We start from the raw sequence: 144,179 nt of genomic DNA on the forward strand, positions 1-144,179 counted from the left end.
GAATTATGTTTCATGAAGTGGCAAAAGAAATTATTTTTTTCATTTTATACATTTTGTAAAAAAAATTATGAGGCAGGCACCCAAGGAGATATTTCACAAAACAAATTAGTATCTCAAATTAAGCCACCAAAAGATTGCTGGGAATGTACAAGATGCCCTTAACAATGGCAAAGATCAATTGATTCACAATTGAACAATTTCGAGTTTTTGAAGTTTCAGATAAATGTGCATGATATAAAACACTGCACAATTAACATTTTGTAAGACAAAACCACCTTAATACTTTAAAAAATGAATTGACATAATGTGATTTAAAATGTTTTTTTAAAATAAATAAAATGAAATAAAATATCCTTTTATGGTATGCCACACGAGTTTTATCTTTTTAAAAAATCATTTTTACCAGTGGTTGATAAATTATATTAATCTCTATTTTTAAAAATTAATTTTGGTTTTGTTGACTGTATCTGTTATTGTTGTATTTTTTATTTCCATTGATTATTCTCTTATCTCCATCACTCTTTCTTTGGCTTTGATCTATGTTGTTCTTTTGACTTCCTGAGAAATAATAAATTACTGATTTTCAGCCTTTTGATTTTCCCAGTATTTGTGTTATGGAACAAATCTCCCTTTAAAGACTACTTTGGCTATATCTCACAAGTTTTGATGTAATGTTTTTTATTTCGTTAAAACTATGTTCTAATTTATTTTGTGCTTCACTCTTTGACCCATTGGTCTTTGATGTGTATAACAGTTAACAGTCAAGCATGTGGGAATTCCCCATTTATCTTCCAGTGTTGATTTCTAGCTTAATTCCAGTGTGGTCAGTGTGAAAGAAATCCTTATATGATTGAGTATGTGGATATACATTGAGAGTTAATTTTTGGCCAAGAATATATTTTATTTTCGTACACAATTCATGAACACTGGAGGAAACAGTATATTATTCAATTGCTGGGTGAAGATATCTCTGCAAATCAATTAGTTTCAGTCCTTTAATATTGTCACAAAATATATTATATCAACACTGTGCAACAGAATTATAATATAAGCTACATGTGAAATTTTAAAGTATCAGTGGCAATATTTAAAAAGATAAGACTGAAAAATGAAAAATAAAATAATATAAATAAAATAATATATTTTATTTGAAACAATTTACATAAAATGTTATCATTACTGCACTTATTCAACATTATATATAAAATATTCTGAATTATTTTTATACAGTCTTCAAAGTCCAGAATGAATTTTATACTTTTAATATACCTCAATAGAATGCTAAATTTTCATCTGAGTTATTTGATCTAAATTGATTTCATAAAATGTCACTTGAAAAAAATATATTTGTATGCCTAAGATGCTCAAAATATACCCACTCTATCATGGAAGGACTGGAAGTTAGTTTCCACATCAAGATTATAAATATCATTGTTAATGTCTAGGTGGATATAATGACCTTTTTCCATGGACAGACATCTAGGTTTTGGGTTAGTCATATGTTGAGCTTTAGTATATGACAAGCTTTTTCAAAGATGATTGAAAATTTAGGCTCCCCAAAATTGCATGCAACAGTTACACTTTCTCTACATTCTTACCAACACTAGCATTTTCTCTTTTGTTTGAGTGGTACTTTGTATTTTTAATTTGAATTTTCCTGATAAGTAATCACATTTGTCACTTTTTCATACACTTTTTTTTTCTATTTGCATATATTTTGCATATATATCCTTAGCTTAGATTAAGGCTCACTAAATCTACCTGTCCCCAACATCATTGTTGTTCATGTTGTCATTTGCATCTTGTGGTAGTAATGTCTCACCTTGCAATTGCTCTCATTTTTTAAATTAGGTTTTCTTTCTTTTTAATGGATATATTAGAGGACTTAATGTTTTGGATGTGCAAGTTTTGTTGTTTGTATTGCAAATACTTCTTTCCAGTCTGTGACTTGCCTTTTCAGTTTCAAAGGGTATATTTTCATTATCAAAAGTTTTTAAATTTTAATAAAGTATCACCTTTCAATCATTAATTCTGTTGAATTAGGTTAAATGATTTAAATCGATCTGAACTGTTACTATTCTTTGTGTAAAAGCTTATTTTTAAATTTAATTGTTTATCAAATGTGTTTAACACATTAAACATGTACATATTTATGGAGTAGCATGTGGTGAATAGTTAAATGTATATCTTGTGTAAATATAGATTAAATTTATTTAACATTTATAAAGTGCTTCAGATTTATTTTTCTTCTTTTGTCAGTTTTGTTGTGCTTTTCAAGGGGTGTTTCCATGTTTCCAAAGTTCTAGGCTGGTTCATAATCTTCATCTGTTTCCTATACTCAGAGAACTAGTGGCTTAAAGACTCAGAGCATGAGTGAAACCATTTGTGTCAGAACAACTTCCTAGCTGGACTTTTGTGGCTGCATCATTCAATCTCCTTAAAATTCTTAAAGTATAAAATTGCCTTTCATTTCATAGATTTATTGAGAAGTAGCACAACTTATACTCTGCACAGTGCCCAAAATGTGCCCAATGCCCAGTGAATATTAACTATTGCCAACTAATATGACAATATGTACTTGGAGGATAGGGGGTTGAAGGTGAGGATATTCACTAAGTGAAGCCAAGATTTCAGTTCAGGGGCCTCACATGTTGGGTTAGGGGTATCTCTCATGGATTTCACACATGACATAGACCATGACCCTCTGTTAAAAATAAGGTCACAATCAGAGCTTATCTCTAATAAAGACTAGAATTTCTCAGTTGAAAATGCTCATTAGCAAAGCCTTCTTGGGGCTAACTTTGTAATTTATTTTGAAACCATTTTATTCAGGAAGGGGGATTCTATTAGGGATCAAACCCTAAAACTTCTGCATGCTAGGCAAGCAGTCTACCACTGGGCTACATCTCTAGCCTTTTAAATTTCATTTTGAGACAAGGTCCCAATCGTTTCATGTTATGCTATGTAACATGTGTCCCAGAGCAGTACTTACTAGCTGTGTACCACAAAAAGTGTACTTACTGACTGTGTACCATAGAAGACAAGTAACTTAGTTTCTCTTTGCCTTAATTTCCCCATTTGAATAACCGGGATTATAAGAGAACTGACTTTGTAAGGTTGAGGGGAAATCCTTAGCATAGATTAAGGCTCACTAAATCTACTTTTCCCCAACATCATGGTTGTCCGTGTTGTCATTTGCATCTTGTGGTAGTAATGTCTCACCTTGCAATCTGCTCTCCTCTGTTCCCCAATAGTCTGATCCTCAAGGTTGTGTTGCCTGAGCTTCCCTGTCCTGTCTTCTTTTGGGGTTTGGCAAGGAAACTGAGGAACAGAGGGCAAAAGGAGAAAAATCAGTGCATTTTTCCTCCGTGTCCTCTCTGGCACTTCACTTTGGGTATGATTCATTCAGTTCATGATGTCAGCCTCTTCCTACTGCTCTGGCTCTTTCTGGTTCTCTTCAACAGAATAGTGGTAATGTTTCCACTGCTTCTGGTGTCTGGGGAGCCTTATCACTTGTTAATTTCTTGAATGTTGCCATGTTACAATAAGTGATTTTTTAAATCAATTCTCATTGATTAAACTCTTCTAAATGGAAGTGACCTCTTACAGAGAGTTTTATGAAAATAAAGGTACCTCTGCATATTCAGCTGAATCCATGGAAAATGGGCACAATTCATCAGGTTCCATCTTCATACTATATTCAATTACATGCCTTGTAACCTGAATCTGTCGGCTTTGATCCAGTTTGTGTGTGTACCACTTCCCTGAAGATGGGTCTCCTTGGTCTCACGGTGCTCCTAGTCCAATGGGTAGAGAGGCAGGATGGCCAAGCATCCAGTGCTCTGTGCAAAATAGGAAAAGCATACACTCTGGACTGTCCAATTAGAAAAATGGACATTATCTCTGGAGGATAAACGAGAAAAAGGAACCTGCTTGGGTGAACAAATTAGAAAAACATACCCTTCATAGTATAGCCTAGCCAGAGCCCCGGCTTAGAAAATGGGAAGTGGGCATTTCAGTCCTCAATAGGGCCCCTTGGGTCAGCTGCTGTCTTTGAAATTTCATGTTCAGGAATCAAAAGGCAATGTTTTGCTGCAAATAGTGGTCTTATTTCCCATATTGAAGAAAATAAAATGAAAACATTATGGATTTTTAAATTTCAATTTTACTTCTTTTCCCCAATTCTACTTGATATTTTGGTTCATGCTGCCGCTAATTTGATAAATATTATATAAATTCTGTCACAAAAGTATGTTAAGTAACTTTAAATCCAACACAATATCTTGCTCTGCATTGAGCAGCATGACTTCCCATCATCCACAACCTGGATATATTTTAAAATACTGGCTTAATTGAATAATGTCAGACTCAATTTACTAATGGAGTTTTAAAAGATACATCCAAACACTTGAGAATACCTATATACATCATTGCTTATTTTAAATGGTAAAGAACAGCACAAATATGCTAATTTGTTTCACAGTTTTACAAATATTATGTATTGATTAAAGAAAATGGTCTATATTAAGGTTAAAAAATATTATTAGTGAATTTTTCTTCCAGGTTCTTACACACAATACATTTGTTAAATATAATCAAAAATATTATTATGGGTAACCCCAAATAGTTATTTATACATTTCTATTTTCATATTTATTTAGAATTTTAAAACTAAGCTAATACTCAGTACTGTTATGCTGAGACATTATACATATGTGTACATTCTTTATTTAATTCAGACAAGTAATAAAATAAAAGCATATTATTTTCTAGATATCAATAATGTATTCACCCAAATCAATGTTTTAATTACAACATTTTAAATATTTTTGTATCTTCATAGGCAGCAATTTAATTATGTACACTTAACTCTAAAGTATTATATATGTTCATGAGGATGTCTATTGACATGAAACAGGAATTCTATTCTCATAATCTTCAAAGTGTAAATTTAGGTGGAAATTAAAGAGTCAGGACATGAGTAATCACATATGTTTATATCAAGGTGTTATATTGAGCAAATTAAATCACCTTAATTTTTGAACTCTGGAAACACATAATACAAAAATTTGTGCTATTTATTCTTTGGTATAAACTCTTTTTGAGTTAGCTTTTATTTTTTTTTTATTTTTTTGCATTTTTGTAACCTGTTAGAATATATGACACAGTTTTTAGACTGAAACTTTCACATTAATTTTGATAAATTTCTTTATAAATGCCATTTTAGGACAGAAAATTTCAATTTACAAGTCAAGAAATTATATAATAGTTGAATTTAGTTTTACAAACCTCTTTTTTGAGGAAATATAATAAGTAAAACTAAATCATTTTTAGTCAATTCAAAATGCATTGTGCCACAGATTCATCTTAATTTTCTCCAAAAAGTAGCTTTCTGGAAGCCCAGGCTGGAGTAGTATAGGAATGGTTAAATGTGAGGTAAAATGTGTCTACTGGGTGAATATTCTCATTAGCATTCCAGATTTTTAGGTATCAAGGAAACCATCACCAACTCAAAGAAAACTCTTTATCAGCAATGTGTCAGGCACCTGTTATTGCGTAGAACTGCAGAAGAGAAAACACTGCATGTATATCTGGAATTAGTTGGGAAAACTAAATCCACTTTGTGTTTTCTGGTGTGAGTTTTTTAACATTGCAATTAGGTATTTATACCTGTTAGAAAAGTTGGGAAGTCAAAGTCAAGGGAACTATCATCTGTTATCTCAGAATGAAGCCCTAAAAAAGTGATGCTGTCAAAAATTTGGTTGGGGAGCAGCTAGGATTCTTAGTAATTTCAGGCTACATCAACAAAAATGAAGGCTATCAAGGAATACAGTGTAAATCCCATGAATGACCTGCAGCCATCCTCAGAGAATGGTAGCCTCTTCTCTTCTGCCATCCAAGTCCTATTTGAGGGCATTTTAGAGCTAATCTTCAACCACACAGATAAATATTGTGGGGATTTTTTTTTTTTCTTTTTCAGGTGAGTATAGAACGGTGTTGGTGGTATTGAGCTGAGAAAGTTTATCATACAGAGGAATGTTCCTCTTCTATTTAAGTGCCCATTCAATAATGTTGTGCTTTCAATACAGATATACAAATTTTACAAAACAGTATCCAGAGAAAATAATACTTTGTATTCTGGAATATATGAATCTTTCCTTAAATTGAAGAATTCAGTGGACAAATTTCTCCAATAACATAAAATGATAGATCCAAAGTTGTCCTATTTCAATAGTCACAGAAATGAAGGAACCAGACTCTGCACAGAAAACAGTCTCATCTTAGAACATTTCAAATCACAGATAGTAATGACTTCCAACTGGGGGCACATTTCTCTAGGATAAACTATAACAAAAATTTGGACTAGTAGAGAAAAAGAGTGTAGTTTGAGGTAGTCTGTGCCAAGATGTTTGTTTCACATTGAAATTTCAATCACTTTAAAGAAGTTGTTACATATTTATTAATAAGAGATACAGGATATAAAGGTGGAGCGATATTGATACAATGAGTAATGCTGCTTAACACCTCAAATTGCTTAGGACCAGACCTACTTGTGAATGGTTAACTCCCATCTGCCCTAGAAGATGCAAAGAAGGCTCCCCTGGATTCTTGCTGGTCAGGCAGGGAATTGGGGGCTTTACTGTCAGTTGCTGCAGTATGGGCTAAGATAACATTCATTTCAGTGAGAAATGAAGCCTTGTGTGTGGTGCCAAGAGAAGCTCATATATTGGAGGACTCAAGGGACTTCATCTGCTTTTGCCTGTGTCTCTTGGCAGGTTCACTTTTCTAGCCTCATACTCTCTGAACATAGTATGGACAAAGAGTGGAATTTTCTTACATTATTTTGAGTATTGAGGGGGTCAAAAGAGGTGCTAATTAATTTTTAGGTATCAAGAAAACTATCACCAACTCAAAGCAAATTCTTATCAGCAATGTGTTAGGTACCTATAATGGCTTAGAGCTGCAGCAGAGAAAAAACTGCATGTATATCTGGAATTATTTGGAAAACCTGAATCCTTCAACAATAGAGAAGGAATAACTGTGCAAACAAAGCTTTCTTCTTTTAAAAAGAGGTTTGCAGCATGAATAGGTCTGAGGTCTTTGTGTACATATTGGTCTTTTCCTTTGTTGAATCCTTTCAGGACCAACGCTCTCAATCACTTTCCTCTGTTGTCTCCTTCTGGTAATCAAAGCTTTATCACCAAGATCATAAAGTCTACACTGTCATGGGTTACATCTGATGGGCAGGGAACAAGTCAAAGGAGGAGACAGGGGAAGGAAGATCTGGTATCAGATGTTTGCCTGCTGGTGAGCATAAGCATGTGCTTGCTAAAGGCAGCAAAAATATAAGTAGATGTCCCAGTTGATGGAAAGGAGAATGGTAGACAGGATAAAACCATGGGTAATAGATTATGGACTTGTGCTCTTTATCATTTAAACATAAATAACTCCAGTATGTGTGATTTTATTAATTAAAGTCTGGTCTATAAATGAGCAAAGAAGATAAAATGCTGTGACAAAATCACACAAAAACACAAGGATCTGCTCTGGTCTAAATCCTTGTATCCCCCCAAAATTCTTATATTGAAACAGAATGCTCAATTTGATAGTAGTGAGAGGCAGCCTCTTTAGGAGGGTGGTTGAATCATAAGGGTAAAACCCTCATGGATGGGATTAGTGCCTTTATAAAGAGGCCAAAGGGAGCTCCTTGTTCTTTTTATTATGTTAGGGCTCAGCAAGAAGGCAGTGCTATGAGGAAACAAGCCCTCACCCGACACCAGGCCTTATGGCACCTGGACCTTGGACTACTTGACCTCTACAACTGTGAGAAATAAATTTCTGTAGTTTTTGAGTTACCCTGTTTACAGTATTTTGTTACAGCAGTGCAGAGGAACCAAGATAGGTTCATACAAGATAAAAGTTTATTACTTTTCATCTAACAGTGTAGAGGCAGGTAGGTAGTTCAGGATGGTGGGGGTGGCTCTGTCCAAGGTTCCAGGTTTCTTCTATCTTGCACTTCACTGTTCTTTTTGTGTGATCCTGTCCTTGCTGTCAAAGCTGCTCACACCATTATTTTGCTGTTTACAGGAAGAAGAGAAGAAAGAAGTGGAAGGCTAACAAGTTCCTTTGAAGAATGTGATAAGGAAGTTGAACATATCACTTCTTCTCACATATCACTGGTCAGAATCTAGTCAAAGCTGCTCACACCATTATTTTGCTGTTTACAGGAAGAAGAGAAGAAAGAAGTGGCTAACAACTTCCTTTGAAGAATGTGATAAGGAAGTTGAAAATATCACTTCTTCTCACATATCACTGGTAAGAATCTAGTCATATAACCAGTTTTAATTATAATGGGGACTGCAAACTATGTTCTCCATCTAGATACCCACATGTCCTTTCAAAACTGTGGTGGGCTAAGGTTTTATTATTAAAATAAGAGAAACAGTGAAACAGAGGGGAAAAAATAGAAAACAAATTTTAAAAACATGGAAAAATAGTTTTATAGGTTTTTGTTGAAATAATCTTATGAATGTTTCATATTCTATATTAAAATATAATGTATGTGATATGATGGGGACAGTGGCATGCCTGGTAATGCCAGATATTTGTGAAGCTGAAGCAGGAGGATTTCAAGTTCAAGGCCAATCTCTGCAACTTAGTGAGATCCTGTCTCAAAATAAAAATGGCAGGGAGTGTGGCTCAGTGGTAAAGTGCACCTGGGTGCAATTCCTTGTATAAAAAATTACCATTTCATGAACTTCTGTGCATTTTACTTACTTTTTGGTTTGTATACGATGATATACTAAATCCATGATAAACTAAAGGGAAGCTAAAGTTTTAAATGAATTTGATTATTAGCATTGGGTTTATTTTAATTTAGCCTTATAAAAACAGTCAATGTTTTTAATCAATGCTCTACAGATTCTACTGTAAATTCTTACAAGCTTTCCTTATTTTTACTTAAATGTGTTTTAAAACTTGCCTTTGTCTTTTATTAGTTTTTATTTTGTCATCTAGTATTGATTTCAATGTAGCACAGCTAAGGGTAAGCAAACCTTTTAATATCTTGCAAAGTGAAACTTAAATAGTGGTCTGGAACTCCTGTAAACATAATATTTTTGGATCATAGTCTCCCACCAATAAGTAGTGAAAGAATTCATGGCTTTCTGGAAGTCATTCTTTATTTTGATAGGGAACAAATTCACTGTCATAGTATAGAGAAGAGTGGGGGATTTGGAGTTCAACAAGAGATGGCTAGAGAAGCACTCTTTATATAGACTTAGCATATAAAAATATTAAATAATCCCCAAATATTACTGTGCTTTTAAAATATTCTGTGGAAATCAGCAAGCTTGTAGAGTCTAGTGAGTTTGGAAAACATTGATAGAGAGTTTTGTTTATGAAAATGATGATGAAGAGTGTTTTTTTATTCAACAGTTTCTTCTGCATTTATCCAGTGATGATATATTTGGAAATTCTGGAAACCCCTAAAAAACACCAGAGTGTTACAGAAGCAATACATGGTATCTGTCCATGATTTACATAAATAAAATCATTTCCTATTATTTGGCAATGCTATCTCACTTATTTTCTTTCAAAAAAATCTACTCTTTATGTTAATTTCAAGCATGCTTCTTCCTATTAAAACCTTTGACATTAAATCAATTTAATTTTAATTAAATTCCCTCCTTTTATTCCCAAGCTTTTTAGATTGCAATTAATCTTAGTAATTTATTCAATAAATTTAATATGATTCTTTTGACATCTAGAGGCCATCACTATTTAGCTTTCTTACTTTTAACTTTAATAAAACTTGTTTCAAGTTCTTTTATTTTAACAAAAAATTAACTGGTTTTCCCAAAAGTTCAGGGTATTTGATGCAAATTATAATGTCTGGAAATATCTTTTATTTATTAGAACACTCAGAGAGATGGGAAATTGTTTATTACATTTTTATTTTCTGGCGACTTGTAATTGAAAAGTTTATTTTAAAAGCCAGCCTCTTCCATTATTGCATAAGTTGATTACATTTATATAATCTACATAAATTTAAATATTCTTTTCTTTCTTATAAGATAGTTTGATTATACCATGCAGTTAAGACAGTAGATTTAATTTTTTAAACATTAACCTGGAGCTTCTAATGTATGTTTTAAAATTAGAGTTTAAATTATTGTGTCAATTTTTCTATTAAAATAGAATTAAGCTAGTGCAACTTTAACTCATTCACCTAAATAAGTGAGAGTGATCAATTTTACTTCTCCAAAATCCTCTGCTGATTTTTACTAATTTTAAGTAGTAGAAACACTGAAGTTTGTTATTGTATATTGCTTTTTTTTTCCCTAAATAAAATAAACCAACAGCTCTGTTCCAAATACTTTGGTTTTCTGAGTAAGTGGAACCTGGGTAATATAGTTAAGAAAGTAGCAAATGTGTCCATTTTGTTGGACTGGACTGTGGTGTGGGTGATATGTGCAGATGAGGAGTAAACAAAGGTGAGCTTAATGTTCAATCAAATGGTGCGGAAATAAACAGCTTAATAGGATGTGATTGAATCAGGGTTTTTTTTTTTTTTTTTTTTTTTTTTTTTTTTTTACAAAATATATTTCAAGATATTGGGTTGTCTTTAGAAAAGGTGTAAACTTTCTCATGTGCATATACATGACCCTCCCTACAAAAAAGTAGTTTGTATCTAGATTTTATTGACTGTACTTTTGATTGGCTGTTTCTAGAAATGCATATTTGTCATATAACTAGTTTACATTTTTCAAACAGCACCTTAAGTAGGATTCACATAACAAGAGTTCAAGGAACTTGGGTTTTCCTTAATGTTTGAGTTGTTTTACACACTCCTTTTGAAAATGAAAAAGTGGAGGTAATTTTGGCAGTGTGGAAAGTTATAAAACTGTCTTCCCCACCCCATGCATTTTCTAAGGTTTACTCATTATAATTGTTGATCTTCTTTTTCTGAATCCACCTTTAACAGAAAGCTGTTAGACTGGCTTTAATAACAAGCAGCAGGCCCACTAGAGTCTGGAAGAGGAGGGAGAGGGTCATGTATGGGCTGAGACTGCGGCTGGGACCAAGTCCGGCTGGTGGGAAGCCTTCAGGAGTGCCCAGGCTGAGACTGCAGTGACAGTGCCCTCCTGGGACTGGTTGAAGTGCCTAACTGTTGATGGGTCTGAGAGCATGTGGCTACATAGTGAAAAGCCTTTCTTCAACCCCTTCTCCTCCATCTAATGCCTTCCAAGGCTAGAGGAGGAATACACAGGGGAGATTTTCCTCAAGCTCAAGGTGGATGGAAACTGGAAGAGTAAGAGGAAGGAGGAAGGGTATTTGTGGAGCTCTCTATCTACTAAGAGACTAACCAGGGGAGAGAGCACCTATATTTGCATCTTTTCTCCCTAGTGATTGAGAACTGCAGGTTCAATCTGATCCCACTGAGCACTGGTGATTGATTATATATACACACACACATACAAGTCATGGGAGAAGGGAGACTCTGTCTTCAGCTGTCAGACCCAGTCCTGGAGGTGGTATTGATGTGTTAGTGTGTGTGGTGGTTATTTTTTTTTCCTTTTTCCTTTTCCTTTCTTCCTTTCCTTTACTCTCCTATCCCACCTCTCCTAGAGGCTACACAATGGCAATCTTCTCTCAGTAAGATGAATCCTGCTTTGCTTTCTGTAGGTCCACCCATCCTCATAATGTTCAAGTTAAAGGCTATGGTTTTCCCTTTGGGGACCTTTTGTGTATTACTGCTTTCTCTGATTAGTGTTGGTCTTGGTTGGGATTTCTTTGCCTTTTTGTTTGGCTTCATGCTGAAAAAGGATTTTCCCCACCCCCACATTTTGTTAATTATCCAGTGGTGATCAACTGGGGATAAATTATTCACCCTGGCATAGAAAAAGCAATCACTTAGAAGTCTCAAAGAAATATACCACATGAGGGAAAAACAAAACTGGGAGAAGATCCGGAATATTATCATTTTTCCTATGGTAAAACCAGTGTACCTCTTCAGGAGAAATGATTTCAAATTATTATCATTAAACCACAAGGATCTCTTTTCTCAGGGTGGACTGCTTTTCACCCAAATGAATGTGGTTTCTTTGGAAAATTTTCAGCAGAGGAACGCATATGCTGCAGTGTCTTAGTGGAAAGAGTCTTAATAAAAACAGGAACCCAACTTGTAAACAAAATATGCATCATGTTATGTTTTTTCTCATAATAACCTGTCTGTTGCTAATCGAGCTATATCTGCAGTTCTGCACTGCAGGAAGACAGGGATACATACAAGGAATCAGGACAGTGTTGCATGAATAAACAAGTAGCAGCTGGAACCACGTCTGTGAACCAAAGACCATTATCAACTGTGACACAATCCATCACAAGGAGGGCAGAGGAACTTCTTTTTTCCTAAATGTATTTGGTTGCCAATGCTTGGTCAAATATTGAAGGGCTACAGTTTAAGGTTGGCAGGAGCTAAATCGGCAAGCTCTCCTGTACTTATGCTGCAGGATTGGGGACATTGCGCTACATTTTCTGATTAGCTCACACAATATTCGCCACCGGTATCACCTTTACCAATGTTAAGAGAGGCCCCCTCCCTCAGGGGCCCACTCTTCCATCAGTCCCCTCCTTCCTCCCCTGTGTAGCTCTTGGTGCCCAAGTATTATAACTCAGTCCCTCTCTCTGCTTCTGACACATCCTTCCACTGGGAATACTTGAGCAGGGCTTATGCCTGAAGGGAATCCCGGGCAGAGAAGATAAGTCCAGGCCCTCTATAATATGTCATTTAAACCTGCTCTTTAGAAAGCATTGTCAAACCCTGCGTCTGGGTCCCACAGGGATAAGCGGAGTAGAGTCCCGCTTTAAATCTCCTGGTGATCATGCGCTGGGATTCTAAAGGGCTCCAACAGGGAAACTTGCAGTACATTTTGTAAGAAATGCAAATGCAGGTGACTTGGGGAGTAGGCTCCCAGGGGTTCACTTCCCCGCCTCTCTGTCTGAAGAATGTGGGGGAGCACAGGTTGTGGGGCAGCAACCAAGGGTGGCTAGGCAGGCGGGCTGCGTGGTGGGGGCCATTAGGGCAAGGAGACTGGGTGCGCCTTTCCCAGAAGAGCGCCTGTCTGCAGCCAGGGTTGTGGAGAGTCCCCTACTGGGTTCAGGATGGGGAAAGATCCAGGCCCTATGTTTGTGTCTGGAGCTGTGTGGGGAGGAGGAGGCAGGACCTGCGGTCCTGTAGTAGCAGCACAGGCGCTGGATGCTCTGGAAGTACATAATAGATCTCTTCCACTACCCTGACACCCCAAGCTCAGCCAGGGGCCACGCTGGTACCCTGGACCCACTTAGCTGGGCAGAAAGTTGCTGCCTGCTCCCAGCCTCTGAACTTTGCAAATGCATCTTACCTGGGATGCATTACTCTGAGGAGGCTGCCGTGCGGGAGCCCAGGAGGAAACCAAGGTGTAGGTGGGCGGGGAGGGAGGCAGTGGGTGTGGAGGCTGAGTACCCTTTAAGGCTACCACTTCTGCAGCAAGAGGGAAATAGAACTTTTGGAAGGTCCAAGAGGGACAAAGCTCATGCGCTCAGGCTTAAGAGTTTGCCCAAAGCTAGGGTGCTGAGGTGTCAGTGGAGAATTTGAGACCTGCCTTTGCCTGCCAGGCATGTTTTGTGGTGCAGCATATTTATGTCTCTGTCCTGGAACTTTGGTCCTTGTGCTCCAGCTCTAACCCCTGTCTAACCACCCTCCCACCCCCACCCTTATGCCCTTCTTTAGCCTAACTTCTCAGCCTTTAGAAGCTCTGTAATAGTATTGCCACCCTGAGAATTGCCCAGAGGAAAAGCACTGTTCACCTCTCCAGGAGCATTGCTATTTCAGCTAGGAGGTGTCCCCCAACCTCCAGCACTGTAGGGACACTTGCTGATGCTTGGTTCCAGCAAAACCATCACACATCAGCAACTCTATTTCACAGGACTTCCCAAAGTGGGGCAGGCCCAGGGCTGCAGTTGGGAGGGGAGGGGCTCCTGCTTCACACCTTAAGAATCCTGGTTTCTGAAGCTTTCTCATGTTCTTCTGTGAAAAGATTTAGCTGTCTTCCCAGAAAGGACTTTCTTTGTAAAAGCATTATTGTTTAGATTTGGTCACTTGTCTAACCCCGTGAAGTTAGTCCTTCCATAGTACTTGGAGTGGGAAATTATTCCCTAAGAGCAGTGTTTCTTTGTAGGTCTTTCTGTTTCTTTTGTACATGATTTTATGAAAACACGAATTTCCCCCTACACACCATTCAAGATATTTTTATTACACTCCCCCACCCCACCCACTTTCATCTCTCTGTAATAAACCCCACTGCCCTTCCTTCTCAGGCATTTTGTGAAGTGTTAAACAAGTGATAGCTTATTTTTAGAGAAATTTAATTTGCAGCTTATGAATACTAATGTACTTTTATATGAAGTGATGGGTTAACTCAGCTGTGCCTTACAATATCACCAATCTGGTAGTTTAGTATTAGATTGCTAGTGATTTGAGGTCCAACATGGGAGTTGGTAGGATTTTGTGCATGAGTCAGTGCCAAGGAGGATAGGCATGAAAAATGATGTCCTAGTCCTAGTTCTGCTAAGTATTTGAAAACATACCACAAACTTGTGGCTCTGAGTTTCTTTTTCTGAGCTCAGTCTCTTTTTCTGCCATGTAACTGCAATGGAACCAGCAGGGCTTGGTAGTACCAATCTGCACTTTCTATTTCATGTTTGTTTTTGTACACTTCAGCTCTGCTTTTGTCTTCCACTAAGCTGTTTCAGGCACCAAAGTTACCCAAGGGATCTGGTATACCACTATTAGTTACTTAGACATGCATTTTTTTTAAAGCTACTTACTTTATACTATTGCTGCCATGGAATTTTAAAGTAAAAAAATATGGAGATAGGAAAATAAATTGAGTAATCACTTTTTACTCAGCTTACTGTCTCATTCTGGGTTCTGTAGAATAGGGTGAACCACAAATGGACTACAGCTTCTGTATTTCTATAAACTAAATATGTGGCAAATAAAGACAAAAAATTCAGACTGGATGCTATAAGACCAAACAGGTGTAAGGTTCTTCTTCTAACATGTTTGGCTTTAGGAGTGGGGATAACTTAAATAGAAATTGGGAAGGAAAGAGAGAGCTCCTTTGTGAGTGGTTCATACTATTTGGTTTAGGAGCAGGGTTAACTGAAACAAAAACTGTTTTTATCTACAAAATATACAGCTGATCAGAACTGAATATAGGACAAATTTTCTACATTTTTAGGTGATCTTTCAAAATCATTTCTCTTTTCTAATTTATCAATTAATTACTGGGGATTCAAGCTAACCCCTTTATTATTAAAATATTTATTTATAAAACTGTTTACAGTTGTGTTGTTCTAGTTACAAATAGCTTCTAATTTTCTAGGACATAATTTCACCTTGGTGAAGCAAGAATTCATTAAAGAAGCTATAAGTAACCCTTAAATATTTAGCCATTAATAGAAGGTGAACTGGCATTGATGGCTTATTTTATTACTAATGCAGAATACTTTTTAAAAGCTACATTTTAGCATGCATCAAGCTAATTATTAACACTTGCAGTATAATTTTCAATGTTAGATTAAATTTATTTTTGAGGAATTTTACTACAAAGTAACAAAGTAACTATGTTATCTGGTTATTTAGCAGTCGTAAAGAAGGCCTAAAGAATGAAAATGTTGAAAGATTAAAATCTAAGAAAATTTTTATTTGAAAAATTAATTCATTCATCTTTTAAAACATCTAGAAAAACTTTTCTTCTCTCCCAAAGGTAATCCCAGTGAAAATTATACAGAAGAGGGAGAAGTAGTTCCTATGAAATTGTAAGAATTCAAGAATCTGTTGTGTGGTATATACACATATGAATCAGACATTTCCATATTCAATTCTAAATTATAAAGTTTGCAACATTTTACAGACAAAGTTTCATAAAATTTTTAATTGAAAAGAAATGCTTTACAAATATCATTCTTCCAGTCAAAGAAACTTTCCCATGGGGTACGTGTAGCTTTCTGTCTGAAAGATTGCAGTATGACATTCAAAGGAAAGAGGTTTTTGTGTATTTGTTTGTTTTTCTTTCTTTCTTTTAAAATGCCACCTAGCTTACAAAACTATGAGGGAGGTAGGTTTTTTTTTTAAAGTGCCTTTAAAATGCAAAAGCAAGTAATTGTTGAATCTATTTGATATCTTAAAAGATTTTTTAAAATGGTTCATATGGTACACACAATATCACAGCTGGTGCAAAACTGCTTGTATTTAGTTTAAAACAAAAAAGCAATGTGTACGAACTGTGTTCTTTGAAAAATACTTCAAAATTGTAAGGCCAACTTAGTAGTAAGAGAATTAACAAAACAAGCTGAATATTACTGTATTCCAACATTTACTTTGATTTTTGTAATATCACTGATAAGAATAAGAGAGCTTGCTACCAAACTAATTCAAAACACCTTATTTCAAACTAAATGTAACATATTTTGCTTATACATTCTAAAAATTCACAACTAGGTTTTAGGATGTATACTCCAATTTCCTAGTTTTTCTTTTGAAATATGGCAGCTTTGAACTTTGAAACCCTTTTGGCAGTTTCTTCTGATACTTCTGACAGAATTTCTTTTTGTTCCAGAATGGTGAGTAGTACAGGATGAGCAATGACTGGGTGTGGTGTTAAAGAGGATAAAAATTATTTTTCTATTACAGTTCCAGAAAAAGCCTCAGGTGCTCCTGATAATGGCAAAAGTTTATTTTGATGATTTTCTTGTTGTGGTTCTTCTTCTAAAATGCTTTCACTGGTGTCACTGCAATTGGCTTCACAGCTAATACTGCTCAAAACTCCCTCCTATCATCAAATTCAGCATCACTATTTTCACTGACATCACTAAAAACACTATTTTCTCTGCTTCGAGACTTCAGAATAGATTTACAAGGAACATATTCTCCATTCACAACATCAACAAAGACTCTGTAAATGTCAGTAGGAGTCCTAATTATAGGCAGCTCTTGAGCAGAATGACCACTCTTCCAGATTTGTTCTTTCCTTTATGTTTGACTTCTTCTTTCTTTTCACTGAATTTAAAGTGGTATTTTTTCCCAGTATTTATTTGAACCCTCTTAGGTTAAACAGTGTGAGGAAAATATATTTTTGGTACAGAATTATCTCCAATCTTTGAAGCATTGTGGTCATTTTCATTATCACCATCATGACTGTTGTCTTCATCATCTTCTTCATTACTCTGACAAAAACTTGAACCATTTACTGAAGAGTTCAACTGACTAGTCACTTGTCCATTGAATTTTCTGAATGTGTAACATCCTAATGATAACTACTGGGGGTAAGAGAGTTTGTTTCTTGATGTATCATATTCATACTTGTGTTTTGATCTTCCTTCTCCACTTCAGAAGAAGCTGGGTCTTCTCCATTTGCAGTCACAGTATCCGGCTTACTATCAAGTTCACCCAGCAACTCCTCTTGCCTCTCTAGTTCTTCAAGTCGAGCCCACAGTTTCTTATCAGCAAGCAAATCCCCAGATTTTACTTCATTTGCAAAATTTGCTTCAAAAATATTTGAAGTTTTTGTTTGGAATGAGGTTTTTGAGCAATTCGTTGTTTGGTTTTAAACTCAAAGTCACTTTTAATTTCAACACTGTCACCTACAGAATCACTCATTTTCTGCAAATCTTCTGTGAATTTAACTCTGGATTCAAAAATTTTCCATCACTTTTTTTAAACCATCTATTGTTTTTCTTACATCTTTTCCTGTTCCTCACAAAGCCACACCACCTCCGGGGCACGCAACAGCAGAAAGGCCAAGGCGGAAGTGTGTGTCATAAACTTCGACACATTTCAGAGTCAGACGGGACCTTCAGACGGGGCCTCCGTGAATGGGGCACCGGTTTATGGAGGCGGCCTGGCCGGCTGCTGCCCAGAGTCCTCCTGCTTGCCTTCATGCACTGCATGCCCGCTGCTGAGGAGGCCATGCTTGTCGTCGCCGCTGCCGTGTCTGGGCTGCCGGCTCTAGGCTTCTCGGTCTCGCTGCCGCCGCAGGCTCAAAGCAGCAGGCCCACAGCCAGGGCAGTAGGCTGACTCTTAGGTGGCAGAGCCCAGCCAAATGTCCCGTGGCGGCTGAGCCTCCTCTGCGCTTCTCCTCTGCTTTTCTTTTCTGCAAAAGTTGACTGCATTGTTCTTTTCTATTTTGCAATCCTGGCTCTTAAGATGGTCACTGGGATCCTCCTTGTGGTTCGTTTTGTTCTTGAGGGGACAGCACTTAGAGGACATGTTTTCATTTCTCTCTCTCTCTCTCTCTCTCTCTCTCTCTCTCTCTCGAAATTATATTATTTCTCTCTTTATTGAAATTATAATTAATTCTATATTCATTTAGTGAGAAATAGTATATTAATTATATTGCATTTTCCCATCAGTCAACTTAGTATATTCCTCCATTTATCTTTTAGTCACCCCCCGCACTAACTTAAGTGTGCCCTACTCTTCCAAACACTAAACCATGTGTTTCTCTTCCTCCTTTTGAAGCCACTTTAGAAGGTGGTGGTGCTGGGCCACCTTAGTCTCAGATGCCTGGAGTTTGTGTCAAGGACAGAAAAGTTTGGCAGAAGCCATGGCTTTGGGCAGAGAACTGTATCATGATTTGTTTTCTGCAAAGCCTTAAGCTAGCCATTTGTTAGTAATGCATCCTCCCTCCTTGAAACATAGTAAATCCTCTCCTGACTTTGTACTGAGGAACTGAGGAAACTTAATGGCAAGTGAGAAACTTTGACACATTTATAGGTTAAAAATCAAGTCATCAGTTTTAGGAGAGTTTCCCTGGATAAAGAATTCATTTGTCTTGACTTCAAATCTGAAAATTCTTAGGAATGGAGAAAATGATTTACAATAAAGATAACTCACAATTATTTTTAGTGATTCTTTACAATTCTTTTCTCAATAGTAGGTTTTTTTGTACAAAATAGTTTCTTCTTTTTGAGGAGTCAAGCAGTGCATTACAAGCTAAGTTCTCAGATTAACTATTTAGAACTGGCAAGAAGAAAAGGAAGTGTGAACTTCATTGAATTTACATATGTGAGTGTATGCATTACTTTTAGGTATAAATGAATGTAGTTGTAATTAAAATCCCCCCACCTCCCCGCCCCAACATCCCTCTGCACAGAGTGGCTCACTGAAGCATGTGTAACCTTTTTGGTAATACTCTCTTAGCATAGATGAGAGGGATTTTTGTCTCTATTCTTTTCACTTCCTGTGTGTAGCAAATGGTGTACTGTTTTTGTACTCTAATACATAAGAAAGTTGAAAAAAGAGGGATTAAATACTAAAATAAAAACAATACCCCTTAATTGTAATATTTTTTGAAACAGTCACTTAAAATCTGCAACTCATTTTCTTAAGTTATATTACTATTGTGCAACAGGTGTTGTAATTGTTAAGCAAAGAAATTAAACCCTCAGTAGTCACTATTATTCTGCTTCAACTTTTTTTTGAGGCAGATTAAAATTATGAACCCAGTATGCTTGAATATTCTCCATGCTCTTAAATTATTTGTTTTCTGGGAATTTATATTTTTTATTAACTTAATTATTTTTTCTGTTACATTAAAAATATTATCCCACTAATGGCAATTAAGGAAATAAATTTCTTATATCTTAGACATATAATAACAGATATGAAATAGAGATAATACTTTAAAATATTTCTTTATTTATCAGATACATAAAAACATATAAATTACACAATTTTATGAGATTCCATGTGAAGCTTTTATACATGTATACAGGTATAATGATATAGGAAATATTTTTGTGGAATTATATTAAATATGAGAAATATATTACAGATGCAGTAACAGATTTTATGTAATGTATCATAGTCTGTTTTCTGTTGCTATAACAATATCTGAGACCAGGTAATTAATAATGACTAAAGGTTGATTTAGTTCCTTGTTCTGAAAGCTGGTAAGTCCAAGAACATGGTGCTGGCATTTACTTGGTATCTGGTGAGGGGCTTCTTGCTACATTGTAACATGGTGGAGGGCATCATATGATGAGGCAGAGAACATGTGCCAGATAGATAACTGGTGCATGAGTGCACATTTAACTTTCTAGATTTTTAAAAGAATATTGCTCTTTTGCATTAACAAAAGTGTTCTAATTGTTTTGAAGCATATATAATTATACCTATGCTCTAAGTAAGTAATAATCATAATTAATTTTTAGAGAATGTTTTCTATGTGCTAGGCACTCTACTTACTTACCTGATTTAGCCCTCAAACCACAGGTAGGAATTTCTTTTATATTTCTGTTAAAGCTTATGAAGCCCAAATGTGAAAAGGTTAAGGAAGTTTCTTGAGACCCTCCAGCCAGTAATTGAAGGATCAGGGTATATGTACAAGGGATCTTACTCCAGAATATATTCCACAGCATTATGTGAAAGTGATCCATAATTTGTTTCTGTGAATCATTTTTATCTGAAACTAAAAGGAGATGCAGCATGTTCAGTGTTTATATGTTTAGAATTTTAACACTTTCTTATGAAGATATGATTTACATATATTGAAATAGATAGTTATGAACTTTACAGCTTGATGTATTTTGACAATTGTGGGCATCATTGTAACCAGGACACTTGTGAACATTAAAAAAAATTTTCCCACATCCCAGGAAACTCTGAATTTATTTTTTACCCACATCCTCTCTAAAAGGCAACCACTGCTCTGATTTCTCTTGTGTTAGCTTGGCTTGGCTTCATTAGATAATGAAGTCCTTGAACTTTTGAGTTATTATTTTTGATGTTCATGTTATTGTGTGATAGATATATAGAATTGATGTGGGAGCTTCTGTTTTATTTTGTAAACTGGAATCTCCTAATTAAAAAGACTAACTTTTAGTGAACATCCAGAAGTTGTCAGGAACTACCAAGGGTCACAGTTTACAGAGGTTGCCACAGTTAACATAGATGCTGGTGAAAGACAGGAATCTCCTGGATCGGAGGAAAAAATACTTATGACTCAGGGCATAACAGTATGAGCTTCAAGTTGTCATCAGTTCCCCTGTTATGAGATCCATAATTCAGACAGTGCTGAGTGACTCTGTAGATATTTGTATACAGTGGATTTGTGTCATAAGTGAGAAATTTGGAGTTTAGAAAACTCCCTACTCTTAAGGGGCTACTAGCAAAGCAGCCTAATTTTTACCCTTCAGAGAGAGAGTATGTTTATTATTCTGTTCAGGAAACAAATGTGTCCTCTACTCTGGAGATAGACTCTATACCTAAATACCAAAGGTAAGTTGTCATTTAAATCTAATTCTGCAAGTAAACTCTTTATTTCCTTTCTGTATGTCTCAGTAGTTCCAGGCTATTCTTATTGTTACAATAATGCTCTTTGTCTAGAGAAATGCTTTAGGTGGAAATTAACTTAAAAATGATTGTGAGGTTTTGAGAAGATGGACAATATGAAATCTTATGTGATAAATCTACCTGCACTTAATGACTAAAATATGTATTTCTCTATGATAAACCTATAACCACTCAAATTTTACATTTAGTTACTGAGAAAGATTTAAAATGTGAGTATTTAGTCTTTGACCCATAAGTTCTTTAACTAAACATACAGAGAGTAATAGGTATGAGATGGAGTTCTGACAGAATGCTTATCTAGGATGAAATGGGAAGAAAGGGAAATCATTTATAAAAGTGTGACCTGATGTGACTCCTGAAGGCATGTTTTTATTGGCAGGAAAGATAAGCATGTTCTTGGCAAGGGGAAAATGTTATTTGTGTGAAAGTCAGAGGCCAGCCTTATTTATGGATATAGTGATTGGGGGTTCATGGGAAAGTTAATGGAATGATGTTTTTGAAGATTAATGGAATTAAAGTTGGAGGTCTAAAAGGCCTGGTGGAGGAGTTAGACTGGAGGTATTAAAATTAGTGAATTAGAGAATATGTCTGAAAAGGAAAATAAGATGATTGAGAATTGCAAGATCATGGACAGAATGTGTAATGGATGCAACTGAGTGTGGGGAGGGGTATAACCCGGAGGAAGGAGTGATTTGTGTGATTAGAAAGCAATCAAAGAAAATGTCCTTCTATCACTTAAAGGTGAGAACCTGGACTTGATTGGAAAGATGGTTCCAGGTGTGTACTATGAGCAGAAGGAAAATCACTCACCAATCAAGAATAGATAAACTGAAGACCCATCCCAAGAAGTTGTGGGCCATGAAGGATCATGCTTCTTTTAACTTAAGGATATGTGAAGTAAAAAGTGTGCCTGAGGGACACTGGAGTCACCTTTATGAAGCCTCATGAGAATGTGACCTCAATCTACTCTTTGAAGTCACAAATGATTTATTGAGAATGTGAAACAGGAAATTAAATGAGTGACTGCGTCTATGTCCTTGATAGTTAGGTACAGTGGATAGGTAGGTGAACTTAGGTTATCTATTCTCTTATATAATTTGAGTCCACTTTTCTAGCTCTGGATTTTGATAGTCTCTTCAAGGGGTAGTATTACATCACTGGGTAGTACTTGTAGGCAAAAATTTATTTCCTTGTAAGATGATGTGAAGTAGTGTCATGACACGATGGGGAAGGGAAATAAGGTCACAGCCTCTTTGAACTCAAGGAATTTTTCACTAACTGTGTACACATTTTTTTTTGTCTGTAGCAGCTCTAAGGTGCTAATCCTGTCCCAGTAGTGTCACATATTTTAGCAGCCCATGATGATCACTGTTTAGGGTAGTCATACCATAAAAAACAGTTTGCTAACAACACAAATTTTGAAAATGAATTTTGTTTTTTTCTACTCTCTTCTAATTTGATTTGTGTTTTAGGGGGTTAGTAACTGTGCTCTGGATATTTTAATGCCATAAAATTTATAAAACAATATTTTAAGGAAGATATCTTTTATTAAAACAAGAAAAAATTAATTATTAAAGACCAGTAGAGGAAGGGAATCAGGGGGAATCAGGGAGGAAGTACTAATGATTGAAATGGAGAAAATTGTTGTGTGCATTTGTGAATATGTCAAAATGAAGCTCATTATTATGTGTCAATAATTTACACCAAAACATTAAAAAATTATTAATGACTATTCAAACTTTACAATAATGTAACTAGCAATATCTTATAATCATTATTTGAAATTTCTTTGATTTAGAGCTGGATTCCTTATTAGAGATTACAGTTTCTAGAACCAATATTTATAGGACCCCAAGTACAATTCACATAAAAGGGAGAAGGGGTTCATTTTAGGTGGTGGTTGCAGTAGGTGGAAGCATATTGACAGCCTAAACCTAAATTCTGTCATTTCAGTGGGTTCGACCCTCAGCACCACATATAAATAAATAAAGTAAAGCTAGAAAAAAGGAAAACAATAAGGTTTTACATAGGCTAGAGCTAAATGACCCTGACTTCCTTTCCTGAGGCTCTCAGAAATCCAAGTTAGTGAGCATCAGAGACAGTGAGAAAGTAAGTATGTATTCAAATGACAGAGTGCACAGGATTCCAAAGTGTAACCTTTCTGTGCAAGTGGCATATATTTCACTTTTTTATTCAAAAACATGTTAATACACAACCTTCAGATCCTTTAACACTATAGCATTCAGTCTTTCGGTATAGTGCAACTGTCTACTGCCTTTACACACACACACATTTTGAAAGAGTTGAGGCCATTCTTCCATAGCTACGGTCTTCTGTGTACACAGCATCAGGCACCTGAAGTTCTTCCTGTGAGCCACATGCCCAGAGTGGCTACAAGGGCAGGTGACTCCACCTTGAAAATCAGAAGGTCAACCAACTCTTCCATAATTCTTGATTTCCTGCCTGCATCTTTTAACCAATATTTTATTGATTTCTTATAAAAACAATGCCCAAGCACTTTGGACCAAACTGCAATAAAACATATGAAAATATACTAAGCCCAGTAAGCAGTGGATCTCAGAATCACCAGAAATCAAAGACATCCACTTCCTTACACTTCCTGGAGTGCTTTTTACCAAGACGTCATAGGACACAGTGCCTCCTTGCTCAGCTCTGCCTCCAGCAGCCACTCCTGCTGCAAGGTCTTGATACCTACCCAGGAAATGACAGCAACAAAAGCCAACGCTTGTCTTCTTCAGAGCACCCAAGGGACTCCACTCAGTCTTGAGACTATCAAGCCCCTTCTCTGGCCAGCTGATCCGCCTCTTCATTGCCCACAAATCCCAGGAACATGCATCTACTGAATATCCCTGCTATGGGTGAGCTCCTCCAGCTGCACAAAGTCCTCTTTGTTGATCACCTTCTTCCTTGTACTCCTATTCCACCTGTTCTTCTTCCAGCCTTGGACCCAGTTAGTAATTCCATTTATAGTGAACATACTGTCCATATATAGAGCCAATTTACTGATGTTATGAGCCTTTCTTGTTCCATGGCTTTGTAGGCTGCATGGATTTCTGCTCTTTTGTTTTTCTGTCATCCAGGGAGTCTAATGCCTATTTTTAAAGGGGGGCCTGGACCCCAGTAGACACCAATTGCTGCTCATGCCCTCCTTTGCCCATTACTGGAGCAGCAGTCATCAGTGTAGACAACTACAGAGTCTCCCATATAAAAGAAAATGTATCCTTGCTAAGGACAGGGTCTAGCTCTAGATTCTTTCACACATAAGTCATTCTCAGCTCTGAGACCTCTTCTTCATGGTCATCCAAGGGCTGTCTGAGATTCTTGCTGACTTTCACCTGTGACTCCTGGACATCTGTATTTTTTTGCTTAGGTGGGGAAGACACCGGTCCTGTGGCTCCTGTGCATGGTGTAGAAAATTCCTAGCCCACAGCAGCCCAGCCGCGCAGTGTGACCAGAGCTACTAGGCCTGCCAGAGGCAGCAGGCCCTACATTGCTCAGGTCCACGCCCACAGCCACATCGCTCTCCTGGCTCCATACCCCACGAGCTCAGGAAGGGTTCATATTAATGATTATGTGAAATCAGAAATGAAAAGCTCAGAAGTATGTCTGCAGAAAAATAATTAATATTTTTTGTCTTAAGTTTATGATTTTGAAATAAAAACAATATTTAATATTTAAGCCAGTCAATATCTTGGTTTTCATGCAACTTTTGTTGAAATTATTATTATTTAAAATTCAGAAGTAGAGCTCTGCAGCATGGGATGTAATAACTGAACAAGACACTTTTAAGTATGTCTATTCCTATATTGTTCACTAGTTAGCATTTTGTTATGGGTATTTAGAGGTTAATACAATATAAGCAACACTTTAAACTCCCTATAAATAAACAGCTTACAGAAATAACTCAGAAGTAAGAGTTGGACTCTCCAGGCATGTGGCATATTTAAATCACACTGTAGTTTCTACTATATTTTTTAGTATTGTCTGTTGCTGTGACTTTTCTTAGATACTAGCAGCTAGTATTAATGAAAATCTGAAAATAAGACATGAAATAAAAATAGGTGGTCAATAGTGCTTAAGCAATTTAAAACTGACTGGAAGAAATGAAAAGCATTATGAAAAACTTCTGTTGTCTCTTGTCTCTGGATAGTCATTTCAGGACTTTAAAGATAACTTGTGTCATTGATTCTTACTTACTGAATATTTGACAATAGTTGCTATTTTCTTTTACATTATTATCTCTTAAGGATTGCTATGGCTATTTCAAAATTCTTTATTAACCAGTTTTATGGAACAAAGGGTGAAAAACCCTGCTTTTATGTTGTGCTCATTTCTTTTTGGTTATTTTTTTTTTGTTTTTGGTTTTGTTTTGTTTTGTTGGCACCTCATTTATCAGGAAGGAGAAGATAAGAGGCCCAATTCCAAGACATTCCTAAAATTCATCACCTTGTGATCACTTTGGAGGCTGATCTCAAATTTGATTAGAAGTGATGCTTTAATAAAACAAACAAAAGGGATGATGTGTTTCTGTGATGGTATCATTTAACTATTTTTTTCTGATTAATTTTGTAGGGAGCAATGATATCATAGTGTGATCTTTCACTTTTGTTATTCTAGTGCTGAAGGGTGCATAGTTGTGTAACCATCACCATCATTTAATTTTTAAAAAATTTTATTTATTAGCTTAATAAGAAACCCTACACATATCAGCTGTCACTTTCCATTTCCCCTTCCCCATACCCTGGCAACAATTAATGTAGTTTCTGTCTATATGGATTTGTTTCTTCTGGATACATCATATAAATTAAATCATACAATATGTGGGTTCTTTTACTTAGCATAATGTTTTCAAGGTTCATACATCTTGAAGTATGATTGATGTTTTACTATGTTTTAATATAAAACAGTATTACACTATATGGGTATATCATATTGTATTTATCCATTTTTCAGTTGATAGACACTTGATTTGTTTCCATTAATTCCATTATAGATGATGCTACCATGAACATTTGTATATAAACTTTTGAATGTTGATATATATTTTAGTTTTTTTGGCTGTACAACTGGAATTGCTGGATCTGATTTTATTTTTATTTTTAACAATTTGAGGTATCACTAAGCTGTTTTCTAAAAGAATTGAATCATATTACATATCTTCTAGAAATGCATAAAGTTCTAATTTCTCCATATTCTTTTCCAACACTTGCTATTGCCTGTCTTTTTGAATAATCACTATAGTAGATATGAACTAGTGTGGTACCATTGTGGTTTTGATTTGCATTTCTCTCATGACTGATGATATGGAGAATTTTTCAAGTTTGAATTGACCTTTTTTGGTATGTTCTTTTGAAACATATTTATTCAAATACTTTGAACATTTTTAATTGAGGTATTTATCCCTTTATTTTTTAATTATAAGATTCTTTATATATTTTGTATACAAGTCTCACCAAATTTATGATTTTTAAACTATTTGCTTCTATTCTGTTTATTAACTTTTCATTTTATTAGTGATATAATTTAAAGCACAAAGTTTTAAATTTATTGAAGTCCAATTTATACTTTTTTCTTAACTTAAGTATATCTAAGAAACCATTTCTTAAGTTCAAAAAGATTTCATACTAAGTTTTGTTCTGAGCGATTTGGCCCTTACACTTAGTCTATGATCCATTTTGAGTCAATTTTTTTGTATATGGTGTGAAGCATGGATTTATCCAATTTATCTTTTACAAGTAGACATTCTTTCAAGGAACATTAAAAAATTTTATGACACATAGAAATCTTCTGAATGAATATTAAACAGAAGACCTTCTTGCCATTTTAATGTGTTTTATGGAACAATGATTTAACAATGTCTTGGCATTTCAAACAAATTAGTTTATATTACATAAAACTAAACTGGGATACTATGAAATTTTTCGGTACTAATGCATGCCTACTTTTACTGTAGCTTAGTTTATAAGACCATATTAAAATTTAACATTCTTGTGCAGTGCATAATAACTTTCAAGAAATTAAGATAGAACATGGGTAAGTCCATTCAGGGTGCTATAAAAAGCACCTTAGACTAGGTAATTATAAACAATAGAAATTTATTTCTCATGATTCTTGAGGCTGAAAAGTTCTAGATCAAAATGCCCCAGGATTCATTGTTTAGTGATGCCTTGTTCTCTGATTGAGAGATGGTGCCTTCTTGCTGTTTCTCACATGGTGAAAGGGAAGAACACACTCCTTCAAGCCTCTTTTAGGAAGGCACTAATCCCATTCTTGGGGGCAGAGTCCTTATGGCCTGATTATTTCTTAAAGACCCAACTTCTTAGTATATTTCAGTGGGCATGATTTTTAAAATGAATTTTGAGAGAACACAAACCCTGAGACCACAGTGAACAGAGTATTTGTAGATCATTAACTCAGAATAAATAATTTTTATATCTATAGCTTTGGTTCAAAATTATTTTGACTCTTCTATGTTTATTTTCCATACTTGGCCATTTCATTAGAATAATGACAATATAACACTATATTTATATTTAATTTGTCTGCTTAGTTTTAAAAATAATGGGATGAAGGTCAGGATTCATTGTGTAGATTATACTTCTTTTATTTAAATTTATTCTAATTCACTTATTTAATATCTCATGTAAAATTCAGACATTCCTTCATGTGAATGTCATCTGAAGTTTTAGTAAAACCAGTACTTCTGCTGCAGTGTGCTGTGTTTTGTTAAAAGAAAAATGATTCTGTTTTCCAGGAGATTCTAGTTCTGAGTTTAAAATAGGTGGAACCTCTCCTAAAACAGGAGGACATACTTAGGGCTTATCATCTGAGAAATGATGCAGACCTTGACTTGAGCCCTGAAAGTAGGAGTTAACATCATACCTAAATATAATTGGGCATTTTATGCAAGGTGGGAGATGAATGGGGAGACATCTATGTGCTGAACTTTAAGTTGAAAGCAAAGAAACTATATGCTAGATTATCCAGTTTTATTCTATTCTATGTTGATTTCCTTTGTTTATATACAAATATTTTGTTGCCTTTTATTTAAATATTGTGGCCTTGCCTTGACTGTGCTCTGGGGAATTAACACGAGACATTTACCTGTGCTTGAGCCAAAGTATTAAATTCAGATAGTTCTACTGTTCTCCTTCTGAAATCATCAATAGGGAGATACTAAAACAGAGAATGAATCTCAGGTGTGAATAAGGCTGATCGAGGCCTACCTGACTTTGTAGTGAAAACTTGGGAAGATCTTTGTTTTATTTTTTTACAGAATACAATAGTTTTTCGATCTGAGATGAATTTTTTCTTTTATGACATGAAAATTTTTTTCAATTAATTGTCACAGTTGAGTATCATTATGCTAGATGACATTTCTTTTGATGTTCTGTCTTGTTTACTTTTTATACAAGTACACAAACTAGCTTCCAAACCTTATAACTGGATAGCATTGTGAACAAGTGGTAGCTGAATGGGCAGACATCTATGTACTGAACATGTTGTTTTTTATTTTTGCCTTAATCCATACACACATTTAACATCTGGAAGCACTGCAGATGCTTGATCATATAATTCTTTGTTTATGTATATACAGGTGTGTGTGTGTGTGTGTGTGTGTGTGTGTGTGTGTGTGTGAATCCATATTAGGTAGGTATATAGGTAAATCAAATCTAGCAGAGATATCTCTATGCTGTTTATTTATTCAGGCATACTTCTTGACATCTAATTGACTGTGTTGAATGTTAAAATTTGATTCTATGAAAATAACGATGACATTTTTATTAATTCAGATGTCTCTAATCTAAACTTAAGGGTTTAGTTCTAAGTACAACTCATTTTTTTGATAGGGATTTTGATAATATTGGAAAATTATTGATTTAAAAGTATGAGTTTCAATTTGCTTAAATATTTCCCTTTCACAGAAAATGTCCTCCAGAACAAGTAAAAAATCTCAATATTTTATGTCCTCCTCTATATTACAGAGGGTCTTTTGGTTCAACTTCTTTCCAGATGCTTGCATCTTTGTTTTCTTTGGACTGACCCAAACATCTCCACTCTTTTTGATCTAGATGGGCCAGTCTTGAATAATCCTGCCTGAAGGTTACTAAATGCCTCTGTCACTTTGTCTTCCTTTGATATTTACAGTTAAACAGTTCTATATTTTTAAATCAATTTTTATTCCTTTTTCTTAAACTGATAAAGAAAGAAGTATATATACAAAAATTTAGAGTTAAAGATTAAAATCCTAGTTGTAGTTTGTCTGTACTTCCAGGTTGTTTTCATTTGTTTTGTTTTTGGTGCCAAGAGAGGATATACCTCTTGATATGTTTGTATTAAAGATGTTGACATATACATAGCATACCTAACGTCATACCTTGCAGATATTTATTAATTAGTTCTTTCTACCCTGTTTCCTTGTCATAAACAATGTTAGTTTCTTCTCTGGTGAGTGACACATTCTAAAATTCATAGCTTTTATAATATTAAAATAATATTTTAAATTAATTTTTTTCTTTTTTTTTGAAACTGATAAAGACAGCAGATAAAGACACCTGAAGCCAGTGCTATAGGGTTACTAAATTCATTTTTCATCTTTAAAGAATTTAGTTTGAAAAAGAAGTTTTGAGTTCACTGCAAGATTGAGAGGATAGTGAAGATATTTCCCCAACACATGCACAGTCTCCTCCATTATCAAGAACCCCACCAGAGTGGTCTGTTTGTCATAACTGGTGAACCTCCATCAACACTTCATTATCACCCAAGGTCCATAATTTACACTGGAGTTCATTCTTGGTGCTATGTGTACTACGGGTCTGTACTATGGGTCTTTAATGATAATATAAGCACTATGAAAATATCAGCAGAGTGCTTTCATAGCCCTAAAAATCCTTGTGTTTTTAAAGAAAGTTTTCAAGTAAAGGTTGCAGGCAGACATATGTGGAGACTTAGAACCGACCTTGTTCTCCCCCTGAACTTCATTATGTACTTTATAGGTCTGAACATTTTTCTTTTTTAACTTTTGTTAACCTTTAGAACCTAATATTTGTTTTAGAACTTTTTTAAAAATTTTACTTGGTCCCAGTGGGACAGATTGCAAGCAGTTTTCCTTATATTGCTCTCGACTTTCTAAAAAACATTGTCAAGGGCTGGGGATGTGACTCAAGCGGTAGTGCGCTCACCTGGCATGCGTGCGGCCCGGGTTCGATCCTCAGCACCACATACAAACAAAGATGTTGTGTCCACCGATAACTAAAAAATAAATATTAAAATTCTCTCTCTCTATCTCCCTGTCTCATTCTCTCTTTAAAAAAAAAGAACATTGTCAAATACCGGCCAAGAAAATTAGTATCTGTGCTTTTCTTACACATATTGTAGAGCTGAGTATTACTCGTGTATACATTCCTAAATGAATATTTAAAAGCATTTTCTAGGTTTTTATAATATGTGTATTTTACATTATTTTTATGATTTTCATTAATTGCTCACACCTAGCAATAATTACCTGAGAAGCTTTGAGGTAAACTCCATGGATCTTTCTCTGATGTTTTTACCCTAGTTATAAATGAAGGAAGCACACTTTTAAGCAACCTTTTTATATCATTGTTCTGCTAAGAGATTTCCCACTCCTTTACTTTTTCAGCTTTAAAAAGATCTCATTTACTGCTTTGAACTCTTCAATTTGCAGTTGGACTTTTTATTTCCTTTCACAACTCTCTCCCTGCCTACTTCTGTCTTTGTGGTGCTGTTGGTGATTCTCTCATATCTGAATACTGTCTGCCAATTTTTTATTACTCATGCAAATTGTAACCCTTTTTTCTTCTATGAGTGCTTTGGCTCTATCATTCATTTCTTTTATTTAGGGAAAAATAGTAACCTAGGTATTTTAAGTCTACCTTGAACTTGCCTCTTTCAAAGTCTTCATGGGAAGTAGGCTGTTTCATAAATGAGCATTCTGCCTTGAGTGAGGGGAGATTATACCCAATGCACACACTTTCCTCACCAGGCCTCAGGTATCTGGGGCTGTTTTTCACAGCTGGCACCACTGGGCTTGTGATGGGTACTTATTGCTCAGGAGTGACAATGGATGATGATGATTATATAATAATAATAATAATAATAATAATAATAATAATAATAATAATAATTTTCCTTTTTTCATGGAAATACCATCAGAAAACATGCAATCACAATATACTCAGAAAATACAGTTCAGAGAAGATTGAAATTGAAGATGGTTGGATTCAAATTATCAGTCATCTAATTAAATAATTGATTTCCTATTGAATATTTAACAATAAGTGTTTCAGCTAGAGATATAAGACTTTAGATTACATTAAATTTCATCTGAAGTTACATTGTACTTTTTGAATATCAGTTATTTATTTAGAATTTTATAGTATTTTTGCCCCCCCCAGAGTGGCTGTGGGTGTGAGAAATATCTCCTAAAAGAGAGTTACAGACTAGGCAGTAGTACACACTGCTGGGCAGAGCGCCTTGGGCTGTCCAGTGGCATTGTGGTACATCTAGCATATGGCTGGAAACTGAATCCTTAGGAAAGAACAGGAGAATAGATGGGGGTGAGCTAGAGGGAAAAATCCCAAACAGTTATGGGACTATTTAATGAATTAATTTGACCAGCCAGGCATTTTTACTGATAGTAGAATCAACTGAATTATGTCTTAATATAGGGATAACAGTGTAAGAAATAGACTTCAGATACTGAAAATTCTGAATTAATACATTCTCTTCTTTTTTTCCTATTTTGACCAGGCTTGAATTTAAAAATAAATACATAAATAAAAGATATATCAGCACATCCTTTTTTTTGGTTATGATTTTTTGCTTTATCTGTATAGTTTTTAATCTGCTCTTGATCTTTTTAAGTAGAAGGATTTTGAATAAAGGCAGATTGACATTTTATTGCTATATGAGGGTGGGCTTCCCTTAAAGTTTGAGAATTGTGTAGCTTGTACGGAAGAAACTCAGGTGAATTTTTCTCATTACTGAAATTATTAAAACTGAAGTTAGCCAATCGCTCCAAACCAAATTCCAAATGTTTTCTTTGATATATGGCAGCTGATTCATACTGGGATATGGAGAGGGAGCATGGGATGAATAGATAAACTCTACATAGGGCAGAGGGGTGGGAGAGAAAGGGAGGGACCATGGGGTTATAAGTGATGGTGGAATGTGATGATCATTATTATCCAAAGTACATGTATGAAGATTCAAATTGGTGTGAATATACTTTGTATACAACTAGAGATATGAAAATTGTGCTCTACATGTGTAATAAAAATTGTAATTTATTCTGCTGACATATGTAAATAAAAAAAGAAACTAAGGTTAATATTTAAACATTAATCCTCCCATATATGTAGTCTTATTGTCTGAACATAAAGTATTTGTTTTACTTCAATTAGAAGGTGGGTATTATACAATAGAATTAATTTGATTTTCCTTTAAAAAGCCTTGCCTACTCTTTTGCATAATTATCATTAAAATAATTATAAAAGTCAAAGAGTTAACTTTCTAGATATTAATGGGTCTGAAGTCTCATACCTTCAGCTAACACATTTTATTATTTGTGTTACACTCTAGGCTGGCTCTATTTGATCACATCTCTGATTTGTACACTGTGCTAGAACTAGGAAACAAGGAACACAAAAACAATTTAATACTGGCTCTGATTTATCACTTGAACCTAGATCAATCTCGCTTCTAGTAGTGATGATTAACCAAGTCACCACAAATATAGATTTCATTTGTGGGGCATAGCTGTAGCAGCAGGCATATTACTCTTTTATCAGCATGAATGATCTATTTTGTCATTCAGCATTCCAAGCTCCATTTGGGTATCAGCAGCAGAAATAACTGATCAGATGTTTTGGCTCATTTAGCCAAAGTCTTCCTTTAACTTGGGTTCTGCTACATTACTCAGCCTCTCTAAGTTATGTTGCTTAAATTAACCAAACAAAATTTTAGTTGTCTGAAGTAGAATTTAGCAAATGTATGTTAATTACTCAACATTCTTTAGTATTTGAAATATTATTGAACTATGGAATTAGTGTAATTCATTAGCAACATGTATTCTCGGGGATGCTTCAAGTTATTGTAATATTTAAAAATTGCATTAATTTCCAGTATATCTTGAATGACTTAAAAACCTTTCAGTTTAGTCCTATATGGATAAATCTCTAGAAGGGATTGGTTTGGTTTTACATAGCAAAATTTATTTCAATAAATATTGAATGAAGCTAGATAACCTGAAACATCTGCTATTGTCACACACACACACACACACACACACACACACACACACACACACAAATGATCTTTTACAACTTACAAACTTAGTCTATTATTCTTAAATAAAATACATACTGTATGTACTTTTAAACTGATAAAAAGAATACTTCCTCCTGCATTCTTCTTCATTACCACGGGACAAATATTTTGAACGAAACATCTTGCACTTGGACTTCAAACATACTTCCTTTACTTTAGTTTTACACCCCATGTGTCTATTACACTGAAAGGCCCAAAAAAATATCCAAGGCTCTGGCTAAATCCTCAGTATGGGAGGAGTATTTTGAGAGTAGTACATGGCTCAGTAGACATTTACTAATTTTATTGATTGAATTATTCTATTTTAATTTCTTCAGTATGTAATCAGATCCAGGAGAAGAACAAGTTTAAATAATAGCAGTATTCTCTTTGTTCTTTTAAACTACATGTAGGAAAATCATGTTTCATGCAACCTTGACCAAAATTTTAATTTATGTAAATCTCAGTCTCTGTATTTGTAATGTGAGGATAATGACATGTATCTTTTAAGGGTGTTATGAGGATTGGTAGCAATAATGCTTATAAAATCTCACGATAACTCCTGGATTACAGGAAGTGCTCAGAAACTTAAATTCTCTATTAGCATAGGACTAGCATTACTGGGCATATTTATGATAATTCTACATGAAGATACTTTTAAAGAGTAGGAAGACAAAATTCTGAGGTTACTGCTGTTGAGAACATCATCTTTTATCTCCTTTACAAAAAAAATTCTCAGATATGACCTCAGATTATACTTTTCCCAATTGAGAATTTGAACTCACATGAGCAGGGAAGGGTCTTTTAAGGCTGTGGAGCATCTAGGATAGTTGAGGCCCCTGGATTTCCTCTGGGGTACCAGGAAATCCAGTCCTGAAAAGTAACTTAGGTCAGCTAACTCCTTCCTGTCTTTATTGCTAGTCATCTTGTATGCTACATGTGAAGTAGCCAGATAAAATAGAAAAACCATTTAAAATGGAATTTCAGATAAATAGCTATTACGGGGCATGAGTATGGCCCCAATATTGCATGTGATGTAGTTATACCAAAAGTTATTAACAATTTACCTAAAATTTGAATTTAACTCAAAATTCTACCTATTTCTTATTTTATTTTTTCCAAGTCTGACAATCCTACCTCCATGCTAATATTTTGGGTTACATATTAGGCAGATTTTATCCTAAACTCATACCACTTTTGAATAAAATACTGCTTAAATATGATAAAAGTTCAAATTATAGCACTAAAATGTCTTTATTTGTTGAAATATTTAACTGTTGCAAATTAATACTAATAAACACATTTAGACAGTAAATCTCCTGATAAAACACGTCTTCCTGTTTCTCTGCTCTCTATAATTTCAGTGAATCCTGAACATAATGGTCTTCCTTACATTATTAGAGTATGTTAAAGAGAATATAAGATAACGTAAGTGTATTCTATTTTAAGAAAGTCTGAAGTTAAAAAAGGGTTCAAGTGTGATTATTCCTGACTTCAGTATTACAATTAAACATGCTATGTGCAAACATTTCATTTACATATATTTTACACATATATTAATGTAGCAGTTTCTGAACATTGCATAACACATTGAATTCTTCTTTCTAACTCTGAATACACTTCTTTGTTATTCATTTATTAACACTAACTAAGCATCCTCCATGTGCCAAAAATTATGCTTGGTGCTGTTAATATAAAAATAATGATCCAGAATTTCTTTCCATGTGGACCTTATATTCTACACTGGAGGAAGAATATAATATAATGCACTATAATGCAATGTGACAAAAGTTGTAACAATAAAATTAATTGTTTCTAAATACAGAAAAAGTAGCCTGAAGGAAGCTTCACTGAAGAGGTAGCATTCAAACTGTGTTTTGTAGGATGAATAGAAATTAGCTGGACAAGAAGATAGGTCAGGCCTTTTCAGGAGGAGAGAGAGAATGAAAACCAAATCAAAGCAAATCCCAAACACTTTCATTCCAGCAGTGCATCCTGTGAAGGAAACTGGTTTGACTTGGAAATAGTTAAGCAGATGACAAGTGGATGGGCACTCTGGAAACAATATAGTGTTTGAAATCAGTGATTATATTAAAATACAGATAAGAAGAACACCTAAAGAAAATTTTGTATCAGGTTATGAGTTTTAATTTTATTGTATCATCAACTCAATTGGGTTTTATGTAAGACTGAAGTTTTAAGTGTAAGCACTAAGAATATACCTAGTTTTAGGAATATACCTAAAATATGGACAGGCAGTTGACTGGACATTGTTGGAGACCTTTATGGAGCACATGATGATAAGAGTATTAGACTAGCTGACTAACAAAAGAGTGGTCTTGTGTGGGAGACATTTGAAAGTTAGAAGTAACAGAATTTAAATGCATTTTCATTTTCATTTTCCTTCTCATATGAAGCAGAAAGTTTGAATATAAAAAATAGGGATTTTTTTGGTGTGTGTGTGTGTGTGTGTGTGTGTGTGTGTGTGTGTTCATGTGTATTATTTCCCCAAGACTTTAAGTTCACTAGAGGTAGGGACCCTCTCTTGACTTACAATGCTCATGAGTTAGCTTGCATTGCTGTGACAAAATACCTCAGATAAACAACATAAAATAAGGAAAGGTTTAATTTGGTTCACAGTTTCAGAGGTTTTAGGCCATGGTAAGCTGTCCTCATTGTTTTTGAGCTAGTAAGGAAGCAGAACATCATGGCAGGGAACACGTGATGGAGCAAAGCTATAAACCTTATAGCCATTGGGAGGAGAGACTAGAAGCAGCTAGATTCCCAATATACCCTTCAAGGGCATATCCCCAAGACTTAACTTTCTTCCAATAGGTCCCATCTGCTAATATTTTCACCACCTCACAATAACACTAGCAGTCAGGGACCATGACTTCTACCCATGAGTGTTTGGGTACATTTATAACCCAAGTCATCACAATTTTTATATCTGTACTTTATTGTTTTGATAAATCTAATAGCTATTGTAGGAATAGTACAGGATACAGAGTGACAAATCTATTTCTCATCCTAATGAGTTAAGAAAAATCACCCAGGGTTTTGATGTATAATGGTATTAACAAATCAAACATTTTTAAATAAATTCTGCCTTGTGATTGTTATCATTTACTTTAAAATATAATTGCTTAAAGTTTTTTTGTATTATTGTTATGTCAAGAGAACTGTTCTTTTAGTTTACAGTTAAAGAATTCAATATTAGAGAAGTCTGAGACAAATCTAATTGTGGACCTTGAATCCATGGTTATAGTTTTGTAGCTCAATGCCTGAATCATAAAAACAGACAAAGAATTAACAAGCAGGGATGTTAACAGAAGGATTTTTATGTGCCAAGAAGGGTGTTACTTTATATATGAGACAATTAGTGTACTATTTGTTACTATATGAGTTATGTATTTACACTTCATTTTTTCTGCATGGCTTCTCTTTCTTTTATGACATTTAATGCTGACTAAAATACTGTTCAGTTGTGAGCACAGTTTTGCATGGGTGCGTTAATGTAGGCACACCAGTTGATGAGTTCCTGAGTGAGGTCTTCAAACACATCCAGCCTCTAAGGTAGAAATGCTTAACCTTGAACAGGTGAAGAGCCACATGGCCACAAAGTAGGGAGAGAGTGTGACATTGCAATATGCCATTGGATAAGGTATGCAGCAGGAGACTTTGTCACCATGACTTAGCACCACTCACACATTGATTCCACTGCACAGCCAACACATTGAGAGCAGAGCTTGTCTGTCTGATGGCGATTATTTGGAGATGCTGCACCTGTGCTGTTGGCGGTACATGCCTCTCGTTCCTCTTTATCTGTGGATACAGTGAGGGGAAAGCAGAATGGATCTAGGCTATTTATTTTCTCAGTAATGTTGAAGAGAGAGTGCAGGAAAATGCATGCTGTTCTACTTTTTCTATGCTGCAGTGGCCTTGCTGGCTATTGCTGGGAGCCTTCTAATGAAACACATCAACAGAAGAACTCATTATCAGGAGCCTTCTGTGGCTGAAAGGCTGTATCTGCTTGACACCAGCATGATAGCATAGGCTGTGTGACCTGGGCAATGGCCGGCTTTAAAAGACACACATGACTAGTTCTTCAGTGAGTGAACAGACACGTTGTAGTAGTCTGTTCATTGAAAGCTCATAATGCATTGGTGATGAATTCTCTCTGGAGCATGCCCCATGAAACTGTGATGACTGCTGTTGCTCAAACAGCTGGATTCCCTTATCGAATAAAATTCTCCTTATTGTCTCTTTCATATTCTTATAGAGGATCCAATTACTGTTCAGATTTTCATATTATTAAATTAAGAGATGAGGTGGGCCTTCACATCTTTCATAGCTCTGTTTGTGGGATAAAATACCTGGTGAAATAAGGTGGCATTTAAGGGCCTCCATTAGAAATATGTGCTGCCTTTTCTTTACATGTAAGAACATAATGACTAATTTAGAGTAATCCTGAAATGAAGTCATTGAATTATTGTCATAACTGGTAATTTTTTAATGAAACTATTATCATACTTGACATGCAGCTGTGTGTTGTCTTAAGTAGAAAAAGTTTTTTTTTTAAATTTTTCTGAAACTATCACAAAGCCCTGTTAGCTTTCCAGTGACACTGAGCTTTGAGTGGAAAGGAGGAAAATAACCCTCTGAACCACTCATACTAACAATATGGGAGAGAGAAAGGAAAAATGTATTTATCAACTCTTTACTATGTGCTAAAAGTTTTCCTGTATTTTATTTCCTTTATTATTGAAAGCAATTCTGTTAACTAAGTATCATTCTAATTTTTCTTGCTAATGAGGAAATGAGCTTAGAGTGGACATCATCAGAAACTTATAACTGCTTGTCATGATTTATCAAGTGTTAGGACCTGTGTTAGTAATGTTACATAGACTTTTCATTTTAATTCTCAAAACAAATATATATTTTTTCCATATGAGAGTTAGACTAAGTGAGGGCATACTGTATTAACAAACAGACCCCCAAATTTCCATGGCCTAATAACATAAAAGTTTATTTCTTGCACATACCAAGTTTATTCAGTGCCCACTAATTTTCCAAGGCAATTCCTCCCTGTGGTTACTTGGTGGTGGAGGTCAAGGGAAGTCCTATAACACTCTGGTAACAATGCTGAGAATGCAAGCTCCTTGTTTGTTGTTCAGGGGAATGCTGAGAATGCAAGCTCCTTGTTTGTTGTTCAGGGGAATGGTGCATGGGTTTGCATGGTCTCAGCCTGGAAATCACACATATCACACTCCCTCAGCCTATGGGCCAGATCTCTAGCCATATGGACACACCTTATTGTAAGTAAAACAAGAACTGTGGAACAAGTTGATAGTAATAAACACAGCTGGCACAGTAATATTGTAATCCTTGTTTTAAAAGTGAGAGTACTGAAGTTCAGAGAGTTTAATTGTGTTGCCTATTAATTAGTAGACTTATATCTTGAATGTAGGTCTCTCTGAGTCTAAGGAAACTCTTCTATCCTCCATCCCCCAACACACACACACACACTGAGCATCTTTGTGGTTTCAAGTTGTGTTGTATTTCTGCTAGCCAGCTTCCAAGATGGCTTACATTAGCATGGCCTCCAGGTAGTCAAATCCTGTGCAGTTGTCCTCTCCCTCAGGCAAGTCAGGTGACTCTGTAATTGATACTGTATTGCAGAAATGTCAGTGTAGCTTCTGAGACTAGGCCATGAAAGATGATGGTTTCTGCCTTTCTCTCTTGGTTCATTAGTTCTGGCAAAACTGGAGCTGACATTGTGAGAATACTGAAACAGCCCTGTGGAACTCTTCCATAGCAAGGGACTAAGACCTCCTGCTAACAGCCCAGACAATATGGCATTTGTGAGAGTGAGTCATCTTGCAAATAGAAATATCAACCAAATCGGCCTACAGGTGAATGAGCCCAGACCCATACCTAACAGCTGACTTTGAAAGAGCTTGCTACAGCCACACACCTAAGCTGCTTCTAAATCATTCTTGTGAGATGACAAATTTTATGACATTATAAGTTGATGAATTTGGGGGTAATTTATTATGTGGTGCTCTAGGTTGGATATTAAGAGTCCCCAAAGCCCATGGCTTAAATGTGTGGTTGCCAGGGAGGTGTTATTAAGGGGCAGTGAAACCTTCAAGAAGTGGAGTCTAGTAGGGGGTTTTCAGGCCATGGGAAGAATTCTACTGAAGGGGATAATAGAACCCTAGTACTTTCTTCTTTTTATTCCTTCCTTCCTTCCTTCCTTCCTTCCTTCCTTCCTTCCTTCCTTTCTTCCCTTATGAGCAAATATTGTTTACATTGTATACACTCCTAATGTTCTATCTTGGCTAAATATTTACAGGGGGGCAATGATATAACATTCTTTAAATCAACATTACATTATTGTTAGGAACATCATTTTGTCAAAAAAACAAAGTCAGGGACAATAATGAATATATCATAGTCACATATGCAAATTTTATGCATTTACATATACAAAAATATCAACATAGGTGTATTTCTATTTTTGAAAATATATATTTATGACAGTTTGGAGGTAGGGGTTTCTAAGAAAGACTGAAAGCCAGACTTAAGGAGCCTAGCCAGATGAGGAGAACTTTAGAACACATGAACGCATTAAAGTAATATTTAACAGGTTTTAGAAAAAAAGAAATAAAAAACAAAGTTTCTTATGAAAACACATATTTTAACATACATAAGGAAATATATTTACAAAATTTTGATATACAAAACATTATTTATTGATAGAATTGAGAAAGGTGTCTACCATAGAAATTATGATTACCATATTATTAGTGAGAACACTGTCTCAAAGAATTTTAATTGATTTGCAGAAGGTTTCACAGTAAAGGACAAAACTGGAATTTGAACCTGAGAGGTCTGATTTCAGATATACTTAGGGATTTACCCATTTCCAGGGATTCCTCTGCTGGGCTATCCATACATGGTCTTCTGGGATTCATGAAGGGTTAAAATGTCATGGACAATTGTGCATATATGTGATTTTTCCTGAATATGGTACCCAGACTGTGATTTCCAAAGAAGTCATGACCAACAGAGCTTAGGAACTGACCTTCCTGACTAATGATGATAAAATGGAAGAGATGGCCCTGCTTAATAATTAGATCACACAAAAGTACTTGTCTTCCCCTAGTGGAGGGCCTGGTGGAATAAAGAATTCTGATTGTAGAACAAAGAGAAAATGGGTCAGAGGTTGTAATTTAGGTGACTTTTTGCTTAGGATTGGCCTGGCTCAGCGTTTCAGTCAGTAACACAGGCAGACTTAAAAGAGTTTAGGCAACACAAATATTACACCTAAGCAGAGGACATACAACTCACCATGTGCATAGATTATGGGTATTCTAGATTATTCAGATATTTCTGCCATAGATAGCTAATTTTCTTTCCTACTGCATGCTGACGGCCAATTGTGGAGGAACTGAACAGAGAAGTTTGGAGGATGGTTCCCCTGGGATAGTTGCAGTGAAGGGTTGGCACCTTACATTGAAAATGAGACTTTTAGACTTCCTTAGAGTAACTGAATAGGTTGTGACTTTCTTATGTTGAATTGAATCCACCATGAGGTTCATTCTGGTCTGTTAGGACAATTTTGAAACCAGAAATACAATTCCCCATGAGAGTAATATGGTAAAGCATCCAGAATTACTCTTAACTTCCAGCATGCTGCCCCCAATTTTTTTTATAGCACAAATGTGTGTGAGTGTTTACTAAGGGACTCAGAGCCATCAGATCATTACAGATGTGCACACGGATGTTGTTGTCAAATAGGATGTTGTTGCCAAATACTTTCAAAAGTTGAGAGCAAAATCCATGGCACTCATGTGTTCTGCCTATTATGGATTCATATCCTTCCCTGGGCCACCTTCCCTATTACAACAAAGTAGCAATAAAACAATTTCCTTTGGATCTTCTGCCATAAACTTGGATACCCAAATAATCTGAAATTATTTACTCAGCTGTGCCTCCATCTCAGTGGCAGACAAATAATATGAATGAGATATGCACACAGACTCAATTACAGTCAAGACCTTTCTTGAAGAAAGACCCACTGAGAGGCTCTTGTCAGAATCCTGTAGGGCACTGAGTTCCTTTGCCCTGAAAATGGAAATATCTTTCTTTTTATGCTAAGTACCAGGGTAAGGAATTTTGCCTATAAATTTTGGGGGTGGATAGAGGGGAAATCAACCAAACTGTTCAAAATGGCAGAAGGACAAATAAAGAACTTCCTAAAGCTGTTATAAGCAGATGATACAGATATCATATTTGTAAAAAGTATAATATATTTTCTTCAATTCAAGGGAATGACTCTTGTTTTTCATTTTGGAATAATAATAAACATCAGTCTTAATGGAAGTGCCATGCTATGGTAAAAGAAGGCATTTGTAGTAGGATTTAGTGGAGAAGTATTTAAGCACTCAGTGTTCTAATTAGGCATGTACAGAACCTACCCTTTTATAGATTCATGAGTTCACAAATATCTTTTAACTTTTGTTATCTCCTCCAAACAGGCTGCAGTCCTATTTTTGATTTCCCCATTGACCACGTGAAACATAGAAAATAGCTAAGCCTTTGCAGAATCACTTTCTTTTTTGTTAAATGAGAAAATTTTCACTAAATGAGTGTTGTTTCCAAATGAGTAAATGAGATCATATTTTTTATGAAGAAACTAGATACTAACAGTTGACAACTAATAGTCACAATCAGCTGATATAAATATTAAGCCAGTTAACCTTTTGGCTTGAATTTGAGAGTGTATTAATTTTACCTATGAGTAAAAGAACTCTGAGTTCTAAATATTTTTCTTTCATCTATCAATCAATCAATCTATCTATCTCTTAAGACAATCATTTTTATTGTATTTCATGTTATCACAATGAACATTAATAAAGTCAAATCAGTTTGTGTATTTTAAAACATTATACCCTAAAACCTTAATTTTCTTAACATACCCATTATTTCTAATTACTTTTTTTTCTGGTGGAAAGTAAATAATTTTCTTTCCTTTATCACTTCCAAAACATAATCTTTCTGCATAGATTTTACTAACATGTAAGTTTTTCTTTATTTTGTACTTTAATTAAATAAACATTTGTTTATTAATATTTTTTGCACTGAAATATATTCACTTAAAATTTGATGTTTTTCTCCCTATACTCGTTTCAGCTTTAGAAGTGAGTGTCAAAATGACATTTATTTTATTTTTTCTTTTGTCATTGAATGAAATAGTGGTGTCAGGTTTACCTTCTGAACAAACTCATAATTTGATGAGAATAGTGACATAAATGTGTTCATTTAACTTCTAAGTGCTGTGTTCACAAAACGTTATTATGCACAAAGATGGAGCAGTTGATTTTGCTTTCAAGCAAGGCTAAGTGAACCCAGATCTTTCCATTCATGTTGTAATCATCCCCTTACCCAGATCTTTCCATTCATGTTGTAATCATCCCCTTACCCAGATCTTTCCATTCATGTTGTAATCTTCCCCTTACATGGCTGTAATCTAATGAGCAGAGCCTCCACCTCATCTGTTAGATATTTACCAATTTAGGGTAGCAGAACTCTGCTTTATCTCAATACTAGTGTTATCCAGCTTTCCATCACTGTAATAAAATACCTAATAAAATCAACTTAAGGGAGGAAAGGTTCAATATGACCCAGAGTTTCAGATCATGGTCAGTTTGATCCATTGCCAGCTGTAATTAAAGAGAAAATAATTCTATATTGTTCATGCTAATGCTGATTTCTCTGTTATATAATAAAATGATACCTTAACTAATAATAAGGAAGAAACTCATTGGATCAGTTTGGGAAATGTAAACTCTATAGTTGTTTTAAGAATCTGGTATTCAAAGCTGTGATCAAAGTCAATATATTAGAATTAAATTCTACTTTAATTGTGGTGGAAGCCATTAGAGTAAGAAGTAGGAAAAAAGTTTCAAGCTATAAGGGCAGAAAACTAAATGATACAGACATATAAGCATTTAAAGGAGAGGCAAATAAAGGAGGAAAAACAAAGGGGAGAGGTAAAGAACAGTCAGGGAAAGGCGACTGTGTTTCAAGGAGGGATGGCTTCTAGTGTCAGTTGATGAAGAATATTCAAAGGGAATGTTGGTGAAGAGGCCACTGGATTTGGGATCTTATAGACCACAATCTCAGAGGCAGTAGTTTTGATGGCCTGTGATGGGGAGAAGTTGGTTCATCATGAGTGGCTGCAGAGTAAATATGAAGTAAGGGGTCTGATTGCAAAGAGAAAGTGTGTGGTCTTTTATGGTTTTTAGACTACAGGAAAATTCTGGGCCATAGTAACCACATGAAGTGTGAGGTCTTAGGTTGGTTCCTGGTTTGAAAAAGACAGCAATGAGACATTTTAGGGACAATTTAGAGAAATTAAAATAGGAATTGGCCATTTGATGGTAATAAAAAATTATTTATTTCTACTTATGATAATGCAAATTTGAATATGTAGGAAAACCTTAATAAACATGAATATCAAAAAGTTTAGACGTAGAATGTCCTGAAGTCTATCATTTATTTTTAAAATGCTTCACCACACAAAAAGTAAAGTGATTTTAGAGAAGATGAAACATGCCATGATTCCCACTCAGAGCTCTAAATAAGCAACGGAAACCTGAGCTAAACTTTTTAATATTTATAAGTCTAGTCTGAATACCACTGTTCCCTGAATGCCTCAAGTTACTCTCTCTACAACTAAGGAATAGTCAGTGAAAGATGCCCAGTCCCATCAGTTGATTGTCTTAAAGTTTCCTTTAATTTCTAGGATTCATCTGACTCATTGGAGATGTGTACAAAGGGTTTACAGAGCATAGAAACAAATCATGACCTCAATGAACTGAATATCTCTATTTACCTAACTAGTTTATTTTTCTTTATCTCTGGAGATGAGGGCACTGAAGCTCAAATAAGTGATGTTACTTCAAGTCTTGGAGCAGAGTTCAAAATCAAATTGAAGTCAATCTGATTCCAGCATCTTTTCCACTATCTGCAATGGAGCATTAGCATTTAGTTGAGAAATGAGTTGGATTAATAAAAATCATGGCCAACACTCAAAGGTCTTCTCCCTTTTACTTATTCTTGCCTCAGTTTCCCTACCTGTATCTTCCATGGCTGCTCCAGCCAAACATGATGATGGATCTTACTTGTTGAGCTCAGGTCCTTCAGCCTCCCCTCATGGTTGTTTTTGCTTATTGGAAGCAGTTAATTTCTGAAATGTACTATTGTTATGATACTTGCTTCTGTCTTCTTTTCTCTATTTGGGATGATCAGATTACCTATAGAGATTCTGATTCTTGCCCTTGGACATTTAAATCACATGTTTTAGTTCATAACTTAGCATCTATCACCGATCTGGTGAATTTTGTCAGCACATTTAAAGAAAACGATCCTCTGTATTTTCCATCCTAATTGCATCTTGGACATTCTTTGGTGTGAAGAGTCTTAATGGGACATCACAGAAATAGCCAATGTGTGTTATTGTCTTTAGGTCAGGCTCTTCTGCTCATCCAGGAAAAGAAAGTTGACCTTTATCTTCCTCAACCCTAGGATCTCTAGCAAGATCTATTTAAATTTTACCAGTTACTTTTAAGAAGTCTGCATGTTGCTCCATATCTAAAGAGGAATTGTCCACAGTTTTTCTCATTTTTGTACCAGTTGAATCATATTTTGCAGTAGTCTTTTTTCTTTTTTTTTGGTGAGGTCGTTAGCACTTCCTAATATTTCAATTTTATCTTATTTTTAAAATTTTATCTTATGTTCAATTATTTCACTAATTTTTATAAGTGACAATGCACAAAAGAAACAAATATTTTTTCTTATATTTTTTCTATAAATCTCCATTGGTATGTTTAAAAACAGAGTATTTGTCTTGATGTGAAAATATTTGTATTGGTCGATAAATACTTTTCACTTTTTTCAGTGTTTTCAATTCTTAGGGACAAGAATATTTATGTTGAATATATTTTGTATTCCAATTTGGAATTCTTCACTTACTGGCTGTGGTTTTTCTATGAAATCATTTATTTTTTTTTTTCAGTGTTAAAGGAATAACAATTTCTACTTATTTCACAGGGGTATTTTGTGAAAATAAAACAGAAATCTGAGAAACCTTAGAATGCTACCAGTCCCAATGCACGTGTCAGGTACAGTCAATATTTACATTTCACATATGGAAAAGCAATCCCACTCTGGTTTATAGAAGATCATTTGCTTTTTGCTTGAGCTATTTCCAGATTTTCTCCTATTTTCTTACTAAGTATGAGAGAAATAAACAAGAGTACAAGTCAATGGTTTTCGTAGAAAACACCTTTCTGATGTTTGCCCAGATAATGAAACTACCAGTTGTTTCTGAGCACTTGCAGGACAGCAGAAGTGCAGTGGGCAAGAACTGTAGTGGAAATGGCTGAGGTAGGGGGTCCAGAATGAGCTACTGTGTACTTATAAGAAAAAATAATGGCCAACTGAAGGGTGGTGAGAACTTCATTTCAGAGGGTGTTTTCGAGGAAGGAATGAGGAAAGACAGAGATGGTCAGGTCAAAGCAATACAATTTAAAATGTATGTTTTTGGTTATGAATTGGATTTCCTTGAATGCTTTTGAAAGATATAAGTAAGCATTAGAACCATTCTAATGGCTTCAGGTGAGGAACCATGCTCTTTGTGGTACTCTGGGACACTAGGCTTAGTGAGAATGTGTTCACGTCTCCTCCTGTCTACTCTCAGTTCTTCCCTGCTATGGCTGTTCTGTTACCTGGCAAGCTGATCCTCACCTCTGAGCAATGGGAGTAGGAAAGAGGAGAGTGAGGGTGGGGACTTACTGCTCTTTCTTCCTAAAGGTCACTGTTGACAAGTTGTGTCCCTTGTCTGTAGTCACAGTTCCTGTGAAGGGGCCTCCTGGGACTCCAGGTTTTAGTTGACTCTCCCTTTTCTGCCCTTCTTGCCACAGCAGCCTGTGTCCTGCCTTACCTGCATCTTGGCCTCCAGGATACTGTTGCTATCTCCATAGACTCCTGATAATCATTTCTTTATGAACTACTTTTCAACTTACCCACATTAAATATGTTGTCTTCTCTGGAACCCTGGTTTCAGGACCACACAAGGTCTTTGGACTTATTTGGTTTACAGAATCATTTTTAATGGCATTTGGAAAGTCCCTGCAAGACACACAGGTGACTTAGTGGCTAGAAAGATCCATCAGCTGAAATGGGCAGAACATTTATTTTGGCCTTTCTTTATGCTGGAGATGGGAGCCTAGCAAGTCAGAGAGCTGAAGCTGCACTTTGGTGCTAGTGTGAGTGCAAGTCTTGAGGGGTAAGAAAACGGGAGGCAGACTTTCCTGAGCACCAACTTCATATTGGTATCAGTGTTCAACACTTCATATCCTACATCATCCTAAAAATAAAAGTACCTTCTCCTTCAACTTATGCATGTGTGTCATGAAGATGAGACTTGTTTTTCCAGTATCTCTGAACCATAAATGGCAGTTATGATCAAACCTTTCTGGTCTCCAGCTACCAAAAGTTGTTTTCCCAATTTGTAGTACCTCAAAGTATGTAGAAGCTCTTAAAAATACAGATTGCCAGGATCATCTCTGATCTACAGAAGAAACCTCTGGTTGCAGTCTTTGGGTAGGTTTTATAAACTGCCCACAGGGAATTCTGATGTATAGCTAGTTGGGAAGGACTCAGTTAAAATTGTTTCACTAAGAGTATTTATTCTGATTTTTCTCCAGTTGCTTTTCAAAAAGATCATGTATTTTAGTAATTGGTCATGAATTATTTCCTGAAATACCTTACTAGAAATAGTTTTATCTCTGTTTTTGTCACCTATTATTATATTATTATCTGTTATTATGTTTATTAACTAAAATCAGAATATGATTTCAGATTCCATGAAAATACATCCAGACTAAATTAACAATAATGATAAAGAAATAAACTCAGGCATTATTTTTTAAAAATGATATGGGAAATGAGAATATTGTGAAATTGGCATTTACAATATGATTTTATTAAACTCATAATCTCTTTGTCATTTGTGAACCATAGATAATATCTCTATTGTGAGTGCTTTCCATATTTTTGGGGGTGAAGAAGAAAATATTACACAAACCCTTAGTGCCTATACTGAATTTTATTTATGTCATTCAATCATTCACTGGTTATTTTTGATTTACCCATTTTAAAATAAGATAAATCCATCTTGCTGATTTCAAAGTAATATCTATCAAATATTATGTTTGAAATGTTTATAAGTCACTGAAAGGTAAGATGATACAAAATTAAAGCATCAATAAAATACAAATAAAAGTGAACCACATTTATAGGGGCTCATAAAATGTGTAGATACCAATGAAAATGTGTAATTTCATTAATTATTGGGAATCCAGTGTCTGATCATGCTTACCTATGAGTAGGTGCTAAATACTGACTGTAGGTGGCTATAGTGCATCATTATTACATGATATAACAAATGACTGCATGGAGATGTCTTAGAGGTATATTTAAATTCAAAAATCTATCAAAAATTGTTACCCCAGGAGGAATTTGTGAAGACTTCACAAAGTCAGCAACTATCATTCAGAAATTGTAAGCTGGAAGGGTCTGGGTGATAGGAATTACAGATCTTTTCCCTGTCCTTGGAGAACATGGAATAAGAAGTGAGCTAGTTACAAGAAGTAAAACTTTTCCAGAGGTTCATGACTTGGAAGGGAGATCCAAAAAAAAAAAGGATGTACAAAATAATGACTCTGAATATATTTTCCATCATCGACAATAAATGATTGCTTTTGTAAAGCTTTAGGATATTTATCCTAAATATTTTTTCTTAAACATTTATATTTACTTTAAGTGTACAAACATGAAAATATCTGACCTTTATCCTTTATAGTACAAAAAAAATCAGTATAAATATTTATAGCATGACCATCAAGGAAAGTTCTTCCCACAATGTGAAATTGAAGGTTAGCATTCACTTTAGCATGTCCACATCTGTTTGTCTTATGGAACGTGCCCAGGCCTCTGGCATGGATGATATTAAATGAATTTCTGAGCTCACTGCTTCTTGGAGAATCTCCTAGCATCAAACCAGGGAGCTAAAATGGACATCATCTCTCTGAATCCTGATATAGTATCTATTGAAGCCATTCATCTCCTCTGTGAATCATTCTGGATCTACACATCAGAGAGGCTGTTGACAAGACTCCTACATTTCCCCAGCTAAATAAAACCTGCTAGTTATCCTCTATTTATAGAGTGATTATCTCTGTTTATTTGAAATTCAAAAGGAAGAAAAAACATTTTGCATACAAATCATTAGGAAATTTAAAATAGACCAAAGCTAATTTCAATTCTAGGAATATGCAAAGCTGATAGCTACCCTTGTTAAGAAGGAACCATTTACTTACTGTTTTTGAGTCCAGCTGTCATCTTTCTTTCCCCAATTTGGGAAAAAGAGATTAGTATAAGAGGTTATTTTGGAATATGCAAGATGTGCTGATGAGCTAGAATTACATAGTGACATCTTGAGAACTTCTAATTGGATACTGCTTCTAGCTAATTTATAATTCTTTAAAGATGCTACATTCACATTGTTTTTCTTTGCTTTCATTCCCCATAGCCCCCCATTTCTTTAAGACTGCTTTAAGTACCTCAAAGGTTTTTCTCTACAAAATTCAACCAGTTGAATTAAACATTGCAACAGGCAAGAAGCTAAAGGTAAATCTCCTTAAATATTTTCCAAAATCCTCTAATTACCTCTTGCAAAACTTTTGCTTTGTTTTCGGTGCTTAGTTGTGTTCTGTTGTAAGACAGAATGAATCTTAGAAGCCTTTGACTTTTTGCCCTTTGTTAAGGGCAGATGTCATTTTCCCAAGGATCTGATGTAAAATAAAATAACATAAATTTGTTCAGGTAAAACAAGGTGAATTATTTGTTTCCCACTATCTGAGTATCTCTAAGTAGCCCCTAAGTAGCAATCAGAGACAGGAAAAGAGAAATCAAATAATGGGCATGATGTGAGGTGCTAAGGGGCTGATCACTCTCTTGAGGAGTTAGGAGATGCTGCCTGTGGAGCATCAGTCCTGAAAGCTAGGTGCAGAGAAGATCTGAGATCCAAGCAAATGGGTCACAGGCATGCCAGCACCTTTAAGTGTCACTTGCTGGATCCTCACCTGATACAGACTCAAGCTTTCTGTTTTTGAGAAATGTAGTGGCATTTCCAAATTCAATGGTGAATTGAACTATTTTTTTATGTGAGATAAGTTGAGATTCAGTTTTTACTTGAGATATAAATAACATGGATCTGAGTGTCAGTTATTCATTCCAAAGACTGATTTCAACTGTCTTAAAGAAAACATAAAATTATTCTCTCCTCCCCTCTACTCCTTTAATTGTACCCTTCCTCCTCCTCTTGGTGTTTTCTTCTTTTTTCATCTCCCGCTCTCCCTGCTCCCTCTCCTGAATATTAATTGATTCTCCTGTAATGTGCTCACTCTTAGCCAATATGAAAGTCATGGACCTTCAGAAACCTACGTCCTCCAACCATGCCTCAACTGCCTACCATTTTCACCTCCTCCCAGTAGTCCATTCAAATTATTAATCCAGCACATGGATTAATCCACTGGTGAGGTCAGAGCTTTCAGGAATTAATCACTTCTCCAAACATCTACTTCTGAACATTGCTGCATGGAGGATAAAGTCTACAACAGATGAGCTTTTGGGGGACATTCTAGATTCATACCATAATGTTTTCTGACATTACAGCACAAAATAGGTGGAATAAGTAAATCAGTTAGACAGCTATCACTATAGAGATCTCAGGCTTAGGGCACATGGGGGGCCATCAATTTGCTGCCACCTCCTCTTATGCCACTAGGAACATATTCTTCCTGGCTTCTACAGAAGGTGTTTGTAGACCAATACTCAAGCTGGCAGGCAAGTGTCCAGGGATGTCTTATAAGGGAGCTAGGGCAGGATAACTGAGCTGAGAGGGACATGGGTAAAGGAAGAGAAGAAGCCAAGCAGCATCCACTGCACATGTGTTCACCTCACCTTGGGGGTACAGGAGAAAGGGGTAAACCCCCTTGTCTAGGCTGGGTCTTCAGCTGTATCCCCAGATATAAATGTAACTGGCTGAGGAGCTGTGGCAGGGAAGGTCATAAGTTAACTCAGTTTGAAGATGAAAAAAATGGAATGAGAAGATTTTTTCTTTGAAATGATAGTGAACCTTCTGAGAAGCACTGCAATTGTAACCTTATAAAAATCTCTAGTTCTTATATGAAACTCTACCTCTTCCAGTGGCTCAGTGGAATCAAATGGGATAAAATACACATTTTCAGAAGACAGATGGTTGGATATTGACTGGAAATGCACAAAAAAAAGGAAAAAAAAGAAAGAAAACATGGAACATAAAAATGATATGTAAGACAGAGAATTCACTTCCAGAAAATGTTGCTATTATGAAGAGTTATTCTTGGATGAAATGATGGCAGATTTTTAAAAGATACACTGTAGATATTTGCCATCATTTACTTGGATGATTGTTATGGGAAAAAAATGTCATTTTTAATTCCTCCAGTACTATATTTTACAACAGTCTTACTGCCTTTATTAAACCAAACATAATGTAAGCCAATTATTCATTTTCCTTATATACCATATCAAGTTCAAACCAAGTCACCAAATTCAGATAGATATGTTAATCTCATTTAAAAAGTAAAGGCAAGCAGATGTTATTAATTTACTAAAAGTGCTATTTATTTTTTTCAAACAATTTTCAATTCTTGTCCTCTAGTTTAACCCAAACAATCTCGTTTTAGTTTGCAAGCCCGATATTGCATAATACATAAATTAAAATCCAAATATATTCTACATAGTCTAATTTTATTGAATTATCAGCATCAACTCTTAATTTTAAATCAAACACTGTCACCCACATTTTAATTTTCCCTCATGCTCTATCATGAGCAATTGCTGGTGATTATATAATAATTTAGGACAGCTTTTTCCAAGACCCAAGTTCTGCTTAAGATGTAGGAAATTCCAGAGGATTGTTAACTCTTTAGACCATCTTACTCTATTATTTCCAAGAGAAGTTTGGGAACATTCTTAAAAGTTTGACAAGTTGCTAGGCACTGCCAAATTGTCTTCTCTATTATCCACTCTTAAAAGATTTCTGGACTGTATGTGAACTTGATTCTCAGCTGTCTTCTTTCCCTCTTTTCCTTCAGATCACACAGTCCCCTTGTGTTTCCAAATAAACACACTGCCCTTTCTTTGTGCCCAACCTCTTAGCAGGAGACATTAAAGTGATTGGTCTTTAATACCTTTCTAATCAATGAGTATATATTTTAACATTTCTAATTCCTCAAGCCTACTTTCCTGTACCAGAATTGGTCCATCATCAATCATGCCTTATTAAAGTTCCCTGAAAATGTGAGTTTTCAAGGAAGTTATTCCATGAAGTAGCAAGGTTGGAGTCCCAGGAGAGCCTACTCTATCCCAACATTAGCCCCTTTGAAATAATGGGGCATGTGTGTTATTATTCCTCTTCCAGACATATGGTGTTAACTCAAGTTGACATGTATCACATCAACTGGCTGTAGCTGCTGGTCTCCCAGAAGAACTTTCAGAAGTTAGAGAAAGGCCATGTTTCTTTATCAAATTGCCCTCCAGAAGCAGAATTCCCTGAGAAGATAATTACTTATAATATACCCAGAGAATTACATTATTTTGTAATCTTTCCTCAATAAAAAAAAAGGATTAAATTTTCATTGCATGACTTTTCTGCCTGTGTTTCTGCCTATGGGTTAGTAAGACAACTGATTTTTCCTAACAGTCTGTTTTCTTTCCAATTTTACAAGTCTAATTCATTTCATTAAATGGTTGCTTTTCCTTCAACCATGCTTTTGTTCCCTTCTCTCTCTCTCTCTCTCTCTCTCTCTCTCTCTCTCTCTCTCTCAATAAAGGTAGCTTGGTTATTACTGGAAGGTGGCTGGATGTTGGATTTGCTCTTGGTCCTGTTTACCCAATAAGTTTGAGATCAAATTTTGCTCAAATTCAATCAGAATAAATAGAAGTTATACATTATAGGAGAATCATTTGCTATCTCAGAAAGGTATAGATGAAAAGGAAAATTCAGTGGTTGCCTATACTATATTTCTGGTTTAAAAAAAATGATTAAGTTTTGATTAATAGAAACAATACTGACAAAAGTGACCAAAATAAAAGGTGTTTATTCTTTAACCTCTTGTACCAAATACAGTCATAATGGTCAACTTTAAATGAACTATCTTAATGATCAATAACTTGGAAGTTTTAATTAGCTATTTGTCTGAAATGGCCTATTAAGAATTAGATAAGAAATAAAGCAAGTTGACTTCAGGAGGCAGTGGCCTGCAGTCCCTGCTGAGGCTTCTCTAGGAGTCAGCTATACCCAAGGTCTTCAATAGCAGCCATTCTGTTTCCCAGGTGGCATCTGTCAGAGTACAGAGGTGCTGAGTGGTTGTCATAGTTGCAGGTTGATATTGCTGGCATCTAGTAGGTGGAGGACAGAGATGATGCTAACTTAATCTAACTTAATCTGTATTTTCTCCAAATATTCCCCATCCCCAACATGGCTACTTCATTCTCTATGGTGGAGGATGCAGATCCTTATTGCTCCTTGGAGGTGTTAGTGTGTGCTATGTTTTTCAGTCCTGCCCTCATCTGACTGACACTATGTCAAAATAACATGAATTTAGGGCAAAGAATCTGCATCTTTTTTACTTCCATGTGGGGTGCCGGCAACATGGTGGAAACCCATCTCAATGGGAGGAAAGTTTTCTTCATAATCATAAACTTTTCATATTTAAGAGACTTACATGTAACTTAAAGCTTATTTACTTGTATAGCTTAAAAAGTTTTCACCCCCAAGGTTTTAAGCAATCCTCAACCTCTAAGGCAAGGATTATTGTAATCATGCCTATTTTATTGTTAAAGTCAGCACAGTTATGAGTACTTAGTGGTGAAATCAGAACCCAAATGCTATTTCTTCTCCCTGAATCTAGTGTATCTTCTACTCTCACAGGGCTGGACTTACTTTGATGACCTCAGCCATGAAAGGAACTGCCTGCTATGCCTTAGCCCCTTTCAATGAATCCTATATTTGGCATGTGGCTTATCTTTTTCTAATAGGCTGAAAACTGTGCATAGAACCTTTTTTGGCTATCTTTTCTCATAGTATTGTTCAGACAGATTGGATTAGCCCCAAAGATATTCATGTGTCTGGGGTCAGTAATAGGTTGTGACTGGGCTGGTGTATCATTGTATTGACTTAGTTAATTTTATTCATTTGTAGGTCATAGTCTGAGTATGTGAAGATGCAGAGAAACAAAGAAAATGAGTTTTCAGGGTTAGTTAATTTTATTTCAAATTTATCAATGACATTTAATTAATGATGCACTTTTACCAATAAATGGAGCATTATTCAGGGATTAAATCACGCTTGGTAGAAGAGCACATTTGTCGATATTATTTGGTGAATGCAGGAAGAAGTTTCTAGAAAGAATTATTCAAAGGGCTGGGCATCTGACCTTCCCTGAAGCACTAGGGCTATTTGTTTGTTACCAGTCCCTATGGTGCCTTGAATGAATTTAGAAAGAGCTTTTCCTCTGGTCATTGAACAGTTAAGTATTCCAAAATATATTTTGAAAGAGATTTTGCAACAGGCCAAATGTCTAGAACGATGCTTTTTTATATTTGTGCAATGAAACCTTAGGTTATTAAGATGTTAATCAATGTTCTCTGAAAAAATTCCTCAGATTAATATTTGGGAAATAGGATAATTAGCATGGTAAATAGGCTTCTCTTTTGTAGGACTTCCCATGGAAGTTAATGTGTTACCATGCATTGTGGATCTCCAGGAGATGAATGAACAGTACTCATATATCAAAATTGTGTATAAATTTCTGATCAAGATTCAACTCCATTCTGCCTATCTGGACCCTTTAAATATTTAGTGGTGATATTCTTTTTCCTGGGTGGAGACTTGGATGGGGCCATGGTATTTGATCGCTCTCAGATGATAACACTCCTCTTCCTCAAGGAATGAATGAATGAATGAATGAATAAATCTACATAAGATTTGCAAGAAATCTTGGACTTTTCCCGGGTCAAGGGTGGCTCAGGTTCAAAGCCTGTGTCTCAGGGAATGGTGGCTTTCCTCTTCTTGTTTGCCTCTCACTTTGCCCCTGACATTGAGCTTCCTGACAGGATGTGGAATAGGTAGAAGAACTGTCTTTCCAGTTCCCTCTATTGCTTTCTCTCATCTTGACCAATGTCAAAACTCACCTCTTCTCTCCTGGTGGTAATTTCAAAGGGTTCCTCCTGTACCCATGGAGGGGGACACGGATTTTTTTGTACCTAGGAGTGCTCTACTGAACCATGGGCCACCACTCCTTCTATCTCATTCAGCAGAGGATTCCACATCTGCCTGTGGCTTATGTAGAAATGACCAGGTCTGCTCTCTGTCCTGCATGACCCAGACCAGGTCCAGGGAATCCTCATGACTCTCTATCATGGAATTTCAGGCTACTGTGGGTCAGCCCTCAAAGAAGATGGCCAGCCTTTCTCACAGCCTATAGAAATTGATTCCAGAACCCAATAGAGGTTTCTCATGAGGAGACTAAAGGAACTTCTGCTTTCTAACTTTGAAAAAGTCTTTTTCGTGTCTTTTAATTTCAGCATGTAGTTTAGGAAATATCTGAGTGATTTCCAAGATCATTCTCTTTCTAAATTCTGCTTAGGAATTGGATGCTATCGAGGAGTCACTTTCTTACTCAATAAGTTATCTGGTTATCTGAGGACTACAAGTTATTTTCCATTGTATATTCTTTTCCTTGCTCTTCAACCCTTTGTCAGACTTCCTACCATTCCTGAAAATCTCAATCATTGAAACAGACACTGTTCCATCTTAATCGTCTGCTGCAGCTTTCTTCTGGCTTCCATTTACACACCACCAAGGAACCTAACACAGTTGCACATAGATATGCTGCATACCCAGAATTCCACAGATCTCAGAGTGAATTGTTCCTTTCCAAAACATTCCTTCCTGGGCTCCTTTCATTTATCAGTGACACTGTTCTTCTCCTGACTACTGAGGCCTAAAATTCTAGAATTCATACTCCTCTTGCAGCTTGGCTTTATGTGTGATCTGGCATAAAGTCACAAGGGTTCTTTTCTTTCCAGAACTTTTCACCTTTCTTTCTAATCCCTGAATTCTTAAGTGATTTTTTGTATCATGAAAGGCTGATGTGCACATTTTTCTTTGCCTCCAGCTTTTTTTTCCTTATTCAAAATATTCTGCATATTTCACCTATAATCATCCTAAAATACTGCTTCATTTCTATTAATGACTGGTTCAGTGCGAATAGCTCAAAATTTCCTGAAAGTTTAGTAATCTCAGTAATCTGGTCCTGACCTTCCTCTCCCTGGCTCTCCTCCATTTACATGTTTGCACATACACTGTGCTTTAGTCAGACTGGCCTGCACATTTTTATACTGAGCACATTAGGTATATTTCTCACTCTCCTCCTGTTTTTGAAGTTTTGACTATTCCAAAGAAGAAATTTATATTTGGAACTCCTACATAATGCCTGTCTGCAACACTTCCTCATTTATCTGTTTCCTCATATTTTTTAGTTGATGAAGAAGTACACTTTAATAATTTCTAATTGTTTGAAAGAAGGACAGTCTCTGTGTCTTTGTATTTTCCACAATGTGAACACAGTGTCCCATAAACATTATGTTGTTTTGATGTTGACTGTATGGAACATGATAGAGATAGTCAGAAGTTATCTTACAAACCTGGATTGGAAATTTCCTCATTGTCCTTAGTGGATCACAGAATTTGTGTTTCTTCATATCAAAACAAGTTCTGCCTTCACTGGAAGTTCTGATTCCATGTCTTTCAAGGGCTTCACATGTGTGGGCACAATTTAACTCTTTACCATTGCTTGCAAATAAGTTCACCTTGAGTTTTAAAAGTTGGCATAGATACATTTGTGTAGCATTGTTTGCTTTGCTTTGTTTATTCAATACTTGAGGGCTAATTAGCAATTTGCAAATTGTAACAACATTATCATGACTGCCAAGGAAATATAATAACTTCATCTTGTATAACCATTTGCTCCATCAATTCTCATATTCAGTATGATCATTATTAAACATTTTTCAGATTAAAGATAGAAGAATTTTGGGAATAAATTTCTCCTTAGCTTGGCAGGTATTTTGGCCAAAAGCTTACATATCTGTGCTTAAATTCTTTTCTAAGACAAAGGAAAATGATCATATTCACCTATCACAAAACTATTTTTAAAATAAAGAAATAAAATCAAAGAGCTGTAATGTTTAATACAATTGAAGGTAAAGCTTTTCAATTGGTAAGGAGGGAAAATGAAAGCATATAGTTTTAATTGATTGTAAGCTAAGTTAAAATCTTACCTTTCTATATTTTTAAATGAATCGAAATGGCTCTGTATCCACGTGGGTTTGTCCCTGAATATTGAGAAATAATTCAAATTTTAGACATAAAGTACGTTTTAAATACATATCTCAAGTCTCATATTTGGTTGTTGAGGATGATATTTTTCACAATGTGAACACAGTGTCCCACAAATAATATAATACTTTGATGTTGACTGTCTGGAAGGTAATAGAGAAGCCTTTCACATATGCAGTTGTGCTTATTAAATGAAACAAAACTATCAAATGCTCACTTAGTCTAGTGGATGGTGTGTGTACTGTAAATGTTGTTATTATATAATTATTTTTCATGAAGAACTGATAGGAATCAAAAAGCTAGAGGAAAATTGAACCAATATATTAATGGTAGTTAAGTTAGAGATAATGCATGCTTATTTCCTAAGATTCCATTGCTATTTAATTAGCTCATTCCTTCATTTGATAGCCTTTCTTTTGGATAATTTCTGTATTCTAGGCAATATGCTAAGCCTTTCAAACATGGATAGGAACACAAGCTTCCATGCAGTTAAAACTTAGTCTCCATTTTGTAAAGACACACCATGAACATTTTGAAAAAATTTCTAATTGTTTTTTTTTAATTGTTCTTTTTTTATTTTTTCAGTTGTTGATAGATTTTCATTTTATTTATTTACCTGAGATGCTGAGAATCAAACCCAGTGCCTCTCTAACAAGTGCAGTACCACTAAGTCACACCCCATCCCCCAGGAATTGTTTTTCAGTTCTTTGTAATTTCTTATAGAAATTTTCAGATTTGCATAGTGCTGTGAAATTGGCAGGACACACCTATGCTACTTTTCAGAACCTTTAACAGAGGCAGTTCAAGTTGAGGCTGTCTGTGATAATTTTGGTTCAGTAAACCCTCCCAAGATCAGCAGGGCAATAGTTGGCCTTTGGGATGCTTTAGAAGGGGCATACATGCAAGGCTATTTGTCTCCTGGTTGCAATTTCTCAGGAGAAAATGGGATAAATACCTCAACTGTCATCCCCTAAATGATGAGTACCTGCTTTCTATCTTTTTCCTCTTTTTTTGACATTGATTAGAGAGAACTGAAAGTTTCCATATTTTTTGTAATAAGAGCAAGTTGAAGGGCTATTATTGTGAAGTGATTTCATGCCACTGTGCAGATACAAGAAATCGTTATGTATTTGTGCCCATCTATGTGTTCACAGAAATATATGTGTTTATTCCTTTGAATGGGGTCCTAGAACATTCTGAATGATGGACCAATCTACCAGGTCTGGAAACAGCCTCCTTCACTTTGCTGAGTCAGGCAACCTTCACTGTTACTCTCTGATTCTGTATATGCTCTATCAAAGCAGTCATGATCACATAATCAATAAGCTGGATCAAATGACCCCTAATTTTCATCTCATTAATCCATTCAGCTTGTTGTAGATAATAGCCTGACACCCTAAAGGACTTGATTTAATTCATTGAGACTTACCTATGGCTTCTACTCTTAGTTTTTTCATCCATTTTCCACAAAATCCTTAAACATTTTCAATTTGATTAATATAAAATAATAATATAATTTTAAGAGAGAAATTTTTTCCACGTAAAATACTGTGCTTCCCTGCACTCCCAAAAGGTACATGTGAATTGTTCCAAGAGTAGAACCTGGGAAAACTAGAGGGCACATAGGAGCTGAGTGACAACCAGGGTATGCCTTTTCCCATGCAACAGAGTGAGTTTTCACGTCACTCCAAACTGCAGGTTGCACTCTTCAACTAAGGAATGACTCAGACCAAAAACCAAATGCAAAAAAAAAAAAAAAAAGTCAGAATTAAGATCCAGCAAAGAGCTACCATGCTCCCCAAATTCCAAGAAAAATGAATCTCAGATCTATGAGTATCTGCTTGGGTTTTACAAGAAACATGGTGAATGCAAACTTCTTTAGCAGTACTCTCATTTAAAATTCAGAATTTAGCAGAAACTTTGAAGCAATTACATGTAATAATCAGCATTGAAACTGCTCAGATTATTGTGTTTTGTACAAATATGCCACAACGAAACCCACTGTTCTTTCTAATTAGCATGCAACCAAAAGGAAAGAATCAGCATGTAACAATGTAAATGTAACAATGAGGGACTTCAACAGGGGAAAACATCCTAGCACAGAGTTTGAGAATAATAGGAGATGATCAAGACCATTGCTGAGTGTAGACAACCCAAGAAGAGGTACTGCAATAGGATAAGAAAGGAGAGTTTTCATCAACATAGTTGATGAAGCATTTTTACGAGTGTTTCAGTGACTGTGACTGCTTTTTACAGCTGCTACATACAAGTAGCTCATTAATTAAATCACTCCTAATTAAAGTATTGAGTGGTTATCCTCATACTGCCCAAGCTCCCAGGCTAATGACTTTTAGACTATCCTTCATGGATGGTAATATTACCATACTGCATGCACTACACACTTGAAGACTCAGAAATTCAGGAATGAGACCCCAGTCACACTGCTACTGACTGAGATCTTGAATTGGAACTATTGTGTTCCTGCATCCTTTCCATTATGCCACATCTTTCATCACACCTACACCCCTGACTTATATTATAGCAATAATTGGAAATTAATTCTCACCCATTAGTAGTTTCAGTTGAATAATTAAATTGTGTGTTATTATAAATAAATTTCTGTTTTAAATATTTGTCACTAATGACTTGGGCTTATAAAATTAGGTTATCTATTTTTGGACTGCAAAAGAAATTTTTTTTCACACAGCATAAGACCAAATTCAAATGGAATTATTGCCAGGAAAGGTATAATTTTAAATAGTAATAATTTCTCAAACAAATTGATTCTTCTGTGTTTCTTATCATGAAAGCCAACCTATGTCAGAAAGTCCTCAGATAACAGTCACCCAAGGAAGAGAGAACTTTATTCTTCTCTTATGTCCAGTTAGTCTGATAGGTTAGGTAGTTCTGCTCTGGTGTCATTCAAAGATTGGATCTTTCCATTATTGCTTTTATGCTATCCATTAGGGTTTTTTCCCCTCATCTTCACAGTGAACTCTGAGTAATTGTTAAGTTCTTCTTCTAGATATTAGGGAAATTAAAAAGCATAGTGGAGTCTATGATAAGGATTTTATAGCCAAGGAGTGGAAAAGACAAACATCATTTCCACTCTCTTCCACCATCAAGACTTAAACACATGACCACACCTCATGGCAAAGGAGGCTGGAAAATATAACCTCCAACTGTACAGCCAGGTGCCTAGCCCCCCAAAAAAACTGCTTTGAGAAAAAGTGAGCAGTCAATCACATGTTAGAAAAGGTAATAAACCAAAAAGATAGGGTTGACTATAAAAATCAATCAACTGCAATATACTGGGAATAAGACAAAGGCTGAATATGTGAAGTGAATATTTGCAGAGGAGACAATATTTCATTTGACCCTGTCCCTCAGAAAACATGTGCTGGAAACTTAATCTTCAATACAACAGTTTTGGGAGGCAGAGCCCTGTGAGAGGTGATTAGGCCATGAAGCCTCTGCTTTCATGAATGGATTCGTGATGCAATCTTGGGAATGAGTCGGTTATAATGGAACTTTGTCCCCTCCACCTTTTTTGTCTTTCTTTACCCTTCAACCACAGGAGATGCAACACAAAGGCCCTTACCAGATGCCAGCTCTGATCTTTGACTTCACAGCTTCCCAAAACACAAGCCCTAAAATGATAGACTGAGAAATTTTGTTGTAGCAATGCTAGGACACCATGTTACTTCATGGCCTGACCAGGACTTGTTTTTTCCTGTTTGTCAGATTCTTTTTGTCAAAATTCCAAACTCAAGAACAATTTGAATGGAATATATCCTCAAAATAAGTACCAAGGAATCCTAGAGAAAAGAGGAGAGAGGAGTAGGGCCAGATAGGACATCTGAACAGATGACTTATTTATGAAGGGTATAAACATTTTCCATGTATTGTATTTCATGTTAGCTTCCCAAAGTAGGTTATTCTGAAGATGCTTATTCTACAAATGCTATACACTTGAAATTCAGGCCAATGAGTGAAAGGATCAGAGGATTTTGTTTTCCATAATGAAAAACCACTATGCCTTTTACTGTCCACTTTAGGTTCTTACAGCCTGAAGAGGACATTTAGTTTATTTCCATTTTTAGGTTGCCAAGAAAAAAGATTCTTTACATCTTAAATACAGATCCAGCAGAAGTTGCATGGCTTGTAGAAAATTATTTTCTAACTACAAATAAGACTTCCTGGCAGGAGCTATTTGCTAGATCAGAGATTTAAGTCTTTTCATTGGCAAAACTTTGTCTCCAGTGATTTGTCTTTCCTTATTGTGCTCTAAACAAACACTTCATTAAGTGGATGGTTCTGTAGGTATTGAAAGGACAGTTAGGCTTCTATGCATGGAAAGGATTTTTAATAATGAGAAAAAATAGATTATCTGCATGTTGAAGTTCTTGAGCCCAAATTAGCAAAAAAGGTGGACAGATCCTATTTTCACCAGAGCATAAGTCCAAGAGGACACTGAGCCATTTTGGGTAATTGTCCCAGTTTCTTTGGACTGAGACTCAACAAAGAAATATGCATCTTTTAACTTTATTATTGTTTCTCCTAAAGAGTCCTTTTATGGTGAGGAAAAAAATCAGGGTGTCCGTGTCTAGTTGTTGTACGGTGTGTGATTTTAGGATAACTTGGGAAAATAAAATTATATGTGACTTCTATAATTTGTTTATTTAGGTGAAGAAATAGGGGTTTGGAGTTATATTCCCTGTTTTGCAGTTGGCTCATATATGCATATAGCTCAACTTTACCATGAGAAAGAAATAGACAAACAGATAGAAATTGCATTGCTAGCAACATAGCTGGGATGTGTAAGAGTTTCCTTTTCTCTACAATCATCAAACCATACTGTTTATTATCAGTCTATGGGAAATACAAATGCCAATTATTTTAATTCATATTTTCCTGATTAATAGTAAGATTGGCCATTTCATTTACATTTGATGAACATTTGTATTTTATCCAAGAAGAATTATTTTTTCTGAATTATTGCTTATTTTAATATTGTGTTGTTTTCCCCTTTCTCTTAATGATTTGTAGAGGCACTTTACATGTTTGGTATTACTTCCCTCCCAGAGGAGGGTATATTATTTCTCCTAATTGTAATTCTTTCACCTCTACTGTTTGCATTTTCAGTTTATCTGGATTTTGTATCTTGTTATGTGGAGGTGCATGTTTTCTATTCCCTGTTGCCATCTCCCCCAGTGACATTGACTGCATGAGTCATTGTTCAGGACCGGGACTACAGTTGTTGAACTTATAAACTATGCGTGTGCCATGATGCCACTCTGTAAAAGAGGGCAACTAGAAACACGATGTAGTGGGAAACAGGTAATTGGTGTATTATTTCTTAAACCTGCAGCTACGGGCTCTCAAATTTGCTGGAAGAGATTGATGTCAGTTGGGCAACAATTTAGGAGATGTAGGAAGGGAAAGCTCATCCTGCAAAGTGAAGACACATCATCATTTTATAATGTGTAAGCCAGGGAAAGATATTATTTCATAAAGCAGAGAGTTGCAGGAATGAGAGTATGCCTGCATTTGGCTGGCCATATGCTTTATATTCTTCCTTGAATTCAGATCACTATACATAGAAACATTTTATCTGTATCCTCTGAGCTCCTGTACGTAATATTGCTGAGAGTTTTGTGTTAGCTCTGGAGGGTTTTCTCCCTCTGATGCTGATAAAAATGTAATAATGCAAATACAAAATGAAGGCAGCATTGTTGGTCATACCCTTGAGGTGGGCTTTACTATGAAGTGGCTGAAGCACTGTGTCAAAGTTTCTACCATTAGAGTAGTACATTTTAAGAAAAGTCTTTATAATCAGAGAAAAATACTACTATATTTTTGAATGTCTTTGTAAAATCATATTTTTGATTTTTGATCCTAACAACAGATTTTTGAATGATTTCCCCACTGTCATTGACTTTTTATAAGGTGTATTTTTTAAAAAAAAATTTTATTAGTTGCTCAAAACCTTACAATGATCTTGACATATCTTACATTTGATTCAAATGGGGTATGAACTCTTATTCTTCCATGTGTACAGATTGCAGGATCACATTGGTTATACAGCCACGTTTATAATACAGCCATACTAGTGTCTGTTGTATTCTGCTACTCTTCCTATCCCACTCTCCCCTACTCTCCCCTCCCATCACCTCTCTCTACCCAATCTTCTGTGATACATTTCTCTCTCTCTTTTTTTCTTCCCCCTCACACCATCTTATATGTAATTTTGCATAACAATGCGGGTCTCCTTCCATTTGCCATGCAATTCCCCTTCTCTCTCCCATTCTCACGCACCTCTTGTCCCTATTTAATGGTAATCTTCTTCTCATGCTCGTCCTTCCTGCTCTGTTTTGAGTTGCCCCCCCCTTATATCAAAGAAGACATTCAGCATTTGATTTTTAGGGATTGGCTAGCTTCACTTAGCATAATCTGCTCTAATGCCATCCATTTCCCTGAAAATGCCATGATTTTGTTATTTTTTAGTGCTGAGTAATATTTCATTGTGTATAAATGCCACATTTTTTTATTCATTCATCTATTGAAGGACATCTGGTTTGGTTCCACAGTCTAGCTATTGTGAATTGTGCTGCTATGAACATTGATGTAGCTGTGTCCCTGTAGTATGCACTTTTTAGGTCTTTTGGGTATAGTCCAAGAAGGGGAATAGCTGGGTCAAATGGTGGTTCCATTCCCAGTTTTCCAAGGAATTTTCATACTGCTTTCCAAATTGACTGCACAAATGTGCAGTCTCACCAGCAATGTACAAGTGTACACTTTTCCCCACATCCTCACCAGCACTTGTTATTGTTTGTCTTCATAATTGCTGCCTTTCTTACTGGAGTGAGATGGAATCTTAGAGTGGTTTTAATTTACATTTCTCTGATTGCTAGGGATGGTGAGCATTTTTTTGTGTGTATTTGTTGATTGTATATCCTCCTCTGAGTAGTGTCTGTTCAGGTCCTTGTCCCATTTGTTGATTGGGTTATTTGTTTTCTTTTTGTTTAATTTTTTGAGTCCTTTGTATACTCTGGAGATTAGAGCTCGATCTGAAGTGTGGGGGTAAATATTTGTTCCCAGGATGTAGGCTCCCTACTTACCTCTCTTATTGTTTCTCTTGCTGAGAAAAAACCTTTTTAATTTGAATATGTCCCATTTGTTGATTCATGATTTTAACTCTCATGCGATAGTCATCCTATTAAGGAATTTGGAGAAAGAACCCCATGAGATGGAAATTAGGACCAACTTTTTCTTCTATTAGATGCAGAGTTTCTGGTTTGATTCCTAGCTCCTTGAGCCATTTTGAGTTAACTTTTGTGCAAGGTGAGAGAAAAGGATTCAATTTCATTTGTTACATATGGATTTCCAGTTCTCCCAGCACCATTTGTTGAAGGTGCTATCCTTCCTCCATTGCATGCTTTTAGCACCTTTGTCTAATATAAGGTAATTTTCTGGATTGGTCTCTGTGTCCTCTATTCTGTACCATTGGTCTACCCGCCTGTTTTGGTACCAGTACCATGCTGGTTTTGGTACTATTACTCTGTAGTATAGTTTAAAATCTGGTATTGCTATACTGCCAGTTTCACTCTTCCTGCTTAGAATTGCTTTTGCTATTCTGGGTCTTTTATTTCTCCAGATAAATTTCATGATTGCTTTTTCTATTTCTCTGAGAAATGCCATTGGGATTTTGATTGGCATTGCATTAAACCTATAGAGAACTTTTGGTAATATGGCCATTTTAATGATATTAGTTCTGCCTATCCATGAACAAGGTATATCTTTCCATCTTCTAAGGTCTACTTCTATTTCTCTCTTTAGGGTTCTGTAGTTTTCATTGTATAGATCTTTCACCTCTTTTGTTAGGTTGATTCCCAAGTATTTTATTTTATTTTATTTTTTGAGGATATTGTGAATGGGGCAGTTGTTCTCATTTACATTTTAGAGGATTTGTCACTGATATACAGGAATGCCTTTGATTTATGCATGTTGATTTTATATCCTACCACTTTGCTGAATTCATTTACTAGCTATAGAATTTTCTTGGTAGAACCTTTTGAGTCTCCTAGGTATAGGATCATGTCATCGGAAAATAGTGATAATTGAAGTTCTTCTTTCCTATCTTTATGCCTTTAATTTCTTTCATCTGTCTAATTGCTCTGGCCAGTGTTTTGAGAACTATGTTGAATAGAAGTGGTGAGAGAGGGCATCCCTGTCTTTTCAAGATTTTAGAGGGAATGTCTTTGATTTTTCTCTGTTTAGAATGATGCTAGCCTGAGTCTTATCATAGATAGCTTTTACAATGTTGAGGTATGTTCCTGTTATCCCTAGTTTTTATAGTGTTTTGAACATAAAGGTATGCTGTACTTTGTTGAATGCTTTTTCTGTGTCTATTGAGATGATTATATGGCTCTTTAAGTCTATTGATGTGGTGAATAACATTTATTGATTTCCACATACTGAACCAGCCTTGCATCCCAGGGATGAATCCTACTTGATCATGATGCACGATCTTTTTGATTCGTTTTTGTATCTGATTTGCCAGAATTTAATTGAGGATTTTTGCATGTATGTTCATTGGAGATATTGGTCTGTAGTTTTCTTTTATTTGAAGACAGAGAACAATGAAAGGGAAAATATGTAGAGTAACCAAAAGAGGTATTTGTATAATGCAATTGATGTTCGGGGCTTGGGAATTCGGCAGACTTGGGTAGGAATTCTGGTTTTTGTTTGTTTTGTTTTGTTTTGTTTTGTTTTTACCAGTTTTACTGCCAGCAAGTTATTTTATGTTTCTGTACCTGAGTTGAAATTTATTGTTATGATTCTCAGTCCCATGGCCTTTTGACGTCACTCTACTTTCTACTTCACTGAGTGTATAGACAAGCAGTTTGTCTTCATACACAATGATGTTCCATCACACGCTTCTTCTCAGTAACTGACATTCAATTATATATGCGCTGTTCTTCTGAGGAAAGAAACAAACCAGACATGTAAAACAATAAATAAACTAGGAATCAGGGAAAATGTTGGAAAATCTATGTGAAAATTCTGTTGGTTATTTTAATTGTTTAACTAACATTAATAAATCTCTAGCTAATTACATTAAAAAGTCTCCAGCAAATTTGCTCTGAAAAAATGAATCAATGATCCTGGCTATCTGCCTGGCTATCTTCATGGTTCTGACAGCAGGTGGACGCTTCTGATGAAAATGCAATACTCTGACTGAGTGGCACTATGTCCATAAATGGGTCTTAAAAGAAGGCAAAGGGAAGTGCAGTTTCAATCTGAAATAGCATCTGATTGAGATGTGAAATACATAAACAAATTTTAATTTAAAATGATTTAGTGCCAAAGGTGCTAATGAGTTGTATCTTTTGTAATTTAGAATAACACCACAGGAGAAAAAAATTATTGTAAGGAAGATGCAGGTAGAAGGACAAGATATGCAAAAGAAGATAGAAGATGAAAACATTCTTTGCATTATTCATGTTTTTAATCATTTCTAGGAAATATCTGCAAACTGTTTTATCTGGAATTACGGCCTTTCCTCTTGCTTTGGTTAACCATTGTATTCCCTTAATTTCATTCTCTTAAAGCTGTCACTTTGTGTTTTCTTGTTAAGTAATTTCTTCAATAGATTACAGAATATTTTGACTCAGCAGAGTCTTCCTGATACAAATTTCTTGTACCAATTACTTCATTTAGTAAGCATGTCAATTTAGTTAAAAGACAAATTTAATGATGATAAAATGCTGTTCATTATGTGTACACTGGGTAAGTAAATGGTAATTAGCAGATTCGGTGGGAATATAAAAAACTGCATGATTAAAACTTAAGCAAACCTTAAAAAATGTATTTCAGGTAATATGGATCACTTTTACAAGTTTAGAGTAAATGTTAGAATGACAGTTTCTTCAATAGATGTAGTCCAAAAATGCATTCATAGGTCAATAATAGTAAATCAAATCACTTCCATATTGAATTCAACACTTCATTTTCTTACTTTAGATTTGCAGTTTTCCAGTTGTCATTTGCTAATTTCAGATGATCATTGAATTTTTAGGGTTTAGTTTTATACTGTGAAAATTTTTCCTTTCAAGTCCAAAGACGATCTAAAAACTACATATTCAATTTATGACTTAGCTTAAAAATTCTTGGTAATGTTACTTTTTTTAAGCTTGATTTTTGCTTTAGTTGAGAACTTTTTTTTTTCTGTAGGGTCAAAACCTCAGGTGGTTTAGAAATGCTGCCCACACCCTCTTGAGCCAGGTTTTGCAAGAAGGCCCCTTTTCACCCTGTTAAACTCATTTCACCACTTCTGGGGACAGATAAGCCCTGCTTTCTGTGATGAGAATTGTTCTGACTGACTCTGCTTCCAAGAACACATTTCCAAGGTCTGGAGAAGGGCTCACTAAGCCCACTGTCTTCTCCTGTCCCCCAGATGTGCTGAGAGAGAAGTGCAGTGCACATAATGTGGGTCTTCAGTGTACCCCACCATGGGTACTGCTGTGGAAACTGCAAGAGATGACGCCCTGGTGCCACCACACCAAGCTGAGCTAACAAAGGGACATGAAGTCCCTGGGCCTGCAGTGCTTCTTGCAGCTCTCCTCTTGTCCTAATTTGGGAAGGTACCAGGAGAGGGATAAGACCAAAGTGTGCCATTCCTAGAAGCCAGTACACTTGCCCCTTGTGATGGCCATGCTCCTGCACACTGGCCTTGCCCCCAGATCTGGTCCTCTGCACTGTGTGCCCAGTACCCTAGGCAGAGGGTGGAAAGCCTCATCCTGGCTGGCACCTACTTGCCCAGGCTCACTCCATCTCATGGACTCTCAGCAGGAGAGTAGCAACTGGCTCTGCACCTGCTGTTAACCCACGGAAGTCTGAATGCTGTCCATGTTGACTTTGGAGAGCTCCACTTTCTTATCTAAAGACTAAAAGAAAAGGTCCAACCTATACTTTCACATTTCACCTCATATGGGTTCTTTAGACTCCTGCACTGACTCTTGTTTCACAGAAATTGCTAGAAGGCCCAGCCTATGGGCTGTGTGCTGTGTTGTATTCTTGCCATCCATTCTTACTCTTCTAACAAAAAGGGCCAGACCTTTGCACAGTTACCCTAAGGATGGGAAGAGATGATGTGCTGTGAATTCTCAGCCTCCTGCTCAGTGGTGAACAAGCACTGATATGTTATTTACTGTAGGCAGAAATCTAGAAATCTTCCTGGGGCTGATGCAGAAGTCTCTTTCCGCAGGGGCCTGTGCTTTAGGACAATCCTAATTATGTTTTTCTCTATTTTTTCCCCTGACCTGATGATCTCAAAAGTTGAAAGTCAGGGATTCTATGTCACAATGCCCAGTTGCTTGAAGAGAAAGTGTTTTACCAGCTAAGAACTTAGAATAAAGACATTAAAAAATAAGCCATTTCTGCTTTCATCTGATCCCCTTTGAGCATCATATCAAAAAATGTTTATGATTTACCTTTGCATATTCCAGGGCAGGTATTTGCAAACTTTGAAGTACACAAGAGCCACTAGGGAATAAACAAGGTCTGCTGAAGTCTGGAGGTCTCCACATCTAGCAAATTCTCATGATACCTGATCAAACTTTGATTAACAAAGACCAAAAGCAAAAAAATTTCAGTAAATACTTTTATTAGAATTTCTTTATAACTGAGTGGAGATTAGATGTATGAATTATTCATGGTTTTTATTTATTCATTTGTAAAACTTAATGACGTGCTGTAATTTTGATATTGTCTTTGTTAATAAGTCTTATTGTTTGGCATAATTAGACATTATAGAAAAATAAAAATAAATCTTAAAATATAATTCCCAAAGGAATAGATGTGCTAAATGATTTTTTGGTTTTTGTTTCACTGGAGAATATATATATATATATATATATATATATATATATATATATATATATAAAATAAACCAAATTTATGAATCAAGATAATTTTCAAATGATATTTTCATTTGACCAGACAGTTGGAATCTTATTCTTTGTGGTCTGTCAGTATGAATGTAGAGATTATAGCATACATGAATCTTAAAGGTAATGATGTTAAACAGAGATTATGTTTTTCTGATAATAAAAATATTTTGCTTCCTGCAATGTTTTAAAACTTCACCCACTCTTCTAGTGATTTCTACACCATTTCTCTATTTACTAAAAGCAAATATGTTTCTAGATCCCAATGTACCATAACTCACATATGCCACTGGGAAGATAACAAATGCTTAACTTCCATAAGCTCATATATTATTTACTAATAATATACAATTTATGCACTTGAAATACATATAGGTGTGCTTATATCAATAATATATATATTCTTATCATGACTATATATATATATTTATTTATATATAACTTGAGGGTCTAAATCAACTTGTTGAAGATAATGATATATCTAGGAACTTCAGAAAAATGTTTTTTTTTTTTATTCTCTAAAATTTATTTACAGTTAATAAGTTAAAAAGCAAAGTACAACCAAATTGTAAATCTTAATCATATGCACATTAAACTGTCCAGGGAAACACTTCAGTTCCACTACAAACAATTGCTTTCTAATGCAATTAAGACATAACAGTTTATAAAAAAAAATATTTCAACACACCAATAAAGCAAATGTTAGGTATATATGATCATTAAAAATTATCAATTTAAAGAGTGCGGTGGCAACCCAACCCTTAAAACGACCAAAAAAACCTTTTGAGTTCAAAATTGCTCAGACTTTTTGTATTCAATGATTTTAAAAGATTTTATTGAAGAGTTTTCTGAAAAAATAGTACTAACATTTGCTCATAGCAAATCAACAAGTATGTGCCACTAGCTTAAGTTACACTTGTCCAATAGAGTACTCAAACAAAAATAAATACACGCCACAACAGCAACACTTTGCACTATCAATGATGAAGCTTGCCCTCACAATCATGACATTACTGGTTTTAGTGACATAGAAAATGAGTTGCTGGTTGTTAGGAAGGAATGTAAAAAATACCAAAAAGATTATTTATTGTGCCAGTCACATTTAGGCACCCAAAAGTCAAAAATCAAACAGAAATATAGCAAGGTGATAAAATTCCTCCTAGCTTCCTCCTCTACTTGTGTCATATGAGATATAAATGAAGGCAAGAGAACAAACAAATGGAACTTCTTTAAAAAACAAAACAACAAAAAAAAAACTATACACAAGCTAAGCTACAGACTCACTTCAGAGACAATTAATGGATGCTTCACCATAAAGGCCACTATGCCAAGTTTCTTTTCACATTCTGCCCAAAGGTAATCATAAAATACTTTCACTTTCCTATTAACATACTAGTCAACTATATCTGATGTTTCTCCACATTTTAGAAGTTGCAAGATAGGTTTTGCTAAAGAAAACTTGGCAAAAATATTTCTTACATCTTACTTCACAAACTAGAAACGGCATTATTTAATAGTCCACATGAACCATATTGACTTCAAGATGGGCAATCAGATTCCAACTGAAATCAGATAACCCCAATAAGCCAAAAAAGCATTTACACACTTCAAGTGCACTAAAGTAACAAGGCGTAAGAGGAAATAAATGTCAAGAATATCAGTCAAAATAAATGCAAGGTGTCACTGGTTATGTTTCAGTTGTGTGCTGAGAAAAGTTATTCTCAGCTAATTTCACAATCCTCAGGAAAACTATCTAGATAAGCTACATGTTGAAATTACATTCTAATATGGCCATTGGATTTACTTTAAAAATTATTATAAAACTATATACAATAGTGAAATGGTACAATACATTTTTTTCAGGTGCTAGTTAGCTATAAAAGTTAACAATATATTTTTGGAAAGAAACTCCTATGTATATGAAATACAATTGGCAATGGAAGCTAATAACCAAAAAAATGTCTCAGCTTCCTATCACACAACTATAATTTAACACTCTCCATCTTCTAAGTAATTATTCACTTTTTTATTTACCCATGTGACAGTGTTTGTAAGGATGCATCATCATTGAGTAGTGAATAAGACTATGAGGCTTACTGGAAAACTGGCATAAAGTCATATATATATATATATATATATATATATATATATATATATGTATATATATAATTTTTTTTCAAAACAAGAACACTGAAATGAAAGTCACAACATTTTTACTATGGACTATTAAACTTAAAATAATTATTTCAGAAAGCTATGCCATTTGAATTCTAGGAAAACAAGAGTAAAAATCACAACTCTCATTATTCTCCTAATAAGCTGCCAAGCAGAGATAAACCTTTGTATTGAGGGTTTCACATGCCAAGTTCCAGCCCAGTATGGATAGTTCCATGGCAGAATACTTGAATTTGAAATAACTGTGGTACAAAAACACTACTTGACCCTTTAGGTATTGCAGTAAAAGCTGGCTGTGGCACCACTGTCTAATAACCATTAAGTCTTGCTGCCACCATTGACCAAAGGCACTTGGATAATCAAGAATTCCACACTAGGCCATATGGTATACACACTATTACAAAAGTGTAAAATAAGGGTCAGTACTCTGGGTGGCTTGCCTGTTTGATTTCTGTGGCCTTCAGCTATCAAACAAAGACTGAACGTAACTATGAATGGAAAATAAGAAAATTCACAGGACAAAAAAAGTCAACTAATTGTCATAACGTTTACAAATGTGATGAATACTAGTCTTGGCATTTCTTGTTATCCAACAATAAAAACAAAGGGATCTATTTTGCCCAAAGTAACTTCAACCAGTTACTTGATACCAAGAAATGCCCCCACCCTTCTCTATATAGATCATGTTGAGGTTTCTAATGGGTATTCTGTTTGTCACTTTATTCACCACGTTTACACACATTCATCTCTCCTATGTGACTTCAATTTTAAAACATATTATCTTCTCATTAACATTCTTGGATTTTTATGTTTGACCAGGACATGTTGCCAGATTATCTCCAATTGAATTCCAGTCATTCCTGCAACCAACACCAGTTCTTCACGATTCTTTTTTCCCCCAATCACAAGCCATGTGGTTTCAATGCACTTCAATTTTTATTCAATTAAAAAAGAATTCAACAAGTCAACTTTTCGTAAACAAAACTTTGTATGAGTATTCTACCATTTGCTTTAGGAGCTCAGTAAATATAAACATTAAACTTCAATATAAAATCTTTTAGAAACACCTTTAAAACGTTAAGCAATTGGACTTTACATCTCTTTTGTTTGTAATCACTGAGCCCATGAAAATCAAAGCCATATAAATCCTTGCATTACTAACAGTCAAGCATGAACCTCTCAAAAAAAAAAAAAATCCTTGGTCAAAGCTTTGAAATTCAGTAAAAATTCAGAAACGAGTGGGATTCAGAATACCCTGAGCACAAACTAGTGCAACACCACAAAACATGTTTGATCTTCCGTCCAGAAAGAGGGGTGGCAGTCAAAAAGAAAAATGGAGGCGGGGGTTAAAGAGCAAGCAAATTCTGGCTTTTATTACACAAGCACGAAAACAAATTCCTTTGGAAAAGAATGACTTCTTCGGAGGACTTCCAGACCAGTGAGGTAGAGTCCGAAAGGGAGAAAACCAATCTGCCCCTATAGTCCTGGAGACTTCTCAATCTGGGGTTCGGAAGCAAAGGGACCTCCCCTGTGAGTCCTGCAGTCTCCCCCTTCGCAGACGCGGGGCGGGGAGGCGGCAGAGGGTACACCTGTCCCGGAGTTCCAGACGCGGGGCCGCATCCCGGGGGCGCGGGGCAGGGAAGCCATCCCGGGACTTCCTCGCGCGTAAAGTGCACTAGGGGACGGTCCTGGAGGAGTCTGTAAACACTCGACTGACACTTGTTCATTTCTCCAAGCAGAAACTCCATCTTGGGCCGGGGACCTGCAGGAGGCGCCCTCAGGGCGGCGCCTCACGCCCGGGGCACCGGGAAGCGGTGGAGCCTCACCACGGGTTCCAGGTCCACTCGCAGGACTTGGCGCGCCTTGCGTCGCGCCGCCGCCAGGCTGCGCTCGCCCCACACGTCGCCGCCGACGCGGATGGTGGGGAAGGTGGTCAGCGTCGGGGTGGCTGCCCTCCAGATCTCCTCCAGGGTGCGGCCCCCGAAGCAGGGCTCGGGCGCCGAGGGCTTCTCCGGGCAGGACTCCTCGGGGGCCGGCGGGGGCGGCAGCAGCTGCGGCGGTGACTGCGGAGGCGGCCAGGGCAGCCGGGGCCGCCTCCTGCCCGCGGCGGCCGCCCGGGCTCCGCGGCGCCTCCTCCTGGCGGCCGCGCGCGGGGCCGGCCGGCGCGTCAGGCCGCGGGCGGTAGGGGGCTCCGGGGGGTCAGGCACCAGGGCCCGGCAGGAGGCGTAGCCATAGACGTCCTTGCTGCGCAGGATGTGCGGGGAGAACTGGTGCTTGAGGCTGCAGAGGAAGCTCCAGAGCTCCGCGTCCGAGCTCATGAACTCCGTGCTGCGGGGCATGAACAGCTTGAAGGCATCGCCCAGCGCCTTGGTGCTGTCGGCCAGCGACAGTTGCGACCAGGAGTACACCACCTTCTCCTCCCGCGCCTCCAGACCGGCCCCTCCTCCCGCTCTAAAGCCGCCGCCCCGGGCGGCCGCGGCCCGGGGCCGGCGCCGGCGCCTCTTCACGCTGCGCCGCATCGGAGGCCACTCGAGGCCGCCCGCGCTCGCCTGGTCTCGCTGTCGCCGCCGAGCCCGCCCGAGTCTGGCTTGGCTTGGCTGTGGTGGCCGCTGCTGGCGTCTCCAGCCCGGCGCGTCTCTCAGAAAAATGTTTAAAACTGCCTACTAACTTAAAAATTTTAATTTTCCTTTTAATTGTGGTAAAATACAAGTGACAAAATTTAACCTCTTTATTATATTTGAGCATACATTTTCATGGTATTTGTAGTTTCACGCTGTTGTAGCTGTTGTATAACTACCACAACCATCCATCTCCAGAATTCTTTGCATCTCACTAGCCAAAACTTTATGCCCTTTAAACAACTCACCATTCCCCACTGCCCTGAGAACTTGGTAAACATCACTCTACTATCTGTCTCTCTGATTTTGATCACTCTTGGTATCCCATATAAGTGGGAAAAAATGTTTACTATATCCTTATCAAAGGTGTAAAAGCATAGTTTACCTATCAGTTGAAAATAGTTTTTAAAAACTGTACAAGAAACCAATTAGAAATACATTAAATGTCAGTATGATGAACAAACCCAGTTTTTCAGGGACCTCATTCATTTGGATGTCAGCACCTTTTGCATTCTGCTGAAATCACTGGAATTTCTACTAAATCACATCTGATTTCCTTGTAGGTAAGGGAGCTCAGGTCTTTAATCTACAGCATCAGGTGAGGAGATTGGGCCAGAGGTGACCTCCCAAGGTCATTCATTTGCATCATAATTTAATTTAAGCTTTTACTAGTTCCAGGTTGTATTATAGGCAGTGACATAACCTTGAGATTTCTTGATTGGTTCTATAGAATTACAACTTTTAAAATTAAGTTGATATTATTATAAATATAAAACAATTTGTGTGTGTTTTTTTCTTTTCATCAGCTTTTGTCTTATCATGATTTTATTTCTTCTGTTAGCCATTTAGTAACTATTATTTTTTAAAGAGAAAACAGTGTTAATTGTAGATTGCTTTATTTGGCTTAGTTGTAATACTTGATTTTGGATAATTAGTTGTAAATTTTCATGAACTTCATTTATTTAATTTCACATAAATGGTCATCTTCTCTCTGCTGCTTATCAAACCAAGTGAGGTAATGAATTGGAAAAAAATCTATACATGAATCAAAGCACACTTTAGTCTCAGCATTTTCTATCAAAATTAGTAACAAATAATAACAAATAATGTTCATTGAGCACTTATTATGTGCCAGAATTTTTGCATGCAATGTTTTATTTAGTGCCTGCAACTGCCCTGTGATCTTGTAGATGGAGAAACAATGCTTAAGCAAGTACAGGTAATTTGCTGAATGCCTATGAGTCAGAAAGAGGTGAAGTCAGGTATCTGATTTCAGTCTGTTCTTCTAATCTCAGTGGACCAGAAGCAGGTTCTCGTGGGTAACCAGAGAGGCTTTGGACAGAGCCCAGTAGTGAAAACAGAGGTTGTGATATCTTTGGCAAATGAGTGAGAAAATTAAGAATGCCAGTTACTGAATCCTTAAGAAGTAATATTTTCCAAAGCAGAATAATTAGGATATTTATGTCAGATATCTTAAGCTCTATGCCTTAGAGTTCTTTAATTCTCTCTATGAAGATTTCTCATGTCACAAACTTTGCCTTCTGCTCTGGCTTTAATTTTTCTTTTTTCTCATCTCTGAATATGTCCATCTTCTTCCTATAGCCAGCTCAACTTTTGTTGCTGCTGTTTACAAAGGATATTTCCCTAGGTAAAAAGGTGACTCTTTAAAGAAGTGAAAACATAAAAGTGCAAGACAGCGCGTATTTCATGTGACCTTGGTAAATTGTTGATTTACAATTGCCATTCCACGTACAATTCTTAAGCTCTTCATTGAAAATTCAGGTTTTAGAAAAATAAATTATACACTTGAAAACATGATAAATCCATGTCAGAAGGAGGGATTAACCATGGCAGCAGACATCTCAATATGATGATAGAACAGAAGACAGGAAACAATGAAAAGAGTATGTTTTCACTCAAGGTCCCAAGATCAGGTTTTCTTCTCCACTTATCTTCCTCTGAGGCCTTCAGTAGTTCACTATGCTCTATTCCCAACATTGGTTTGAATATTAATGATATATTTATAAAATATTGCTTTAACCATTGAGATATACATGTATTTAATAAGTTTTAGTAAATGTCATTGCATATCTTTTTTGATGCTTTGTACAAGTTTTATGGAGGATTAAGGGTTACTCCCATTAGCCCCCTCACTCTCCTAATATGGAGAAATTAGGAGCTTTCAAAAATAACAAACAAGAGTCCTCTCTAAAGTAACTGCCAGAGCAATAGAAATACTAACAAAACACACACATAAACACACACACACACACACACACACACACACACACACACTCTTTTCCTAAAATGCCCTTCACTCCTTCCACCTGCTAGATCCCCTCACCTGCTATAAGAAGTCCACCATCCAATACTCAGGTTGAGCATGAATGAGGAGGTCTGTGTAAATAAATTACTCTTTCCCTTGTGTCCATGATATACCTTTTTTATGTAAATATCACAAGAGTATGTACATGCAAATATTTAATATCCCTTTAGTGTTTAGGATCAAGGTTAATGTATGAAAATATTCTTTGGTCAAAGTTTATATGTCAATTTACTCTTAGGAATGCATTTTTATGGGGATTTTATTTTAGCTTATTTATTCTAGTTATACATGACTGCAGAATGCAATCAATTCATATTACACAAATAGAACACAATTTTTCTTGCCTTTGGTTGTACACAAAGTAGAATCACACCATTTGTGTTTTTATCCATGAACCTAGGGTGATGATGTCCAACTCTTTTCACCATATTTTCTATCCCTATGTTTCTCCCTTTCTCTTCCTCCCCAGTGGAGATTTAAAAAAAGGTATTTTTAATTTTAGTTAGCATTCTTTTTTACTTCTTTGTATCCTCGGTTAGAGGACAAAGACTTTGTCTTCATCTTGCTACATAACATCTGGAGTGGACAAGCATTCAATAACTATTTATTGGGTAACTGAAGGCTATTGATATTTTCCCTCATGATGGAGGCTACCACTGCACACTGAACAATCTATCACAAGTTCATCTGTGAAATTTCCACTGTCACAACCCAAAGTTCATCTGGGATTTAAGCTCCAAGTCTTCATTTTATTCTAAATCACCAGTCATATCCATTGTAAACCATACATTTTGCTGTTGAAAATGGGAAACCTATTTTATTACACCAGAAACAAATATGGAGAATCCCTGAGGTGGAATAAAGAGATTTCAGAAAAGAAGTTCAAGAGGGAGGAAGAGCATGATGAGGAAAACAAGGAGAGTGTTTTCTCCACAGCTGAGAGCAACATGTCTCAGGAAAGTCTCCAGCCAGCAAATCCTGATCCAGATTTTGTCATCTTTAATACCCACCATTACTAGCAGCAAGAGATAATGTAAGGAAGAAATATCAGACAGGGCCCATGTTATAGATCAGATATGAGGTGCCCCCAAATCTCCCATGTGAGACAAATCAAGAAAGTTCAGAGGTAAAATGGTTAGATAATGAAAGTCATAACCAGTGAATTAATCTACTAGAGTGTATTAACTAGATGATCACTGTAGGCAGGTAGGGTGAGGCTAGAGGCAGTAGATCACTGGGCACCTACCTTTGGGGTTTATACTTTGTCCTTGTCAAGTGAAACTCTCTCTCTCTCTCCACTTCCTGGCTGTCATGACCTGAGTTGCTTTCCTCCACCATGCCCTTCTGCCATGTGGTGTTCTTGTCAGGTCTTTTGTTCATTGTGACACAAAAACTGACTAAAATAGTCTGTCCATATCCCAGTCCACCACCCTCTCCCTTTGCCTTACTTTAGGTAACAATGGTCAATCCCAAGCTAGAGGCTCCTTGTGGAAATAAAGTTATAAAAATCATATAGAACACAATTTTTCAAATCACAGTGTGTATAAAAAGTATTTTCACACCATTTGTTTCTTTGCACATGTACTTAGGGTAATGAGGTCTAACTCATATCACCATCATTCCTACCCCCTTGTTCCCTCCCAACCCCACCCACCCCTTTGGCCTTTGCCCTATCTAAAGTTTGTCCATTCATCTAATGCTGCCCCCACCATTGCCATTATGAGTCAGCGTCCTCATATCAAAGAAAACATTTGACCTTTTTTTTTGGGGGGGGGGGGATTGACTAACTTCACCTAGCATTATGTTCTCTAAACTTCATCCATTTATCTTCAAATGCCATGTTTTTTTTTCTCTTTTAATGCTGAATAATATTCCATTGTGTATATACACCAAAGCTTCCCTATCCTTCATCTACTGAAGGGCATATGGGTTGGTTCCACAATTTTTCTGAATTGTGCTTCTATAAATATTGATATGGCTGTATCCCTGTAGTATGCTGTTTTTAAGTCCTTTGGGTATAAACTGAGAAGTGGAATAGCTGGGCAAAATGGTGGTTCCATTCCAAGTTTTCCAAGAAATTTCCATACTGTTTTCCATATTGACTGCACCAATTGTGCTCTATATGTGTAAAATGAAATGAGTTGCATCCTGCCATCATGTATAACAAATTAGAATAATTAAATAATTTAATAATGAAAAAATATTGAAGTTTTTTTTTTCTTATGATAAATCAATCTTGAGTGTAACTTCCAGAGAAAAGACTTATTCATAGTTGAGTTAACTAACTTTCCTAGGTTGAGTCAACCATGGCCAGGAAGAGGGTGAGGAATAACAATTACAAGCCAATGCAGCTACTCAGTAGCATCATAGATTTTCACAGGAAGTGTGAAGAGAGCAGTTCTCCAGGATTCCCAATTCTACTAGAGGTGTTTAGGACTTCAGAAACATGGAGTTCAGGAGAGTCATGAAAGAAATAACATTTTATGCATTATTTGGGTTAGTTTACTTAAACATCCCTACAAGATAGGTAAAAGTAATTATTATTTTGAATAGTTCTTATGAGAATTATGCTGTAAAAACATTTAGTACATGGCAGGTGCTTAATAAATGTTACTTTTCATTCTTTAAGTAGAAATTTAAGGGTTAATTTGCAGTTCTTCTTCTGTTTTATATTCAGTTTGATGGATAGGTAACAACCTCATTTTAATTTATATAAGATAAAATGCAAATGAGAAGCATTGTATTCATCAAGCTTCTACTTTCATGACCACTTAAGTGGACCCATGTAACTCATCCTCCTATTACAAAGTACAATGTTGTTAAGGTGTTGGCATTGTAATAGGCTCAGAGAAATAGATCCATACTGCTTTTGTAGGGTAAAGATTTTCTCCTTGTTTCTCCCTGGTAACACTATCAATGGGTTACTGATTGCTGGGGAGAAAAGACACAGTACTCTCCAAACAGCATAAAGCACCAAAAGAAGAAGACACTAAATTTAAGGTTGAATAAGATGGGTATTTTCTATGAAAGTTCTTAATAAAATTCATGTACATGAAAAATCATGGGAAATTCCCTGCATGGAGCATGGCAGATCATAAATGCTAAATAAAAATTGGTTATTAATTTCTTGTTTGTTGCATTATTCAAATGAGATAGGAAAAAAAGAACTTAATATCATTGTGTAAGATTTTTTTTTTCTTTAGCAAATAAAGAACATACATAAAATCCACAAAACCCCCTACTCAAGAGAACTACCTTGCCATACTGGCTCCATCCCTGTCTCCTGAGTTTTGTGTAGGGCTGAACTCTGACCCCTAACCTGGGATCCATAGCCATTCCAGGAGTCTAAGATAAACAGTGGTGTTTGTCTCCCTCAAAATTGAAGTGAGGATAGGAAATAGTCATATCACTGGAAGAGGGAAGATCAAATTCGGTAGAGTCTTGATAATTCCATTTGTAAATCAACCTGAAATGTTGATGACTATGCTTAAATTTATTCTCAATAATGGAGGCAGTTTTGTCTTTTAATATCCAGCTTTCAAAGGTCAGAGGAGTGCTTTGTTTAAAAGCTTGAGTAGCAGAACTTTCAAGAGCACTTCTGCAGTCAGTAAATTCAGAGTCAAAAATCCCAGAACTGGCATTTATTTACTGTGTGACAATGGGAGGCTTTTTAGCTAGGCCTTGGTTTTCCTATTTGTGAAATGGTAATTGTAATGGCTAAATCTCTGGTCTTACCTCGAAGATGAAACAGGGTAATATCTCTAAAACCTTTCCAGAGCCAGGTGTGGTAGCACATGTCTGTAATCTCAGGGACTTGGGAGGCTGAGGAAGGAGGATCATGAGTTCAAAGCAAACTTCCCAACTTAGCAATGCCCTAAGCAACTTGGGAGAGACACTGTCTGTAAATAAAAATGTATAATAGGGCTAGGAATGTGTCTCAGTGGTAAAGCACCCTTGAGAGTTCAATCCTGGATACAAAAAAAAAAAACACCTTTGTAGAGATTCTTATACATAATAAGGAGTCAATGAGTATAGACATTGTTAGCATGACATTTTGATGGATGGATTAATAGATGAGTAGGTAGAGAGTTGGATATACAGACAACCATTGGTTTCATTCCTAGGAAATAGTTATTGAGTATGAATTTTGAAATTCTGATTTTAATCTTCTTTAATCATGTAAGTCAATTAATACCTCTAAGTAAGCTTGAGAGGGAATGGCCATTTTCAGGCCAGAGAAGAGAGAAAGCTATTGAGAATTTGATTGACATATACATCTATTTGTTTTGACTTTCCTATTTCCTAATTGTTGCCCCATCACATCGTAATGAAGAGATTCATTATTTTAGCTACCATCAAACAACTAGGAAAAAAACATTCTGGTGGGAAAGCAGGAAGGCTGACAAGCACATCTGAAGATAAAGGGAGTGGGATAAAGTTAACCAGTCATTGGGAATGAAACCAAATTTTTGAAATAGGAAAGGCTGCCATGAGGAAGCCACCAAGAAAGAATGTTTCTATTTTGGCATTGTCAGTAAACATGAAAGGGAGTGTTGGCCAAAATCAATGTTCGATAAGAAAATTTGGCTGTTACTCAATGAGGAAAGGAGAATGTCAGATGCAAAGTGTCCCCTTGTAAACATATGTCAAATACAGAAATCTGGAAGTGTATATGAGTCAAAAATGTGGTACATGCAATGTATGATGTAAAACAAGGGCCCATGGTTTACATAGATGAGCAGACAAGACACCAGGTGGTATGTACCCTTAGGTGAATGACACCCAAAACTAGGAAGAATCCACCTGTTCTTTTGACAGCACAATGGGCAGAATCCTAGATTCACACATTCCCTTAATTTACATCTCTTATTTTTTCATATTTAATGTTTCTGTATGACCTTTATCCAACATTCTAGGTTATGATCATGTAAATAATATAATTTTATTAACAGATAATTCTTAGTAAAATAGAGTAAGAATGAAATACTTGGTTTGATGGATTTGTGTGATGTAGATTGGTATTCATGGTGGTACAAATTTGTGATTATACTTGCAAACATGAAATAAGTTTCAGACATTCTGATAAATACCAGGTGGGTAAAAAGAAGCTCACAAACATATATCATATTGCTTCTGCTCTAAGGGAGACTATACAGTAAAAAAGAAAGACATTATCAAAAATACAATAGGATCAGGTGTCAAAAATATTATGGCTAATTTTGCCTAGAAGTAGAGTTTACTGAAGACTAGATATTAAATCAGTGCTTGTATGAATGTGAATAAATATGAAGGAGGGAGAACAGATAGGTCTCAGCTGCCAGGTTGATAGACCAATGTATCTCAAGATGAGAAAAAGAAAAAAGAGAAATTCCATGAAGCAAGAAAATGTGTGACAGCCCCAAGGAGCAGCCTTGGGGGACCCCAGCATAGCACTCCCTGGTGATGGAAGGGGAGGTGGAAAGTGACATGGCAGGAGACTAGGTACAATGAAAATAAAAATGGTGAAAAACTGGAAGAATAACTAGATTTCAGTGATAAGAATAGAATTTTTTAAAGGAGAATGAATTACAAAAGGAAAGCCAGGTTTGTCCTATAGTATAGCTCTAAAAAGGTAGCACAGGAAACCATGGCCTGGTTTGGACATAGGACCAGGCTTGTCCATGTTACAGCTATAAATCAGGTGGCACAGAAGGACCTGGTCTGTTTTGGTCATGGGATTAGGTCTGATACATGTTAAAACACTAAAACAGGTGATTCAGGAGGCTCTGGCCTGATTCAGTCATGAGACCAGGCTTGTTCTATAAATGTTTCCTAAATCTCAGCACAGTTATATGTGCCTTAAATGGCTACTTCTCCAAAGAACACTGGCTTCTTTCATTGGAGAATAAAAATTATAATCTGTAATTTAGGTGTAATGTGTGCTCATCCCCTTCCACGTGCATGTGATCAGGGAGGATTCATGCTAGTCTCCTTCCTCTACCCATGTACAGAGGTCTATAGACACTGAGTGCTTGTCCCTACACCCACATGGATACATTTTGTCATCCTGCCCATTTACCAATGGTCATCATTGGATCTGGGATGCTTCCCAAATCTCAGGTGTTGCAGGCTGGTGCCATGTGCAGCCATAGCTAGAGGTGGGGCTTTGGGAATGGGTGTAAGGTTTTGACCACATCAGTGGCTTAACAACTTGATGAGTTCAAAACTAAAGGAATTGCTAGGTGTTTGAGAAATCTGTAGGAGGTGTGACTAGTTGAGAAAGTTTGTCCCAGGGTAAGGGCCCTGGGAGAGAGCATCTTGTCCTTAGCGCTCTCTCTCTCTCTCTCTCTCTCTCTCTCTCTCTCTCTCTCTCTCTCTTTCATTTCCTCTCGTCATGAGGTGGGCAGCTCAGCTCCACCTTGCCATCCCACCAAGCTGTTTTCCCTCACCACAGGCCCAGAGGGCCAAATCACTGTGGACTGAAATCTTAGAAACTGAGCCATTTTAATTCCTTCACCCTTGATATTGTTTTTATTAGGTCTTTTCTTTCAGCAATGGACTACTAATTATCACATCTATATATACTAAATAGATCCCTGTATAGTAAATCTAAATGATACCTTTACTTCTAGCCCAATCCATAGGGTTTATACAGGTTCAGCCTTTGCTTATTTATCTATTCTTTTACAAATGGAAGAAAACTAGCTCACCAATACTAATTTCTGCAATCCTCTTGTAGTCAATCTCTCTACCATGCAGGCCACCTCACTGAAGCCTTGAAACCATCACACATTCCAGGTACTTGATGAAAGCCATGCATAGTTTTCCATTGCCTTGAAACTACTTACATGTGAAATCAGATAATATGTAACTTTTCACCCGCACTTTCTACTGAACATAATGCTGTTGAAATTCTTCCATATTATTGGGTGATCTGGTATTTTTCCCTTTATTACTATGTGGTATTCCACTATCAATACTGTATCAATGCTCTGATAAGGGCTTTCCAGGGACTCTCTGGTGTATATTATAATTTCTCCCTATGTGGGTGGCTGTTTAGAGGGATGCTGTAGTCATCTTGCCTTAGCCCCATTGTGGACATGTAGTTTTCTTCTACTTGGATGTTAAGAGCTTCAGTTGCTTTATCCCTGAGGGAATTTTCTGATTATGCAAGTAAATTGAAAACTTATTATTCTTGTCAGCAGCTGTTAGAAAACTACTAGTGACAAATAAAGTAAAAAAAGAAAACGTAAAATTAAAAAAAAAACAGAAATGTGTTATTTAGTAGAACACAACTGACAAAATTAAGTTGAAGTCTATACACAAGGTAGTTTTCTGCTTGGTATTCAATGAACCTTTAAATAAAGTAGAGAAGAAAAGCTAATCACTATCTTCAAAGCCTCTGAAAACTATAGCAGGATATTTAACATTCTTATTATAGTTCACAGTTCATGGCAACAACAGAGGACGGACTCCAGTACAGACAACTGTATCTCCGTGGAAAGATCTCAAGGACACACAAATGCTTTGAGAGAGGACAGCTTCTCTGGTTGGTGGTCCACCTGTCCAATCAGTTTAGATCCTCCTTGCAGTATAATGCTCTGAAAAGGGAAATGAGAAAGTCACGAGTAGGGAAAGAGTCACAGACTAGAATAGTGGTCACACTAGTGCCACATAGAGTAAACACAAGTGAAAACTCCATGCATCGACTGACAGACACAAATCTGCACTCTTAATGGTGCTTCACTCTGGGGAGAATTTCATACAGTAATGCTTCCATGAAAGACTTCACAGATGCTTTATCTCCCAGACTGTACATAAGACAAGTGCATCTGTTGTATCTGATGGATGCTTATGAATCTTATCAGAAAACCATTTGAATTGCAGCTTACCTCAGAGTTACAGTTCTCTTACATCTTAAGGATTAAAGAGCTGTAATATGGGACAATCCTGGTCCCATGACTGAATCAGACCAGAGCCTCATGTTTTAGTTCTGTAAGATGGAACAAGATTGGTCTCATGACCTAAGCAAACCAGGGACATTTTTGGCAGCAGTCCTCTCAGGAGTAATGCCTTTCACACTCCACATCACCCTGTTTGGCCCCAGAGGATGACTGGTTAGTCAATGATGGGTAAGATACCTCAAGGGAGGAACAACTTAAGTCAGGCACAGTTGCAGAGGGGCCATCAGGAGAAAGCTTGGGCGCCAACAGAGGTGAGGCAAAGAACCTCAACCCCCCTACCTGTGCAAAGGCCTAAATCTTCACCTCTTCTGATACAGGTCTCCTGCCCCCATGTCTGCTTTGCTCCCCATGCCCATCTCAGATTGGGACCCAAATGACAGACAGAGATCTAGTCAACAGTGGCTGTCTGCTCAGCACAGCAGGAAACAACTGCAGCTACAGGAAAGGGCCATGTCTGGATGTATTCTCTTTTCTCTTTCTTGCTTCCTCCCTCTCTTTCTATGCTTTTCCCTTTTCCTTTCTTCTCTCATCATGGTTTTCCTTTAGCAACAAATTTAATAAAAAAGGAGGAAATGTTGGAATAAGTTTCAGTCTCAGCTAGCAGCTACTAGCAGCTCAGAAGTTCCTGAAATATCCACCTTCCTTCAGGCCTGATAGAAGCGCCTGCAGGATGGGGTGAAACCACATCCTCAGAAATTGTGGTTAACATTGCCAAACTGCTCAGCTATGAAACTGAGAGTCAGGAGCTTCAGAGTATGAAACCCCTGATTCAGTAAGGACTAAAGACCCTTCCAGATTGCTTTCTGCTAGGGCAACAATATTGAGAGTTTACTGACAATGCGGTTACATTAGGCAGAAGATGATTGGCTTATGGATATTGCCTTGCGTATGTATGATTGACAGGAATGCCCCACTCAAACCCTATAACTGTTGTGTGCATTCCAAAAATTAACTGAGCTACTGGACGATGACCTGAGGCAGGTCTCCAGCCAGGTCTCTCACCGGGAGTCTGTGTGTTGATTCCGCATCTCTACCCCCTGCAACAAGGTAGCTGAGTGACCATTGATCAAGAAGGGACTAGGAATACATTCAAGATGGAATATGTTTGTTCCCATGACAAACAAGAGCAGGCACATCTGTGCTACCTATTTTAGAGTAGTAAGATGGGAAAAGCTTGGTCCCATGATCCAACCAGACCAAGGCCTTCTGTGACACCTGTTTTATACCTTGAAGATGGGACAAGCCTGGTCTCATGACAGAACCAGGTCAGGGACTCTGGTGTCACCTGTTTTAAGCTATCAGATGGGACAAAACTTGTCCCATGACCAAAGCAGTTTAGGACCACCTATGCCATTTGTTTTAGAGCTGTAATATAGGACATGCCTGGTCCCATGACTGAACCAGGCCAGTGCCTCCTGCATAATTTTAAAGCTGTAATATAGAACAAGCCTGATCCCATGATTGAACCAGGCCTGGATCTTTTGTGCCATCTGTTTTTGAGCTTTACAGTTGGAAAATCCTGGTGCCATAACCAAACCAGACTAGGGCCTTCTGTGCCACCTGATTTAGAGCTGTAAGTTGTGACAACCCTGATTCCATGACTGAACAAGGTCAGGGCCTCCTGTGCAACCTGGTTAGTTCTGTAAGATGGAACAAGCCTGGTCAAATGCCAAAATAAAGCAGCAACTTCTGGGCCACCTGTTTTAGAACTGTACATTTGGACAAGCCTGGCCCCATGACCAAACAGGGCCAGGGCTTGCTGTACCACCTGTTTTAGAGGTGCACGATAGGAAAACACCTGGTCCCATCACCAAACCAGACTAGAACCTTCTGTACCAGCTGTTTTAGTGCTGTAAAATGAAACAAACCTGGTTCCATGACCAAACAAGGCCAAGGTGTCCTGAAACACCGTTTTAGAAGTGTAAACTGAGACTTGCCTGTTCCCATGACTGAACCAGACCAGGCCCTCCTGTGCCACCTATTTTAGAGCTATAAGAAGTGACAAGCCTCCTCCCATGACCACAGCAGATGAAGGCTTCCTGTACCACATGTTTTAGAGCTGTAAAATAAGACAAAACTGGTCTCATGACCAAACCAGATCAGGGTCTTTTCATGCCACATGATTTAGAGTTGTATGTTGTGACAAGTCTGGTACCATGACCAATCCAGACCAAGACCTCCTATATGACCTGTTTTAGAGATGTAGGATGAGACAAGCCTGGTGCCATGACCAAACCAGAACAGGGCCTTCCTGATTTAGCACTGTGATATGCTACAAGCCCTGTAACATGACCAAACCAGACCATGGTCTACTGTACCACCTGTTTTAGAGCTATAAGAGGGGACAAGCCTGGTATCATCACCGAATCAGATCAGGGCCTCCTATACCACCTGTATTAGAGTTGGAAGATGGGACAAACCTAGTCCAAAGACCAAACCAGACCAGGTTCTCCTATACCACCTGTATTAGAGCTGTAAGATGGGACAAACCTGGTCCAATGATGATTCCTAACCAGGGCCTCCTAAACCACCAGTTTTAGAGCTGTAAGATGGGACAACATGGTCCCATGAGCAAACTAGACCAGGGACAACTGTGCTACATGTATTAGAGCTATAAGACGGGACAAGCCTAGTCTCATGACTGAACCAGGCCAGAGCCTCCTAGAGCTGTAAAATGAGACAAACCTGGTTCCATGATTGAACTTCCATGACACCAGTTTTAGACATGTAAGATGGGACAAACCTGGTCTCATGAACCAGACCAGTGTCTCCTGTTCCACCTGTTTTAGAGCTGTAAGAGTGAAGAAGTCTGGTCAAATGACCAAACTAGACCAAGACCTACTGTGCCAACTGTTTTAGAGCTGTAAGATGGCACAGGCCTGGACCCATAGCCGAAATAGACCAGAGTCTTGTATACCACCTGTATTAGAGCTGTAAGTTTTAGACACCTGGTCCCATAAATGAATCAGTCCAGGGCCTTTTGTGCCACCTGTTTTAGAGCTCTAACTTAAGACAAATCTAGTCACATAACCCATCTTGGCCAGGGCATCCTGTGCCAACTGTTTCAGAGCTGTAAGATGGGACAAACTTGGTCCCATGACCAAACAAGGCCAGGGCCTCTTGTGCCACCTGTATGAGAGCAGTAAGATGGGACAAGCCTGTTCCCATTACCAAAATAAACCAGAGCCTCTTGTACCAGCTGTATTAGCACTCTAAAATGGGAGGCAAGTGGTCCCATGACTGAACCAGGCCAAGGACTCCTGCCACCCGTTTTAGAGCCGTAAGATGGGACAAAACTAGTCCCATGACCAAACTAGGTCTGAACTTTCTCTGCCATCTGTTGTAGAGGTGTAAGTTGGAAGAGCCCGGTCCCCATGATTTAAATGGGCTAGGGCCACTTGTGCCACATGATTTACAGATGCAAGATGGGACAAGCCTGGTCTCATGACTGAATCATGCCAGAGCCTCCTGAATCACCTGTTTTAGTGCTGTAAGATGTGTTAGACCTAATACCATGACCAAAACAGACCAGGTCCTTCTGTGCTACCTGATTTATAGCTGTAACATGGTACAAGCCTGGTCCTATGTCCAAACCAGGCCATGGTTTCCTGTGCTACCTTTTTAGAGCTATAAAATAGGACAAACCTGGTCCCATGACTGAGCAAAACCAGGGCCTCTGGTTCCACCTGTTTTAGAGCTGTTAGATGAGACAACACTGCTTCCATGACAGAACCATGCCATGCATTCTGTACCAGCTGTTTAATAGGTGTCAGATGGGACAAGCCCGGTCTCATAAATAAACCATGCCATGGCCTTTTGTTCCACCTGTTTTAGAGCTTTAAGATTGGAAAAAAACTTGTCCCATGACTGAACCAGGACAGGGCTCTTAATTTGATGGAATTATTAGAAGGTGGCAGAATCTATAGAATGTGGGTTCTAATTAGATATATGTCTTGGAATGCTATATCTGGTCCATGGCCCCAATCCTTTCTCTCTCTCTCTCTTCTCTCTACCACCCCTCTCCCTTTCTTTCCTGGATGTTCATCTACCTGTTTCCTGGATGTCCAGTTGAGCAGATTTTCTTTGCCATACCATTCCAGCTTGATGTTCTGTTTACCATGGGCCCAAAGCAATGGAGGGAGCTCAAATATTTCAGGATATGTCTGAAACTGTGAGCCAAAAGAAACTATTCCTCTTTTAACTTTTACATGTCAGGTATTTTGTTCACAGTGGAAAAAAAAACTGAGTAACACAATTAGCTTATTGAATATTTATATTAAAACTACATATTTGGTATTAAAGATAGGGAATTGAGTTCCTACTATTAAAGGACATTTTCTGAGTCCTATAATGGCAGAGTTTTGTATAGAGAGTTCATAAGTGGACTCTGCTGCCAATTAGGAGTTTATGATCATTGGGTACAAATAGTCAAATTTGCTTAATATTCTTGTTAATCACATTCAAATAATAATCCTTATTCATATGTACAAATATTCCACAATGAAACCCACTATTCTCTATAATTAAATTGTACAAATAAATGTTTAAAAAAGAATAAATAATAAGTTTGGGTTTAAAATAAAACAAACTAAATTCACATTATTGCATTCTGAAAGAAAAGCTGCCACACAAGAAAAAAAATTGCCTACTTTGCAAAATTACTCAGAGTAGGAGGCTAAAAAGTAGTTCTAGAAAACAAAATATTTACTGAAAATATATTAAGCTAAGTCCTAGACTTTTAAGAATTATACTTCCCCCTTTGTAAAGTTAACTTTTAATGTATATTCAGTTTCTGCCTTAATTTTGAGAGTGTTTAAATATCATTCTACTTATTAATTCAATAAAAAAATAAATAACACAATATATTATGTATGCTAATTCCAGCTCTCTCTAGGCCTATCCTACATATCAATCTGAATGTGGAGATACGTTTATGATAAAGAGGAAGAGGACTTTTAATTAGATGTATACATTCACAAATTGTAAGCTGGTTTCCTTGTGAGCCAAGTTGAAATAAATTCCTTATTTAACCTGGATGTAATTACCTTGCACAACTGAACTGAGACAGATTGTTTTTGCCTTCTTTATTCCTGAAAAGTCAGTCATTAGTTGATGTAATAAATATCAATATGGAGGGCTGGGGATGTGGCTCAAGCGGTAGCGCGCTCGCCTGGCATGCGTGCGGCCCAGGTTCGATCCTCAGCACCACATACCAACAAAGATGTTGTGTCCGCCGAGAACTAAAGAATAAATATTAAAAAATTCTCTCTCTCTCTCTCTCTCTCTCTCTCTCTCTCTCTCTCTCTCCCTCCATCTCTCACTCTCTCTTTAAAAAAAAATATCAATATGGAGTATAATACTCCAAAAAGTTTATTAAAAAATTTTTTTGAAGTCCACAGTGGTTTTGTTATCCTGGGTCATGCCATTCGCAGAAGTGTGATGAGTGCTTCTGTGGTTTTCTTAGATTTTGTTTTTGAGTTGTTTATGGCTCTGATAATATTTTATACAAGGATTCATTAACAATTGAAAAATTTCTGATATGATAAAGCACTATTGTCAACTTTGGCTTCTAGACACATGAAATGCATGACTAAAAAGAGGGGATGTGACTGATAGAATTCATATTCATTGGAAGCTGCTTCTTTTGGGCCACTCGGTCTCTGAGGGGTAGTGCTGGAGGGGGCAGAACTGCTTCCTGGTATTGATGTCATTCTGATTACTTTGTTAGAGCCCCAATTTACAAACTTCACTCTCTGATAACTGATGTCTTGAAAGGTATTTCCATCTCTTTACTGTTGTACAATTCAGAAAAGATATAAGGTCATCATTTAGAGAATGGTTTCAATATATAAAAGAGGGTAATTCTCACACAATAGGTGCATCATCTAAATGAGTTTATACCTCAGTCAAAAAATATTTCTCTAATTGTAACTCCTTGGGTTTGTTAATGATTCTGTCCAGATCTGTTCAACAGAGATTAGGGTACTGGTTGGGATAGACGATGGAAAAAAGGCAAACAACTCCCCCCAATCCTTTCAAACACCTTTGCTCTTTACTCAACTAAAGAAAATGAAGAAACTCTCAGAAATACTTATTAAGTACTGAACTTTCTGCTGCCATGCAGTGATTTGGAAGGACCAAAACTAAAATTAGATCTATTACAATATTGATTAGGGATTGAAATAAATGTTTACATCCTTGAAATAAGTTCTTGGTGATTGTTTATTCATTAATGTCTTTAAATATTAAGTGGGAAGTCCATTGGTCTCCTACAAGTTCTAGATGGACTAATTAGCCATTTTGTAAATCAATATACTAAAGTATTTTATTTGAATAAATTAATTTGTAATCTTTCATTGATGTGGAATTAAAATGTTGGTACAACTAGTTTTTAGTCCCTAATTAATCTATAATCAATGCTACTATATACATGAATTGAATAAAATATTTCATTAGCAATTTTCATGGGCAAAAGATAATGTGTAATAACTTTCTCTGATTGCCAGACCTGCAGAACAATACCCTGACTTCAGCTTTCTAAACAAAATTGTCTATACACCATTTTTAAGGATATAGAGATGAAGATGCTACTAGTTGTTTGGATGATGTTTTTTGGGTCCTTGATGTTGCCCTTATAGTTGAAATTGCCTACCTCACAAATATGCAATTCAGTTGTTTTTACTGCAGTTTTAGGTAATATTCCCTTATTTTGTTCTTCCTAACTAAATACAATGAACAATGCATATCAATTTGTCTGCTAATGCTACTTAAAAGCAAATTTCAACATTGACACTTATCCATTCAATTATTTATTGTGTCATAAACAAATAGTTATGTATGGATGCACTCTCTGACTATTGGGCTAAACAGAGTTTAAGGTGTTATTTGAGGGAACAACAAAACAAAGACAGTATGAAATTAGTCCAATTAAAAAATTTAAAGGTCATATCAGGACTGGGGTTGTGGCTCATTGGTAAAGAACTCACCTAATACATGCAAGAGGGTAGGTTCAATCCTGAGCACCACATAAATAAAAAAAATAAAGATATTGTGTCCAAGTACACCTAAAAATATTATAAATATTTTATTGTTATATTTTAGTAGAAGAAGGATAAATAGATGATGAAATATCAGTAATGTGATTCGTTTTCACAAGTATAAGAGTAAACAATTATAAAAACACAAACTTTAATTTCCTTAATTAGTGATATTATTAGAAATTTAAATTGCTTGACAAATAGCCTTTGAAAAAACACTATACACCTTTCTGCTGTACGTACAGAATCCAGTGACTGATTAGCACTGGAGTGGCTCCAGAGCTCAGTAACCTCAAACACCCTATCACTGTGTTAAAAACATGGCCACCCATTTTGGTGTATGGCACCTAATAACTCACCTATGGTAGTCCTTTAGCAAAATTTTGCTCAGCAGAAACTCTGCTCAAGGTACCATGGGGAATTAGAACTGTCTATCAGATGTAGGTAATCAAACACTACAGACTCCCAGGGTAGCAGAAAAATCGGGGTTTATATGGACACTTTTCTGATGTTCTGTTTTTTTACAGAGTCCCTTTTACAAAATTCATTGTTGAATTAGTGTTTCCCCAAGGATGTTGGTTTTAATGCTATTCCCAGTTAGTACTCTGCAAAAAGAAGTTTTCCAAGGTCAAACACATTTGAGAAGCAATAGCTACCATAGAGGCTCTGAGTATTCCTGCTAAAATTAAACCTACTTAAATTAACCAGGAGTTTGTACCAACCAATTTGATTACAAAAAAAAAATCTTTCACATAGTTCTTTCAGTATTCTATTTAGTATTGTATTCACAGAAAATGACTCAGTATATCCTTTTTCAGATAATACATACTCATTATAGAAACATAAAATTGTGTTTGGCTTTTTGAACTCATGTGTAGCTGTTATTTGACTCTTTGAGTATTTTTTTTAGTATGCTTAATTTTTAGACACATCTTCATGATTTATTTTGCTTGACTTCTTAAACGTAAATACCAGTTTAATTTCTTTTTTTAAAAAATATTATTTTATTGGATCCAACCTATGTTTCTAGTTTTCCATTTTGGATTGTTGGTATTTTATATTATGCACTCATCATCAGTTTGAGATCTTTGCTATTTACAAATGCCATGAGCATCTTTATTTCAATTATAGAGAAGAGATAAAGAGAAGGAATGGGCAATAGTGGGACCATACTATAAACCATCACTCTCTGATTATGCCTGCTGATCTTATTAACTAGTGACACTTCCTTCACAAGGGAAATTCCCATAGCTCATGTCTCCAGTCTTTGTGATTTGCAAATGTTTATTCAAGAGGCAAATAATATTTTCCCATTTTTAGCTCCTTTAGTTTTCCCATAGTAAAATCATTAATAATTTTGTTTCTAAGAACAGTGGATGTCTTCTAAAGAAGTAACACTGGTCAAGATCTTGATTCTTATTTTGCAGAAATAGAAATATGTCCTATAACACCCAGTGTTTTCCTTGCTCAGTTTTTGTGATTTCAATGTATTTGTATTGCAATTTCTATATTAACAAATAGCCACATGAAATTGTATATACCAATTAGTGTAGTTTGTTAATAAATATATTTGAATGCATGAGATGTAAGGCTTTCAAATTAAGCACTTAAATATAACCATTCCATGTTTGGAGTGGTCTATTGTTAATTTATCTCTACAAAAAGGAAAAATAGTATGTATTGCTTAAATTTAGCCGAACCAACCTGTTTTAATGTAATTTGTTTATATTTATGTAAGTGTATTTGCACATGTTTAGCCCCAACTATTCATTTCCATTCATTTGAATCCTGGAGGAATAGTTTTGGTTTTTGTACAGATCGCTAAGTTAGTATTATTGAGAATTTGAATCTACTTTACAATAGAAGACCATCTTTCAATTCTCATTGTTAACATTAATTAAGAAAGGAATGTACCAGAAGTAGTAGAGAGCTCAAATCCTAAGACTGACAAGTCCTGAGTTCATGATTGACACTGTGCCATTTTCTATCTGAGGCATCATTAATAAGTTATTCTGTGCATTTAAACTTCAGTTCCCCATTTGTAAAACAGACATCAGGATGGTGATGAATACCTAACTCATAGCATTGTTTTAAAGACTACATGGAATGAATTCAAGTAAAGGACCTACCACATTGCCTTACTCACATTAAGTGTTGGATAATGTGATTACCAATCTCTTAAGTTTTATTTGTAAGCAAACATCTAAACTGTCCAGAAAAAAGTTAACATGTAAAATTAAACTTTTATTTGCATAAGGATCTGGCAATCAAAACAGACATATTTCTCAAAAATTTTATATTTTTATGATTACCTTGTATATATTATCTAATTAATACAACCTGGCAGTATATTTTAAATTCAGAATATTCCAAAAGCACTTAATATGCTACCATACCAACAGCATCTAAGACATTTAAATCACAATACTTACCACATTTCGCAGAAATGCATATTGTAAGTGAGGTAATAGGGTCTACTGTCTTTGCATGGCTCATCCATGGCCCAAACAGTCTGTAATAAAACCAACAAAACAGTAATCCCTTCTCATTGACACACAAGTATTCCAAATTTGTCCAGTTTGAAATGGAGCTCTTTAAAATATTTTAATTTAAGGACATGGATCTAGATATTTTGTTTCTTTTTCAAAGCTATCTAATTTAATTAAAATTTTGTTTGAATGTTTTTCTTTTCTTAAAAATAGCAGATGTTACAAAAATAAAATGGGAAGGCTATGGGTAAAATGCCTTTGTTTGAAACATGCTATTATTTAATACTACAAAGACAATGAGGTTTAATTATGATCAGTCCTTTAAGTAGCAGAAAAACAGATTATCCAGCAGTCTAAGTCCTCTGAAGAGACAGGCTCAGAGAAAACATCTAGTACATAGCATACACGACAATCAGCAAGTCCTTATGGATGCTCATATAGACTGTTTTTGCACAAAGAAGCATTGTTGAAGGGATATAAGTTTAGGATGAAATGTAACCTGCACTTCACTCACTGTGGGTTCTTTGTTGTTCTCTCAGAAGATGGTATTCTTCTATCCAGAGGGCTACTTCTGTATAATACAAAGGTTCTTCATGGGGAGTTAATACTTACCCTCATTTCCACTCTGCCTTTACCACTGGTGCCTTCTGACCATATCTTTAAGGGATAGGAGCCTTCAATAGAGAACTTTATTGTAGGAACTGAGAAAGGATAACCTGGTTCCTTTTCGCCACATGGAGCAATTGGCATATTCTACAAAACAATTTTTTTCTCAGTTAAATACCACCTATTACATACACTAAATTGTTTTGTGTTTTTAAATTTCATAAAACTAATAAACCTCTTGACTAATGAAGCCTATTCATATTTCAGCTAAACAAAATGGCTCCATAAGATGACTAAATTATAAGATGCTCAATGAATTAGAGGAACAATTTGAAATGACAGGATTTTCCAATAGATAAGGAAAGAAGAAAGTGAACTTTTAAAATTTATGTTATTCTCATTTGAAACCATTTTAAACTATTTTTTTATATTTCTAAACAAATATCTTATTTATTTTAATTAGTAATACATGACAGTAGAAGGCTTTTATGCATATTGAAATATCATACATTCATGGGTTATATTTTCTTATTTTTTCTGATTCTACATGTTGTATAATCTCATATATATATAGTATATATAATAAAACTGTTACATAATACTAATCTTCCTTACTCCATATCCTCTCACCTTACCCCACTCTTCTCTACCTCATCTGAAGTAACCATATTCTTCTGTAGTGCCTCTCAACCTTATTGGGAATTAGCATTTATATATTAGAAAAAAAACATTTGTCTTTTGATTTCATGGGATTGGCTTGTTTCACTGAAGGTAATATTCTCCATGTCCACCCATATATCAGCAAATATTTTGAATTCATTCTTCTTTTAAGCTGAGTAATACTCCATTGAATATATATTCCACATTTTCTTTATTCATTCATTTTTTGAAGGACACCTAGTTTTGTTCCATAGTTTAGCTACAGTGAATTGAGCTGCTATAAACATTGACATGACTACATCTCTATAGTATTCTGATTTTAAGTCCTTTGGCTTTATATCAAGAAACAAATGGCTTGGTGTAAAGGTGATTCCATTCAATGCATTCTGCAGAAGCTGCATACTGCTATCCACAGTTGTTCTAACAATTTGAAGTCCCATACCAATGCAGGAGTGTACCTGTCCCCCCACATACTTGCCAACATTTATTGTTGCCTATATTCTTGATGATTGCCACTCTGAATGGAGTGGGATAAAATTTTAGGGTAGGTTTTATTTGCATTACTCTAATTGCTGAAGATATTGAACCTCTCTTCATAAATTTGTTGATCCATTGTATTTATTTTCCTGTGAAATCAAACTAATTTCTGAATACCTCTCTCTTTCATTAAAATTATTCTTAAATTCCCTGAACAGTAATAAAAGCAATGTGTTATAAACCACGAGTGAGGAATTGATATGTTCCATGAGTACCAAGAAAGTAGAGACTACACAATTACAATAACATGATTTTAAACCAGAAAGCATGTATGTTGGAGAAAATTTTCCGTGTGCCTCAAGGAGATTTTTGGGAAAGAAAAGTTGTGCAGGAATAATCACACACACACCTGGGATAAAAAGCAGGTTTATTATCAGGAGCTGACAAGGCTTCTCTGGTAAAAGAGAGGAACAGCACCAGCAAGGATGAAAATCAGACCCAAATCCCCCACAAGTGTTACCTTTTATAGGATAGAAACATGGCCACACACTAGGAGTGGTTTTAATCTTGATTGGTATGGTAAGCATCCTTTGATCTTATGGAAGGTAAGTTTATTTCTTAGGAAACAAGCAAGGCTGGCAGATTTTCTGTCTCACAGAGAAAGAATAGGGAAACTGGTATGTCTGTTTTGTCTTCTCAAGGAGAGAACAGGGAAACTAGTATGTCTCCATATCAGGGGCTGGCAAGTTGTCTCTCATTTCTCACTGAAAGAACAGGGAGAGACCAGCACATTTTCAAGCTGGTAGGTTTTATCTCAGGCTACATTCTATTTCTTGGGAATAAAGACAGTATTTATGAATTAGGGATGGGTAAAAAAAGATGGCTGCAATTATGCTAATAATATTCAACGTTTATTGAATATGGGTAATTCATTAAGCAATCCTAAAATTCTCTTTTAGTTAACAATTCCCTTTCTTCTAAAGAGAGGCATAAGCAAACATATCCATTTTCACACATAAACACACATATGCATGCACAATTAAAGCTCCAATGATACTTAGTTCTAAAGTGGACCATTGATTGGAAAATGGGCATATTGAAATCAGTTTCAAATAAAAGCAATGTATCCCACATGAAGGAGTGTCAACAAAACAGCCACAAATTACAGAATAAAATTTTGAATAGTAATTAAAAATTTAGAAATCTGGGCATAATATATACATTCTCTATGCTAGTCTTCATTCCTAGTAGAATAAAAACAAAAAGAATAAATAATTAAACTGAAATTTAGGGGAATATTGGTCTCCAAGTAATTGGAGGTTTAATTACACTGCCTTAAAGAATTAAGAGCAATCTCCAACTATTAACAAAACAGTATCCTTTTTTATTTGTTACCTACAAAATTCAGGAAAATCAAATTCAATACATGGTAGTGTTAAATACATTGAGAAATATTCAATGTTGCATAGGATCAAAACGCATGCACTATAGGAAAAATGGCTGAAGATATGAAAGAGTGGCAGAGAATTTGCCTAGCATGAAATATCCCTGGGTTAAAATCTCCTCCACCACGTCAATCTAAAAATACAGACTAAAAATTCTCATTAGTGACTCCTATAACATTGATAACATTACCTAGAGAAAAAAAATATTTTATCTAATTTTCAAGACCTTAGTCTATTTTTTTTTTTAAATTTGTTCTTTAACTTGAGATTTGTTACACACAAGTATCTTCTCAGGGCTGAGCTATATGCACTATGCTGATATTTGAGTACTTTTTAAAAAATTTCTGTCACATCAATTAAGAATCTCCATTAAATTTTAAGCAAATGTTCAAAAGAAGGCCACAGACCCTATAAATACAGAAATTCTCTCTGATATTTCTCATATGGAGAAATATATGGACTATAATGATCACATATGTGATCATTTTTCTCAATACTAAACATATTGCTAAAATGTAAGTTATGCATGTTACAGGGTTCTTGCTACAGATAGTATAGGTATTAAGATTAGATAGATTATGTAAGGTTTCTCTCCAGTATGAATTCTCTGGTGTTGAATAAAATGTGATCTTTGATTAAAACCTTTGCTACATTCTTTACATTTGTATGGTTTCTCTATAGTATGAATTCTCTGGTGTTTACCAAGGAATAAAAATTGATTAAAAGATTTGCCACATTCTTTACATTTTTATCATATCTCTTCAGTGTGAATTCTCTGATGTTGAGAAAGGTATTGTGTCTGAGTCAAAAATTTTGCCACAATATTTATATTTCCTTGGTTTTTCTCCAGTATGAATTCTCTGGTGAATTATAAAGTTTGAGATTTGATTAAAATGTTTGCCACATTTTTTACATTTGTATGGTTTCTCTCCAGTGTGAGTTCTCTAGTACCCTATAGGATTTGGCCTAACATTAAAAGCTTTGCCACATTCTTTATATTTGTATAGTTTCATTCCACTATGAATTCTTTGGTGTTTACTAAAGTGTGATCTATGATTAAATGCTTTGCCACATTCTTTGCATTTGTATGGTTTCTCTCACCTAATGTCTATTACATACTTCTAGAGAACACAGGTTTGTAAAATGTGTACTTAAATTTTGTTATAACTTGCCTATATTTGACTATCTAATGTATGTTTAGCAGAGGAGGAGGAAATCCTGATGTAAGAGAGAGAGAGAGAGAGAGAGAGAGAGAGAGAGAGAGAGAGAGAGAGAGAGCGCACAAATACACCATATACTTTACATATTCAGAATTATGGCACATGTATTATAGTTAACTGATTATATTCCTATCTCTCATATGTACCAAAATTTTCTGAGATGTGAACAATATCTGTTAATGACACTGTTTATGTGAGACTAAGCCCAATATCTTGCACACACTAGAGTATTCAATAAGCATTTATCAAATGAATGAACCCAGAAAGCACTCACAACAGGATGGTCAGGATAACTATCTGCCAGAGATAATGATATAGGAGCACAGAAAGGTTATGTTACATATCCTACATTGTAGTAGTGGATAGAGGACTTATTTCCTATACTGTATGGCCTATATTAAATCCAGAATATTTATAAAAATATTTTAAATTTTTCTGATGTATTTCAGATTGCAGTCTAAGTTCGGAAACAGACAGGATTTTTACAAGCACTCCTTTAACAATATGTTTATGTAATTAGAAAATGGTAAACCCTTTAGTCTTAATGGAAATGGAAACAAACCTTTTGTTCTCCACAAACAATGGAGAAGAGTTTGTTGTCCATTGGTTCCAACTTTTCTTAAGTGAACTTAGTTAATTTTATTTTCTCTTCTCATTCTCGTTCACTCTCAGAAACTGAATTACTTTGAATTGTTCCTGTCACATACTAGATGTCCAATAAGTATTTGTTGAATGAAGGAATGAATGAGCAGGAGGCTGGTTTCATCTTCTACCAAGATCTCCCTGGTCTCCACATTCTCGTGTATCAGTTTTGCTGCACCCAGGGCCCTGGTGGGTTTTACACACTGTCTTCTATATTAGCACATCTTCTTGTTAATCTTCTTTTGACTTATGTGCTTACTGTAAGTGAATCAATCCAAGATCTGCTGCCCAGTGGCACAGAATAATTTCAGAGTCTCTCAGAATGCTGGTGATGTGACTGTCACAATCCTGTCCATCTGACTTTCAGGGACTCATTTTGGTGACCCTGTTATTCATGTTTCTCATTTGTCTTGGGATTATTGCTCTAATTTTCCTGAAATTTTCCATTGCCAAACTAGTTTTATTTTCTCTCAGCTACTAATGGCAGGTGTTCATCTCATTCATTACATCTCTAGGAGTCTGGAAGCCAGTGGTGTCCTTCTCAGCAGAAGTCAGGTAAGTTCCATATGTGCCCTCTAATCTACCCACCAACTTCTTGTTTATTAATTTATACCCATCTTGACCCTCACTGGGCTGTCCTTGCACTGAGACCCTTACATCTTTACTGATCCAGAACTTTCCATGCCCATCTTTGGCTCTATTTCTGCCCACAGTTATAGTCATCTGTTCCTGCATGTCTGTAGTGACCTGAAAATGTAGGGACATTAAACAACTCAATTTTATCATGTCACCCCATTTTGTCAGTAATCAGCAGGGCTTGGCTAATGGGCATCAGCTGATTTACCTGGTGGTACTTAGCTGGTGTGTTGGTATCACTCACGTGCCTGGCAGCTTGGTGAGGATGGCTGGTGTTTGGGCTCACATGGGTCCTTCTCCATCTCCCCATACTCTTCGAGTTCCTCTGTGTGATCTCTCCATCAGTGCAGTTGGATGTAGTCAGTAGCACAATGCTTCTAGAGAGTAATTACTGTTGAAGTCACACCTAGAGTTAGCACAGTACTTCTTATATAACCCAGAGACCAAATCACTAAAAGGCCAGTGCATTCAGGGAAAGGCGATACATACTGAACTTCTTGATGATAGATATATTTTTAAAATGTAGTCATTTTGAATTTATTATATCTACTCATACTAGGACTAGGAATTTACTTTTCTGAAGTCACTGGAGACTAATTTGAGCTCAGACATCCTCTACTTAGGTTTATTGCTTCTAGGCTGGCACAGACACATGGTAGTGTGGCCTGAGAAGGCATTCGACAGAACTGCTTCCTCTACTCAGGTTTTGAAGCCATGCAGAGGCAGCTTCTGGATTTCTCTTTCAAGGAGGTTTGCTGCCTAGTACAAAGGAGTGAAAATGGCAGCCTTTACCATCAGTATCTGCCTCAGTTGCAGAGAGCATTTCCCCCAGCATCAAGCCTTTCTGGGCAGACCACATCCAGTGCTGAGTGAGGTAGGAAGATCAAGGCCTGGCCATTTTGGTCTAGGCATTTCCATCTGAGTAAGATAACACTCACCAGTGACACTTGTTTCAGAAGTCTCTACTGTCTTATACAGGCACTGTGAAGCTACATTGAAATTTCACTTCTTCTATTGCCAAACACAACTTCTTTTCCTTTCATGAGTGCAGATCACCAATTAGAATGTTATAGACAGACAATCTCAGCCTCTGCTTCCAGAGTATTGGCCTATGACACACTTCAACAACTATTTACCCATACCTAGGTAAGCACACTTGTATGTCTATATAACCCACACATGTGCATACACACTCAAGGCATGCATTGATACATGTATACATACACATACATATAAAATACATAGTGAATACACACATATATAAAACACTCACATATACAGTGTTAGAGAGATGCCTTGGTTTCCATCCAAGACTCACTACATTTAGGTGATACAGTTTCTGTGTCCCTATATATGAGTTCTTCCTAACCAGAGAGTTCAATGTACATACCTATTGTGGGAGAGTTAATAAGAGCTTCTCCAATCATCTGTGGACTGTCAATCTTAAGACTGTCTTCTCCCTCTTTCTGTAGCCTTAGGTCTGGACACAAAACAGACAGGACCAATCAGAATCCTGATGGCATTGAACTGTATCTGGGAAGAAATCCTTTTGGTTCTGATGGAAATGTTGGAAAAATGTGTGCCAGGAGCAGCCTGTGGAGTGGATCTATCCTATGCTTGGCCTTAAAGAAGAGAAAATCAGCCATATACAGAGGGTGGCAGTGAAGAACCAGTGGTCTGCCACTCTCATCCTCTGCTGCACAGAAACATTTCTTTTAATTGTGGAGCAGGCACACTCTTGCATCCCTACTACTATTTTCTTAATGCCCTACTTTCATTTTTCCCTTCTCACCCCTCTTCCAAATCCAGTTATCTACAAACAGCCACCACAAAACAGCTTCTTTTCAGGCTCACCATGGATCTATTTCTCACCTATGACATTTTCATCACTCATATTGTTACCCTCTCTGTCAATATATGGCCTTGGACTTCTCCTCCTAGAGACCCTTCATTCCTCTGGATTGCTGAGGAGCAACGTTAATGTAATCACAAGGAGGGTATCAGCACCTACAGAATGAGGCTCACCTTTACTTTAGTGTTAGACAATATCTCTGTAGAGGTGGTTTGAAGACCAGCAGTTGGAAATTGAGGGAACTTGTTTGGGTAAATTTGTTCTTTTTCCCAGAGACAAGGCCATCAGCCCACAGTGTGGAAGATTAAGTAGAAATGTCAATCTTGAAAAAAAGGGAATGGATATTAGAATTATTAGGAATTTAAAAAGAAGGTTTATGTACAAACAAGCAACAAGTGACTAGAGAAAGAAAATAGCTTGGATTTCTCAATCTCATAGATTTTTACCAAAAGTCTATGTCGGAGAAAACCAATTAAGTGACATTTGCCAGCTAGTTGGCATCATGGAAGGGGTCTAGAATGCCTAAGAGTAAGGCCAGTAGATAATCTAACCTCTAAATCATAACAAATATTAGTTTAGCAAATTTAAGAGCCTGGAAATAAGTGATGGCAAGAAAATGAAGAAGAGATATTTTGGAGTAAAAAGTTTCCAACTGATGATGATGTACATGATCCATGGTGTGGCCATACTTAGTCCTGGTAGATCTAAAAGTTCAGTTTGTCTGAATGACCTCCAGAGCCTGGTTAAGCACAGACTGCTGCTTTACTCTCTGTTAGGTATGATATCTAACCTGAATAGGGTGGAACCTGAGAATGTATCTTTCTAATACAACTCCAGTTTGGTTATGCTACTGTTCCAAGGGCCATGCTTTGAGTACCACACACTGTTATGAGAAAGAGAAAGGAGATGAAGATCACTGATGTTGAGTTGATTAAGATCCTGAGAGGCAAAGAACATCTGTTATCAGCAAAATTTAATGGGCTGATGAGGTTAAACTTAAGCAGGTGCTCAAAGGGTTCAGGGTCAAAGGACCACATCAAAGATTCAGGAGGGATAATTGCAAAGAAGGGCTCTCATGCAATTGCTGTCAAGCAGAAAAAAATCAGGATATTAGAAAGTGAGATTTTTCTACTGATATTAGTACATAAAACATAACTCTGACATAAACTCTGTCCAATAATTTGCAAAATATTTTTGATTTTTCAGAAGTAATATTTCATAAACATCAATTTAAAAATCTCCAAGCTAGTACTCTATAGATATTTGAAAAATGTATTCCAAATTTTTCACATTGACATAGAGATTACCATACTGATTTACTTACAAATTAATAATACTCTTTCATGGGCTCTATACACTTTCTACATGTTGGCTCTCAATTCTTTTCCAGAGCCCTTTAATAAATTGTTCTTAGGTAATCAATAAAGCATTTGAAAAAGTATATTCTCAGGAAGCAGCAAACATGTAAGGTATTCAAGCAAACAAATAATACATATTTCTTACTGATGAAATTTAGCAGAGGCATTGTAAGGAAATTTTGTAGGCAGTAAATTCTGAACCTTTATTTCTTTGTGATTCCTCAGGTAAAAGATATTGACTTCCTTTCATCATCTGGAATTATGCCAACAATGTATACTATATTACTAAAATAATTTCAAAATCCTCATTATAAAAGGATTTCCCATGAAATAAACAATAAACTCATCATTCCTTCATCAACTATTTATTGAGATGATTAAGATTAATGGGATACAGTTACTGTCTTTTAGAAGCTTATAGGCTTGAGAAAAAGAAATTCATAACAGGTAACAAATTCTATCCAAGTAAAGTGATGGCAATGTAGTACCTCTTTTAGGAGAATCTAAGAAAGACTTCAGTGAGGATGTGACTTCCAAGCTGTCTGAGTCTTTCCGGACAGCTGTGTGAGGGATGGTGAGGGTTATGTGGATTCAAAGGGGTGTGAAGGCTAAAATAGGTTAGAATTTGACTGTGTATATTCTCGGTGATTTTCACAATGAAGCTTATATTGGAAACTAAAGTCCTTTAATAGGGTTGGACATTTCTGTAAAACAATGTATTAAGGTGATGGACAGCTTAACACTTAAAGTTGGTACTTATTATTGGTAGGGGCCAAATTTTTCAAGAAATTCTGAGGCCATTCTTATACACAATTATGAGGCTTTTCTCTTTCATCCTACACACACACACCCTCAGAACTTGGTTTGCCTTTTGGAGGTGGGTTGGTGGGGATTGAACTCAGGACTATACCCCCAGTTCTTTTCTTTTCCTTTTAAATAGACATTGTCCAAGGCTTATTTAGGAAGGTAGATACACATTCAAGGAAGAATGCAGGCGAGAGAGAGAGAGAGAGAGAGAGAGAGAGAGACTTGGACTGAGGATCCAATGTGTATAAAAGGACTGTACTAGCAGCTAAACTAAAGGTGGATAGTGGTGTGTTTTCACAATTTTGCACCATTTTCAGTCCTTTTTTAAAATTTTATTTTCATACTAGTTCTCACTAAATTCCCCAGGCTGGACTCAATCTTGCAATCCTCCTAAATCTTTTATGGTATTTAGTGTATCTGGTTGACTTTACCCTATCTTTTAAATTCTGTTGTTAAAAACTCTTTTTATTCTTTGGCTATAAACCATAAAGAGCTGATAAACAATGATGTAGATTGTCACTTAATTATTTGAACTTGTCTATGAATTTAGGGCAATGAACAAAAGCTGATTAAGCCACACAGATGTGTATACATTTTGTATGAGATAAAGAAAAGGCAGCATAACATTTCCACATTTTTATGTTGTTTTTCATGTATGTTGAGGACTAATACATGGAACAGATCTAGCTGGTAGACTATGAGTCATTCTAGGTCTAGAGAGGGATCTTTTGGACATCACTGTTGATGGGCAGTAAAACTATTTATGTTAAATTGTTTCTAACTATTTTAATCTTTGCCAAATTCTACAAAATGAAGATTATGTTTTGATATTTTGTTTGAAAGGAAATTATATTGAAATGCTATTCTATATTAAACCACTGAGATAAAAAAAATGTTGTGATTTTGCTGGGATTTATGTCATCTGATTGTTCATGACCCATAGTAAGCATTCTAGTGTTAGCTTCTGCTATTATAATTATTATCATTTCCTTGTACTATGTGATTGCTACTTTGTTTATCCGCATTTTAAGAAACCAAGTTATGCTGGGTATGGTGGATTTAGTCATCCCAGCAACTTGCAAGGCTGAGATAGGAGGATTGCAAGATCAAGGCTAGCTTCAGCAACTTCTGCCCTAACCAATTAAGCAAGACCCTGTCTCAAAATAAAACAAACAAAAAAAGCAGCTAGGGATAAAACTCAGTGAAAAAGTGCCCCTGGGTTAAATCCCCAGTTCCAAAAGTGAAAAAAAACTGAGTTATGCACAAACTTGTACAAAGTTACTCACCTAAAAGATCTCTCTAAGCTTTTCTGCCAGTTAAAAGGTCTATTCCACATTATTATGGGTTCCTTATTCCAGAGTCCTTCAAGGATGACTGAATTTGTGAAGAAGATATTTCTAGCCCACCATAAGCCTTCTCTTACCTGCTCACCATGGGCAAACACAGGTAGTCACTAGGCAGTCAGATGAATTTACCTGGTGAGAACTTCTGTGTTCAAAGAAAGAGTAGGGAAGTTATTGACTCAGCAGCTGGCTGGGCATGAGGACAGAATGTGGGACAAACACACTTCAACTTCAACATGGGCTGTCAAAGTGCTAATTAAACATACACATGTGCACATGCACACTCATACATGGACTGCTTAAAATCAAAGAGTTCCTAGTTGATATTTTTTTGCTTGACCTACTATTATATGTCTAGTCATCGATTTCTGTGAGATAGATAAATGTCAAATAAAATGTATCTTTGGGGTACCATGTGTCATTCTAGATAGAGGTTCTTAACTGGTACATTTTAAACTTCAAAATGACCTTTTACACCTTTTATCTAGTTTAGAACCCAAGACAGACTTAGATCCATCAGGGAAGCTTTCTCTGGCTCCCTGAGGTGGCATGAGCACCTCCCTATACATCAGCATATTGCACACAGTGCTTGTCCCTGTAACAGTACTGTGGACATTTGAGTTTTCTTTAAGTTATTGGGAACAGAGACACTGATCATTTATAACCTTAACTATTCTTTGTAACCAATACTCCATGAAATTCAAATCTGCTATGGAATGTACTCAGGGTTTCCAGCTTATAAGTGGTGGCCAGGGTTCTAAACCCTTGGCCTGGGCCTCCACAGATGATAAAACTTTGACCAACCACCTGCCTGCATCTGTCTCCTGAAACAGTTCCAGTTTCAAACTGAGAGCACTCAATAATTCCAAAAGTTACTTCTGCACATTTAAGATGCTCTGTAAAACAGTTGTGTTATCACTTTTATGCCATAGTTGTTTGAATTAACTCTCAAAGGCTTGAAGTACAGGAGAAGGAAGATTATGAAAAAGTTCTTACTACCAAGTAAGAGCTTCCTGTACTCTTGTGATTCCTATACGTAACTACTAACGTCTCCCCTTAACTTTCAGAAGGGTCATTGCACTAGTGAGTATGTTTGACCAGCAAATCCTTCCTTTTTCACCTATCTGTGTCATTTGATTAATGTTTTACTTAATAAAGTCCATTTTCAGAATTTTGGTCATGTGCACATTGATTTGATTTGTAATTTATTTAATGGCAGAATGTTTAAATGTTTCTTCACAAGAATTCAACAAAGAAGTTTTGTATGTATTCTCACTTTTCCAATAAACTTTTTTTTGTGTGTGTTCTAGACATACTCCATTTTTTACCATTCCCATTTATTGGAGCCAGAATGGACAGGTGGCATTATGCTTAAATTATGATGATGATAAAATGTTTATATTCATTTCTAGGAGACAACAAACTATTGTCTGTTAGTACTGTTGCTGGGATTACTAGGAAATAAACATCTGAAATTGTAGCACATAAAATTCTGTGCTTGATAAATCTCTAAATTTAGAATTTCATAGCATATCTTTTGTGTTGCTTCAACCTTGTAACTCTGACATTGAATCTGTGGGATTGTTGGATGAATAGACATAGTAACTTAAAATTAGTTCTGTCTCCCTTTGTTCAGTTACTGGTTTTTAACAGATGCTAATGTTAGTCTATCAGAGGGAGTAATCATGCAATTGGAAATCAATTTCTCAAGAGAGCCTCCCATAATTCAAGGAGAAGTAGCATCTCATTCAAAATTGAAGGTTGACTGTTAAAAGAAAGAAGAATATCACCCTCTTGTCCTCATCATGACAGAGATAAGTTCCTGTCTTTTTAGACTGTGAACAGTCTCAGTGGGTGCAAACCAGTTCTTAAATAGCACAGGAATGGACATGGTGTGGAGCTGGTGGTGGCAGTTCTTTGGAGGGTTTGGAATTGTTTGTGTTTTTTTTTTTCTAAGCCAGGGTATATGGTCTACTTCACAGCATTTAGTCTCCCAAGTTGAAGAAAAATGACCTAAATTCCTTTTTGCTTGGTAAGGAGAGACTCAAATCCTGGTGTTAGAATAATGTCTATTACATAGGGGCTGGGCTGTTTCTTGGTCTGTCATAAGGCCTCAAATTGGTATGAGCTGTCTAAAATTAAAGGAAAACCAAATGCTTCCAATTCACCCCTTGAATAGGGTGCTATGTGAGCAGGAAGGCTGAGAGGAAAGAGGAAGCAGAAGAGATGAAAAGCTAGTTCCAGTACAGGCTTAAGTAGATATGCAGCCCCCTACTAGATATGAAGTGCTGGAAGCACTGATGTCAGTGACAAGATTAGCTATTTGGCATTTTACTTAGTATTTTCAGAACGAACTTAGAATTCAGTTTGTAGTTGAGGAGTAGTTTGGTCCTCCGCTTGCATGCTTGAAATGGAAACATAGTAGACTTATTAATGTAAATGTTGATTTGTACCCCAGACAAATAAGACTTGGGCATATGAATTCCTCTGAAATCTGAAGATAGAAATCACTTGAAAAGAGAATGTACTTAATCAGTTTTCCATAGTCTCTTCATTTATTTTGTTTTTTTAAATATCTGTTCAACTAAATTTGAGGTTCTTAGCTCATCATCAAAATAGAGGACTTGCATAGGCTGTGCTTGCCTTGGGCTTCATGTTTTCCTATTCCAGTGTTTTCTCCCATGTGTACTTCACTGATTATTCATTATAAATTTTGAGTTTCTAACATGAGGTTCATTTTTCCCTCTCCCTCACTTTCCGTCCCACCTTCCCAACCTCATTTTCTTCTTTTTCCTCTTGTTTCCTTTTAGAAACTGGTCACTTTCTATTCTTTCAGGAAAATAAGTTTCATGTTTCTGCAGACCACCTTGAACATCTAAGGGCAAGAATATCTGCAAGTATTTGTCATGATCTTATGTATTTTTTGTCCACATCTAGGCTTTCTTTCTTGATTGCTATCTTTTAAGTAATATTCTCCTTCCTCCACCATCAAACAATCACACAGTGACTTCCCATTTAGGGGAAACAGCAAACAACTGGGCAGGGAGGCACAGCCTCCACATGCATTTGCTCTAGTATGGTCAAAAGCCTGTCATTGTGAGGAGAGCAGTTACTGGTGAACATCTTTAAATTCAGCTGCTTTAGATAAGCCTGGACCCTAATTAACTGCCAGGGGCCAGCCTCTGTATGGGATCTCAGAGGACAACTGGATGACAAGGAGTTGACGAGGTGTGGTGGAGAAACAACACAGACACAAAAGTGAAGGTGCTGAATCTGAATCTTCACTTATATCTTGAGTCATATATACTATTCTTTTTGGAGTGATTGCAATACTTTGTGCTTACAAGGCGGGAAGCACAGAAGTTGTTATTCAAGGAAGTAGTTTCACTTTTGAGTAAGCCTAATCAGACAAAATTCATCATTAATCCTAAGCAGCAGTAAGCACTTTTAACTTTCATTTTGTGTTTTGCCTTGAGCAGTTACACTTAGCTAAGCTTAATAATAGTTAGCTATGACCCAAACATTGACCCTATCTCTCAAGCTGATTTATTGTATTTCATACCTGGACCAGCACTGTGGTTATAGCAAGTAGTTAACTTGAAAAATTTGACTATTATTTTTAATCAGTCTAATGTTGAAAAGTCATACCATTCAGCCCTGCTAGCTGGTCCCTGAGTCCAACACCATCTACCTATTTGTTTTCTAATGATTAACTTTTCTTCTCTAGTTTTTAAGTATTAAGGGGTCCCCCTATGTCTGCTTCATTACCAGTTACTTAAATCCCTAGAGTGTACCCATTTATCATTAACATTTACTATCAACCCTACATTGGGATCATATTTTCCTGCCCAGGATCAAGGAGGCAAGGTGGAAGTTGTATCTGGTCCAGGACTAGGAGGGGATGTCAAAACCTACCTCCAATCATGTAGGCTGGCCCATACGGTCCCATGAGTGTTGGCATAGGCCTATATTTTTTATTATTCTTTTCCTTATGATCTACTTTATCAGGAAGGGCCTTTGGAATTTCAGGAGTAGGTACTTAAGCTTATTTAGGTTAAATTTAACAAGCTTTTCATAAACTTCCTTTACTGTTTTTTCTTAGGGAATTTTGCTATAATGCTTAACTGTGTATGAGAATTGGCTGCATTATTGCAGTTGTTGCAAGGTGACCTATTGTCCAGGATTGCTATGTTTACCTAGATAGTAAGGTTAATTCCCCTAGACTCAATGGTCCCATGAGAGGTGAGTAATATTCCAATAAAAATAAAGTCAAACAAAATCATTCAATTCCCAGAAATATGCTGCACTACCCTGGAGGTGGGTCACCTTGCACCATCCACCTCAGGAAGGCCTTGCCGTTTCCTGGGTCAGGGGAGGGGTGAAGCAATTAGCCATCTTCTAAAAGTTTTACCTAAGAGTACCAACTTATTTATAAGATAAAGAAAAATCAAATTAAACTAATGTCCCCTAGTATGTCAGATCTCTAAACTAAGAAATTTTACTTTTTTCAGTTCCAAGATGAAAAAAGTACCCTACATGTGAGTGTACTCAAATCAATCAATGAATAATCAATGGCATTAGGGTCAGAGTGGTTTATCCATATAACTACCATAAACACTTAAACAACAAGTGCAATAACCATGTGACTTTCATCATTGTGCAGGAATCCAAGTAATACCAGCAAGAACTGCTGCTACTAGTAGGTCCTCTTACACAGGTGATAGAAATGTCTTTGCACATCAACCCTGTGGATCCACTCTGTTATTCAACTGTTATTTCAAAAGGGAATGGGGACATGTCTGAAATAATAGCACTCAAACAACACAGAGCTACTCAGGTCACACTTACATTTGACTATGGGACACAGACACTTGAGAAGGTGTGCAGAATAAATCAACATAATCTGCTGCTAGAAAGCATGGCTGAAGGAAGAAAGAGAGCACAATGGAGAGAAGATCATGATACTACTACTGAAGCAGTTCCTACACTGGGGCACTGTGCTGTGTGCATGAAGAATCCTATTCAACAAACAGGGGACCCCAAGCTATATTGTACAGTATCTATTACAGTATCAATATTAGATGTCCCTCAATAGCACATGTGTGAGACAATGCAAGAAGGTTTACAGGTGATATATTATTTAGTTATAAGAGCCTTAACCCAATCAGTGAGTTAATCCCTTGATAGAGATTAATGGTTTGGTAACTGTAGGCAGGTAGGTTATGGCTGCAGGAGGTGGGTCTCTGGGGATGTGCCTTTGGGATATATGTTTTTTGAGCTGGGCTTAGTTCTCTGCTTCCTGGCCTCTGACCAATTCTCCCATCAATGTTTTGCCTCCCATAAATTCCCAAATAATGGAGCCTGCTGTATATGCACAGAGATCTGTGAAACTGTGAGCTCCAAATAAACTTTTCCTCATCTAAATTTGTTCTTGTTGGTTCTTTTAGTCACAGTAGTGACAAAGTTCAGTAAAACAGTTATCACATTTCACATATGAGAAATCAATCCATATAAACCAATGGTTCCAGGTCACTCAGTCAGATTCTCAGGTCCTCCTCATGTAGAGATGGGAGCTCCACACTGTCTCAAAGGAATTTACAAATGAAGTGACTCCTTATTACACTATTCTAATGTGTGTATGCTTAAAATTTTTCATAAAACTCTTTTTTTAAAGTTGCTCATCTAAGTGATCCAAAATGTACTTGAACCATTTATTTAAGATCAAGGAAATAGAAAATATTTTTTATGTTTACTATCAACTTTGATTTAAACACTACACAGGAAATTGTCTAAGTTATATATAGCATTCTGATTATGTAAATATTTTTAAATCACCTAGATGGATACTGAATTTAACATTCACTCATTCATTCATCTATTTTGGTGCTAGGGTATAACCCAAGGCCTTCTGCATGCTAAGCACATGTTCCACCACTGAGCTACACCCCCAGCCTCAACTTTTGATTAACCAACTGGATAGTACCACTTTTGTTGGCAAGAGAAGTTGTTTGTAGTTTGTTTGTTTTGAAGATCATCCTTATTTTGCTATTTCTTTTTCAACAGCACTGAATCTGGCACATAAGAACTAAGGAAGTGGTAGATATAAAGTATATTATTATTTATAAATGATAGTCAGTAGTAAACAAGTAAAAAGCCCTTTTCCCCAACCTATAATTTCCACTGTTAAGCAGTCCAAAAAAAGTACCAGAATATGAGAAAAGAGAAACTGCTTTCCATATATGTAAGGAGGCTCTATTTATTTAGTCACTGTTGATATACAGTGGTAGTTTTCCCATGAAGGATACTCAATAGAAGTGTACAAGAGTAACCTTAACAGGTTAAATCATCAAGAGTTCCATAAGCCACTGCAAACATTTGATACTAAAGGGCATTGTTGTCTTCCCTGGTTGGTGTCATTAAACAGATGAGAAGCATCACAAACCACCAACTGTGGCTGATCACTTACATTTATCTCAAGTTATAAAAACCCATTACATTTTTATTGACTACTTCACTTATTTTTCTGCTTAATGCATCCCTTAACATTACTATTACACAAATTCCTCCTCTGCTAAGTCTTCTTTCACATGTTCAAATTGAGTCTCTTGAGAAATGCCTCCCCACTCTACTGAAGACATCGTTTATGCTCTTCTTCAAATTGCATGTTTCCTGAATAAAGAAAATCAAGGAGTTCCCCTTTCTTTACAGGGAAGCACACCTCCAACTGTCACACCCAATCTCTTGGTCCAGGCATGGCTATGTTTTTGGATTCTTTATTCCAAGAAATGCCTGGAACAACTAAATGAAGATTTTTAATGAGAGGGAAATCTCCTCTGTTCTTAGAGTAAAAGTGAAGAATATAATCTCCTTAGGTTTACACATACAACTGTTCCTACAATGCAATGCTCCTCACTTCAAGGCTCTCCAGAAAATACAGCATTACTTGTCCTTGGCATTCTTCAGCATCCACATGAAAAATTCCCCTATCATTAACAGAGTCTCAGATATAATGGGGTTCCCAAGCTGATGTAGAAGATATTTGCTGATGAGGATTTTTTGCCCCCACAAACTTCATGCTACAAAACAAGGCAATATTTGTAAAGAACAGAAGATCAGCATGAGAACAGAAATGCATAATCAATTTCTATCACTCAATTTCTATCCATGCATTTCACCAAGTCTTGTTGATGGACATATCACTGGTGACTGCTGGATTTCTAACTCAGGTGGCTGGGATTGTAAAGTCTCAGGTAAATGAGATTCCCAAATCCACTATCAACACACATTGCCTAACTTCTAGTCCTGGCCCCCAGAATATTCTACACAAGCTGAAAATTGGAAATGAAGATCATTTAAGGTCACAGCTACCACCTGGCTATTTCATAAAAGCATAGTGCCACATCTCTTGGAACTATGAACAGAGTGACAGCCACAAGCCTCACACAACTTACCTAGGAATTCAGGCTAGATATAAAATGATTCTTATTCTCCTGAGATCCTCCTGCCATATACTGTCGTGATTGCTGCAGGCTGAAAATGTTAAAAGGGACCTCCATGCTTATCTCCACCACCTAAAAAACAAACATTGGGAACACATTTAGACTAAGGAGGATGAGATGAGAAGTCAAATGTTCTCATCTATTCACTCAGTCCAAATGATACCTAATCAACCATAGAGTGTGGAAGAATCACTCACTGCTCAAGATTCCTCAGGTCATCTGAGATGTGTAAAGTTCAGATGGGACTCAGAAGAACAAGTCTTAGTTTGAAGGACAAATAGAAAGTTCAGCAGATGGCTTGTCTTTTCCTTCAGTGTGTTGGAAGAACGCCTTCCTTTAAGTTAATATGTGGGGAGAAAATGTTCTTGTGTGTGTGTGTGCTTTATTGCCTCTCCACTCCTTCCTCACCACCCCTTTCCTATGCCCTCCTCTGTATTCTGAATCTTCTTTTCTTCTGCATCACTTACACTGGGTTCTTAAAAGTCTTAAAAGGAAAAAGAAATGAATGCTATTCAAACGTTATCCCAATGATGACTTATTAAATGTGATATCTGCTGCATCTGACCACCAATAGCCAAGATTTGTCAAACTCTTACACAAAGTCACGCATACAAAAAGAGAAAGATCGGCAAGAAATAACTTTAGAGAAGAACTACATTAGTTCAAGGAATTTTGAAAAATTACACCATACACCAGGAGTACAATCTCAGGCAGGCATATTTCTCATTGAAAGGAACACAATTTGAACACAGTAAGACTGGGTACTTTTGGTGAAACTGTCATATTTACTTTGTATTTCTCTCAAGGTTGTTAGTAAAGTAGAAAATGGAAATAAATCATTCTATAAGAGGTCCTTCATTTAGTTTTATGATTCTGATCATCTCTCTTCAAAAAATCTCAAACTTCAAGTTACAATACAAAACTCTTAATTATTCTGTGTACCAAAAATAATTAGCAGGAATAAAATTAAAATCCAAGCAAGGAAACAACAAAAATATCTTCCTTTTAGTGTGAGCAAAATAATATACAATGCTGGGTGCAGAGGGGAACGCCTGTAATCCTAACAGTTTAGGAGGCTGAGACAGAAGGATTACAATTTCAAGGCCAACCTCAGCAAATTAGAGAGGTTCTAACATCCTTTCTGAAAATAACAACAAAACAAAGAAACAAAAAATATATACACACATCAGAAGATGCTGGTATTTTGAAAACAAATTTTATCAATTTTTTTTTCTAATTTTCCAGAATGATTACACACATTCTAAACAGTACAAAACTTAATTCTGACTGTGAATACTTAAAATGATTCTCATGTACTGTCTAGTCAAGTAAACTAAAAAAGTCTTAAATATCTGTAACTCAGTTATTCAGACAATCAATAGGAGCAACTCCAAATCAAAGATATCAATAAATCCTGACCATCATGAATGGTTAACATAAGAAAGGGACAAGCAGATTCTCCCAATAAATTCCACACAGAACCAAACACCACCAAGTATTTCACCTTCCTACTCTGCAAAATAAGCCAAGTTTCATCAAGGCTCAAGACCTAACTCATAGTTTACAGGAAACTCAGAGGGAAGAGAAACATGGTGAATGAGCACACAGGAACACAATGAACAAAATATAGAATGATAAAAAATCTACAGTAAAACACTCAACTTCCTCACTTAACAAAGGAGGGGATAAGGCAAAAAAAGCCAGAAGAATGAAAAACCTATAGATGAAAAGAGACTTATCAGATATCTTAACCAACTGCAACACACACTTGTTAAGAAACATTGAGAGAGACAAGCAAGGAAATTGAATACTGATTGGCTTTCATGGATTAAAGAATGATGATTCAATTTTACATCAGCTAATGATAGTGGGTTTTTAAAAACTTACCTTTTGTGTGTATGTGTGTGTGTGTGTGTGTGTGTGTGTGTGTGTGTGTATCACAAATGAATAACTTATAAGAACAGAAATGTATTTTTTCCTGGTTCTGGAGGTTGGGAAATCTAAGATCCATGTGATTGTAGGTCGGGTAAGCTGGAAAAGACCACTTCTTCCCTGGAGGAGGGTTGAGGGGGATGCCGCATTCTCACACAGTGTGCAGCTTGCCCAACCTGGGCTGATGATTGAAGCCAGGCTGCACACACACACACACACACACACACACACACACACACACAAAGCAAGAGCTCTGCCACTGAGCTACATCCTCAGCCTAAGTAGCCTTTTCTAAGACCATCATGCTACTAACTCCTTAACTGTGGAGAGAACATATTCCAACCACAGTGTCAGATGTGCCAGGTAATTTCATTTAATTCATCCTAAATGAAGGACATAATGTGTGGCAATCTTACTTCAATGCAATGAGTATGTTTAGCGTAGCTAGGGAGAAGATGAATGATCCAAAATATTTAAGTTCATGGAATTTTAAGTGTTCAATTTTTTTTAGAGATTCTGTCATTATAAGTATGTCTTAGAATCACTTACCCTTATTCCTTCTTTTACTAAAGCCACTTTTGTGCTGCAGCTACTATGCCTCCCCAGACACTCGTGGCTCCTATGCCCGGCCTGCCATCCTCAGGCCCACCGCCAGCACAGTACCTGAGAGGACCACCCATCTTGGTTGAGTGCTGTCCAGGCCTTAACTCATCCGCAGCCCACTCAGACCTGGGTGTCGGGGTGGGTGGGAGAACTTCCCCACCTCTGCACCCAGGGGATAGGACACTCCCCCCTCGGGGAGGGAGGCCCCTCGGACCTGGGTGTCAGGGTCGGGGGGGGCTCCACCTACCTGTACCCAGGTGAGAGGGCACTCCCTACTCTGGGGGGGAGACCCTTCGAACCTGGGTGTGGGGTTGAGCTCCCCCCCCCCCCCCGCCGCACCCAGGGGAGAGGGCACTCAGGGAATAGGGCACATCCCCCTCCAGGGGTAAGGCCCCTCTAACCTAGGAGAGGTGGACAGAGCTCCCCCTTTCCACACCCAGGGGAGAGGGCACAACCCCCTCCAAGGGGGAGGCCCCTCTAACCTGGGTGTCAGAGGTGGGAGGAGCTTCCCCCCTCGGCACCCAGGGCAGAGGTGCACTCCCCACTCCAGGGACAATGCCCCTCTAACTTGGGTGTTGGGGGGAGCTCTCCAGCGCACCCAGGGCACATGGGTCCACCCCCCTCCGGAAGGAAGGCCCCTCTGACTTGGGTGTCAGGGGGTGGAGCTCCCCCGGCACCCAGGGGAGAAAGCACTCCCCTCTCCAGGGGGGAGGCCCCTCTGACCTGGGTGTGTGTGGGAGGGAGCTCCGCGCCACCTATGGGAGAGGGCAGTCCCCCTTCTGGGGGGGAGGCCTCTTGGACCTGGGTGTCGGGGTGGGGGGGGCGGAGCTCCCCCATCCACGCCGCACCGAGGGGAGAGGGCACTCCCCCATCAGGAGGAGGCCCCTCGGACCTGGGTGTCCGGGAGAGCTCCCAAGTGCACCCAAAGAAGAGGGGCACCCCCTCTTCCAGGGGGGAGGCCCCTAAGACCTGGGTTTCCGGGGAAACTCTCCATGGCACCCAGGGCAGAGGGTCACTCCCGCATCTAGGGAGGATGCCACTCTGACCTGGGTGTGTGTGGGGGAGCTTCCCCCTCACTCTGGGGAGAGGGCACTCCCCCCTCCCAGGGGAGGCCCCTCTGACCTGGGTGTGTGGGAGGGAGCACCCCCCCCACACCCAGGGGAGAAGGCAGTCCCCCCTGGAGACCAGCCCTTGGTCACCAGCCCTGTTTCATTGATTTTGTTGTAATTAAAGGGAGCAGATTTTGATAGCACTGAAAATTCTGATTGCCTCTTCTGAGGGATTTTAAAATGAGAAGGTGCAGAAGGAACAGTATTGAGTACAATTTCTGCTACCTAAAGTGTGGTCTTTGTCCCCATTGCCTATCCAATAATGATGGCAGGGTTTGAGAAAAATTGGGAAAAGGGTTTTATTGTTTTGCTAGCTAAGGAGAAACATGGGGGACTCCTGTCCCAGAGGATGTGATTCTCTCTGCCTTGGGGAATACAGGGCTGTTAAGAGGAAAATGGGGGCTAACTTTCAAATGTCATGGGTAGATATAATTAATGAGCATCTATTGTGTGTCCTTGACAACTGTTGCTGGAATTCATAAGGTTGAGATTCTCTTTCTTCTTGTGGGCAGTGACAATCTTCCAGTGAATAGCATGATAGCTTAGCCTGAGACTGGGAAAATGTTAATCTTGTTTCCTTATGTTAAAGATAGAGTTGGAAGAAGGAAAAACCATGTCAGTTTTAAAATAAGCCACGTGATCCTGTATGGTAGCCCATACTTGTAATTTCAGTGTGTGAGGATGTTGAGGACAGGAGGATCACAACTCAAAGCCAGGCTCAGCAACTATTAAAGGCCCTAACCAATTTATCCAGAGCTGTCTCAATATGAAAAGGGCCAGAATTGTTGCTCAGTGGTTAAGCACCTGTGGGTTTAATCCCTGCTACCAAAAATTAATTAATTAATTAATTAAAATGAAATAAGCCACCTAAGGTGTATCATCAGAAAATTATCCCAACTACATTTCCTTCTTTCTTGGTATAAAGCATGATTATGTAGGTGTATGCATAGGTAAACAACCATGGTGCTGCACTTTTAAGATCAGTGTATTTTGTGCACTTTCAGATATATGTTTTTCTCTTAAAAAATAGAGTAGGTACAAAGATCCTAGATTAGAATTTCAAAATGATATGAGACTGGTAGGACTATAATAAGTAACACTTCACACCCAAACATTTGGGGATACAAATGCACACCAAAATGTGCACTATCCCCACCAATTAAGTGAAAATAGTTGTGATTACATTTTTCATCTCAACTTCCCCCTAAACTCACTCCACTCCAGTTATCTCCTTCTAAAGGATACCACTGGGCTATATGTGTTACTCCCTTGACATCTTGGGTTCATGGACTCTGTGCAGCAAGGAATTGAAGAACAGGACACAGAGACTTATTGCAAGTGACAGCAATAGACTTCTCTGAAGAGAGTGGTCTAGAGTCAGAAATTTTGGAGTGTTCTTTTTATAGATTCTTGAATTTCTCCTTTTCTTATCTTCTCTGCTTTCCATTCTTTTCTCTCTGTTGTTCATTTTTGACCTCACAGTTGTCCATGCCTCTATTTCAGTTGTTTTCTTGGATACCCCACTTAGATGCATGAATACGGAAGTAACTATCTGACTAGGTTCCCTTCTTGTGCTCATAAGCACTTTTCATCAACCCACAAGTTGATCTCTTTGGAGGACCTTCTCCATGCTGCTCTGGTCTGCACCCACCCATGACTTCTTCACTTGGCATCTTGCCCTGCCTGGCCATGCCCTTCTACATCTCTCTCATATGGACATAATGGTTTTTATGCCAGTCTTGGACATCAGGAACAGGTCCACGTTCCTCCAGTGTTGAAGATTAACCCCCTGAGAAATGTTAACCAAGCATAGAATGCAAGATTTTTAATTTTTTAAAATTTGTTCTTTTTAGTTAGGTATTATAGTAGAATGCATTTTGACATACCATATACACACGGAGTACAAATTCCCATTTTTGTGATTCTATATGATGTAGAGTTACACTGGCCATGTATTCATATATGAACGTAGGAAAGTTATGTCTGATTCATTATACTGTATTTCCCATTCCCAATCCCAACTCTTTCCCCATTTCCCCTCTCCAATACTGTGGACCTCCACTCCTCCATGCCACCTATTGTGAGTCAGTATCTGCATATCAGAGAAAGAACATTCAGCCTTTGGCTTTTTAGAATTGGCTTATTACTTAGCATGACAGTCTCCAGTTCCACCCATTTACTGGCAAATGTCATAATTTTATTCTTATTTATGGATAATATTCCATCATATATATGTAACACATTTTCTTTATCCATTCATCTGTTGAAGTACACCTTGGTTGGTTCCATGGCTTAGCTATTGTGAATTCAGCTGCTTAGAAAAATAGCTTGGGTCATGTGGAGTGCTTCTCCCTGATGAAGAAGCAGTATCTAAATGGCTTTTCCAGCAAGTTTTATTTATATATGTCTCTTCATCAAGTTAAAGACCATAGAAGCATTATGTTTTGTGCTCAAGAAAGTTACAGGACAAGAACCATCTATGTAGCTTTACCACAGTTGCAATGTTCAATCAACATTAGGAGCTTTGGACAGCAGTCAAGAAGCCCAGTGTCTAAAGTTATGGTTAAGCAGGCATGCTGAGGAGTAGCAGTACTGGTGAGATATTGTGGTTGTCCTGACTGCTCAGAATTCTTCTATCCCTAGGAGGTATGCACCTGAGAATAAGGTCAAAGCTGATAGGACTCTTGCACAGAGCCTCTCAGGGTGGGCCATCACCAGGCAGCAGACATGCCACAGACATGAAGTCATTAGAGACCCACAATCTCATTCACTACTCTCCCACTCTCTGTCATTGCTCTCCACACCTTTCTTGTGTCTTTTCTTTTTGCTCTTATTTGAATCCTTGTCTGTCAGTGGGGAACCCAAACTAAGGCCATCAAATTTCTAGTTCATTTATCATATACAACTGTATACAATTCATAGTATCTCTGAATTCTCATCATTTGGTTAATAAATCCATTTTATTGTGCATTAATAAAATCTATTCTGTATTATTATAACAAGAATTGTTATCATTTACTTTTTCAAATAACTTTTACAAGCATATTAACCTAATTCAGTGTTCCTTCACTCACTTATATTTTTCTTTTAAATGTTTTTTTGTGAATTATGGAAATATCAATTGACAAGAGATCTGGAAGATTACTGTTAGTACACCATTATCACTAAACCCTAAGTAAAAATGTAAAGAAGAAAATCAAAACTGTTATGGAAAAAAAGTGAGGTGGGGCAGATGCAGAAGAGCTTAAATTCCACTTAAAAGGTCTGGAATACCTGAAGTTTTAAATTTCTTCTTCTGCAGCTAAATGGGCTTTGTTCTGTCCTATTGAATCACTGTCTAAAAAATGACCTAGAATTTTAAAGGTGATTGAACTCTAAAAAATTCTTAAGTTGTTGGAGGTAAGTCATCTCAGTATTACCAGGCATTACACTTCTTAGAGAGAAGGAAAGGGTTTAGGGATGTTAGGAGGAAAGTCACTTGATTCAAGTCCCCCTGGTGTAGATTGTTAACCTACTGGGGTTGCCTGCCTTTTTTGAACACTCTTCCTGTGCTGGGAAATTCTCCAACTTTTGATTCCAGTCCTTCCTGTGACAGAGTCAGACACCTTCTCCTACCTCCCCCTTAAGTTGGAACCAGTGAGTGACACAGGGTATTCTAATAAGACACACTCATGCATCACCTCAGAACAAAGACAAGCTTCCAAAAAACTATCTGGGTCAGCCATGAGCTGCAGTGACAATGCCATTTGGTGACTCCACTGGGACCCATCTTCTGGTAGCATTTGCACATATCTCTGGGTCTTATGACCTTAAAAACTGATGTTCTGCTCCTCCTGAAGACTCTTGTGCTACCAATAACATTTGATACATTTCATTACTGCTTAAAATATTTAGAATTAATTTCCCTTACTAGGAACTATAACTTTAACTATTACTATAACTTTCATTTGTTCTGTTATATATAAAACACTTTTGTTGTGGATAAAGTATCTCTAAAGTTATAGTCTCAATGAAATCCTAATCTCAAAATTGTATGTCTAAGACAGGAAGATTGTCCCTGTATTCCTTGGTTAAATTTTGTACCATTTTACTGGAAATTTAAAAGTAAGGGAGGGTGCTGTTGTGACTCAGTGGTAGAGGACTCTCCTAGCACACTTGAGGCCCTGGGTTCAATCCTCAGCACCACATGATTAATAAGTAAATAAATAAACAAACAAATAAAGAAATAAATGTATTTTAAAGAGTTGGAAAAAAAAGCAAGGGTACTTTTTCTTTTGTTGTATTTGGAGAAAACCATTATTAGCCCAGAAGCAAGTGAATGAACACTCTCTAAAATTTCCAATAACTTTGGAAATTGAACATAAATTATTTTTATATCATATATTTACAATTTTCATTTGTACATTTTAATCAGTGTGATTTGGGTTCCAGTAATGTTAGAACTGTTATTTTTTAAATTACAAATTAAATACTATCTTTAAGGACCCAGAGTTGGCTTTTCAAATACTGACACTAAATTCTCACTTTACCTCAAAATTTTGGTAATATTAAGATACCAGGACAATGAACTTAAGGATCCCTGAGTTCAATCCCTGCTACAAAAACAAATAAGGCAATACTTAATACATTGTTTTTGAATGGACTGAAAATAAGACTAGTTATTGAAAACATATCCTGTAACATGCTACATTTGGCTGTGGCCTTAATCTTTATTACTCTACTTCAAAATTGGAAGTGAAAAGGAAAATCCCTAATTCCAAGTATTAAGAAAGCAGTCAAGGTATCACCTCTGCATCTCCCCAGTATCTCCTCAATTCACATCAACATTCTATTATGTGGCGCTGTAGATAATTGGGAAACCTGTATAGTCTTTCCTAACTTCTTTAGAAGATTGTGATGTTCCACCCTCCTTATTCAATAGATGTGACTTGTTCATTGATGGATAATTCTCTAAGATCCAACCTCCAAATTTCAGGACAATTACCCTACATCTTACTCTCATATCTTTTTCCCATGGGGAAAAATGAAGTTGACCATGGAAAAGCCTTAATATTTTTGCTGTGAAAGACCTAAATTTTAATTATGGCAATTTACATGAGTCTCATGTTTAATGGTGAACAATATGTATTGAAATGTTTGCTAATGTGACATGACACTTAGGGAAGGAACAACCCTTCACAGGCAACATGTGGCAGTGAGTTAATTCGCTGTGGTAGTAACTTATCAGAGCCTGAGACATCACCTCCCTTTATGAATAATTTTACATAAAAACTTATGGGTGTCTGACATTTTATTTACATGTGCCATGGGGGAAAATACAAAAAAAAAAATTAACATTATTTGGTTTGCTGTCAAATGTTGTCTCTACTTTTGTTGTCTACAGTGCTCTGATTCAATGCATTCTAATAAGTTTTTAAGAATGCATGAATTACAGTCAGAGGAAGGCTGGGATGACACACACTCATTATAGAATATAAAGGAATGAAACATTATCTATTGTTTGACATGCCAGAAACTCTTAATACCCTTTCTCCTTAAGAACTCAAACATTTTCAGTGCAACTGGGCATACACCCATTGGCATAATTTGAAGTGCTTCTTTTAAGAGGATTTAAATCTTAAGTCATGCTTGAGGTATTCTGCAAATTTGATCTCCTCCAGATTTTATCAGGCTACATTAGTATCTGGGCTTTGGAAAGCCTCTTCCCTCCATGGCTATTAGAGGTTCATAGTTCATTAGGCGTATCTTGAACCAATGAAATACAGTGTTGTTTCTGTGAAGGCTGAAGGCATCCCTTTTTCTGCATGCTCATCCCCTTGATCTTTGGCATGTTATATCCAGTCAATGATGGAACAAATTTAAAAGTTATAGCATTAATAATATCAATTGTTTTAGGTGAAAAAATAATTTGAACTCTTATTTGTGCTTCAATCGCCCTTCTACAATGGCAAATCAGTATATTCAAGCTGCCTGCCTATTGCTGGAAGTAGAGCTTGCATTTTAAGTGACCAGGACTAAGAAACTTCCCCCTGGGTCCACAGCCAATTGCAGCAAGAAATTTCCTAATGCCAAGAACAATCCTAGTGTATTCTAACACTGGCTGATATTCCCAGCAGCTGCAAGAAGGATGTGGATCTTTTAGGAGAGGACTCTGTACAGGATACCACAGTATCTAGAACAACTAGGTAATGTGCTCATGATCACAGAAATAGTAAAATGCTGAAATCTAATCCAAGTCTGTCCAACCTTAGCCTGCCCTCTTAGCTTTGATGTGATATCGGTTCTCATTGCCCTTTCTATCTGGCCAAATTGCTACTATCTGATAGAAAATTTATATTTATAATACATTTTTATGATTTAGAAATGTCTAGTACACCTTGTCCTTCAAATTAACAGCTGCTGAGGGGCCAGTTCATTTCCTCGTGTTCTCCCTGGGTCAGAGACAGGGTCAGCCACTCTAAAATTGAAACAAACCCAGATGTTTAGGAGTATTGATAGATCTTAATAAATAATACACTGTTGCAATGGACAAGAGTACAGTATGTACTGAACTAAACTTCCATTTATACAGTGGTGACTCAACCTTTTATTTTATTTTTGCTAGTTTTGGTGTTTTGGTACCACGTATTGAACCCAGGGGTACTTAACCACTGAGCCACATCCCCAGCCTTGCTACCCCCATTTTTTTGAGACAGTATTTATGAAACACATTTGTTGATAGTTATTTTTCCCCATAATTAAAGGTCTTTTGAGGTGGTTGGTATCAAAATAACATTGGTTTTTCCAGGGCATGTGGGTATATGCCTGTAGTCTCAGCTCATTGAGAGTCTGAGGCAGGAGGATTGCAAACTTGTGGCTAGTCTGGTCTCAAGGAATACCTGGTCTCAAAATAAAATACCGAAGTGAAGGGGTACCCTTCATCCTCAGTGGTAGAGTGCTTATGTATCATTGGTCATGAGTCATTCAAACTTAGTAATTTAAATCTTTTCATTTTTATTTATCTCAGTGTTTTTCCAGTGATTTCATCTTAGTTATATTGATTATTTTGATACTCATTGTTCCTCTCAAAGGGTTTTTTTTAAATGTTTGGTTTTATCTATATTTTTTTGAAGTTCTATTTTCTATTTTATTAATGTCTGTTCTCACTTTATTGTTTCCTTCCTTTGTTTTCCTTAGATTTCTGGTTTGCCTTTTCCTTTTTTGTATGTTAGAAGGGTAGATTATTGGGTTGAGATTGCTTGTCTTTTATGATGTAGGTTCCATTTTCAAGGAGGAACTTCAACTAAAAAACTGCAAAGAACCTGGAAATAAATGAAAGTGAAAATGCAAGGTTGCAAAACTTATGGAGTAAAGCAGAAACCATTCTTACAGGAAAACTAGTAGCTTACATGAAAACTAGTAGCCATAAAAACAGGGTTTTTTATCTCAAATCTAGGAATTCCAGGAACAGCTGTCAAGGACACCCAATAGATGCCCACTAATTATATCTACCCATCATATTTGAATGCTAGCCTCCGTTTTCCTCTTAACAGCCCTGTATTCCTCAAGGAAGAGAGAATCACACCCTCTGGAACAGGAGTCCGCCATGTTTCTCCTTAGCTAGCAAAACAATAAAACTCTTTTCCCCATTTTTCTCAAACCCTGCTATCTTTATTGGATAGCAATGGGGACAAAGACCACGCTTTAGATAGCAGAAAGGGTACTCCACAATGTTACTTCTGCACCTTCTCATTTTATTATCCCTCAGAAGGGTCAATCAATATTTTCAGTGCTGTCGACATCTGCTCTCTTTAATTACAACAAAATCAATGAAACAGGGGTGGTGTTGTGGCTCGGTGGTAAAGGGCTTGCATGAGGCACTGGGTTCAATCCTCAGCACCACATAAAAATAAATAAATGAACAAACGAACACATTGTGCCTATCTACAACTAAAAAATATATTTTTAAAAAATCAATGAAACATGAAAACAAAGACGGACATTTGGGTAATGCAAGGAATCGAAGAAGAGGACACAGAGACGTATTGCAAAAATCATCTTAACAATGAGTTTTAGCAATTGTTAAATGCCAAACGTCTGGCGATAAAACCCTGGTGCCAGCCATTTTTCAGTGAAGGTGGGTCCCACTGCGCCTTATGCCCAGCTTCGGACTTTTCGGGGGTTGGAGCAGCGGAACACGGGCGGGGTAAGGCAGTACCCCACGACCAGTTTCCCACTTTTCCAGTGTCAGACCAGCTGCACCTCAGGAGGGTTACGGCACCGCCCCCGCAAAGGTTGGGACTTTGGCGGGGTGGACCAAAGCATAGCAAGTGGTGTAGGGCACCGCCACCCGCCCAGGTTGGTAGTTTTCCTGTGGTACACCGGCCGAACTGCAGGAGGGGTAAGGCAGCGCCCCACGCCCAGGTTGGGACATTTCACGGGTTGGACCAGCGGCACCGCCCCACGCCCAGTTTCAGACTTTCCCCGCACCGGAGGCGGGGTAAGGCACTGCCCCACGCCCAGTTTCGGACTTTTAGCGGGGTGGACCAGCAGCACAAAGGCGGGGTAAGGCAGTGCCCCACGCCCAGTTTTGAACTTTTCCAGGGATTGGATGCGCCACACCGCAGTCGGGGTAAGGCATTGCTTTTCTGTCCTGCGCACTGGGGTTAGCCCGCTACCTAGTTCCCTCCTGGCTCCAACCTGGATTCTGCTGGTGGAGTGCACGCGCTGCACCCCTGTGCGCATGAGCACAAGGCGGGTCGCGGCTCTGTCCCAAGGGTGGACGTGAGGCGATCCAGGCGCATTCTAGAGGTTTCCTTGACAGTGTGGGTGCTGTTGCTTGTCGGGTTCCGTGGAGCCACTAAGGAGAACTGGAGGGAGCTGCAGGAAGGAGCGTGGATGGCAGAATTGTGAGTGTGGGGCGTTTGTCTTGCAATGCGCCAGGGTCCCTATGAGGCCGTACACCGGACCTCCTCCCTTTCCCCAGGACTTTGCCTCCCAGTCGTGGAGCTGCGCCCAACTCCTCCCGACACCCAGCTCCCCAGGGGGCTGCGGCCAGCTGGGTGCCTCCTCCTGTTTTCCCACTATTGTAAGCTGCTTCTGCATTGTGTTCCCGCGTTTCTTTGCTAGTGCTGTGGTGTGCCACAGGATCTGTGCTGCAGCGGATTCTCTCTCAACTTTTTGTCAGGGCTTCGAGATTGGGATTCGGGAATGATGGGGTGGGGTGGCGTCTGACTAGTTCCCATGGAGTTTGTTTGAGAATGATCCTTTACAGACATCCAGACTTACTTTTGTTAAGCTTTCCGCACAATCTCTAGCCTTTTGTTTTCCTTAGGAAACATCCGTTTGTGCTGCTGGAGTTTGGGATTTATTTTGTTGTTGTTGCACCTGCTAAGTGGAAATAGGGTTATTTTAAAATATGCGTGCCCCTTCCTCACATTCTCTTTCTGTGTCTCATTTTTCCATTGTGTATTCACAATGTAGAGGATCCTTGATTTTGTGACTCCTCGGACTTTGTAAGTGATATTGCATTGAAAGATAAAATGAATTATTACAGTGGTTATTACAAACTCCTAATAGTGCTGGGTTGCAGTACAAACAGACTCCTGTATCTTGTGTGGTATTTCGATTTAAAGTCCTTTCTGCTCTAGTAGGAAATAGCTGCCTCTGATTTAGATGCTAAATGGTTGTTGGTGGTGGTAGTATCACTGATAGGAGTGGGATAACCGGTATTAGCCAATAGCACCATTATTCTCTATTGTCTGTGCATTGCACACTTTAAATACATTATCATACTTAATTCACTAATGATAGCATTATCCCATGAGACAGATGAGAAACAAATGCCTAAATCCCTTAATTGACCCATGCGGCTATTACTATACTAGTTTTCTTTGGGCCTCCAGGAGAACGTTGATTGTTAGAACACTTGCATCTTCAATACTCAGGCAAATACTCAGGTATTTTCCTGGATCCTGGTTGAAGTAAATTGGCAGTTAAGGAGGCAAGTGGGGGTGGACATCCCAAAAATGAGACGACAGAAGACAGGGTCAGTGACTTTAGAGTCATCAAAAATAAGAACAAAAATAAGATAGGGAAAATTATTTAGTATGCATATAATCTGCAACTTGGTGGAAGGAGTCTTCAGGCACAGTTGAAGCTGTGGAGAAGAGGAAGTATAACCATTGGCAGCATTTGTTTTTTCCATCAGTAGATTGTTTTAGATGGGGACCTGTAAAATAGCTAATATTATAAATAATATGTTAAGCACTAGTGATTGTAAATTTATTAAATACAGTCAAATATTACTTCAGGATATTTTTTAACTCATTTGGTCAAACTGTCAGTATAACATCAGAAGAAGTATTAAGGAGAATATAACAAACATACTACACCGTTGATGAGCTAAATCCAAATTAAAGCATCGATCAGAAACCATAGGATAGTGTTTTCTTTCATTGTCCTTGGCTAAGGATTCTAAAGGTTCAAGAATTCTTTTAAAAATACAAGATACAGTGGTTTGTAAAAAGCAAGGATTGCTGCACAGGGTGGCACACACCTGTAATCCCAGCTGCTCAAGAGGCTGAATCGAGAGGATCACAATTTCAAATGTAGCCTCTGTAACTTAGCAAGACGCTGTCTCAAAATTTATAAACGAGGGGGGTGGCTGGGGATGTGGCCCAGTGGTTGAGTACTTTGGATTCAATCCCTGGTACCAGGAAAAAAATGAAAAAAAAAGAAATAAAGAAAAATATTTATTAGCCTTAACAGTCTGCTTTTCATTACAAGTGAGTTATTTTCAGTTAATGTATTTCTGATCAGAAGTTGTTATAGAAATATTTTAATTGAAATAAAACTTATTGTTAAGGAGTTTGAGTTTTAGGTATAGTACTACTTTGATTTACTCTCCAGTGCCTGTTTTGGGAATTTCTCCTAAATTGGGTCAAGAAAATGAAAATACAGAAAGTGTATTTTTTTAACATTTTTATGCTTCATTTTTTCTGGTTCCATAAGCTGAGGCAAATTTCAGAAAGCAAAATTGTAGGGAAAAATTACGACCTGAGAAGATTATGAAGGCCATTAAAATGCTAGTGTGGTTGGGCATAGAATTTGTAAACCCAGGGTCTTGGAAAATGGCTTGCCAAGAGTTTTTTGTTTTAGCCTCCTTAATATTTATGTGGGGGTTAGGTTTTGAAATTATACTTTTAAATAAGAATGCAGGTCTATAGCTTCTTTTAATATTAATAGGCTTCCTTTTGGGGCCAGCCATCCCTGTGGCAGTTCTACAGCATAGTAGTAGCTGCCTTAAGTTGGAACTTGGGTTTCCTCATTCACCATAGACCAAGGTACTTTTTTTATTTTTCCAATAACTTACATTTGATTCTGCTGTATTTAATTCTTAAAATGATAAATTAAAAAAAAAATTGAGGCTTCTTGTGGCCACATTGTAGTAGAAAAATCCAGGGGATTTTAAGGAGCGATTATTCATGTGAAAAGGCTCTTCTAACTTTAAAAATTTATTCTAAGGATTGCTGTTATGGACGGTTATCATCCTTAATTAATAGTCTTTTTGTTTTCAAGATGCATCGTGACTCTTTATTGTGAAGATAAATAGCCATCTTTGGTGGGGAAAACTCACAGAATGATTAGTCATTTATAAGGTTATGTTATCTGAATCTCCTTTTTCCACATTATATGCTCCAAACCTTCCATTACATTTTGAAGACATAATGTTCTACATCTAGTTAAATTAGCCACAGCTACTTAAGCCCACTTCACTTATCATCTCTCTGATGGAAGCTCAGCATACAGTGACCTCCAAAGCAGATTCCCTGGTTATGTATACAACTCATTCCTCCTCTTTTGTGTTGTTTGCGTTGCACTAAGGGACCTTGGATACATCATTCTCTACCTATTTCTCTTATCTATTTTTGTGCTCTGGTCTCCAGACTAGTATTTAAGTTGTTTTTGAGAAGTCTTATAACACTCTGGTCAAAGAAGATATTGGACATGCCATCATTTGCAACTCTCCAAGCTTCAGAATGAGGGCATAATGGTAATAGCTACCTTAAGTTGGAACTTGGGTTTCCTCATTCACCATAGCCCAAGGTACTTTCTATTTTTCTTTCAAAGTCAAGATCACATTTTTATTTGACTCTAAAATTGAATTTCATATCTAATACCTATGATTTGAGAGAATGTGGGCTCTTAATAACAAAGCCCTAAGGTCATAAGGTCAAATACACTCTTGTGTTCATTCCCTGCACAAGTAGTGGGTCTTGTCCTTGAAGCTTCTCTCTCTACCAGCCTCAATCTTATTTGGGGTGGTCACAATAAACCTGGGGAACTGGTTGCACTGTCAGAAATGGTAACAATAGGAACTATTTATTGGTCACTTACATATTGCCACTCCTGAAGTTTTGCATTTCTGGTTTAATCCTCACACATCCTTATGAGATATATAATATACCATATTGCAGATAAGAAAATAGGTTAATACTCAGTTAATAATGCTTGGCACATGATTAGTAACAAGTGTAAGCTGGGATTGTCACCACCTTTATTATGAAAGATTTATAGTCTTTCCCATTTTAGCAGTAACATAAACTGCCTTTTTCTTGTATGTCAGGTATGATTTGATTTGAAACCGAAGAACCTGTATTTTTCTGTTAGCTCATCTCTAGTGTTTTTAATAATTATGCATTAGTGTAGTTGATCAAGTGCTTACATATATACACAAATGTCTTCAGTAATCAAACTTGACAAATTTTAAATTGAGCTAATATGCAGTAATGTATTTTCTAAAGTTGTTTTAATTACATAATTTGAATTTTCATCATTTATAACAAAACTCAATTATTTTAGGCACAATTTCCACAATCTTAATATCATTAAAATAATTCAAAATCACCTTATACTTAGTGTTTGTCCCATATAAAACCTGCTCTATGTCCTTCATCACTTATAGGACTGAATGGATGGTTTATCATAACTGCTGTTTCTACTCTTAGTCAATAAGTATTTGCAGAGTCTCACTTATGGAGAAGGATGCATCATAGTGTAATCATATCAGTAGGCCTCTACCTAGGATCAGGTTTGAAGAGCTGAGGTAATCTCATTTAGCTAGTATTTTAGAGAGCTCATTATGCTTTACTAGTACCCTAATTTCCTTTAGAGAGACAAATGACACATGAAGCAGTCATGGTTGTCAGAGATTTGCAGTTATTTGGAAAGTGATGCTCTTGTAAAAAGGTGTGATCATGTTCAGCATAGGAGATGATTGAGCTTAGAGTGTGGGTGAGTCCTTTGGGAAATAGGGTGAGGGGGGAAACTTGCTGTTTGTTGGAGCAATTCCTGGAGCTAAGCCTTGGGGAGGAAGTAGTGGGTGATAGGGTATTGTTAAGTCAGAACAAACAAAGGACTCTTTCATCTGCAATATCAGGTCTTTTAGTTTTGTTGATATTCTAATCTGGAGTTGGAAACTCTCAAATCTGCCTACCTGCTGTGCACCTTGATGTCATTATCTCCTAAACATTAAGGAGTACTTCTGCTCATTTAAATTTTGCAAACAAGGTGGCAATTCTATTGGGTATGGAGGTGCATGCTTGTTATCACAGTGATGCAGGAAACTAAGACAGGAGAATTGCTAGTTTGAGGCCAGCCTCTGCAATTTAGCAAGACCCTGTCTCTATGTAAAACAATACCAACAACAAAGTTTGGAGATGTAGCTAAGTTGTAGAGCACTCCTTGATTCAATCCCCATTTCTGCAAAAAGAACAACATAAAAACAATTGGGAAGATGCTTGTTTATGTATATATCTTGTTTTTTCTAGTCCACTTTTATAATTTCATTTTGGCATTTTTAGTCACCCACCCTCCCTTTGTATCTACTTGAATTTCTTTTTTATGTATCCTGTAAGTGTTTCTCTCCTTCTCTTATTAATCATTCCTTTTTCCACATTCTCTTTAGTTGACTATAATCAGTATTCCTATTTCTTTTTTACTTGTCAATACCCGTGAAGTGATGTGGAATTCACTGCCCTTTTTCTCATGGCATTTACTTTGCCTTTTTCTCTTAATTTCTGCCTGTTGCATTCTTACCCTTCCCTCAAAGAACATGTTAAACTCCATCTTCTCCTTCAAACTTTGTGGCTTTGGTGGGAGCTTCCTTGTGACCATTATCTCTGGATGGAAAAGGATCCCCTAATCCTGTGGTAGGTAGGTAGTAGGGAACTATTGAGATTTTGCACTTGAAGATGCACAATACTAGAGAACATTTAGGACAATTGGAGAGAATCCCATACATTGGGAATGGGAAGGTAGAGATGGTAGAATGAAGAGTGCAAAGTTGACTCTACATAGAATCATTGAAGTCCCTAGAAGAAAAGCACTGCCCGGATGTTGCCTGTAATTTAAAACAGGATGGCAGAGATGATTTGAGTATGATGGAAGGTACCATGGGGGTGGAATTTGAACTTATAATTTAAAAATAACTAATTTTTTATGTTTCAGGCACTATTTTAGTATATTTTCTTATGGAAATTATATATATATAAAATTATCCATAAGGTTTGAACATAAAAGAGGCTTGGCAGATCACCAGCCTTCACACACTATGGAAATGGTACCTTCGGTCCACTGGTTTTAAGGCACTAAGACCAAGATCAGGATCATTGTGCATTGAATCCCAGATCCTGCTCCTGCTCTGGGTAATGGGATTTGAATAAAGAACTCCAAAGGCCTGTCTCTGAGCAATTGGGGTCTTGGAAGACTGAAGTACTTTGTTTGGTGAGCACTTTGTTTAGTTGAGGGTGTGAGCATTTGCTGGTGACACCAGAAGTGGGTGGGCTCTTGTACCACCCCTACCCCAGGACATCTGCCGTGGGCCACCTATCCTGGGCCATGTCCTTCCTCTGAAGCCCTCTTACTTGCTTGCACCTCTCCCTGAAGGCCTGCCCTCAGGCCCTGTGGTCTCCATCCCAACACTAATTTTGGCAACCTCTGGTCTCTCCAGGACCCACCTACTGTGTGCAAGAATATCCAAGGAGACCAAACCCAGGCACAGGCTCCAACACTTGGTAGAAATCACAACTGTGAGGGTCTCTGTGGGTTCCCAGCACCCTCTTCCACATAATGCCCAATATTGGGCTTTTTCAGCCTATGGTGTGTGGAACGGGAGAACGTGGAGATCCGCTGTGTGGAGGCTGGGGGAGTTTGGCACATCCCCCTCAGTGGACACGACCCCACTGAGGAGACCAACGGGTGCAGGAGGTCACAACTGGAGGCAGGAGGTTGCAACCACACTGTGATTGTCTGTCTGGACAAGTGCAAAGTTCTCCTCTCCTACTCTGATCACATCCTTTTTGCCTACCAGGTGATGGAATCCCCAGAGTCTCGACAGCTGCCCTTGATGAGATGAGCCAGGTCCTCAGCAGTCTCCAGACAAGGATGCCTTGTTTGGGAAAAGAGGGATCAAGCAGTTCTGCATGGGTCGTCCCCTCCCCTACCTCAATTCTGGACTTAGCCTGCTCTGCTCAATACCTCACTAGCGTTGCCTACTAAACTTTGCTCTTGAACCTGGCAGGGTTAGAGGAGGGCAGACCTGGTCCAGAGACTGGGGCCAGCTCCCTGCCAGAAGGTGTCTTTCCCCTGATCACCCTCTTATGATTTCTTACCTAGCTCCTCATTTCCTGACCTGAATTCTTGAGGATGAATTCTTTTCTTGCCTTCTTTGTCTCTTCCTTTTTTTGGTTCCTTCACATATTTTGCCATGTCCTTCCTGTTCTAAAAGCACGATCCTGTGATCCCTCTCATTTCCCTGTGCCCATTCTTATGTATTTTGGTGCCATGGCCAATGTGCTATTCTTGCAGCTTCTGTCCAGGGGCAATGGGGAATAGAAAATAAAATACTCACACATGCAGATTTTGTAGATTAATTGCTGGGATCACTTGGAGAGCTTTTCTCTGATGGAGAAGCATATTTAAAGAGTTAGCCAGCAGTCTTTATTTATATATGTCTAATTTCCAGGTTAAAGACTACACAATCCTTATTCTTTGTACTCAGACAGTAACTGGGCTAGAAACATTTATGCAGCTTTTCTACAGTTGCAATTCACAGTTGCAATGTGCAATGTTAAGGCTTTGTGCAGTGCTCAAGAAGTTTATTGTTTAAAGTGTCAGGTAAACAGGCAACCTCAGAAGTGGAATTTTGTGGTTGTCTAGCAGGAGAGTTCCTCTATGCCCAAGAGCTATGTGCCTGAGTTTAAGGTTGAGGCCTATAAGACTTTTGCACAGAGCCTCCTCATACAGGGCATTGCCACAGCAGCTAAGCATTCTGTGCCGTTGCACAGGAACATTCCCAGGCACCAGGCATGCAACAGCCATGAGGTCTTTAGAGACCCCAACTTCAGACACTGCTCTCCCATTCAGTGTCACCACTCTCCACATTTGGGTATCTCCAACATTTCTCTCTCTCTTTGTTGATCAGCAGTGGCAGTTATTTGTTCCTTATCCCTTAGTACTGGCCTCCAATTACTCCCCCAGAAATGTCTTGGCATGTCCTGGTTATCCTCCCTCAATGCTGAGGGAAGGGATCATCCACTCCCACTTTCCTCTGCTCTTGCAGCAGGGTCCCTAGACCATCCTTCCAGGAACTGGGCTGGCAGCCCAGAAGGCTCTAGCTTGGCCCCTGGGAAATGTGCTGGTTTAGCACATGCCTCTTCCAGTAGGTTTCTAAGGTTCTGCTTGCATCTCATAGACAATCCATGTTTTAGGGTTTTTGCTCTTAAGAAGTCCTCCCCAGCACACCTGCTGGGGTCCAGGCTGACTGTGCAGGTAGCTGTGCCCAGGGCCAGGGTTGGGAGAAGGGACAGATTATTCTTCTGGAAATCACCCAGTTGGGATGGAGCTCTGGTGTTTTGTCAGGTCATTTCTTTCTTTCTCTGTTTCTTTCCACTCTTTGTGATCAGAGTGTTTCCAGAAGTTTCCAAGGTGGAGGAAGTAACACCACAAATTCAGGGAGCAGGTGACGACCCTTCCCTCACATCCTTTCATTTCATCTCCAGCCCAACAGGAATGAATTTTCCTTTAGATTGGGATTTGAAAACAGATCCACATGGTCAGTCAAATTCTCAAGTTTCTCAATCTACTTTCTGCAGCTATAAACTGGAATTAGAACCCAGGCATGGCTCTGATCAATTACTTTCCCCACAGAAAAACAAATAAAATTAACAAACAACTCTAAAAAATTCATGTGAGTCATCCATATGTACAGCCTAGTTCCAGGGTCTGGAAATACTTCTGTGGTATGCTTTATTACCACCAAAGGGAGCAGTAGATGGCACTGGCAAAGGCCATGAGAAGGGCCAGTGATTCAAAATGGGAGTGGCATGCAAGAAGGGAAACGGGTGAAGAAGTTTCAGTTAGGCTAACGTCCTGTAAGAGGTTGCAATGGAGGTTTCTGAGATTCTGTTTTACATGTTTTTTTTTTCTTTTTTTTCCCCAACAAATAAGCAGCTCAGCGTCAGGCAAGAGTGGGATGATGCTCATTGCCACCAAAGCACATTTGAGCTGCCAGGCAGCAGGGACTTTGCTAGTGGTCTTTCATGGCTCATTGTGGAGAGGTAATTTGGGGAAGAAAGCAGTGTTTGGGGGTAGGGAGGAGAAACATGTTTTTGCAGTTAAGAATTTGGAGAAGGTCCAACCTCCCTGACACTCTAGCCAAAGAAGGTCTTCTTCATAGGAATAGCAGTCCCAAAAGAAGAAAATGACCCAAACTTTGGCAAACAAGTGAGGATGTGGACTAGACTTTAGGCAAATTCCAAAGAGAAGGATGAAGCTGCCTGGGATGGATTTGTACTGTGGAGCTCCAGAGCCAGTTAGTGAGCTGCAGCCTTTGGCATTTGACTCATGCCAGTCATGCTCCTGAGATCCCGATTAATTGGGAGGTTGAGGCAGGAGGATGATTTAAGCTGAAGAGTTTAAGACTAGCATGAGCAATGTAGTGAGACCCTTTCTTGAAAAACAAAATGAAACAAAATGCCTCCAGAAGTAGAAGTAACCTCACCAGAAGGAAAAATGCTCCATACTGATCAAAGAACAGATTTACCATGGACTTTTTCAAAAGCAAAAGAAACACTAAAAGCTATACAAAAATGGATAGATGTTTCAAATTCCAAGGAAAATGAATTTGAAACTCAGAATTCTTTCATCATTTAAGTAAAATAGTACAATAGATACAGGTTTAGATGTGAATTTTCTTTTCTTTTCTTTCTTTCTTTCTTCCTTTGCGTGTGTGTGTGTGTGTGTGTGTGTGTGTGTGTGAGAGAGAGAGAGAGAGAGAGAGAGAGAGAGAGAGAGAGAGACAGAGAGAGAGAGAGATATTCTGGGGATTGAATCAGGTTGTTTTACCTCTGAGCCACATCCCTTAGCCTTTTTTATTTAATTTTTGAGACAGGGTCTCACTGAATTGCCCAGGCTGACCTTGAACTTGCATTCCATCTGCCTCAGCCTCCTGAGTTGCTGGATTACAAGTGTGCACCACTGTGCCCATTTAGATGTCCTTTTTCAAAAACTCCAACACTCTTTGCATCTCTTTGCAAGGAAGCCTCAGGGGGATGTTCTCTACTAACATCAGAGAGTAAATAAGGAAAGAAGTGGATGAAGTTTCTCTCATTCTCTAGGCCCAGCTGTTAAATGGCTTTCCATGCATAGTTCAGCTATTAGTATGTTGAATAGTCTTGGGAGAAGGCAGAAACAATAACACCATAGTAGGCTGAATTTATAACTAGATACATGGACCTGGATACTTGTGAAGCAAAGAGGTTTATTGAGTTCACAGTTTTAGAACTTGAAAATCCAAGATGGGACAGCCCCATCCGTTTAACCTCTGGTGAGGGACTAATAGCAGATGGCATCATGAAAGAAGTGCATGTAAGAGGGAGAGGGCACATCAGAAAGCTGCAAGTCACCATGAGGGGGAGGCAGTGTGCTCATATTTTGTAACAACTCTTTCCTGAGAACTCACTCCAGGAGAACAGAATTCCCTTCAAGGCAGCACCACTATGGCTTAAGGGCCTCCCACTAGGACTCACCTCCTTTTTGTTGGGGGTATTGGAGGTTGAACTCAGGAGCACTCTAGCACTGAGCTAAATCTCCAGCCCTTTATATTTTGAGAGAGGGTCTCACTAAGTTGCCGAGGCTGGCCTCAAATTTGTGACCCTCTTGCCTCTGCCTCCAGAGTAGCTGGGATTAGAGGCATGTGCCATTGCTCCCAGTTTAGGCCACACCACTTAATATCAACACAGAGTACCAGGATTTCAGCACATGAGTTTGGGATAGACTGTATCCGTAGCAAATACCTACCCACCATGGGAACTGAAAAATTTTGGCCTCTCTTATAGCCAGGACTTGTAGCCTGGCCCAATTGATGAGATTTGTCTGTTTCACATTAAGACAGTAAACAGGGCTGAGGAGGGTGATCTATCCTTGGCTCTGGAGTGGCAGCATTGACACACTGCAAGGCTGAGATCCTGGCACAGAAGTGCCAGGGGTACAAACTGGAATCCAGAGTCTGTATGAAATAGCAGCAGTTTTGCCACGTACAGTGGTCTCCACTAAGTGCACCCCAGTCCTATGTCTTTTCTTGTTGCACTTTGTGTTTTTCCTGGACTTGGCAATTCTCTCAACTTTTTATTTACTTTGTCTTCATTTTACTAATTATGAATTTTTCCTCATACTCTTTTATTTTATGGGGGGAGGGGGTCGCTCAACCACATACCTACCACTTTTTGTATTTTATTTAGAGACTGGACTCCCTGAGTTACTTGGCCTCTCACCAAAGCTGAGGCTGGCTTTGAACTCACCATCTTCCTGCCAAAGCCTCCTGAACCTCTAGGATTACAGGCTTGCACCATTTTGCCCAGGTATTCCACATAATCTTCAACAGGATCATATTTTTTTTTTACAATGCAGCAGATATTTCATCATCTTTGAACTCCTTCCCTGCTTAACGAGTGAAAGTCCACTTTTGTTTTTATTCTTCCTGTGTTGGTGATTGAACTCAGGGACACTGTATCACTGAGCTCCATCTTAGAACTTATTACTTATGTAATTTTGAGACAAGATCCCCCTGTATTGCTAAGGCTATCTTCAAACTTGTGATCCTCCTTCCTTAGCTTGCCCAGTAGCTGAGATTTCAGGTGTCTACTGTTGCACCCAACTGTTACCACCTGATTCTTGGTTGCAAATAAAGCTGCTGACTCAGGGCTGGGAAGTAGCTCAGCCTCACATGCATGAGACCACAAAACAAAAGGCCTTGTGTTTAAGAATAATCATACATCTAGCCTAGATATATCTTTTAGGGGGGGGGGGTCCTGGACTATTTATTTCTCCTGACTTGTACTTCAGGTCAAGAAGTTGGTAAGGACAGCAGAAGTACAGCCTGCTGGCACATCTGCTCCTCTGCTTGTTGAAGTAGAGAATTCAGGTGTATTGGGCTTGTGGGGCAGAGTTCTTTCTTCCCCTGGTTAATTTCTCCCCTGTCTGCTTTTGCCTGGGGTTTTGCTGTCTTCTCCTGCTTCCATCCTGAACCCTCTTTCTTCCACTTCTTTTACTGCAGTCAAAGCCATCTTCCTTATAGAGGAAAACACAGGCCAAGTCTGATCCTTGCCTAAAATCCTCCCATGGACTCCCATTGCAGTTATAGCAAAGCCTGGCATCCTGGCTGTAGCACCAGGGCCCTGCAGGATGAAACGCTTGCTGTCATCTCCCCATTCCCAGTCACCTGTCTTGGGGCCTTTGCACTCCCATCCTGCTATCTGGAACCCTATGGTAACTCCCATGTCTTGGGTCTTTGTTAGCTTGTCTCTCATCAGGGCCTCACCTATTCAGTTTAACCTCCCCTGATGACCGTCTCCTGCCCACCCTTTCTCTTTTCCACATTCTAGGCATTTTCTTCTTTGAAATCATCTTGTTTATTCATTTCCTTCCTTTTAAAATTTGTCTGTTTCTATTAGACTACAACTTCTCTAGGAGAAGGGGTGGTGCCGGTGCAGCGCCTAGTGGGAAACTAGAAGGTGCTCACAGAAATGCCTGCTGAAGAACTGGGCCAAGGAGGGGGCTTTCTCCATCCTGCTACTCCTAGGGTCTCCAGGAGGCTGTGGTGGTTGAAGGGTCTTTGTGCTTTTTCTGGTAGACAGAGCCAGATGACTATTTCTGGGACCTTCTTGGCGAGTGTCTAGGAGTTCTGCTGGGAACTGGGCCCCCTGGCACAGCACCTTCTGACCCTGAAGTGCCCACTCACTTGTCCACAGAGGTTGAACAATGGGAAAAGTGTCAATTTTAGTTAAGAAGGGCATCTTTATATTGAACCCAGCTCAAGGAGCCAAGCCCAGACACTGCTGGCTCAGCATGGTGCAACAGGCTGGCCTCTGCGATCATCGGTCATGTACCTCACAAGTACCTCTGCAGAGTTTTCTTTTTCTCCTTGGTTGAGGAGGCTGTTGGTCTTGTATCCTCCCAGGTTGGGTTTGGGGTAGACACTTGGACTGTGTGCATTTCTGTCTTCTCAAGGTTTCTGTGACTGAGACCCCTTTTCTCAGGTTAGTTGGGTTCTGGACTGGGTCACTTGGCCTCTGACAGGGGCACATCTATCTTTTCTGGCTCTGGTATTCAGAAGGGAGATGATATATTGTCATTGGGTTCAGACTCATAGCAGAGCCCAGACTCATGGATACTCCATAGTATCCATGAGCAGCTCATGGATACTCCATAGGCGACGTGGAGGGAACATGGCATACATCGCCTGGGGTTCCCTCAGGGAGATGTTTGTCACACAAATGGGTGGGACACATCTTCACTTCTTTCTCTCAGTGCCTGTCCACTATGCCTGGAGTGACTCATGTGTTTCCCTGGAAAGCCATTGCCCAGGACAAGTAACTGAAGGTCCCAAAGTCTGTCCTGTCTTTACATCAGCAGAAGCTGGGCAGTGCTGCCTGGTCAGTTAGTCACATTTGAAATGGCCAGGGAAAAGCAGTAGAGTCTACCAGATTGGGAAGGTTCTGGCCCACAGCCCTGGCAGAATTTTAGGATAAAGAAAGGGAATCCCTCAGGTACTCTGAGCTCAGCAGGCCACAAGCCAGTTGGACTATCAGCCTAGAGGGGCAGTCTCAATGGTTGCAGCTTCAGCTGGAGGAAGGATCTTCAGTTGTGGGGTATGCCCCTACTTGCCCTCCCTCATAAGGCACAGAAGCATTCCTGCTCCTGGAAGTGAGGCCCGTGGGCCACAGTGTGTTCCTTAAGATGTTTGTGGAGATTAGTTTGCTTCCTCTGCAGGGTCCAGGTCAGACCCCCACATTTTCCTTAGTTTGGGCTAGGAAAGAACAGCCAACAGGGACATTCCAGGTCACTGGAAGGGATGACAGGGTTTCCTGAGATGGAGACCCAAAAGAATCTCTGCTGTCCTTCAGCTGCCTTTTTGGACCTAGTGGCCAAGAGGTGGGAGGAACTTAGTCTGTGCTCTGCTATTTCCATGATGCTCTCTGAATGTCAGGCTTGGACAGAACAGTCATCTTGGGAAGGCAGAGGCCTGGGAGGGAGGGATTGCTAAAGTTTCATCCTGGAATCATGCCACACTTGCTCCGGGGGTGCCCTGGCCTTCTTTGACCCTCTGTCTAGGCCATCTCACCCACTCCCATGGGTCTCCATTTGTCACATGCTGGCCCCAGATTAAATCTCTGCAACCCCACAGATGGCTCCCAGGGGTTCTGGACCAGGTCACTTGGCCTCTGACAGGGGCACACCTATCTTTACTGGTGTGAATCAGCAGTTCAGATTTCATCTGTCTGAGATGGACCACCTGTTGCCTCATCACCAGGGCTCTGTATCACCCTCTGCTTCCCTGGGCAGGCAATGACCATCAGCCCTGCAGACTCCCAGGCCCAAACCCTCGGCTATCCATGGCTCCTCTCCACCTGAACTCTTTCCTCTTGGGAGCATGTTGGATTCTTCTTGATGTTGCTGGGTCAAGAAAACTCACTGATGCTCACCCACTGCCGCCTCGACTTGATTCTCATCAGTCCCTCCATAGCACTGCCAGTGGCTTTGTCTTGGATGAAAGTCACATCCCATCATTGATTTTCCAAAAAACCCTCCTAGGCCAACCATCTCACTAAGAGCAGAAACCCAAGTGCTGCCCTGTTCTCCAGGATGTGCAGGATTCGGACCCTCATGACCTTGACCCCCATCTCCACCACATCTCCCCTCCACTCTCTGGCCCTCACTCCAGGTCCTCTCCATGGGGGCCTTTCCTAACCTACTACATGCGGTGTCCCTGCCCCCCAGCTACTCTCCATGACATCACCATGTGGCACTGTCCTCCCCTACATTGGGGCCATGTGTGAGCACTCTGCTTTCCTGCCTATGTACTTGTGGACCAGTGTCTCCCTATGGAGTGTGATCTCTGTCAGGGCCATCACCACCCTATTCCCAGCTCCTCCTGCAATCCCTAGCACTTAATCAGGCTTCATACTTACTAGTGGAATTAATGAATGTATCCAAGACTGAGTGACACATATAAAATAAAAAATCCAGTAATGCATGAATGCAAGTTATGAGATGAAACTATTAAAGATAGCCATGAGTTCTTGAATTCATAAATCAGGCAATTGTTCCTGGACAGGCCTACAGAATGTGGCTTACTTTGAAAAATGCCAGGAGGGCTGGCAGCAAGCTCAGCTATGTAGCCAGCAAGAAAGTTTTCTGGGGACTAGGGAGGGGTTTTGGCACACTTTTAGACTCTGCAGGAGCTTGGTACCTGAAACGTTCTTCTATGATTTGTCCCTAGAGGCCTCTCTCCAGCCACACATTGCCACTACCTTTCCTTGTTCTCATTATGAAACTGTTTCCAGACACTTTGGGCAAAGTTTGGAATTCTGAGCTAACCAGATGCTCTAGATGGGGTCTTCCATCAGTGACACTGGTCAGGTGGACTGCCTGTTTGCCTCTAGATAGCAGTACAGAGGACACAGGTTGGCTCACAGAGGCAGGGCACCTTCCAAGCAAAGGACTTTCTAGACACTAGAAACTTCCAAAAAGGAAACGTGGCTGCACTCATGGAAAGATATGGCAAGTGGCAGAAAACCCAACTGAAACTTCTCTGGAGAGAAGAGAGAGTGAGACAGGAAAGGAAGAAGGGACAAGCTGCAGACATGGCGAGGTCCAGGGACTCAGTGACATCCACGTGCCCATGCTTGTGTTCTCCATTTCCATTTGGAGTTCTGCTTTCCTATGTGGGTCTCTTCTCGGTTTCTGCCCCTAAGGGCAATGGACAGTTTCTAGAAGCTTCATGTCAATAGTATATCTTTTCTGCTACTCCAGAAGGAAGTCTGGAAATTGAAACCTAGTTAATTGACTTGATATTCACATGCCCTTCCTGGGATTATTTGAGCCAGGGAGGTAACATCCAGGGATGGGTTGGGCCTGAGTTCCATTCCAGTGTCCCATCTGACCCACAGTTGAGGGGAAACTCTGACTTCTGTTTGGCTGGGCCTGTGTCTCATGCCATCTTAGTGGCTAGGAGTGAAGTCAGCCCATCTGAACCATGTGGACCAAGGGTGTGAGGCACTTGTGAAAAGTCTCCAGTTCCCAGATAGAAAACTAAAATGCTTTCAACACCCAAAAGCCCCTCAGGCCCTCAGGCTGGGGTAACTCTGCTGCCAACATAGATGAGTGGTTCTCCCTTGTCATTCTCCATGTGGTTGAAATCATGAGCACCTGGTTTTGGTTCCAGGATCCTTTTGTTCAACCTTCTGTCTGTGAGATTCATTTACATTGTGGCATTGTGTGTGCCTTTGCAGATTATTCATCCTCCCTGTGATATAACATTATACTTGAAAAGAATAACCACAGTTTATTTCCCCACCCTACTGCTGATGTGAGTTTGTCAGGGCTATCCCAAGCAGTGATGTCACAGTCACTCTCACGTGTCTCTGGGCCCATCTGTTGAGGAGTGGATGTGTTGGTGCAGGGCACAGGTGTGTTCTCCTTTCATAGATTCTGCCAGAGGGTTTTCCAAGGTGGTTATATCAGTTTGCATTCTTGGACAGTTCTGAAGTCCCTGAATGTGCTGACATCTGTGAGAGAGAGAGAGAGTGATGGGTCTGGGCTTTGTCCAGAGCAGAGGATTGAGGCTTTTTGGCTGATGAACTCTGAGTCCTGGGAACAGAGAGAGGGGAGGAGATCTGGCTTTCTCCTGTCCTGTCTCCTGTTCACTCTCTATCCTGCACAAGTCTTCATGGGCCTTCCACTTTTCCACTTTCTGTGGAATTATTTCCCTGCCACCTAGCTGGGGAAGTATGGTTGAAGACTTCACTTCCAGTGTGCTTAGGGCAGGGGAGCAGGAGTGTATTTTCTCAGAACCCAGGCCTTTTGTTCAGAGCTCCTGGCAGGTCTTCCCTTGTGTGCTCATCTTGGCCTCACCAGATTAGGTGACCCAGTGTGCCCCACTGACTTCCCCACTTGGCCAAAGAACATATGGCATCATAGACAGATTCCCAAGGATTCCTGATAGTCCCCCAGGTTTTAAATAAAAAAGGAATGCTTTGGCTTGGCCATTCTAAGAAAGAGGAACCTCAAATAGGATGTGGTTTCACAATCCAAGGAATCGTCTGCCAGCAGCAGTGCCCTAGGGGGACAAGGCAATGTGTGAATCACACTGCTCCAAGCCACTTTCACATCCCACCAGGGATGCCTGGCTCCAGCTGGCACTGCCACCAGAGAATATCACTCTTAAATTAAACATGTCTGTCGCTGGGCACAACTACACATGCTTATCATCCCCACTACTCAGGAGGCTGAGGCAGGAGGATCGCAAGATTACATTCAACCTGGGAAACATAGTGAAGCACACTCTCAAAACAAACGAAAACTAAGTGTCCTTTTGACTACTTTCAAAAGTCATTTAAATACAGGAGCTGTGATGTTACAGTAGGTAGGGAAGTTGCATGGGATTGCTTTCCTTTTTTTTGTAGTGCTGGGGATGGACCCCAGGGTCTTGTGCATGCTAATTATCTCTAATACTGAGTGACCTCCTCCAAAAACATTGATATATTTTATTGCATTAATAATAAAAACTTTTATTCACCAAAAAGAGATCATATACCAAGAGAAAAGATGACTCAGAGTAGGAAGAAAACATTTCCACTTCATTTAATCCACAAAGGAATAGAATGTAGAATATATATATATATATATATATATATATATATATATATATATATATATATATTCTATAAAGTAACAAGAATAAGATAAATAACCCCACAGGACACATGCCAAGGTTATAAGTAGGATTTCTGCAAAAGCTAAACATTTTGTGAATAATCATCAAAAAGCAATTTAAGCAAAGTAAGCCAATTTCATACCCATCAGATTGGCAAAAATGAGTAAGTTTGACAATAGCAAATGCTGAGGGTAATTTGGAGATCAAGCATGAGCTCACCGATGGGCAGCACCACGTTGAGGAAAACATGGGGGTACTTGATCAAGTGAATGATGGATTTATACCTATCATAGATTTCACTACATGGAACTCTTGGTCACTTGAAATGTAGATAGTGCACAATTGAGGAATGAACTTCAAAACATTCTGTTTGTTTGGGAGGCAGCTCAGTAGTAGAGCAATTGTTTCACATGCACAAGGCCCTGGGTGCCATCCTCAGAATTGCACCTCATCCCATGCCCAAAATAACCCACAGTTTATTTAATTTACATTAATTGAAATTTAGAAATTGATACCTGGTCTTTATCAGAAAAGCTTTATTTGTTTGGGACAACTTGGGTTGGTGAATATTTTTAATCTACAAATAGTGTGAAAATTGAGTAGACAAAATAGTTATTGTGGTATTTGTTTGGGTTGGGCTGAGGATAGAACCCAGGGCCTTGAACATGTTAGGTAAGTGCTCTGACACTGAGTTAAACCACCATCCAAAGCCAGTTATTTCTGATTAAAATCTGAAAGGGAAATGCCAGAAAACAAAAAGAAAAAGAAAATCTGGCAAAGAAATAAGCATAAACTATACAAAAGATTTCAAAGGCTCAATACTAAAAATAGTTGGAATATCTCTAGTATTTTTTTCCTGTGTTGATTTCATGTCAACATGATGATAATTTGGATACATTGGATTAAATAAAATACATTCTGAACCTTAATTTTACCAGTCTTTTCCCCTTTAATGTGTATATTTTTCCTTGACACCAAACATGAGGTTCACATACTGCTCTTGGACCAGCCTCCTCTCTGCTCCCAGGTGCAGGCTAGGAACCCAGTATAGGAATATACATTGTAGCATTTTTTGTAACAACTAAGGAAAATAGAAACAAACCTTCCCAGTTTATCACCATGATCAGGGAAAATACAAGGTGCTTTCTTTATACAGTGAAACACCTTGCAGGAGTTAAAATTAATGTACTATTGCTACATGTATTCATCCACGTGGATGGATCTAAGGAACATAAATTGAGTAGCCAAAGCAGGTTGCAGAAGATTCACTAGTTTAGGAAGGTTTAAGGCATTCAAAAATATTAGGACTTCTTTGTGGATACAAATTAGTAGTAAAAACACTGATGGAGGATATAGGTAAACAGATTCCAGATGGTGATGACCTGGAGGGGGAAGCTGGGGGTGAGGGAAGTGAGGGTCTGACCTGGTTGTGGAGTGTATGGAAGACAAAATTTCTCTGTAATGTTTTGTTATGTATGTGGTGGGGGCAGGTTTGGGGCTCAGTTCAATCAATATATCTCAACAGATCTTACACACACACACACACACACACACACACACAAATACACAAATACACACATGGGCACACACTCTGGGGTGCACACCTGTTACTCCAATTGCTTGGGAAGCTGAGACGGGGATTTCAAGTTCAAAGAGAGATTCAGAAACATATCAAGGCCCTAAATACCTCATGGAGACCTTGTGTCTAAATAAAATACAAACATAGGCTGGGGATGGGCTCAGTAGTTACATTCTCCTGGGTTCTATCCCTGTGGAGGAAAAAAAATCAATAAAAAGGATGGGGGATGTAGTTCATGTTAGAGTATCCCTGGCTTAAATTCCCAGTGAAAAAA

At 37.7% G+C, this 144,179-nt stretch overlaps 1 protein-coding gene and 3 pseudogenes across 1 annotated transcript; 1 reads left to right on the forward strand and 3 right to left on the reverse strand.

Annotated features, from left to right (window-relative positions):
* Window positions 1–16,574: 16,574 nt before the first annotated feature.
* Window positions 16,575–17,783, reverse strand: LOC143385903 (unconventional prefoldin RPB5 interactor pseudogene; annotated as a pseudogene).
* Window positions 17,784–24,196: 6,413 nt separating this feature from the next.
* Window positions 24,197–73,215, reverse strand: LOC143410667 (ribonuclease H1 pseudogene; annotated as a pseudogene).
* Window positions 73,216–73,257: 42 nt separating this feature from the next.
* LOC143410977 (coiled-coil domain-containing protein 71L-like) lies at window positions 73,258–73,986 on the reverse strand. Its single transcript, XM_076871824.1, has one exon. The coding sequence runs from the start codon at window positions 73,984–73,986 to the stop codon at window positions 73,258–73,260; it is 729 nt and encodes a 242-aa protein (XP_076727939.1).
* A 53,815-nt stretch (window positions 73,987–127,801) lies between these two features.
* LOC143411071 (small nucleolar RNA SNORA70) lies at window positions 127,802–127,951 on the forward strand (annotated as a pseudogene).
* The last annotated feature ends 16,228 nt before the right edge of the window (window positions 127,952–144,179 follow it).

The sequence above is a fragment of the Callospermophilus lateralis genome, chromosome 11 (assembly GCF_048772815.1).
Source record: "Callospermophilus lateralis isolate mCalLat2 chromosome 11, mCalLat2.hap1, whole genome shotgun sequence".
NCBI classification, from domain to species: domain Eukaryota; kingdom Metazoa; phylum Chordata; class Mammalia; order Rodentia; family Sciuridae; genus Callospermophilus; species Callospermophilus lateralis.

What these genes read in the sequence shown, in the direction of transcription:
- LOC143410977 (XM_076871824.1), bottom strand. Translation starts at nt 73,986, where the DNA reads ATGCGGCGCAGCGTGAAGAGGCGCCGGCGCCGGCCCCGGGCCGCGGCC.